At 46.1% G+C, this 124,465-nt stretch overlaps 2 protein-coding genes, 3 non-coding genes and 1 pseudogene across 18 annotated transcripts; 4 read left to right on the forward strand and 2 right to left on the reverse strand.

Annotated features, from left to right (window-relative positions):
* The first annotated feature begins 18,435 nt into the window (after window positions 1-18,435).
* LOC112610547 lies at window positions 18,436-18,540 on the forward strand. Its single transcript, XR_003116424.1, has one exon. It is a non-coding gene; the product is annotated as a U6 spliceosomal RNA (small nuclear RNA).
* A 25,929-nt stretch (window positions 18,541-44,469) lies between these two features.
* LOC112610544 lies at window positions 44,470-44,571 on the forward strand. Its single transcript, XR_003116422.1, has one exon. It is a non-coding gene; the product is annotated as a U6 spliceosomal RNA (small nuclear RNA).
* Window positions 44,572-47,442: 2,871 nt separating this feature from the next.
* LOC112610240 lies at window positions 47,443-47,910 on the forward strand (annotated as a pseudogene).
* Window positions 47,911-55,464: 7,554 nt separating this feature from the next.
* Window positions 55,465-99,657, forward strand: DHX8 (DEAH-box helicase 8). Of its 9 annotated transcripts, XR_003116161.1 has the most exons (24): window positions 55,465-55,778; window positions 61,223-61,308; window positions 62,163-62,235; window positions 62,937-63,022; window positions 64,277-64,386; window positions 64,774-65,139; window positions 65,543-65,687; window positions 65,781-65,984; window positions 68,860-68,947; window positions 71,513-71,610; window positions 72,603-72,750; window positions 77,980-78,161; window positions 80,334-80,528; window positions 80,834-81,019; window positions 81,142-81,352; window positions 81,663-81,844; window positions 86,544-86,684; window positions 90,027-90,182; window positions 92,963-93,100; window positions 93,588-93,716; window positions 94,199-94,395; window positions 94,880-95,059; window positions 96,452-97,014; window positions 97,825-99,630. XR_003116161.1 is itself a non-coding variant. In XM_025361431.1 (23 exons), the coding sequence occupies exons 1-23, from the start codon at window positions 55,631-55,633 to the stop codon at window positions 99,073-99,075; spliced, it is 3,465 nt and encodes a 1,154-aa protein (XP_025217216.1). In that variant the 5' UTR covers window positions 55,465-55,630; the 3' UTR covers window positions 99,076-99,657. The 9 variants fall into 9 exon arrangements, 8 of the variants coding, with proteins under 8 accessions (XP_025217216.1, XP_025217218.1, XP_025217211.1 ...); XM_025361431.1 differs by lacking the exon at window positions 96,452-97,014 and having other exon boundaries at window positions 99,060-99,657; XM_025361433.1 differs by having other exon boundaries at window positions 64,277-64,468; window positions 96,452-99,630.
* Window positions 58,000-58,060, reverse strand: LOC112610449. The gene has a single exon (XR_003116350.1). It is a non-coding gene; the product is annotated as a U7 small nuclear RNA (small nuclear RNA).
* A 1,030-nt stretch (window positions 99,658-100,687) lies between the features above and the next one.
* ETV4 (ETS variant 4) lies at window positions 100,688-119,196 on the reverse strand. Of its 6 annotated transcripts, none has more exons than XM_025361435.1 (13): window positions 118,961-119,196; window positions 118,342-118,452; window positions 118,058-118,151; window positions 117,767-117,814; window positions 109,273-109,326; window positions 106,669-106,795; window positions 105,996-106,157; window positions 105,484-105,749; window positions 102,939-103,013; window positions 102,716-102,784; window positions 102,336-102,508; window positions 101,968-102,069; window positions 100,688-101,590 (listed from the first exon to the last, which is right to left on the reverse strand). In XM_025361435.1, exons 2-13 carry the CDS (start codon window positions 118,399-118,401, stop codon window positions 101,366-101,368), a joined length of 1,455 nt encoding a protein of 484 aa, XP_025217220.1. In that variant the 5' UTR covers window positions 118,402-118,452; window positions 118,961-119,196; the 3' UTR covers window positions 100,688-101,365. The 6 variants fall into 6 exon arrangements, with proteins under 6 accessions (XP_025217220.1, XP_025217219.1, XP_025217221.1 ...); XM_025361434.1 differs by lacking the exon at window positions 118,961-119,196 and adding an exon at window positions 118,657-118,732; XM_025361436.1 differs by lacking the exon at window positions 118,961-119,196 and adding an exon at window positions 118,657-118,689 and having other exon boundaries at window positions 106,669-106,792.
* Between the last annotated feature and the right edge of the window lie 5,269 nt (window positions 119,197-124,465).

Here is a 124,465-nt window from a genome sequence, read left to right on the forward strand (position 1 = left end):
AGAGTGAGACTGTCTCAAAAATAAATAAATAAATAAGTGACATTCTGTTCTCTAGGCCTCAGTCTTCACTGCATGCTCCTCAGTCCCAGGAAAGCAGGGAGCTTGGGTTCTACAATTCTGACGCTTTCATCCATTTAGTTGCCCAAGCCAGAAACCTCTCATTTAAGATGAAATCCTACCAATTCCTTGTCTTAACTTTCTGCTGTATCTACCTTTATCCCTGATTCTGAGCTGCTATTTCTTATAGCTTTCACTCTTACCACCCTATAATTTATTTCTCCACATAGCAACAGTGACTAAATATATATAAACCAGATCCTGGTATTCCCCCTGCTGAAACCTCTCTATTGGCTTCCCATCACTTTGAGTATGAACTTCAGCCTCCTTACTCTGGCCTAGGGGGTTCTCCTGGCTCCTGCCTACCTTGCCAACCTCGTTTAGAATTGCCCTGTCTGCCAGGGGCAGTGACTCATGCCTGTAATCCCAGCACTTTGGGATGCTGAGGCAGACAGATTGCTTGAGCCCAGGAGTTCCAGACCAGCCTGGGCAACATGGTGAAAACTTGTCTCTACAAAAAATACAAAAAACTAGCCAGGCATGATGGCATGCACCTGTAGTCCCAGCTATTTGGGAGGCTGAGGTGGGAGGATCACTTGAGCCCAGGAGGTCAAGGCTGCAGTGAGCTGTGATGGTGCCACTGCACTCTAGCCTAGGCAGCAGAGTGGCACCTTGTTGCTAAAAAACCCCCCAAAACCGAAAAAACTCCCTCCTCCTGAATTGCAGTTTCCTAGCCAAACAGGATTCATTTCTGTTCTCTGAACACCTCAGTGCATTCCTGCTCTGTGACTTTCTGTATGCTCTTCTGTCTACCTGAATGCTTCCCACTGTTGCACCTTGCTGGCTCCTTTTCATCCTTCAACTGTATTAAATGTCACTTTTTAAGATAAGTCTCTCTCTTTCTTTCTTCCTTTCTTTCTTTCTCTTTCTTTCTTTCTTTCTTTTTCTTTCTTTCTCTTTCTCTCTTGCCTTTCCTTCCTTCTTTTCTTTCTTTCCCTCTTTCTTTCTTTCTTTCTCTCCTTCCTTCCTTCTTTTCTTTCTTTTACTCTTGTTGCCCAGGCTGGAGTGCTATGGTGCCATCTTGGCTCACCACAACCTCCGCCTCCCAGGTTCAAGCAATTTTCCTGCCTCAGCCTCCCTAGTAGCTGGCATGTGCCACCACGCCCAGCTAATTTTGTATTTTTAGTACAGACGGGGTTTCTCCATGTTGGTCAGGCTGGTCTCGAACTCCCGACCTCAGGTGATCCGCCCTCCTTGGCCTCCCAAAGTGCTGGGATTACAGGCATGAGCCACCGTGCCTGGCAGTTTGTTTTGTTTTTAGTCTGCAAAGTGGGAAATAATATCCCTGTTGTGAGACTCCACTGGCACCAAGTGGGAAGGGGATTCTCTGCCCTAATAGCTTCCCTGACAGAGGCAGGAAGGTCTCCAATGAATCTGTTTAAAGCTATTTTACTTGGTTTATTTTCTCTTCTCTCCCAGTCTATCAAGGTGATTGTGAATACCCCATGAGATACCAGATGTGAAAGTGCTTCATCATCCAAACGGGACTGGGAGAAGGAGCCCAACTAGTTACCTTCCTACTGGAAGGCATGGTCCCGCTGACACAGTGTCTGCTCATGAACACATGGTAGTTGCTGAAGAAATGTCCTTTGAGGAGTGTTTTGTAGCCTGAATGTGTTCTCTGCACCCTGCTTTCTCTCATTCTTTTATCCATTTGCTCGTTTGTTCACATGGCCAGCATTCCTTGAGTACTGCCCTCTGCCAGTCCTTGTCTGGGCACTGGGTATAGAGTGGAGTGAACAAGGCAAACCTGGTTCTTGCTCTCAAGCAGTAAACAATCTATGGGACAGAGAGAGTCCTGGAGGATTCCAGTGCTGTATGATTGGTGTCAGGATAGAGGGACACACAGGGGGACTGTAGGACTGCAGAGTTCTCATATTGGTCCTTCTCAAGTATAAGGGGGATCTGCTAAGCATGGAATTTCCCAGCCCAACCTGAGATATATCCTTTTGCTCTCATAGATCCAGGGTAGACAGCAGATAGAGAAGCTCTAGGAAGGTCCCAGGGGAGGAACCCCGACTGGGCACATTCTTACTGTAACCTTACTGCCCTGACCCTGCTGTCTCCCTGCAAGGCATCTGAAGCACCAGCCTTGCCATTTTAGCCTTCTCCAATTAGACATCACTCATGAAGGCAGGGAGACTTGGAGTGAAGCCTGGCCAATGGGTTATTTATTCTATCGCTTGAATCACAATACATCTCCAAACTTACCCTTGATTTGGCTAATTCAAGAGATTAGGGCCCAGATGTGATGGGGGCTGGGCTGTCACAAAGTGTCACAAACCCCTCATTTTGTGCCAGCTGATGAGAGACTAATTGCCCAGACGGTGAGAGAGCATGATTAGTCCTTCTTTTATGCCAAGCCCCGAGGGAGATGAGAATTAATCGTGAAGCCCGGTGGGAGGGTCTCTACTGTCTCAATGCACTCTCTGAAGCTGGCGAGAATGTCCCTGATGAATATGCAGTAGAGGAAACTGATTTGTCTTCCTGCTTAGCTTCAGCCAGGTCCAGCAATAACTTTTGATTCTGGCAGGCTCTGTGTTCAACATGGCTCTTCCCTCCAAGTCTTCTCTCTCTGGCTGCATATTTTGTTTCCCCCCTTTTCCTGCATACTTCACTTCTTCACCTCCCACACATCCTTTTCAATGTTTTTATGTTCTTGGCAACCCTTACCAAGGACAAGAGTGACCTACTCACCAAGGTTAATGTTTACCACAGTGGTCCTCATCTATTTGACCTCTCTGTAATGTTTGAAGCTGTTGGCCACTTTTTCCTTCTGGAATCTCTTTCCTTGTCTTCTGGGAGTCCTTCCTCTCTCACTTTTCTAATCTTTTCTTCTCCATCTCCAATTTCCTCCCCTATCCTGAAAATGTTGATATGTTCCCAGTTCTCTGTTTCAGTTCTTTTCCTATTCTCTTTGCTCCTTCAGAGAGTGACAGATACTGTTGGTTGCCAATTCAACACCCATTCTCTCTTCTTTTTTTTTTTCTTTTTGAGACGGAGTTTCGCTCTTGATTCCCAGACTGGAGTGCAATGGCACAATCTTGGCTCACTGTAACCTCCGCCTCCCAGGTTCAAAAGATTCTCCTGCCTCAACCTCCCAAGTAGCTGGGATTACAGGCATGTACCACCATGCCCAGCTAATTTTGTGTTTTTAGTAGAGATGGGGTTTCTCTATGTTGGTCAAGCTGGTCTTGAACTCCCGACCTCAGGTAATCTGCCTGCCTCAGCCTCCCAAAGTGCTAAGATTACAGGAGTGAGCCACAGTGCCTGGCCTTTTTTTGTTTTTGATTTTTGTTTTTTGTTTGTTTGTTTGTTTGTTTTAGATGAAGTCTTGCTCTGTCGCCCAGGCTGGAGTGCACCGGTGCTATCTTGGTTCACCGTAACCTCTGCCTCCTGGATTCAAGTGATTCTCCTGCCTCAGCCTTCCGAATAGCTGGGATTACAGGTGCACGCCACCATGCTTGGCTAATTTTTGTTTTTGTTTTTTGTTTTTTGCTTTTTGAGACGGAGTCTTGCTCAGTCGCCCAGGCTGGAGTGCAGTGGTGTGATCTCAGCTCACTGCAAGCTCTGCCTCCTGGGTTCATACCATTCTCCTGCCTCAACCTCCCATGTAGCTGGGACTACAGGCACCTGCCACCATGCCTGGTTATTTTTTTTTTTTTTTTTTTTCAGTAGAGGCGGGGTTTCACCATGTTAGCCAGGCTGGTCTTGAACTCCTGACCTTGTGATCCGCCTGCCTCAGCCTCCCAAAGTGCTGGGATTACAGGCATGAGCCACCACGCCCAGCCATTGTGTCTTCTTGTTCAGGGAGAGTGACCCCTCCTCTGTGCCAAAGGATGAATCATAATTGGTTCAAACAATCATGGTAAATCATTTATCTCTGCCTGTGATTTAAGAGTGGATATGTAGGCTGGGCGCCTGGCTGTCAGCCTGGCTGACAGAATGAGACTCCATCTCAAAAAAAAAAAAAAAAAAGAGTAGACATGTGACATACTCCTTGCCAATGGAGCACAAACAGAAGTTCGGGTGGGAGGGATTTCAGGGAACAAATGTGTGGGGAGAAGCTGTGCTTTATACCTTTAAACAAGATTTGAGGAGATGGTGCCTGAAGCTGTAGAATCCATCTGCAACTGAGCCTGGGGAGAAGTTGAACAGAATCAGTCACAGTGATGCTGTCCTGAGCTTTGATGTAGTTAAGCCAGTAAGTGAATCAATCCTGGACTGAACTTGCTATTCTCATTTTTAAGTTGCTGTAAGTTGGGTTTTCTGCTACCTGCAACTGAAAGCATTCCCAATGGTACATGGGGAGATACTAACATCTCCCATAACTTTGACTACCAGCTCTGCACTGTTGCTGCCAAAGTTTATGAGTTTAATTCAGATCTCTTACTTGCAGCATCACAGATGTCTTCACATGAATATCCCTCACACTTAAGATCTAAACAAAACCCCATCTGTACATCCTCTTATTCTCAGGCCAAGTCAACTGGCTTTCTATCATCCTGCAGTATTTTGTTCATACCTCTGTTAGAGCACTTGTCCCATGAGTTTGTTTGTTTAACTGTGTCTGTCTTCCCCTTTAGAATTTAAATTCTCCTTTAGAACCTTATCACACCTTTTTTTTTTTTTTTTTTTTTTTTGACAGAGTCTTGCTCTTGATCTGTCTCCAGGCTGGAGTGCAGTGGTACGATCTCGGCTCACTGCAACCTCTGCCTCCCAGGTTCAAGCGATTCTCCCACCTCAGCCTCCCGAGTAGCTGGGACTACAAGCGCCGGGCACCATGCCCAGCTAATTTTTATATTTTTAGTAGAGATGGGGTTTCAATATGTTGGCCAGGCTGGTCTCGATCTCCTGACCTCATGATCTGCCTGCCTTAGCCTCCCAAAGTACTGGGATTACAGGCATAAGCCGCTGTGCCCGGCCTAGAACCTTGTCACATCTTTAAATCCCTAGTATTAAGTAGGAGCTATTACATTCTTGTTGAACAAATTAATTGGCAAATGTTCAGAATATTCAGAGGTCTTCAACTGCAAGTAATACAATATCTAAAGACTAGTGACTTAAATTATAAAGATGTTTAGCTATCTCACAAAATGTGAACTTTGGAGTTACATGGTTCCAGGGTTAGTTAAGCAGTTCAGCAAAGTCAGGAAACTGAGTCAGAATATCTGAGATCCTCTTGGCTTAGAATCTCTGAGATTCTTCACTGTTGCAAAGTTAGCTGCCACAGCTCCAACATTACGTCTTTGCACAACAGTCTTCCAAACAGGAAACAAGGGAAGCAGGTCTTGGTGGCAGCAAAAAGGGCTTCTACTTCACATACCTCTCTCTTTTTAGGGGAGCAAATCCTTCCAGAAACACCTCTCTGCATTGTTAATTGGAATTGTGTTATGTATCCCCTTGGATCAATATCTGGCAAAGGGAACAGCAATAACCAAGATCGGCTTAGAACGATTTTGAGTCATTCCTGGTGTTGAGCATGTTGCTGTCTGACCAAAGGAGGATTCTGAATCAAGGTCGGGAGTATCTACCGGATAGATGATTAATGATACTTGCCCTTGATGTGGTGTCCTGAGTCCAAGCTCTTCCAGAACCCTCACTGTTTCTTGGGCACTTCTAAGATACACATAGCTCTGTGGTCAGCCTGTTCCTTTGTAGAACAATCCCTATATTCTCCATGTTTAGTGATCCATAGCAGAGGCTGATTATGTGCAGTTGTATAACTCTGTGAACATGCTCTTTAGCAGGGCTAGTGCACACAGGAGTCAGTGTCGGGGGGGTGGATGGCGGCAACTTTGCTTGCCAAGTCGTGCACTATGGCATGGGGTTGTGTCTGTTTGGAGGTAGGAGTATCTTGTTGCAATTCTCACAAAGGCACTCTAATGACTGTGGCTGCTATGTCTTCCAGAAAGGCTGTACCAGCATGGTGAGTGTATAATGGACATGAGCATGGACATGGGATGGACATGAGAATGTTCATCTTTCTATACCCTCTCCATTACTAGGTATAATCACTCTAGAAAATCTTTAATAATCTTTTATCTGGTCCCCTTGGCTCTAGCCTTTCCCTATGCACTTGATATTTACTCCCAGATTTACCTTCCCCCAAATCTCAAAGCAGTTGCTTCCTTACTTAAAATCTTCTGTGATCGTCTTTTTTTTTTTTTTTTTTTTTTTTGAGACACAGTCTTGCTCTGCCACCCAGGCTGGAGAGCAGTGGTGCGATCTCAGCTCACTGCAACCTCCACCTCCCAGGTTCAAGTGATTCTCCTGCCTCAGCCTCTCGAGTAGCTGAGATTACAGGCACGCACCACCATGCCTGGCTAATTTTTTGTATTTTTAGTAGAGACAGGGTTTCACCATTTTGGCCAGGCTGGTCTTGAACACCTGACCTCAAGTGATCTGCCCACCTCAGCCTTCAAAAGTGCTGAGATTACAGGCGTGAGCCACTGCACCAGATCTGTGTCTTATTAGGTAAACATTAAACCCCTTATTTGACATTATGGGCCCCTCAAGATCTGGCCCCACCCTATGATCCCAGCCTTATTTCTCATTATGAACCTTTCACTGAAGCCAAAAATTTTTTTATGCTGTTCTCCACCCTCAAATTCCTTTCTTCTTCTTTTCTGCTTATTCTTGAAGACATGGCTCAGATCCAGTCTCCTGCAGAAACATTCCTTGGCTGCTCTAGCCTACCCTCTTATCACCTCTGAATTCCTTCATTTCAGTGGTTCTCAAGTTTGGCTGCGTGTTGGGATTACCTGGCGAGCTTTAGAAAATACCATTGCCTGGGTCTGGCCATAGGCATTTTTATTTAATCAATCTTGGTGCCAGATTGGACTCTGGGATATTTAAATACTCCCTAGGTGATTCTAATGTGCAGCCAAATTCCTGGACTCATTTGGAGTTTTTGTGTTGCATTTGGGAGCTTTAAAAATCAGATTCCTGAGCTGCACCTCCAGAGGTTCTGACATCTATATAAAAGCTCCCCAGGTGATTCTAAAGTGAAGCTTGATTGAGGGCCACTGTTCTGTGGTTACATATTTTTATTAATATTTTGTTTTTTGTTGTGTTGCGTTTTTTTGAGAATTTCCCTCCATTGCCCAGGCTGGAGTACAATGGCGCCATCTCAGCTCACTACAACCTCCACCTCTCGATTTCAAGTGATTCTCTTGCCTCAGCCTCCCAAGTAGCTGGGATTACAGGCATGTCCCACTATGTCCAGCTAATATTTTTTATTTTTATTAGAGATGGGGTTTCACCATGTTGGTGATTTTTAGAATCTCTGACACCAGACTGGTCTCGAACTCCTGGCCTCAAGTGATCTACCTGCCTCGGCCTCCCAAATTCCTGGGATTACAGGTGTGATCCATTGCACCTGGCCTCTTAAATATTTAAATACTTCCCACGATATCATGCACACAGTAGGGGCTTAATTATGGCTAATTGTTTATTCATTGACTGATCAAGGAGAAATAGAATGACATAAGTGTGTAAAAGATATTTGACAACTGTAATGTGCTGTGCAAGTATAAGAGTTTATTATTGAGAGGTTATTATTGCTATTTAAATTTCCAAACTTATCTTTGTAATTTCTGAGGTAAGGTCATGTTTTATTTTTTATTTATTTTTTATATTTATTTATTTATTTTTGAGATGGAGTCTTGCTCTGTCACCCAGGCTGGAGTGCAGTGGCTCGATCTCGGCTTACTGCAAGCTCCGCCTTCCGGATTCACGCCATTCTCCTGCCTCAGCCTCCCCAGCAGCTGGGACTACAGGCGCACGCAACCACACCCGGCTAATTTTTTTGTATTTTTAGTAGAGATAGGGTTTCACCATGTTAGCCAGGATGGTCTCAATCTCCTGACCTCGTGATCCACCTGCCTCGGCCTCCCAAAGTGCTGGGATTACAGTGAGCCACCGCACCCGGCCAGTAAGGCCATGTTTTGTACCAGTGAGTGTTTGGGAAAGTTTGTTGAGTGGGTACATAAAGGGGGTCCCATTACAATACTGTAATGCTGTACAGTACTCAGATTTCAGCTTTGGCACACGGATTTACCAGTGCCCAGTGTCCTAGGCTGCGGCAACACTTGGGAATTCTTGGTTTGGAGAAGAGGCTAGGGCCTTGAATTCATATGCTGTTAAGGCTTGTCTTTGTATCTTTTTAGTTCAGAGGCAAAACCAATAAAAATGCTTCTTTCCAAATCTCTTTTTATTCTCACCTGCACATATCCTCAGGTACAAATGTTGATGTGTGGCCCCTGCCCCAAAACGGATTCATCCTCTCTTTTTTTCTTTAGAGCACATATTTTGCAAATCTGGAGCAAGACAGGGGTGGGGGTGGGAGCAAGGAGGTGCTTTGGAGGGGGAATGTGATAGGGTAAGGGGGTAGAAGGGGAGGGTTGAAAGTAGCACTGAAGCCAGACCCATGTATAAAGAGACTCAGTTATTCTTTATACATGGCTTTATACATATATATTCCTCCTCCCCCTGGTTAACTATAGAAATTATATATGTTCAGTGTATATGTTCAGACAATATGAAATACAAAAAGCTGTTTGTGTGCAGTGGCTCCCGCCTGTAATCCCAGCATTTTGGGAAGCTGAGGTGGGTGAATCACTTGAGGCCAGGAGTTCGAGGCCAGCTTGGCTAACATGGTGAAACCCTGTCTCTACTAAATAATACAAAAATTAGCTGGATGTGGTGGTGGTGTAGCAGGACGAGCCGGAGACAAAACTTCTCAGACACCGAGTTAAAGAAGGAAGGGGTTTATTCGACCGGGGGCATGAGTAAGACTCCTGTCTCAAGAGCTGAGCTCCCGGAGTGAGCAATTCCTGTCCATTTTAAGAGCTCACAACTCTAAGGGGGTGCACGTGAGAGGGTCGTGATCAATTGAGCAAGCAGGGGGTACGTGACTGGGGGCTGCATGCACCAGTAGTTAGATTGAAACAAAATAGGTTAGGGATTTTCACAGTGTTTTTCTATACAATGTCTGTAATCTATAGATAACATAACCGATTAGGTCAAGGGTTGATCTTTAATTACCAGGCCCAGGGTGTGGTGCCGGGCTGTCTGCTTGTGGATTTCATTTCTGCCTTTTAGTTTTTACTTCTTCTTTCTTTGGAGGCAGAAATTGGGCATAAGACAATATGAGGGGTGGTCTCCTCCCTTAGTGGGTGCCTGTAATCCCAGCTACTCAGGAGGCTGAGGCAAGAGAATCGCTTGAATCTGGGAGGTGGAGGTTGCAGTGAGCCAAGATTGCGCCACTGCACTCCAGCCTGGTGACACAGTGAGACTCCATCTCAAAAAAAAAAAAAAAGCCTCTCAGAAACATACATATACATGTGACTGCCCATAATCTCACCACCCAGAGAGCACCATTGTTATTGGAATTTTTTTCACTTTTCTTTCTTTCTTTTTTTTTTTTTTTTGAGATGGAGTTTTGCTCTTGTTGCCCAGGCTGGAGTGTAATGGTGTGATCTCGGCTCACCGCAACCTCCACCTCCTGGGTTCAAGCGATTCTCCTGCCTCAGCTTCTCGAGTAGCTGGGATTACAGGCGTGTGCCACCACACCCAGCTGATTTTGTATCTTTAATAGAGACGGGGTTTCTCCATGTTGGTCAGGCTTGTCTCGAACTCCTGACCTCAGGTGATCTGCCTGCCTCAGCCTCCCAAAGTGCTGGGATTACAGGCGTGAGCCACTGCTCCCATCCTTACTTATTTATTTATTTTTGAGATAAGAGTCTTGCTTTGTCACCCAGGCTGGAGTGCAACGGCGTGATCTCATCTCATTGCAACCTCCGCCTCCTAGGTTCAAGGATTCTCCTGCCTCAGCCCCCTGAGTAGCTGGGATTATAGGCACGCACCACCATGCCCCACTAATTTTTGTATTTTTAGTAGAGAAGGGGTTTCGCCATGTTGGTCAGGCTGGTCTCGAATTCCTGACCTCAGGTCATCCGCCCTTCTCGCCTCGGACAGTGTTGGTATTACAGGCGTGAGCCACCTTGCCCAGCCTCTTTCAGTTTTATTTCTATGCATAATAAAATGGTATTATGTGATGGCCTGATTTTTTTTTTTTTTTGAGACAGGGTCTGGCTCTGTCATCCAGGCTGGAGTGCAGTGGTGCGATCTTGGCTCACTGCAACCTCCACCACCTGGGGTCAAGCCATCCTCCCACCTCAGCCTCCCAAGTAGCACAGGCCACCACACCCAGCTAATTTTTTTATTTTTTGGAGAGATGGAATGGTCTCAAACTCCTGGGCTCAAGCGATCTTCCCGTCTCGGCCTCCCAAAGTGCTGGGATTACAGGTGTGAGCCAGTGTGCCCAGTCCTGATTTTTTACCTTCACTTAGCAATATATCACGAACATTTGCCTTTGTCAGTAAATATTCTTCTATAGCAAGAACATTGAATATTAGTTGGCAAGCTTTTTCTATAAAGGTCTGGATAGCAAATGTTTCAGGCTTTGTGGGTCATACGGTTTGTTGCAACTCTGTTGTTCTAGCATGAAAACAGCCATAGACAACACATAAACAAATGAGTGTGGCTGCGTTTCAATGAAACTTTATTTACAAAAACAGGCTGGAGATTTATTTGACTTGTGGGTGTGTTTCCGGACTCCTATCTTATAGCACTATTTCTTTTTTAGAGCTCACTAAGATCCCGTTGTATGTCTACTCTGCAATTTTTATTCTCTTAACCTTGAATATTTAGTTCATTTCCATTTTTTAATATTACAGAGAATCGTTGCAAGTAGTATCTGTGCATCTTTGTTTCCCCCAACCCCCAAGATAAATTTCTAGAAGTGTATTGATGGGCCATGGGGTTTGCCTAATTTTTAGAGCTTGTGACTCAAATTGTCCAGTGGTCCTTCAGGAAGTACAGGAAGTACTTCTTGCATCCTTGCCAAAACTGGGTATTAAAATTCCTTTTAATCTTTGTCAATATACTTTTTTTTTGACACGGAGTCTCACTTTGTTGCCAGACTGGAGTGCAGTGGCGCGATCTCGGCTCACTGCAACCTCTGTCTCCCGGGTTCAAGCAATTCTCCCGCCTCAGCCACCTGAGTAGCCGGGACTACAGGCATGCACCACCATGCCCAGCTAATTTTTATATTTTTAGTAGAGACAGGGTTTCACCATTTTGGCTAGGATGGTCTCGATCTCTTGACCTCGTGATTCACCTGCCTTGGACTCCCCAAGTGCTGGAATTATAGGCATGAGCCACCGTGCCCAGCCGATATGTACTTTAAAATATTTTTAGCTGTAATTTTGATCCTGTGGCATCTTGATTTAATGGTGTTTGTTACCACAAAACCAGTGTTTGCAGATCATGAAGCAAAGATATATGTGCCCTTTGTCTCCAAGATGTTGGCTTTGACATGCTGTGAAACTGCCCTAAGGGACAGTTAGATAAAACAAATTACTTGCTTCAGAAGCAAACCCTGTCTTCAAGTTATTGGATACAGGCTGAGACCCCAGAGCCCTGCTCACAGGTAAGTATGCAGTGGAGAAAGTAGGAAGATTACTATAAGTCTGAAGTTAAATATCCTCTTTTTCCGACCTCCAATAAAGGGAAATGTATTTTGGAACTTATATAAAAATCTCTTTGTGATTTTTGCCCTAGAAAACAAACCTGACTCCTTTGTTTTAAGTCCAGGGGCTGATGGTCCACCCTCAGGGATTGGGGGTGTGTCCTGTCACACAGGAGGTGGTGCTTTGTGTGGCTTCCAGTCTCTGCTGGCTCTTTAGGAGTTCAATTTGGGAAAGGGAAAAATAAGGCAACTTAAGTTGCTGCCATCAGTTCCTGGGATGAATGGCTAAGGATGATGGTGCTGATGAACAATTTGCATCTAAGAGGCTGTTTGGGAGTTGGAGAATAGCCCATGATTGCAGATAAACACCACCTGCCATGCTGTCCACCGCAGCCCCCCTTCTACTTGGGAGGCAGAGGTTCTCCTTTTCCTTCTCTCTCCATTGTTTTTGTGCTAATGCTTTGGAGCTGGATGAGAAAACTGGATTTATAGAAAGTCTAGTTGGTTCCTCTGGAAAGAGCCATTTCCAGTTGAGGCTTGTCTACATTTTAACTAAATCAGAAAAATGGTGGCTGGAGAGGCTCTTAAAAAAAAAAATTATTGGCTAGGCATGGTGGCTCATGCCTGTAATCACAGCACTTTGGGAGGCTGAGGTGGGCGGATTATGAGGTCAGGAGATCGAGACCATCCTGGCTAACAAGGTGAAACCCCGTCTCTACTAAAAATACAAAAAATTAGCCAGGAGTGGTGGCGGGCGCCTGTAGTCCCAGCTACTCGGGAGGCTGAGGCAGGAGAATGGCGGGAACCCAGGAGGCAGAGCTTGCAGTGAGTCAAGATTGAGCCACTGCACTCCAGCCTGGGCGACAGAGCGAGACTCCATCTCAAAAAAAAAAAAAAAAAAAAATTATGCTTACCCTACTTTCAAGCCATTTAGTTATTTTTTTATTATTATTATTTTATTTATTTATTTGCTTTTTGCAGAGGCTCTTTCCCAGTCCTTGATGGTCCCCTTTGTGTGGACTGCGGACATCATGATTGTTGGAATGCAGATTCCATGGCCCTACACCAGATCCCTGGTTGGCTGGGAATCTGCATTTTGGCAAGCTTGCCTGGGTGATCTTATAAACCCTAAGGCAGTGGGTCCTAAACCTAGGTGAGCCTCATAATTAATTGAAGGGTGTTAAAAACTATAGATCTTCAAGCCCTGGTCCCTGGAGATTCTGATTCCACAGGCTGGAATCTGTACATGGGAAGAGTTCTCCCAAGGGACTCTGGAAGCAGCCAGGTCTAGGAATCACCACCTTAAGGAAATTACTGGAGGTGAAATACTCAGACTCTCTTACTCACTCTATAAGAGTTAGAGCAAGGCCGGGCGCGGTGGCTCAAGCCTGTAATCCCAGCACTTTGGGAGGCCGAGGCGGGTGGATCACGAGGTCAGGAGATCGAGACCATCCTGGCTAACACGGTGAAACCCCGTCTCTACTAAAAATACAAAAAAATAGCCGGGCGAGGTGGCGGGCGCCTGTAGTCCCAGCTACTCGGAGGCTGAGGCAGGAGAATGGCGTGAACCTGGGAGGCGGAGCTTGCAGTGAGCCAAGATCGCGCCACTGCACTCCAGCCTGGGTGACACAGCGCGAGACTCCGTCTCAAAAAAAAAAAAAAAAAAAAAAAAAAAAAAAAGAGTTAGAGCAGAAGAGGCCAGGAGGGGGCCGGAGGTGCCAGGATCCTTTCTGGGGCTGCGTTTGTGTTCCTCTTTGGACCTGGGCTGATTGCTTGGAGCCAAGCAAGCATTAACTGCAGAGTTTAGAAACACTTTGGATCAGCCTCTCATTTGCTTGTGGGAGGGAATTGCAACCCCAGAAACTGGTTTCATCACTGAGCATGTCTGAGCTGGGGGAGGATATGGGGTGGGATGGCAAGGGCATTGGACTAAGCAGGCCTAAAATATTTTGGGTTTTTGTTTGTTGTTGTTTGAGATGGAGGTCTTGCTATGTTGCCCAGGCTGGTCTCAAACTCCTGGGTTCAAATGATCTGGCCTCAGACACCTGAGTAGCTGAGACGCAGGTGCACACCACTGTGCCTGGCTAGAAAATGTTTATTCTAAGTTTAGTCAATTCTGTCAACTTGAGCAACTTTACCTAATGTCTCTGATCTTCAGAGTTTTTATTCGTAAAATGAATACAACTCTCATTGTAAACTTATATACAGCCAGGCGCGGTGGCTCACGCCTGTAATCCCAGCACTTTGGGGGGCCGAGACGGGCGGATCACGAGGTCAGCAGATCGAGACCATCCTGGTTAACACGGTGAAACCCCATCTCTACTAAAAATACGAAAAAAAATTAGCCGGGTGTGGTAGCGGGCACCTGTGGTCCCAGCTACTCAGGAGGCTGAGGCAGGAGATTGGCATGAACCCGGGAGGCGGAGCTTGCAGTGAGCCGAGATCGCACCACTATATTCCAGCCTAGGTGACAGAGCGAGACTCTGTCTCAAAAAAAAAAATTATATACAATTTATTAATATAAGAAGGAATGGAAATAATAAACAGCATTAGGACAATGCATTAAATCATAGAAATGCAAATTCAAACCAACCTGAAGTACAATTTCACATATATGTAAGTTTTTTGGTTTTGTTTTTGTTTTTTTTGAGATGGAGTCTCACTCTGTTGCCCAGGCTGGAGTGCAGTGGCATGATCTCAGCTCACTGAAGCCTCTGCCTCCCAAGTTCCAGCAATTCTCCTGCCTCAGCCTCCCAACTAGCTAGGAATACAGGTGCCTACCACCACACCTGGCTAATTTTTGTATTTTTAGTAGAGACAGGGTTTCACCATGTTGACCAGGCTGGTCTCGAACTCCTAACCTCAGGTGATCCCCCCGCCTTGACCTTCCAAAGTGCTGGGATTACAGGCATGAGACACCACACAGGGCCAAGATTTTTAATATTAAAGTAGTCAGGGTGTGGTTCATGCCACTGGATAGGTTACACTCTATACAAATGAAGGATTCTGCCCAGGACCAATCAGAGGCATCCCGCCTGTGACCTATGAGCAAATGAAGTCTTCAGAATGGACCATTTACAGAAATTCCCGTTTTTGACATAAGGGAGGGGAGGTTCAGAGAGGGAGGGGCCTACCCAGTGACTCATGCCTGAAATTCCAGCGTTTTGAGAGGCTGAGGTTGGAGGATGGCTTGAGGCCAGGAGTTTGAGGCTTCAGTTGAGGCAGGAGAATAGTGTTTGGAGGCAGGAAACCTAAGGCCAACCCACAGCTGCCTTCTTGGAATTGGACTGAAAGAAAAACCCCACCTTTCCATGATCAAGTAATGAGGGGTCAAAGGCCCCTCCCTCTCTAAACCTCCCCTCACTTATGTCAAAAATGGGAATTTCTGTAAATGGTCCATTCTGAAACCTTCATTTGCTCATAGGTCACAAGTGGGATGCCTCTGATAGGTTCTGGGCAGAGTTCTGCCTCTTATTGGTCCTGGGCAGAATCCTTCATTTGTATAGAGTGTAACCTATCAGACGCTGCTAAAGGGTACTTAGGGGTGTTACCATGCTCTTTTAATTTAATGAAAACCCCAAGACACATTACAATCAGGGTTCTTGAGCCACTCTGTGGAGTGTACTTTCACTTCAATAAATGTATGCTTTCATCTTCTATTGTTTTGTTCTGGGCATTTTGTTCAATTCTTTGTTCGATGCGCCAAAACTCTGGACAATTCACAGTCAAGGCTTCCCATCCTATAACACAGTGAGCTATACTTATGCCACTGCACTCAGCCTGGGCGACAGAGTGAGACCTTGCCTCTACAAAAATAGTAATAATAATAATAATAAAATAAAAGTAGATTTGTGCAATGGAACACTATGCAGACATTTAAAAAAAAATCATTCATTATGAAGACCACGTAGCAACAAGGAAAACATTTATAAATGTTAAGTGAGAGTAGCAGAACCCCATATGGTACACTCTTTGACTATAACCATGCACACCAAGAGAGAGCGTGTAGACAGGACCAGGAGGTAACATGCAAAACAGGATAATTGTGCAGAGGATAGGCTTATAGCTGCTTTTTTCTTTGCCAAAATTAAAAACAATTTTACTGTTACATTCTTTTTTCATAATAGGAATGACTAATTCCTGCCCTTCCTACCATGCTGGCTTGTTCGGGGGACCAAATGAAAAACTGAGAAAACTGTTGTGTCTTCCTGTAGGATGTTGGAGTTAATCTACCATGCATGACTCATGTTTCCATCCCTATCATCCTGGGTAGGGAAGCACCAAGCTGAGGACTCTGGGTCCTTTCAGGCTCTAATGACAATGCACACCCAGGATTTGTGGAGTATGTATACAGTTGTCTGGGCCAACTACTGTGGGAGGAGAAAAAGAAGTCACATTGCTACTAGCCATCAAGAGCTCACAAAATAGAGATGTAGACATCATTTGGGGCTATCTACTTATCCTAGTGATTCTCAACTGAGGTTGATACTTAAAAAAAAATTTTTTATTTTCCTTTTTTTTAAAGTTTGAAGAGATTGATACTTTTGATTGTCACAATGATTGGCTTTTGATTGTCACAATGGTTGGGAGGGTTACTACCACTCACATATAGTAAATGAAGGATGGGATAGTACTACACAAAAAATTGTCTAGCTCCAAATGTCCTTAGTATCTCTGATGAGAAGCACTGATCTAGTCCATAGTCAGGGCTGCCAGGTATGGGTGTACAGGTTGCCCACTGTACAACTCTTGAGGGAACCATTCCCCTGGTGGCTAAGTGTGTGAATTCTGAAACCATACTGCCTGAGTTCAAATGCCAACTGGAACTGGCCCCCATCCCCTACTTCTTCTTCTTCTTTTTTTTTTTTTGGAGACTGAGTCTTGCTTTACTACCCAGGCTGGAGTCCAGTGGCACAATCACAGCTCACTGCAAACCCTATCTCCTGGGCTCAAGTAATCCTCCTACCTCAGCCTCCTGAATAGCTGGGACCATAGTCACCACCACCACACCTGGTTACTTTTTAAGTTTTTTGTAGAGATAAGGTCTCCCTATGTTGCCCAGGCTAGACTCAAACTCTCAGGCTCAGGTGATCCTCCTGCCTCGGCCTCCCAAAGTGCTGGGATTACAGGCGTGAGCCACCAGACCTGGCCTGGAAGCTCTTGAACATATTGCTTATCTTCTGTGGACCTCAGTTTCCTCATTTATAAAATGGGAAGAGCAATAGCAACATAACTCATAATGATAACATAAGAATATGTTATCAATAATATATGTGCCTGGCACATAGTAAGCATTCAATTCATGTTCAATTATTATTATTCTCTGAGATCTGACCTCCCCATTGACTGGGGTGGGGCCCTGGTGTCTACCCCCTGATAAAGACCACGTATGTCTGGATTCCTGCTCTCCCTGAGGCTTAACTTTCCTGGTTCCACCTGTAATCTTATTGAGAACTCCCCTTGTTTCCTAAACTTGCTTGAGATGGTTTTTGTAATCTACAACCAGAAGCCTTAATAACTAAGGGCTTTCAAGTTAGTGTGAGATTGCTTGGCATAGAAAGACCATAAATGCCACAGACAAAACCTAATCATAACTGAAAGAAATAAATTTGAACAACAAATTGTTAAGTGAATGGAATGCAGCTAGCTAGGATCCCATGCTCTGTTCTAAGAAAACAGACAGGCCAAACAATCAGGACCAGTCCAGACGTGTGTCTGGGAAGTTAAAGGAAAGAGACCCTGTCCCTCAAAACCCTCCTTACTAGTACCTGAAAGTCCATCATTAGTGACTCATGTCTTCATTTACCAAGAGGTCTTCTTTGAAAATATGAATGTCTTGGGAAGGGTAATCCAGAAAACTACTGAGGCTCACCCTACTAGGAATGTATTTACTGTTTTTCTTTTCTTTCATGTCTGTTCATTGAGAACACAGAGAATGTATTTATCAAGTGACTTTCTCTCTCCTCCACTTCCCAACCCCAGCTACAAATGGGGACAGCAAGAGAGAGAAAACCTGGGGAGAACAGAAGAAGCCACGCTTTGTAGAATTGCTTTGGAATTGCTGATCTCATCAACCACATGTTTAGAGAGAGAGTAGTGGCCCTTAAGGAACTGGAGAGAATGTTCTGATCTGCATCTGTCCGACATGGTAAACAGCAGGAATGACTGTAGCTGTTCTCTTTGCCAAGGACAGATCTGATCTGATTGCCTTGAGGTGAAAGTGAGGTAAGGTGGGGCAGGGATTGGCTTTTGGCTCCCAAGAATTGTTGTTCATCAACCTTTTGCTAAGCCCGTGGTTCTCAATTTTTGCTGCATGTTAGAATCACCTGGGAAGCTTTTTAAAAAAAATCTCAGTATCCAGGCTGTACCTCAGACCAATTAAATCAGAATGTCTGGGGGTGGTTGCCAGGCATCAGAAGTTTTCAAAGACCTCCCCTGGCCAGTGTACCCATGTCCAGGAACCACTGTCCTCAGCATTTATTGTATGAGGCAACTTAGATGACACACAACAGGTGAGAACCTGGCTCCTGCCGTTCAGACGCAGGACTGAATTTTTTTTTAATTTTTAAAATTACGCAGTAAAATTTTTTCTGTTGGTGTACAGGTCTATGAATTTTTTCATAGTGAGTTTTTTATACTGCCTAAGTACAATTTTATGGTATACCATAAAATTTTATATACCATAATTTTATTTTTATAAAGTATACCCATAATTTTATGGTATACCACAAAATTAGTATAGTATACCATAAAATTTACCCTTTTAAATTATACAATTCAATGTTCACTTCAGCAGCACATATACTAAAATTGGAATGATACAGAGAAAATTAGCATGACCCCTGCTCAAAGATGACACTGCAATGTGTGAAGTGTTCCATATTAAAAATAAAATTTTTTTAAAGTGTACAACTCAGCCATATGCTGTGGTTCCCACCTGTAATCCCAGGGTTTTGAGGCCGGGTGCGGTGGCTCACGCTTGTAATCCCAGCACTTTGGGAGGCCGAGGTGGGTGGATCACCTGAGGTCAGGAGTTCAAGACCAACCTGGCCAACATAGTGAAACATCATCTCCACTAAAAATACAACAACTAGCCAGGCATGATGGTGTGCGCCTGTAATCTCAGCTACTGGGGAGCCTGAGGGGGGAGAATCACTTGAACCCAGGAGGTGGAGGTTGCAGTGTGCCAAGATTGTGCCACTGTACTCCAATCTGGGTGACACAGCAATACTCTGTCTCAAAAAAAAAAAAAAAAAAAAAAAAAAAAAAAAGCTGGGTGCCGTGGCTTACGCCTGTAATCCCAGCACTTTGGGAGGCTGAGGCGGGCAGATCACCTGAGGTCAGGAGTTCGAGACCAGCCTGACCAACATGGTGAAACCCCGTCTCTACTAAAAATACAAAATTAGCCGGGCATGGTGGCGCATGCCTGTAATCCCAGCTACTCAGGAGGCTAAGGCAGGATAATTGCTTGAACCAGGGAGGTGGAGGTTGCAGTGAGCCGAGATCTCGCCATTGCACTGCAGCCTAGGCAACAAGAGTGAAGCTCTGTCTCAAAAAAAAAAAAAAAAAAAAAACCCAGGGAGGCCTGGGCGGGAGGCTCACTTGAGGCCAGGAGTTTGAGACCAGCTTGGGCAACTCAGAGAGACCCCGTCTCTACCAAAAAAAAAAAAAAAAAAAAATTAACTGGGCATGGTGGCAAGTGCCTTTAGTCCCAGCTGCTCAGGAGGCTGAGACAGGAGGATCGCTTGAGCCCAGGAGTTTGGGGTTACAGTGAGCTCTGATCATGTCACTACACTGGCTAGGGTGACAGAGAAAGACCTTGTCTCTTAAAAAAAAAAAAAAGGAAAAAGGAAAAAAGTTATCAAAGTGTACAATTCTCTATGCAGACCTAGATTTACAAGAAAAAAATGTAAAATTTCATGGTTTTCAGTATATTTGCAAAGTTGTGCCACCATCACCACTAATTCCAGAACATTTTTATCTCATCTCCCCAAAATACCCCAAATCCACAGTGGCTTCTCCCCATTTCCCTCTCCCCCAACTCCCTGGCAAATATGAGCCATAGAGACTCTCTCTATGACTTTGCCTATTTTTGATATGTCACATAAATGAAATCACAGAATCTGTGGCCTTTGATGTCAAGCTTATTTCACTTAGCATGCTGTTTTCAGGGTTTATCTGTGTTGTAACATGTATTAGTACTTCATTCCTTTTTATTGATGAATAATATTCCATACCAAAATGTGGTATGGATATACCACATTTCGTTTATCTATTCTTCAGCTGATGGACATTTGGGTTGTTTGCACTTTTTGGCTATTGTGAATAATGTGGCTATAAACATTCTTGTACAAGTTTTTGTGTGAATGTATATTTTCATTCTCTTGGTCTTGGATACTTTTTTTTTTTTTTGAGGCGGAATCTTGCTCTGTCGCCTAGACTGGAGTACAGTGGTGTAATCTTGGCTCCCTGCAACCTCTGCCTGCTGGGTTCAAGCAATTCTCCTGCCTTAGCCCCCCAAGTAGCTGGGATTACAGATGTGCTTCACCACGCCTGGCTACTTTTTGTATTTTTAGTAGAAACAGGGTTTTGCCATATTGGCCAGGCTGATCTCAAACTCCTGACTTCAAGTGATCTGCCTGCCTTTGCCTCCCAAAGTGCTGGGATTACAGCCATGAGCCACCGAACCCAGCCCATAAATCTTTTTATATAGGAGTGATTTCAGCTTAACATTAGGAAAAAAAAATTTCATAAATTTATTTTCATTTGAGCTATTTTGCAATAGAATGAATGACTGGCTGCTTCACTGGGACTATTAATTCTACAAATATTTATTGAATGCCTACTATATGCCAAGCACTGTTTTCCTCCCATTTGGTGATTATTTATTTATCCTTTTATTTTTAGTTGACATGTAATAATTGTACATATTTATGGGATTCAGACTGATACTTCTTTTTTTTTGTGGTTTGAGACAGTCTTGCCTTGCCTCCCAGGCTGGAGTGCAGTGGCACAGTTACGGTTCCCTGCAGCCTTGGCCTCCCAGGCTCATGCGATCCTCCCACCTCAGCCCCCTGAGTAGTTGGGACCACAGATGTGTGCCACCATGCCCAGCTAATTAAAAAAATGTTTTGTAGAGACGAGGTCTCACTATGTTGCCCGGGCTGGTCTCCAACTCCCAGGGTCAAGCAATCCTCCTGCCTTGGCCTCCCAAAGTGTTGGGATTTCAGGTGTGAGTCACTTTACATGATGATTCTTTTTAAAAAATTTATTATTTTTTTTTTAATAGAGATGAAGTCTTGCATGTTGCCCAGGCTGGGCGAACTCCTGGCCTCAAGCAAGCTTCTTGTCTCAGTAATTGTACTGGAAGTGACCCATTACAGGCCTGAGCCACCTCACCTGGCTGTTGAACATCTTGTCATGTGCCTATCTGCCATCTTAATATTCTCTTTGATTAAGTATTTGTTTACATCTTTTGCTCATTTTTCAACTCAGTTATCTGTTTTCTTATTTAGTTATGAGAGTTCATTATAAATTCTGGTTTTTGTTTGTTTGTTTGTTTTTGTTTTGTTTTGTTTTTGAAACGGAGTTTTGCTCTTGTTGCCCAGGCTGGAGTATAATGGTGCAGCCTCGGCTCACTGCAATCTCCGCCTCCTGGATTCAAGCGATTCTTCTGCCTCAGTCTCTTGAGTAGCTGGGATTACAGGCATCCGCCACCATGGTCAGTTAATTTTGATATTTTTAGTAGAGACAGGGTTTTGCCATGTTGGCCAGGCTCGTCTCAAACTCCTGACCTCAGGTGATCCGCTCACCTCGGCCTCTCAAAGTGCTGGGATTACATGCATGAGCCACCCCGCCTGGCCTATTATAAATTCTGGATACAAATCCTGTGTTGCACATATGATTTGTAAATATTTTCTCTTAGTCTATGTTTTGGACACAATACTTTTTGTACATGTGTCTGATGAGAGAAAGGTATGGAATTAACATTTACTGAGCACCTACTATGTGCTGGACATAGTAGTGGATTGCTGGAGGAACAGGGATATAAGTAAGATAGAGTCCCTATCCTCAAGAGAGGTTTCCTGGAGGAGGGGTGAAGTTTGGACACTACTGTCTATACTACAGGCAGAAATTTTTTGTAGAGATGGGGTCTCACTATGTTATCCAGGCTGGTCTTGAGCTCTTGGGCTCAGGCGATTGTCTGAGCCACAATGAGGCAGAATAAGGAAATGTAGAGCCAAGTGGTTACAAGTAAGGACTTTGGAGTCAGTTTGTCTGGTCCTAGCTGCAGCACTTACCACCTGTATGTCTGTGGGCAAGTTACTAAATCTCTCAGTACCTCAGTTTCTTCATTAGCAAAATTAGGGCAGTAAAAATGCCCATGGAAGGGCTGGGGGGTACTAAATGAGAGGGTGTAGGTGGCAAATGGAAACTCTCCACTAATGTTAGCTACTGTATTATCATGTATTTGTGTAGCAACATTGTTCTGTGGTAATCGGGGGAAGCTACCCTCCACCTCCCAGAGGAGGTGTCATTGGAGCTGAACCTCAAGGCCTGGAAAGACTTCCAGAAGCTGAGATGGGTGCATTGAAGAGGTGGAAGCTGCTCTTTAGAACCATATATTTTGCCCGAAACCATATATTCCTCCCCAAAGAGAGACGTTTTCTTCTTTCTTGTTCCATCCCCTCCTCTCTTCGTCCTGCGCTGTCCTCTCATCAAGTGTTTTTCTTTCTTTTCCCTGTCTCTCCTTCTCACCTGCCAGAGGCTTCTGTGGGCCTCTCTCGTGTCCTTGGCCGTATGAAGTCACCGACACCTGCGTTATGGGCTGCTGCTCTGAGGCTGCACGGTCACCTTCTTCCCCTCAATGGGGACTTTACACTCCACTCTAAACAGAAGCAGGATGCTGTCATGGAGGTTTTTCTCCCCTGCGGTCTGGTGCCCCGGGGCCAGTGCTCAGGGAATGAATTTAGTGCTGGGTCACTTCCAGTATAAATTATTGAGCAATTTTTTGTGTGGACATCAGGCCTATGTTGAAACTACAGCTCTGCCAGCTTGAGCTTGTTCCTTTAATAATTTGCTGCCAGAGAAATGGGAGTTAAATGAGCCAGGAGGCATATTTTGCATGAACTTTGGGGGTACCTCTGATAGCAGTTCAAGTAATTTGTCCAGGAAGATACTAAAGCTGTCTGAATTCTAATGTTCTGCCTGCCACACTGACCCTTCGGATCCATTTTATTAACACGGTTGGCTTTGATTTATGTTTATTTTATTGCTTTGGTTTCTCCTCTGAACTCATAACCAGAGTGGTGGTGCCTGTGGAAAATGGCTGTATGAGGAATTAGGTCCCAGGTGTGCTTGTGGAAGGAAACCTAGCAGCAGCTGTGGGTTTTTCTCAGCTTTGCAGGACTGGGATGTCTTGCGGCAAAAGTGCCCCTTTCTGAGTGACTGGCCACTGTGTGTGTGCAAGGCCAGCACCATTGCTGTGTGACCTGTGCAGTTAAGCAGGGCCCCATGTTTAGAAGGACCCCCTGCTTGATGTAATGCTCTGCTGTCACCATTTAAAATTCTTAATTATTATTATTATTTTTTTTTTTGAGACGGAGTCTCGCTCTGTCGCCCAGGCTGGAGTGCAGTGGCACGATCTCAGCTCACTGCAAGCTCCGCCTCCCGGGTTCAAGCTATTCTCCAGCCTTAGCTTCCCTAGTAGCTGGGATTACAGGCACCTGCCACCACGCCTGGCTATTTTTGTATTTTTGTATTTTTAGTAGAGACAGGGTTTCACTGTGTTGGCCGGGCTGTTCTCAAACTCCTGACTTCAAGTGATCCACCTACCTCGGCCTCACAAAGTGCTAGGATTACAGGTGTGAGCACCGTGCCTGGCCGGAGTTACACTTTTTTTTTTTTTTTTTTTTTTTGAGACGGAGTCTCGCTCTGTTGCCCAGGCTGGAGTGCAGTGGCCGGATCTCAGCTCACTGCAAGCTCCGACTCCCGGGTTTACGCCATTCTCCTGCCTCAGCCTCCCGAGTAGCTGGGACTACAGGCGCCCGCCACCTCGCCCGGCTAGTTTTTTGTATTTTTTAGTAGAGACGGGGTTTCACCGTGTTAGCCAGGATGGTCTGGATCTCCTGACCTCGTGATCCGCCCGTCTCGGCCTCCCAAAGCGCTGGGATTACAGGCTTGAGCCACCGCGCCCGGCCTGGAGTCACACATTTTATACTGACCTCTGAAAATTCTGTAACCAGCCCTGAGTGTGTGCCGAGGTCCACATTCCCAGTTCTCTATGTTGAACCTAGGTGATCCGCCAAGTTCATTCTGTTCTTTCTGGTGCCATCCCAAAATCCTTAGAGAGGCTATGGCAACTCTGTCCAAGTGTCTTACAGGCCCACCAGCCAAGATATCTGAAAACACATACAGATAAAAAGTTTGCTTTAAAAAAAAAATCAGTTACTGCCAGGCTCAGTGGCTCATGCCTATAATCCCAGCACTTTGGGAGGCCAAGGAGGGTATAAGGAACATGGCTGTGATTTGGTCAAAGATAGGCCAAGGTAGGATGTTTACATCTTGCATAACTCAGCGAGTTTGTAGCACAGGAGTGAGCCAGGACTTTGCTTGGCTCACTCATGCCCAGAGAGAGAAAGAGTTAAGCCGCTAACTCTGAAGGCAAAGGAGAACCAGCCGTGCAGCTGCGTGTGAGAGCCATTGTACTAAGCAGCCGAGACAGGGAGGACAGTGTGAGAAAGTTGTTAATGAAAGTTGCTGCTGAATAAAAATCATCTTTCACCTGCCTATGGCCCCCCGAGTATTCTTTCTGCTCATCCACCCACTCCCTTTGGACCTCAGCATAACGACTGGCATAGTCATAGACCTAACAGCGGGCAGATCACTTGAGCTCAGGAGTTCAAGACCAGCCTGTCCAAGATGGTGAAACCCCATCTCTACCAAAAAGATACAAAAATTAGCCAGACGTGGTGGTGTGTGCCTGTAGTCCCAGCTACTTAGGAGGCTGGGGTGAGAGGATTGTTTGAACCTGGGAGGCAAAAGTTGCAGTGAACTGAGACTGTACTACTGCACTCCAGCCTGGGCAACAGAGTCCCTGTTAACAAAAAAAAAAAAAGGAAAGAAAATTAAAAAAAGAAAGAAAGAAAGAAAAGAAGGAAAGAAAGGAAGGAAGGAAGGAAGGAAGGAAGGAAGGAAGGAAGGAAAGAAAGAAAGAAAGAAAGAAAGAAAGAAAGAAAGAAAGAAAGAAAGAAAGAAAGAAAGAAAGAAAGAAAGAGAGAGAGAGAGAGAGAGAGAAAGAAAGAAAGAAAGAAAGAAAGAAAGAAAGAAAGAAAGAAAGAAAGAAAGAAAGAGAGAGAGAGAGAGAGAGAGAGAGAGAGAAAGAAAGAAAGAAAGAAAGAAAGAAAGAAAGAAAGAAAGAAAGAAAGAAAGAAAGAAGAAAAAAATCGGTTAAGTATAGATATATTTCAAAATTCAAAAGGTAGAGAAGGCCAGCCTGGGCAACATGGAAAACCCCCCTACTCTACAAAAAATACAAAAATTAGCTGGGCATGGAGGTGTGCACTGGTAGTCTCTACTTGGGAAGCTGAGGTGGGAGGATCGCCTGAGCCCAGAGGTGGGGGCTGCAGTGAGCCGAGATTGTGTCATTGCACTCCAGCCTGGGTGTAGGTTAATGCTTCCCTAGTATTCCCTGGTTCGTTCGTTCGTTCGTTCTCTCTCTCTCTCTCTCTCTTTCTCTCTCTCTCTCTTTCTTTCTTTCTTTTTTAGATGGAGTTTCGCTCTTGTTGCAGGCTGGAGTGCAATGGCGCATTCTCAGCTCACTGCAGCCTCTACCTTCCGGGTTCAAGCGATTCTTCTGCCTCAGCCTCCCGAGTAGCTGGGATTACAGGCATGCACCACCATGCCCAGCTAATTTTGTATTTTTAGTAGAGACAGGGTTTCTCCAGGTTGGCCAGGCTGGTCTCAAACTCCTGACCTCAGGTTATCCGCCTGCCTCAGCCTTGCAAACTGCTGGGATTACAGGTGTGAGCCACCGCACCCGGCCTCTTCCCTAGTTTTCTTGTTCCCTTTCTACAGAAGCAAGTACTGTTACCCGTCTTTGAGCATCTTGCAGAGAGTCTATGCTTTGAATGAAATGCATGTACATATCTCCATATTTATTGTTCTTTACCAGATGGTGGGATAAGTTGTACACTATTTTGAACCTTCCTCTTTTCCACCTAACTATGCATTTTGGAAAGAATTCCAAGTCATCATATAAATCTACTTCATTATTTCTTTGGTAACAGTTTCCTGTTGTTTGGATTTACTGTGATTCACTTCACAGGTCCCCTATTGATGGACACTTAGGTTATTCCCTAACCTTTCCTTCTATAAACAATGTTCTTAGAATAGGCTGGCCAGATTGAGCAAATTAAAATACAAGCTGCCCAGTTTTGAATTTGAGATTCGATTTTTTAATTTGAAATTTCAATTTTGAATTTGAAATGCAGACAACAACGAACACAGTAGAACCCCCTTATCCATAGTTTCACTTTCTGGGATTTCAGTTACTCACGGTCAACTGAAGTCTGAAAGCATTAAATGGAAAATTCCAGAAATAAACAACTCATAATTTTAAAATTACATGCTTTTCTGACTAGTGTGATGAAATCTCACACCTTCCTACTGTGGCCTGCCTGGGACTTAAGTCACCCCTTTGTCCAGTGTCTCCATGCTGTATATGCTCTCTGCCTGTTCATCACTTTGTAGCTGTCTGGCTTATCAGATTGACTATTTCAGTATTGCAGTGCTTGTGTTCAAATAACCCTTATTTTACTTAATAATGACCCCAAAGTGCAAGAGTAGTGATGTTGGCATATTGTTACAATTGTTCTATTTTATTATTGTTGTTGCTAATCTCTCTTACTGTTCCTAATTTAGAAATTAAACTTCATCATAGGCATGTATGGGGAAAAAACACAGTATATAGAGGGTTTGCTACTATCTGCAGTTTCAGGCATTTACTTGGGGTCTTGGAAAGTATCCCCCCACGATAACAGGGGACTACTGTAATTCCTTAGTATAAACACATTTCATACTTATGACTCAAGAGGGTAGGATATTTGAGGAATAGTAATACTAAACAAAATGTTGCTGTTTATCTGAAATCCAAATTTTTTTTTTTTTTTTTTTTTTTGAGACGGAGTCTTGCTCTGTTGCCCAGGCTGGAGTGCAGTGGCGCAATCTCGGCTCACTGCAAGCTCCGCCTCCCGGGTTCACGCCATTCTCCTGCCTCAGCCTCCTGAGTAGCTGGGACTACAGGCGCCCACCGCTGCGCCCGGCTAATTTTTCCTATTTTTAGTAGAGACGGGGTTTCACCATGGTCTCGATCTCCTGACCTTGTGATCCACCCGCCTCGGCCTCCCAAAGTGCTGGGATTACAGGCGTGAGCCACCGTGAAATCCAAATTTAACAGAGAGACCTGTATTTTATCTGACAACCCTATCCTAGAACAAAGTCTAGTACATAGTAGGGGCTCAGTAAAAATTTATTGAGACAGAGTGCTGTGGCTCAAAACCTTTGGGCACTTTGGGAGGCTGAAGTGGGAGAATTGCTTGAGCCTAGGAGTTTGAGACCAGCCTGAGCAACAAAGTGAGGCTCATCTCTACACAAAATTAAAAAAAAAAAAAATTAGCCATGTATGCTGGCATAAGCCTGTAGTCCCAGCTACTTTGGAGGCTGAGGTGGGAGGATTGCTTGAACTCAGAAGTTTGAGGCTGCAGTGAGCTGTGATTGTGCAACTGCACTCCAGCTTGGGCAACAGAGACCCTGTCTCTAGGAAAAAAAAAAAAAAAAAATGAATGAATGAATAAATGATCCCTCTCCTGAATGAAAGCCCATGAGGGCAGCTACTTTGTTATGTCCCCTGCGCTTTCTTCAATGCTTCTTAGGCATTTGTTCAATAACTGGACAAATGCTGTAGTGAATGTCTTCATGAACGCTTCATTTGGCCCATGAGAGAATATGTTTGTAGAATAAATTCATTTGTTTGAATGCCTGATGGATTCTGCCGAATTGCCCCTCCACAGGCCTTCAACACTTCTTAGCCAAGTTGTCCAGTTGTATTCCTGCTGTCACCTAAAGTTGTTTAACCTTTGGGGAACTTCCTCCCTAAGGCTGCCCTAAATGGGGTTCAGAAAGGAACTGAAAGTTCCAACCCCATTATACCACCCCTTTATGTCCCTTCCATCAATCCACGCCAGGAAATGAGGAATTTTAGATGCAAATGGCAAGACATAACATCTGGCTCATCAGAGCCCCAGACTGTCTCGTCCCCAGAGGTGCTGAGAAGCCCAGTGGGCTCTGCCAGCTCCTGATGATAAATGGTTCATGTGGGTTGAGCCATCCCAGAAGCTCACTCGGTTCATTGTCCACCTGCCTCCAGTCCTACAATCTGTCACCAGCACAGGACGATTTAATCATCCTAATGAGGCTGTCACTGACAGCATGCTCCACCACTTTCCAAGGGAAAGTCAGTTCTCTCTCTTCCCCCAGCCAATCTAAGCACATGTGGTCTCTGTTTGCCAACCACAGAGATGTGGGTGGAGGAGCAGCTGAGGTTACACGGAGCAGCGGGGACACAGGGTTCAGCCTTTTGACTAGGAATTGAGAAGCTTGGATCCGGGTCCCTATTTCACCACTTCCTGTATTAGCTTGATAACCTTGGACAAGTTACTTAACCTCCCTGAGCATCAGTTTCCTCCGTACATTGTCCAGTTTACAGCATGGATACACTGGACAAAGGGGTGACTTAAATCCCAGGCAGGACAGGCGAGAAGGTGTGAGATTTCATCACACTATTCAGAACAGAAGTAATTTAAAATTTACGAGTTATTTCTGGAATTTTCCATTTATTTTACTACATTTATTTCTGTAGTAAAATGGGGCTAATAGCCCTGAACTATTATCTCATGGGTTCATCATGAAATTAAATCAATAACTTAAAGGGGAAAAGGATGTATAAATTATGAAGCATTCTATAAATATAAAATACTTTGAGGTTGAGTATGGATGGCAGACGGTCTTAATCAGCTTCCAAGCTATTGCTATTATTATTTGTACTAGTGTGGCTTCAAAATTTCTATCCAGTAGGGCATAAAGGGTGACAACATGTAGGGTAGGAGGGGGGCTTGCCCTTTTCAAAAGATTGGGGAACAGTCAGTATCAATAGCACCCATCAATGTCAGGGGGCAGGGCTGGCTTATTACAGGACGGGGGGAAGCCTCTCTAAATCATCTTTTGGTGACCCCATTGTCTCTTCCCAGGACTAGGCATTGGGGTCCTGCCCTACTGGGGTCCTCTTTATGTAGAAGCCTCTCTCGAAGCTGTTCATGGAAACAGAAGATACTAACCCCATTAGCTTCTGAAAACCTGCTATTCTAAGGAGGCAGCTGTCCAACCTAATTTAAGATGGGGCTTCTCCTACATTCTCTTGCACTTTAAGAAGCCAGTTTCTCAGCACCCTTGGGGAAGGGAGAGCCTTCCCAGAAGTGGCTGGGAAGCAGAGGAAGTGCTGAGCCCTAGGGCGAGGGAGGGTGGGTCATTCTCAATCAGTGAATGTTGAAGAGAAGGCCCTGACCCACCCCGTTCTGCCTGCCAGCTCTGGGGTGTGACTCTGAACTCTTTTTTCCCTCTAAAGTAAACGGAAAAGTGGCAATTCACAGTTTTGTGTGTGTGTGTGTGTGTGTGTGAGAGAGAGAGACATGCAAAAGGCATCAGTGACCTGGCCTAGAGGGGCCCCTTTCTGGGAGTACCACTGTGTTTTATCATTGTGTGAAACGCCAGCAAGCTGCAAATTAAGAATAACTTTCAACATGTCCTTTCAGTGTAAATTACCCCCAAAAGCATCATGTTGCACCTTTACAGGGTGGCTACTGGCTGCCCCGTGGAGATGCCTTTGCCAGTTGTTGGCCCTCACACCCAGAGGTGGAAAATACACAAGACTGGCAATGGGTTTGTCTAGGCTGCTTAGGGGGTGGGAGGAATTCCCTAAGTGGAGAAAACAAACAGACCTAACAAAAGCAGATCAAAACCCAGCTTATCGCACATGGGGGCAGAAAAAAAATCAAAGCTCTAACAAAGCAGGGAAGTGAGAGGCCATGTTTGGCTGCTGGAAAAATTTAGTGTACCTATTACAGCACGTGCCTGGGTGCCTCTACTCTCTCCAGAAAGGGAAAGGTAATGCACCCAGCAGAGGAAGCCTCTGTAGTTTGGAGAGGGATGACTGGCTCCCAGCATGGCAGGCAGTAGCACACCAGTGTCTCCTCACCAGCACTCTCACTTCCCCGGGAGTTTGGGATTAGGGAACTGTTCTGTTCCTTTCAGAGCCCTGTCCCAGGCACAGAAACTAGGTAAGTAGAAGGAAGTGAAAGCTTTCCTCCTCCCCAGTGCCCCCAGATCCTCCTGTCCAGCTACAGTTTGAAAGTTTGGGGACCTGGGGCGGGAGCGATGGCTCATGCCTGTAATCCCAGCACTTTGGGAGGCCAAGGCAGGAGAATTGCTTGAGTTCAGCAGTTCAAGAACAGCCTCGGGGACATAGCAAGACCTTGTCTCTATTAAAAAATAAATGTAAAAGCAAATTATCCAGGCGTGGTGGTGCGTGCCTGTAGTCCCAGCTACTAGGGAGGCTGAGGCAGGAAGCATCACTTGGGAGATCAAGGCTGTAGTGAGCTATGATCATCCCACTGCACTCCAGCCTAGGTGACAGAGTGAGACTCTGTATCAAAATAAATAAATAAATAATAACAGGCGGCAGGCACGGTGGCTCATGCCTGTAACACCAGCACTTTGGGAAGCCGAGGTGGGCAGATCACAAGGTGAGGAGCTCAAGACCAGCCTGGCCAATATGGTGGAAAAAAAAAAAGTTTGGGGGACCTGTGAATTTTTTCACAAAGCATGAGTTCTGCGAAGCATTACTTCAGCTCCACTAGCCTCTTTTTTTTTTTTTTTTGAGATGGAGTCTCACTCTGTCACCCAGGCTAGAGTGCACTGGTATGCTCTTGGCTTACTGCAATCTCCGCCTCCTAGGTTCAAGTGATTCTCCTGCCTCAGCCTCCTGAGTAGCTGGGATTACAGGCATGTACCACCACACCCAGCTAATTTTTGTATTTTTAGTAGAGACGGGGTTTCACCTGTTGGCCAGGCTGGTCTCAAACTCCTGACCTCAAGTGATCTCCACAGCTTGGCCTCCCAAACTGCTGGGATTATAGGTGTGAGCCACTGCACCCCGCCCACTAGCCTCCTTTCTATTCCTGGAAGCTGCCTTCCTGCCTCAGGGCCTTTGTATCTGCTGTTCTCCTTACCAGGCTCTTGGAGAGGCTCCCCCTTCAGCTAAAGTCCCTTTCTCAGAGAAGCATCCCCTGTCCACTGCTTCTAAAATAGGATTCCAACCTCCAACCCCACAACTTCTGTCATCTCTAGGAGCTGGAACATAAGGTTCAGGGAGCAGGGATCTCTGTCAGGCTTTGCTCATTGATGTGTCTCCAACACCTAGCACAGTGCCTGGCCCGTTGTTGATGCTCACTACAGTTTATTTGAATGAATGCTGGATTAGTGAATGAATGAATGAATAGCCATAGCCATTATTGCTATTGTCAGGGCTCAGAAAATGATACCCCCAGAATATAGCACTTTGGCATGCTGAGTGCTTTGAATTAAAGGAGACTGGAAGACCTCAGAGGCAAAGTCTGTCTGACTTTCTCCTGCCTTCCTGTCTTCCACCCCTTTTTCTCCCCTGAAGTGAGTCATAGGAATCAGAAGTTCCTTTCCCGATGGCAGCTCATAGAAGGTAGAACCCCTCTCTCCCAAAGTAAGACATAAAACTTAGAAAAGTGACTCTCTTCCTTCTCCCTGGAAAACCCTCATTCCAGAGGGGTCCTGTCTCATATGAATTGGGGAGGGAAGGGGGAAGAAATGCTACACAGAGAGGCCAGGAAGAATCTGAACAGATGGATCTTGGTGGGTTTTCTCCCTCAGTCTATTGCCATTAGATCACACTCTTTCCTTTCTTTTCTTTTCTTTTTTCTTTTCTTTTCTATTCTTTTCTTTCCTTCCTTCTTTCCTTCCTTCCTTCCTTCCTTCCTTCCTTCCTTCCTTCCTTCCTTCCTTTCTTTCTTTCCTTCCTTCCTTCCTTCCTTCCTTCCTTCCTTCCTTCCTTCCTTCCTTCCTTCCTTCCTTCTTTCTTTCTTTCTTTCTTTCTTTCTTTCTTTCTTTCTTTCTTTCTTTCTCTCTCNTTCTTTCTTTCTTTCTTTCTTTCTTTCTTTCTTTCTTTCTTTCTTTCTTTCTTTCTGTCTTTCCTTATCTCTCTCTCTCTCTCTTTCTCTCTTTCTTTCTTTCTTGCCCAGGTTAGAGTGCAGTGGCACAATCATGGCTCGCTGCAGCCTCAATTTCCCGGACTCAAGCAATCCTCCCACCTAAGCCCCCTGAGTAGTTGGGACTACAGGCACACACCACCATGCCCAGCTAATTAATTTTTTTTCTTTCTTTTTTTTTTTTTAGAGGTGAGAGTCTCACTATGTTGCCCAGGCTGGTCTTGAATTCCTGGGCTTAAGCAATCCCCCTGCCTCAGCCTCCCAAAATACTGGTATTACAGACATGAGCCATTACTCCTGGCTAGATCATACCGTTTTGTGCAATCACTTCTACATGGCTATCTATTCTTCACAGAATCTAAGTGTCAAAATAGTTTTCCGTGGGTCTATGGGTCATTATTTCTGAAGGCAACCATATCATGTAAAACTTTGATTAAATTCATTTGTTATTCTTTTCTCTTGTTAATCTGTCTTTTGTTTTGAGTGTCAGCCATGACCTTTATGATAGAAGGTGAGGAAAGGTATCACACCTTTCCGCCCCATACTACCAAACACCATCCTGTTTACTTATTGATTTGTGGCCAGATTGGAAGCTCTGTGAGAGCAGAGATATTTCTGTCTTGTTTTCCAATGCTTATCATCAGTGCCTGCAAGAAGAGTGCCTGAAACATAAAAAGTTCTCAGTGTTTGTTGAATGCATGGTTCTGTTCAGGGACCATGTTTGTCACAGACAGATGTGTCCAGATTAAAGAGAACATCCTCTTTAGAAAAAAGGAAGAAAATGCTGATGCACAGATAGATTGGGGTTGTGGTAGAACTATTCCCATTAATCCGGAATCATTTTCTATACTACAGCATAGATTTAGGGTTTCTTTGGCTAAATTTTTTAAAAAATAGCTTATATATGTTTGAGAATAGACGAAGTTCCAGATATGGATTTTTCTGGTGTTAAAGGAGGGCTAACAAAATCTCTTTTTTTAGACCAGGCCTGGTGGCTCACGCCTATAATCCCAACACTTTGGGACACTGAGGCAGGTGGATTACCTGAGGTCAGGAGTTCGAGACCAGCCTGGCCAGCATGGCGAAACCCCATCTCTACTAAAAATACAAAAATTAGCTTGGTGTGGTGGCAGGCGCCTGTAATCACAGCTAGTTGGGAGGCTGAGGCAGGAGAATCTCTTGAACTCAGGAGGCACAGGTTGCAGTGAGTCGAGATGATGCCATTGCACTCCAGCCTGGGCAACAAGAGTAAAACTCCATACCCCCCCCAAAAGAAAAAAAAAACCTCTTTTTTAGGATGCTTCTTGTAAATTTTTATTTATTTTTAATTTTTTATTTTTTTGAGACAGCATCTTACTCTGTCTGTCACCCAGGCTGGAGTGCAGTGGTGCAACCAGGGCTTACTGCACATAGCTTCGACTTCCTGAGCTCAAGTGATCCTCTCAGCTCAGCCTCCTGAGTAGCTGGGACTACATATCTGGCTAATTAGAATTTTTTTTTTTTGTAAAGATGATGTTTAACTTTGTCACCCAAATTGTTCTCAAACTCCTGGCCTCAAGCGATCAAAGTGCTGGGATTATAGATGTTAGCCACCTGGCCTGGCCTACTGTAAATATTTTTTCTTTTCTTTCTTTTTTTTTTTTTTTGAGATGGAGTTTCACTCTTGTTGCCCAGGCTAGAATATAATAGTGCGATCTCGGCTCACCACAACCTCCACCTCCTGGGTTCAAGCGATTCTCCTGCCTCAGCCTCCCGAGTAGCTGGGATTACAGGCATGTGCCACCACGCCCGGCTAATTTTTTTGTATTTTTAGTAGAGACAGGGTTTCTCCATATTGGTCAGGCTGGTCTCGAACTCCCGACCTCAGGTGATCTGCCCACCTCGACCTCCTAAAGTACTGGGATTACAGGCGTGAGTCACTGTGCCCAGCCTATTGTAAATCTTTCTACATTGTCCTGGCCCATGATTCTAGAAGAGTGTAGTAAAGATGATGGGATGGATACTTTTTGATTTAGGATCAAGGGGTTTGCTTTGGAGTGATTATGTTTAGCATCAGCAATGCTATACATGACAGCAAATGTATGTAAGTGATTTGGGCTAAAACCATAGCAACACCTAAGACTAAGCCTGGACTTTACATTTAGTTAGAACAAATTATTGGCTTGTTCTGCTTTTGTACTGCCAGTTAAAAGGGAAGTACTAAAATAAAATATATATATATTTTTGGTTAAAGATACACGTTAGAGGTCGGGCGCGGTGGCTCATGCCTGTAATCCCAGCACTTTGGGAGGCCGAGGCAGGCGGATCACAAGGTCAGGAGATCGAGACCATCCTGGCTAACATGGTGAAACCCTGTCTCTACTAAAAATACAAAAAAATTAGCTGGGCTTGGTGGTGGGCACCTGTAGTTCCAGCTATTCGGGAGGCTGAGGCAGGAAAATGGCGTGAACCCGGGAGGCGGAGCTTGCAGTGAGCCAAGATCATGCCACTGCACTCCAGCCTGAGCATCAGAGAAAGACTCCGCGTCAAAAAAAAAAAGATACACGTTAGAATGTGTCTGGTCAACAAAGATTTTATTCTATTTTTTTTAAGAGACAGGGTCTCGGCTGGGCACGGTGGCTCACACCTGTAATCCCAACACTTTGAGAGGCCGAGGCGGGTGGATTACCTGAGGTCAGGAATTTGAGGCCAGCCTAACCAACATGGTGAAACCCTGTCTCTACTAAAAATACAAAAATTAGCTGGGCATGGTGGCAGGTGCCCGTAATCCCAACTACTCAGGAGGCTGAGGCAGGAGAATCGCTTGAACCTGGGAGGTGGAGTTTGCAATGAGCAGAGACCACGCCATTGCACTCCAGCCTGGGCAACAAAAGCGAAATTCTGTCTCCAAAAGACAGAGAGAGAGATAGAGAGACAGGGTCTCACTCTGTAACCCAAGCTGGAGTGCAGTAGCACGATCACAACTCACTGCAGGCTTGAACTCTTGGCCTGAAGCGATCCTCCCACCTCAGCCTCCAGAGTAGCTGGGATTATTGGTGTGAGCCACTTCACCCAACTAATAACAGGGATTTTATTGAATTTTGCTGTCTCAAAAAAAGTAAAAAATAAAATTCAAAGCACATTCAGATTGTGCTTTGATATTACACAACTTTGAATCAGTAATAGTGGGTGACATATGTCATGCAGATACTATGTCCCAAACAATATCCTGAACTGTTTACATTTATTAACTCATTTAATTCTCACAACAATCCTGTGTAGGTACTTGTACTATCTCCATTTTACAGATGAGAAAACAGAGGCTCAGAGAAGTTAAGTAATTTGTCCAAGGTTGCACAGTTAGGAAACAGCAGAGTGAGAATTTGGATCCAGGAAGGCAGGACTAGGCGGGGTGGAGTGGGGGCAGAGCTCGGACACTGGGCTCCTCCACAGCTCTGACTCCTTCAGCCACCACGTACCAAAAAAAAAATTTGAATCCAGTTTCCAGAGCCTACATTATGCTCTTCTGCCTATGGTGACCAACTTGTCCCAGTTTGCACAAGACTTCCCCGATTTGGGCACTGAAGATCCTGTGTCCTGGGAACCCAGTCAGTCCTAGGCAACCCAAGATAGTTGGTTACTTTGGTCTTTCAAATACAGCTTTTCAGGGTCAGCTGTTTTGTAAATAAAGTCATAATTACCTCTAGCCTATGTGACATTCAGTTTGCTGATCACTAACACAAGATAAGGGGGTTGTGAAAATGACCTTGTTAGGCTCTTGCTATTAAAGTAATATATGGAAATAACATATGGATAATATATGGAAAAAATATGTGCAGAGTACAAAAACAGGAGCCATGGAAAATATTTCCAAATGAATAATAAATAGTGACTGAGAAAGAATAGGATTGGCAAAGAACTGACTGTGAGGGAGGCAAGGACAGTTGGAAATCCCAGAAATAATGATGGTGATGGTGGTGTCATCTCTAACACAGGCTGAGTGTTATGTGCTAAATTCTGTCCAATCGTTTCACCAGCGTTAACACGTTTAATCCTCAGGCAGCATGTGAGGTAAGCACTACCTACTATTATCTTACTGTGCAGGTGACACAATTGAGGCTCAAAGAAGTTAGGTTAGGCAAATTCTTTTAGCAGCAAAGGAAGCAGCTGACCTCGGCAGGGGATTACTTGAGAAAGCACCAGGTGCTGGGGCGGGGTGCAGTCGCTCACACCTGTAATCCCAACACTTCGGCAGGCCGAGGCGGGTGGATCACCTGAGGTCAGGAGTTTGAGACCAGCCTGGTTAACATGATGAAACCCCGTCTCTACTAAAAATACAAAAAAGTAGCCGAGCGTGGTGGTGGGTGCCTATAATCCCAGCTACTCTGGAGGCTGAGGCAGAAGAATCGCTTGAACCCGGGAGGCAGAGGTTGTAGTCAGCTGAGATCCCACCACTGCACTCCAGCCTGGGCAACAACAGCGAAACTCCATCTCAAAAAAAAAAAAAGAGAAAAGGCATCAGAAAAAGGGATGTGGACTCAGGTTTGTTCTTGGCTCAAAAAGCTTTTTCAAAGTGTTACCTGCTTGCAGTTTTTCCAGAATTTCTGAGGACAGACACACTTTCTCTAGCCCTGTAATCTTCTCAGATTTGAACTGGAAATCAGAATAAGGACTGAGTACCAGCCTGCTCCTTTCACTTACCAAACAGATTACTTCCCTGCAATCAGTAAACAACTACTTCTTATTATTCTTCTTCTCCTTCTTCTTCTTCTTTTTTTTTTTTGATGGAGTCTTGCTGCAACGCCTGGGCTGGAGTGCAGTGGCACCATCTCAGCTCACTGCAATCTCTGCTTCCCGGGGTCAAGCGATTCTCTTGCCTCGCCCTCCTGAGTAGCTGGAACTACAGGCATGTGCCACCACGCCTGGCTAATTTTTGTATTTTTAGTAGAGACAGAGGTTTCACCACATTGGCCAGGCTGGTCTCGAACTCCTGACCTCAAGTGATCTGTCCACCTTGGCCTCCTAAAGTGCAGGGATTACAGGCATGAGCCACCATGCCCAGCCCAATAAACATCTTTTGCCTGCAGAGCTTGCCACATGTTCCGGGTTTTTCTGAGTTAGTAGGAGTCAGGCATCTCCTGAGTGACTTGGCCAGACAAGTAGATGTTAATGAGTGACTGATGAGAAAACATGGGAACAATTGCCCCCGTTGGATGTCCCAGTGTGCAGGAGAAGCTGTGCTGATATCTGTGTTCAGGCCTCTTTGGAACGCCATTATGATTTTATGTACCAAGATGTATTATTGTATTGTAAGAGTTTCAGTTACCCTTAAGGGCTTGCAATTAATTTTCATTTGTCCTGGTCTTTTACAAGAGGGTTACAAATGGCTCCTTTTCTAGTGTTCTACAGAAGTCTTTCCTTTTAAAATAGTACCCTATGACACGGACACATGGTCCTAGAGCCTGTGTAATATATATATTTTTTGAGATGGAGTCTTGCTCTGTTGCCCAGGCTAGAGTGCAGTGGCGCGATCTTGGCTCACTGCAAGCTCCGCCTCCCGGGTTCACCCCATTCTCCTGCCTCAGCCTCCCGAGTAGCTGGGACTACAGGCGCCCGCCACCACACCCGGCTAAATTTTTTGTATTTTTAGTAGAGATGGGATTTCACCGTGTTAGCCAGGATGGTCTTGATCTCCTGACCTCGTGATCTGCCCTCCTCAGCCTCCCAAAGTGCTGGGATTATAGGGGTGAGCCACCGCACCGGGCCAAGCCTGTGTAATTTTAGGCTGGAGTCCTGCTAGCACTGGAAAGCTTTGCCCTCATTATAAATGGTCAACTTGGCCTTCTGATTTCTAAGCTCATCTCTTGATGATTTTGGCAAGTATCAATAAATTATCTGGAGACTGCTCACCAACGTAGGAGGACTGATATGATTTAAAATCCAGTCTCTTTACTTGAAGCTTGAGTGATCAACCAAAGTTTAACTGTCCTAAGAAGCCCTGCTTGAAAATCCTTTCCTGGCTGGGCATGGTGGCTCAAGCCTGTAATGCGAGCACTTGAGGAGGCCAAGGCTGGAGGATTGCTTAAGCCCAGAAGTTTGAGACTAGCCTCAGCAACACAGTGAGACTGTCTCTACAAAAGATTAAAAAAATCCTTTCCAGCATGTTCTCGTCTTTCCTAATACTTGTTCTTGGTGGATGTTCTAAGAATGTCTATTAAATGAATTAATTGCCATTATGTGATTTACCTCCTCTGAAGATTTTTTTTTTTTTTTTTTTTTTTTTTTTTTTTTTTTTTGAGACGGAGTCTCGCTCTGTCGCCCGGGCTGGAGTCCAGTGGCCGGATCTCAGCTCACTGCAAGCTCCGCCTCCCGGGTTCACGCCATTCTCCGGCCTCAGCCTCCTGAGTAGCTGGGACTACAGACGCCCGCCACCTCGCCCGGCTAGTTTTTTTGTATTTCTTAATAGAGACGGGGTTTCACCATGTTAGCCAGGATGGTCTCGATCTCCTGACCTCGTGATCCGCCCGTCTCGGCCTCCCAAAGTGCTGGGATTACAGGCTTGAGCCACCGCGCCCAGCCCCTCCTCTGAAGATTATAAAAAGAAGGCTTTTCCCAGTCAGGCACAGTGGTGCACACCTGTAATCCCAGCACTTTGGGAGGCCAAGGCGGGCTAATAACTTGAGCCCAGGAGTTCGAGACCAGCCTGGGCAAAATAGTGAGACCCTGTCTCTACAAAAAAATAAAAATAAAAATTAGTCAGGTGTGGTGGCACACACCTGTAGTCTGTAATCTCAGGTACTCTAGAGACTGAGATGGGAGGATTGCTTGAGCCCAGGAGGCAAAGGTTGCAGCGCACTCCAACTTGGGTGGTAGTGTAAGACTCTGTCTCAAAAAAAAAAAAAAAAAAAACTTTTCTGGGAGGTTGCAGTGAGCCGTGATTGTGCCACTGCCCTCCAGCCTAGGGAACAGAGCAAGACCTCTGTCTCAAAACAAAGGCTTTTTGCCACTGTTGAATCTTTCACAGCTCCTAGCACACACGGGTGCTCACTCGCTTTTCTCATTTGCTTGCTTGCTTGTATGACCAAATGCCTCTAGCCACCCTGTGACCTGGGATACATTTGAGTTCTCATTTATCCCAAACTGAGAGGCATCCCAGGCTGGTCTTGTTTGACTCAGAAGAGTCTGTCCAAAGGAGCAAATTATCTCCCCATGAGGATTATTCTATTTATTTCCTCAAGATTGGGTCTGGTTGGAATCTAGCCAGGAACTCAGATGGTCCAAGACAGATTTGAGTTAGATATTCACACCCAGCTGATTCTGCCTGCCCAGGGAACAGGAGCATCTGTCAGGTGCCAGGAAAGTCAATGACAGATGTCTCCCTGTGGGTGCAGGGAGAGCTTCTGCAACTTCAGCCGAGGGAGATTCCCCAAGTGACAGCACTGCCGCCGCCCCCATTTACATTTTGATCTAATTTCTGCATGTGATATCAGAACTGATATTCTTCTGGTGGCAAGGGAATAAAGCAATGACAAGCCTGAATCATCTTCATGTGCTCATCAGCAGAAATCATGTTTTTCTACTGCTGGGATTGCCTACTAATAGAAGGGCAGGGTTTTCCCCTCCATGGGTTTCAGGCAATGGAATGTCCTGCTGCCTCCTCAAATTAGCTTCAAATGCCACTGGCAGCAGCAAAAGGAGCCTGGGCCGCGTGTCTGGTTCATAAATTATTTGCTAGCTCCTGTGGTATTGACTTTTTTTTTTTTTTTTTTCTTGAGCGTTTTTGTGCTTGAGCCATAGGTTTCTGATACAGCTTGCTTGAGAATCAAGATCTTTCAATGCTGGAAGTTCTAATAATTTCTAGGGCCAGCAAGCATTTATTTGAAGAATTTTCTGCAGGGCTGGCAGGCATGAGAAATGCCTCTTTCATGCAGTGGGGAATTAAGGTCTCTGAACTTGCAGTGCATGAATTCAAGAAGTGGGTAGAAATGCTCACAGTTTGGGATGTAGCTTTGTGTACTGTGGCCCAGGGCGAGATAATCCAAGTTTAAGTGCCTCCTCTGCCCCCCCCCCCACCTTATTAGCTGTGTCACATTGGATGAGTCACTTCATGCCACTGAGCCACATTTGTTCATGCATCATATGGTCACTGAGCATCCAAAGCGCATGAAATGGAGGAAGGAGTTTACTGAGCATCTGCTCTGCCCCTGGCACTGTGGCAACTGTTTTTTCATAGTTTTCTTTTCTGTAAAATGTAGTTGATACTATACCTGCTCTTTGTCCCTCCGGGATTGCCATAAGATTCAAAACAAGATAACGTGGGAAAGTACATTGGGAGCCGCAAAGCATATAACCATGTAGAGGCCTGTTACCTTTGCCTTAATTCAGATTTTCCACATTCTCTCACTCTTCCAAGTATGTACAAGTTTGTCTGGGTGTGGCTTTGTGGGGCTGCTTATTCACCATACCCCATCTAAGTTCAGTGTAGACACACAGCTGGGAGTGTAGTATTTCCTTCTGAACCCATGCCCCTAGGTGCACGTGTCATCTTGAAATGAACAACACCAGTGAGAACACCAGCTTCCCACCAGAAGACTGAGGCTGAAATGGGTATGAGTCACGTGAAGTTGAAGGGCTGGGTTTGGTACCTTTGTGCTGTTCATTCCTATGTTGTCAGAGATAAGATCTGAGTGATTAGATGAAACTTGGTCTCCTGCAGCGAAAAGAGCATGGGCTCAGGAGTCAGACTTACCCATCCAGGCCTCTTTGCTCTGCCAGTTACTAGTTATATAAAGATGGCTTGACTCAGCTTGGGCAAAAAGGAGAATGTAGTGGTAGGATCCTAGGGCATCTAGAATAAGGGATAACTGGAATGAGGACTAAAATGTCCCCAAGATACTTTCTCCTGGTTTTGTTTGTCCCCCTCCCCACATGTTGGCTTTATTCTTTCAGCCCAGCTTTTTCCCCAGAGAGGGGATCATGGCTTTTGGTGTCTCTTGTGTCTCATGGATCTAGCTTCACTATCAAAGAAGGCCTGGCTTCTTCCCTCAATTCCAGTTTCAAAAATCCTGGGGCTGAGTGTGGTGGTTTTTGTTTGTGATCCCAGTGCTTTGGGATCTGAGGTGGGAGGACTGCTTGAACCCAGGAGTCCAAGGCTGCAGTAAGCTGTGATTGTGCCACTGCACTCCAGCCTGGGTGACAGAGTGAGTCCCTGTCTCAAAAACAAAACAAAACATAGGTTGGGCACGGTGGTTCACGCCTGTAATCCCAGCACTTTGGGTGGCCATGGTGGGTGGATCACGAGGTCAGGAGATCGAGACCATCCTGGCTAACACAGGGAAACCCATCTCTACTAAAAATACAAAAAATTAGTGGGGCGTAGTTGCAGGCACCTGTAGTCCCAGCTACTCAGGAGGCTGAGGCAAGAGAATGGCGTGGACCCAGGAGGCGGAGCTTGCAGTGAGCTGAGATCGCGCCACTGCACTCCAGCCTGGGCAACAGAGCAAGACTCCATCTCAAAAAACAACAACAGCAACAACAACAAAAAACCAAAACAACAACAACAAAAAAAGCAAACTTATTTGAATAATATTATTACAGAACTGAAAAAAAAAACCCCAAAAATACTAGCATAAGTATATAAGAACATAATCTAATGTGAAATATTTCTGTTTTATGTAAATTATGCTTAAAGCTAATAAAGGGGAAATGTAGAAAATTATAAAGAATTTAAGAAATAAATCAGGAATTTCAAGTTATAATAAACCAATATATTAAAATAGATATCATTATATATGCAATTTATAATATATGAGTATATGCAATTAATCAGTTTTTCCTTTATATTTATAGAAATAGCTGAATGACACCCAAAGAACATATTTCTCTGTGTTCTGGAGGAAGAAAGTTATCATAAGCAGAAATTATAATAACTTTGAGCACTGTCTCCTAAATGCCCAAGGTAACAGTTTCTTGATCACAAACCCGGCTGGCATTTACAGGTACTGTGAAAGATTAGATCAGGCCTTGGCAACTGAGGGCAATATGGCTCTTAGAAAGAACTGAAGGATATAGTTCAAGGCTTAAACCAGCCCTGCTCAAATTTGCCTCTGAAAAGCAACCAAAATTGAGGCCCCGTCATTTGAGGTCTGGCCAAATGGCCTTGCTGCCTGTCTCTCCACCTCCCTGTATCTTCTTGTAGTTCCCACCTACTTTCTAGGGTCATGGTAATAATGGTCAAAGTATCTAGTCACATGCCTAAGTAGGTACTCAATAAACATTGCTTCGCTTTCTTTCTCCTATGGCTCTACACATCTTTTTAAAAAAAAATCATGAGCACACAAACAAGGTTGACTATAGACATTTCGTTGTAAGAGCCGGCTACATGGCTCAAATATTGGCTGTGGTACTCTCTGATTTGTTTTAAATTCGCCCAGAGGATCCCACAGTGATTCTCGATTTGATCTGAGCAAGCACAGTTTGAAATATATCTTAGTGTTCTAAATGCTTTCCTGGCCCATAAGGAATCAGGCAGGCTACAGCATGTTTGGATAGAGTCACATCTAACCCATGAACATACATAAAGTGCTTATATCGTTATCTGGTGTTACACAGACACAGGGACAAAATTATAGTGCATGGTATGCCAAAGGCTCAAAATAGCAGGACAGTTATTTAAATTGTAGTTTGGAATTCCTCAAATCACTACCTTTTCCTAAGAAGTCCATATCCTTATGACATTGTAAGCCCAATAAAGAAAGGAGGAAATATAGTGTCTCTCATCTGAATGTGCAGACTCCATCATATGGCAGAACATCTGTAACTAGCCATGTGACTTGGGGCAAACCACTTTATTTCTTCAATGTGAAAAACATTTGCATACCTACCTCATATAAGGCTTTGAGATGGACTTCTGGGGGATGACTCAGACATGCCTTTAAAGAGAAGGGCCTGCTGGGTATGGACTTTCAGTAGAGTTAAGTACAGAATCTACAATAGTTCTAGAAGCAGAATGGTATGTTCTGGAATGGGGATAAGCAAGTGGTCTGATTTGGTTCAAGTATATGGGACATGCAGAGAGAGCAGGGGACTAAGGTTGTTGGGGGGCTATTTATTGGATGTAGAGGTCATAAGAGGGGAGGTATCACAGATGTGGAGCCTAGATGACTTGGAAAATGGGTTGCCCCTTTTAAATTTAATTTTTTTCTTTTTTTGAGACGGAGTCTCTCTCTGTCACGCAGGCTAGAGTGCCATCTTGGCTCACTGCAACCTCCTCCTCCCAGATTCAAGTGATTCTCCTGCCTCAGCCTCTCGAGTAGCTAGGATTACAGGCACCTACCACCAAATTAGCCTGGCTAATTTTTGTATTTTTAGTAGAGATGGGGTTTCACCATGTTGGCCAGGTTGGTCTTGAACTCCTGATCTCAGGCGATCCACCCACCTCAGCCTCCCAAAGTGCTGAGATTACAGGCATGAGCCACTATGCCCGGCCAACTTTGGTTTTAAATGTACATCCTAGGTTTTAAGATTCTAGATGGACATTCAGCTGGAGAGTCCAGAAGGTAGCTGAAATGTGGGATTGGATCTTGGGAGTGTTTCAGTGGACGTATAGATCTGAGAGCTGCTGAAAGTGAAAGTTGAACCTGATTGGGTCTACTTACTAGGATGTAGGTTCAGTTAATGCAATCATGATACCCGAATAATGGTAGGCTTAAACCAGACAGAGGGTTTTTTTTTTTTCTCTCTCTCTCTCTCTCTTTTTTTTTTTTTTTTTTTGAGATGGAGTCTCACTCTGTTGCCCAGGCTGGAGTGCAGTGGCGCGATCTCGGCTCACTGCAACCTCCGCCCCCCGGGTTTAAGCAATTCTCTGCCTCAGCCTCCTGAGTAGCTGGGATTACAGGTGCCCGCCACCACACCTGGCTAACTTTTGTATTTTTAGTAGAGACGGGGTTTCACCATCTTGGCCAGGCTGGTCTTGAACTCCTGACCTCGTGATCCACCCGCCTCAGGCTCCCAACGTGCTGGGATTACAGGCGTGAGCCACTGCACCTGGTCTTTTTTTTCTCTTTCACATAATTCAAGAGTAAGCAGTCTAGGGTTGGTATGGTGGCTCTGGGACGTCAGAGACTCAGGTTCCTCCTATCTTTTTGCCTCACCAAGCCCAGGGTCATACCTTTGCTCACATTGTCCAAGATGTCTTAACACTACTGTAACTGTACTTCCAGGCAGTGGGAAGGAGAAAACGAGTTAAAAGTATGACCTGGAAGTACTGTAGGACCAGAACCCTGGTCTTTAGCTGAACTCATGCTAAACCAACAATAAAGATTACATTTCCAGTCTCCCTTACAGATAAGTGGCCAATCAGAGGTGAGCCAAATACACATGAGCAACTTCTAGATCCATTCTGCAAACATCTTTTGAATATCACTATGTCCTTCCATACTGAGTCACAGAGAACAGTGCTGTGAAAGCCAAAGGAAAGGAGAGCACTTGCTTCAGCAGCACATTTACTAAAATTGGAACCATACAGGAAGATTAGCACGTCCCCTGTGCAAGGATGATGTGCAAATTCGTGAAATGTTCCATATTTTTTTAAAAAGGGCAGGTGCAGTGGCTCATGCCTGTACTCCCAGCACTTTGGGAGGCTTAGGTTCAAGAACAGCCTGGTCAACATAGCAAGACCTCATCTCTATAAAAATTTTTTTTAATAACGAGAGGCTTCTGAAGGAGGGGTTTCACAATATTACAGACAGATCAAGGAGGAGGAGAACTGAAGACACGAGGGCAGTGCTTCTCAACCAGGGCCTATTTTGCCACTTCCAAGGGACATCTGGCCATGTCTGGAGACATTTTTGGTTTGTAATGACTATGAAGGGAAATGTGTGTGCTTCTAGCATCTACAAATTAGAGGCCACGGGTGCTGCTAAACACTCTGCAATGCACACGAAAACCCCCAATAACAAAGAATAATCCTGGCCCAAAATAGCAATTGTGCTGAGGTTGAAAAACCCTGCATTAGGAGATTAGGACAGGCCAGGCCTGGTGACTCACGCCTGTAATCCCAGCATTTTGGGAGGCCAAGGCAGGCAGATCACTTGAGGTCAGGAGATCGAGACCAGCCTGGCCAACATGGTGAAAACCCGTCTCTACCAAAAATACAAAAATTAGCCAGGTTTGGTGGCATGCACCTGTAATCCCAGCTACTAGGGAGGCTGAGGCCAGAGAATCGCTTGAACCCGGGAGGCAGACGTTACAGTGAGCCAAGATCATGCTACTGCACTCCAGCCTGGGCAAAAGAGCCAGACTCTGTCTTAAAAAAAAAAAAAAAATCCTGAAGCCCAGGTCACATCCAGGCCAATTAACTCAGAATATCTCAGGGTGGGACCCAGGCATCAGTATTTTTAAAAGATGCTAAGTGATTCCAATGCACAGCAAAGTTTCAGAAACATTGGATCAGGAGGTAACTGGTAAACCCTCTGAGAGGGAAGTTTTGACAATTACTGGCACACAGGGGGTTCTTGACAACTATCTGTTGAGAGAGCAAATACATAAATGAATAACACCACAAGGACAGAAGCGAATAGTCAGTGGTTGAGGAAATAAGTTGGAAGTGGAGGTTGGGGGAGAGCTTTAAGTACAGATTACTCTTCCCTAAATTCGGTTGTATCAGGAGAAAGAGAAGGGGTAGCACACTGAGGGAGAAGCAGATACGAAAAAGATTTTCTGTATTTTTATTTTATTTTATTATTTTATGAGACAGGGTCTCACTCTGTCACCCAGGCTGGAGTGCAGTGGCACAATCACAGCTCACTGCAGCCTCAACCTTCTGGGCTTAGGTGATCCTCTCAACTCAGACTCCTGAGTAGCTAGGACTACAGGTGCCCACCACCACACCACACCCAGCTAATTTTCATATTTCTTAGAGATAGGATTTCACCATGTTGCCTTGGCTGGTCTCGAACTCCTGTACTCAAGCAATTCACCTGCCTCAGCCTCCCAAAGTGCTAGGATTACATATGTGAGCCACTGCGCCCAGCCGGGAAAAGATTTTCTATTTTTAGGTTGATGCAGAATTGAGCATGTTTGTGGGAAGAGGGTAAGAAGTAAGGAGAGAGAAAAAGGGTAAGAACATGAGGGATAAGAGGAGTCGTCAGTGGAGGGGATGAGATGAGGCTTGTGCTTTCTGCAGGGGAAGAGATGCTCCTAGAGACAGAAGGTGAAGATATGGACTAATCTAAGGTGAAGGTGATGACAGGGTGGGGGTGGGGTCTTGAATGACCTCCATCTTCCCTATAAGTAGAAAATGAGGTCTTATAATAAGTGTGGCAGGGGTGGATTTTGGGCTTGAGGGAGTTGAGAAGTCTTAGGTAACACTGTACAGAAAGCCATCGTCAAAAAGAGCCCAGGCCAGGCGCAGTGGCTCATGCCTGTAATCCCAGAATTTTGGGAGGCCGAAGCGGGTGGATCACCTGAGGTCAGAAGTTCGAGACCAGCCTGGCCAACATGATGAAACCCCCCCTCTCTAGCAAAAATACAAAAAATTAGCCAGGCATGGTAGCAGGTGCCTGTAATACCAGCTACTCGGGAGGCTGAAGCAGGAGAATCACTTGAACCCGGCAGGCAGAGGTTGCAGTGAGTGAGTTGCAGTGAGCTGAGATCACACCATTGCACTCCAGCCTGGGCAACAAGAGGGAAACTCCGTCTAAACAAATAAACAAACAAACAAACAAACAAACAAAAGAGCCCAAGTGGAGCCCAGGTGAGGTTTGGAATTGTGAATCTATACTGGGTCAAACCAGCATGACCTTGGGACTTTCTCCAGCAATACCCTGAAGTGTGGGAGGGGAGAAACAGGGCAATAGGAGCCAGCTGGGGCTGGGAAAACACAGACAGTAGAAAACTAGTGAAGGGAAGAAATCCTTGTCATTTATGAGCAAATTTCAAAATGGCTGAACATGAGGTCTAAGCCAGGAGGAAGTATGAGTGAAATGGAAGAGTGCTGATAACTGGAGAGAAAAGCGTAGATGAATGACTTAGAGACACCATGAAATGTTCAGTGGTGGGCCGGGCGTGGTGACTCACACCTATAATAATCCCAGCACTTTGGGAGGTCGAGGCGGGCGGATTACCTGAGGTCGGATTACCTGAGGTCGGGAGTTTGAGACCAGTCTGACAAACATGGAGAAACCCCGTCTCTACTAAAAAAAATACAAAATTAGCCGGGCATGGTGGCACATGCCTGTAATCCTAGCTACTTGGGAGGCTGAGGCAGGAGAATCGCTTGAACCTGGGAGGCAGAGGTTGCGGTGAGCCGAGATCGTGCCATTGCACTCCAGCCTGGGCAACAAGAGCTAAAAACACTTCATCTCAAAAAAAAAAAAAAAGAGAAATGTTCAGTGGTGGAGAAAAAGAAGAATACTTCCAGTTCTAGATGCTTTGGGAGCCACAGCTTAAGGTGCCGACATGGCCAAGTCCAAGAACCACAACACACACAACCAGTCCCGAAAAAGGCACAGAAATGGTATCAAGAAACCCCAATCACAAAGATATGAATCTCTTAAGGGGATGGACCCCAAGTTCCCGAGGAACATGTGCTTTGCCAAGAAGCAAAACAAGAGGGGCCTAAAGAAGATGCAGGCCAACAGTGACAAGGCCATAAGTGCACGTGCTGAGGGTATCAAGGCCCTCGTAAAGCCCAAGGAGGTTAAGCCCAAGATCCCAAAGGGTGTCAGCTGCTAGCTCGATTGGCTTGCCTACATTGCCTACCCCAAGCTTGGGAAGCGGGCTCGTGCCCACATTGCCAAAGGGCTCAGGCTGTGCTGGCCAAAGGCCAAGGCCAAGGATCAAACCAAGGCCCAGGCTGCAGCTCCATCTTCAGTTCCAGCTCAGGCTCCCAGAGGTGCCCAGGCCCCTACAAAGACTTCAGAGTAGATACTTCTGTCTGCCAATGTGAGGACAGAAGGGCTGGTGTGATCCCTGCTGGGCTGCCATCTACATGGGGCTGGGGTCCTCCTGTGCTATTTGTACAAATAAACTTGAGGCAGGAAAAATAAAAAGAAAGGAAAAAGAAGAGTAAGTTGGGTCAGAGGGAATTTCATAGAATGAGATTTAGAAGTCGAGCCACTTTAAATATTGATAGAATCTAATGTGTGGGTAGGATTATATTATCTCTTAAACCCTTTCCAACTCTAAAACTCTACGAGAAATATGAGTGAGTGAATACTGCACTTACATCCAAATTTCCAAGTGGCTGACAGTGAGACCCCAATTGATCCTTGTTACATGTGAAGTCCCATCAAGTCCAAGTCCATGGGAACAGACTTGGACTATTTTAGGAATTTCTGCCTGTGTTCAATGATAAGGATAATCAATCACTATTGGACCTCTATGTCTTTCAAAAAAAATTTATTTTTTTTTTTGAGACAGGATCTCACTCTGTTACCCAGGCTGGAGGCAGTGGTGACATCATAGCTCTCTGCAGCCTCAAACTCCTGGCTCAACCAATTCTCCAGCCTCAGCCTCCTAAATAGCTGGAACTACAGACTTGAGCCACATGCCCAGCTAATTTTTAATTTTTTTGTAGAGATGGGGGTTCTTACTATGTTGCCCAACCTGGTCTTGAACTGGCCTCGGGGAATCCTCCTGCCTCAGCCTCCCAAAGTGCTAAGAATGGCCGGGTGTGGTGGTTCATACCCGTAATCCCACCACTTTGGGAGGCCAAGGTGGTTGGATCCCTTAAGCCCAGGAGTTTGAGACCAGCCTGGGCAACATGGACTCCATCTCCACAAAAATTACAAAAATTGGCTGGGCATGGTGGCCCATGCCTGTAGTCCCAATTACTCAGGAGTCTGAGGGAGGAGGATTGCTTGAGCCTGGGAGGTTGAGGTTGCAGTGAGCCATGATTGTGCCACTGCACTCCAGCCTGGGACAGAGCGAGATTCTGTCTCTAAATAAATAAATAAATAAATAAATAAATAAATAAATAAAACAAAGTGCTGGAATTACAGGCATGAGCCACCATGCCCAGCAAAACTTTTAATATAAATTCTAGTCTCACCAGTATTTGAGAGTAGACTGTGGAAGTTAGGTAAGATCAGAGTCTGTGTCATGTAAAAAGCAAATGTATGACAAAGAAGAAAAAAAACCTTTGCTTCACACGTATCCATGTGATAGAGGTTTATCCTCACTTCCCCCTTTCCCCTCCCTCAGTCAATCTGCAATAATAATAATAATAATAAAAGGTAAAATGGCAATGTCGTGGAACAAATTACTTTGTTTGAAAGACGGAACCGCAGGTTGGTGTTTATGGGGGGACTCAGACTTGACATGGTATTGTGAGGCAAAGAGGATGCTTGTTAGGAACTTGTGATCATTATTGAACTGGGCAGGGAAACCTGGGCCCCTGAACTCTGTCTCTTTACACTGCATTTTGAAAGCAGCGCTTGGCTCTATAATTGCCCCATATGCTGGTTTTATTTGGTGGCTCAGCTGGGTGGAGTGAACTCTGGGAAGAGATGCATTCATTTTTAGTTACCTTGCCAGATTGCTAATTTTCACTCTGGAGGCATAAATCACCATAAATTACTGTAATCCCAAGACGAAGGGGCTGCTATTCTGGCACAAGGGCAGCAGCTATTGGTACTGCCAAAGCTGTTCTACCTGAGAGCTGGGGAAAGAGTTGCATATGGCTGGTTCTGCCAGGACACTCTAAGATTTGGGGTGGAGGGTGTGCTGGGAACCCATTCTCCTTTACCTGAGAGAAATGGGGATCCTGGAGGAGCAGCTTCTTCTGTGTTAGTGGCAAGCCTGTGGCTTAAGACAGAGCTTTGGCCCTGGGCTCACTGCACAGCCCACACTGCACAGCTGTTGACATGTTTGACTTGCAAACAGAACATCAATAGAACTTCAGTTCCTCTTCTCTCATCTTTTCCCATCAACTCATTTCTTGGTTTGGCTTGGTTTTTGTTTTTGCATTTCTCCTGAGGAAATCCTTATTAATTTCTGAAGAAATTACCTCAAACAGAAACCAGAGGCTACAAAAATCCCTTGTCCCCTGGAGCAGAGGCTACATATCATTAGGGAGAGAAAAAAAAAAAAAAAAACAGTGTAACATGTCACTTTGTCATTCATACTCATAATATTGATTAAAATTGTTTTCGTTGGCCTCCCAAAGTGCTGGGATTGCAGGTGTGAGCCACCATGCCTGGCCAATGTTGTTTTTTTTTTTTTTTTTTTTTTTTGGGACGGAGTCTTGCTCTGTCACCCAGGCTGGACAGGCTGGAGGACAGTGATATATGATCTTGGCTCACTGCAACCTAGGACTCCTGGGTTCAAGCAATTCTCCTGCCTCAGCTTCTTGAGTAGCTGGGATTACAGGTGCACACCACTACGCCCAGCTAATTTTTGTATTTTTAGTAGAGACAAGGTTTCACCATGTTTGGCCAGGCTTATCTTGAACTCCTGACCTCAAGTGATCCACCCACCTCAGCCTCCCAAAGTGCTGGGATTACAGGCGTGAGCCACTGCGCCCAGCCTGTTTTTTGTTTTTTGGTTTTTGTTTTTTTGTTTTTTTGTTTTTTTGGGTTTTTTTTGTAGGCAGAGTCTCATTCTGTCGCCCAGGCTGGAGTGCAGTGGCACGATCTCAGCTCACTGCAAACTCTACCTCTCAGGTTCAAGGGATTCTCCTGCCTCAGCCTCCTGAGTAGCTGGGATTCCAGACACCCACCATCATGCCCGGCTAATATTGGTATTTTAAAGTAGAGACTTGGTTTCACCAGGTTAGCCAGGTTGGTCTCGAACTCCTGACCTCAGGTGATCCACCTGCCTTGGCCTCCTAAAGCGCTGAGATTACAGGGGTGAGCCACCGTGCCTGGCCCAATGTTTCTCTTTTTAAATAAAATAAACATAAACTAAGCATAAAAAATACCAACTAGATCTGAATCAAGGTCACTTAAAAGATTAATAACTGGCTCGGTGGCTCATGCCTGTAATCCCAGCACTTTGAGAGTCTGAGGCAGGGGGATCATGAGGTCAGGAGATCAAGACCATCCTGGCTAACATGGGAAACCCTGTCTCTAATAAAAATACAAAAAATTAGCCGAGAGTGGTGGCAGGCACCTGTAATCCCAGCTACTCGGGAGGCTGAGGCAGGAGAATGGTGTGAACCCGGGAGGCAGAGCTTGCAGTGAGCCGAGATCATGCCACTGCACTCCAGCCTGGGTGACAGAGCGAGACACCATCTGAAAGAAAAGAAAGAAAGGAAAGGAAAGGAGAGGAGAGGAGAGGAGAGGAGAGGAGAGGAGAGGAGAGGAGAGGAGAAGAGAGGAGAGGAGAGGAGAGGAAAGGAGAGGAGGGAGGAAAGAAAGAAAGATGAATAACTAATAAATAAATATGAAAAAATTCCTTACCATTTCCACAGAAGGTGGAGAGGCCGAGATGGGGGAATAACATTTTCTTGACAAGTTCACATCATAATGGTGTCTGGGTGCCTGCCTTTGTGTTTGTGTTTGCCTGACATTTTAAAGAGTCTTAAAACGCAAGAGAAAGGGGAAACCTGACTATACCAAAAAAGAAAAAAATCTGCTTAGGAGGAACACTTTTTTTCCCCCCCCCCAACACTATAAAGCTTTGGAGAATTTAGAATCTAAAGCATCTGTTACTGCTGATGACAGGTTGATGGCCTAAGAAGAGAGGGAATTGTAGGTCAGGAATGTTTTGCACAAAAATGAGGCCACACTTGGGCATTAGAAAATAAGGCAGACAAATAACAGATTGCAACAGGATAAACTGCCCTGTGAAGTGGACTTGCCCCCCAACCCCAACCTGCCTGCCCTCAGATGACGGGAAACAGACCAGCTTTTTTTTTTTTTCTGTCTTCCAATCACCTGCCCTCATGTTTAGGCAGCAGAAATCTAAGTTATAAACACAGCTCTGCCAGGAGATCCCTTGGCTGAGAATGGCATTTAGAGTATTCTAGTTCTTCCTTGATGTTTTTCACTTTCAGACCTCCTATCCTTTTTAGAACCTGCCACACAAGCTTGATGTTTAATACAAATTCAATAAGTTGGTCCAAATTTGGAGATGAATTCTGGGGGAAAGTCAAACAGTGAAAAATAAGGAATTTTACTTTCTCTGGGGCTCCCAGGCTCTCTGGTTGGGTCAGGGCCTAAGTGGAGCAGGGAAGAAGGGGCCACTCTTTCTGAAGTCTCCCTGCATGAATGAAAATAACAGTTGAGTGGCACTCACACACTTAGAAGCAAATCATTCTGATTTTGCCTTCTAGAACAGAGATGTCTCCCCTAAGATCCGTTTTACTCCAGCAGAAAAAGCCAGGGTTGTCTGGGTTGTAGCAACACTGTTTTGACAGAAAGCCCTATGATTTTTCTCACAAACTTCCCTAAGGATGCTATCTTTCAGCTACACATACTTAGATTATTTCTTCTCCCTCACCAACTCAATCTAATGTTGCTAAGGGGTTCAGTACTTTCTCTCTGCTTCTTACCTCGTCCCAACCCCCAAGTTCTTTCCCAAATTCCAGCAGCTGGGACCAGTCTCCGGGACAGAGCAGAAATAACATGGAAATTGGGGGTAGGGTTAAACACATCTATCAGTCTAGGAACAGGCAGAAAAGCAACACCCCCGTGACTACAAGTTTGGTAGTGGGCAACAATTTCTTATCCATCATGGGTGGTGGTGTGGGTAGTAACTGAGCATAAGTTATTTGTAGAGGTGAATTGTTTACTGGGCTATTAAAGGGTCACATGGAAGCTGTCCAAGGAAAGACATACAATAATAATGGAAATTTATTATTATTTTATTTTTTGAAACAGAGTATCACTCTGTCGCCCAGGCTGGAGTGCAGTGGTGTGATCTTGGCTCACTGCAACCTCCGCCTCCTGGGTTCAAGCGATTCTCCTGCCTCAGCCCTGGGCTTACAGCTGTGCACCACCACGCCCGGCTAATTTTTTGTATTTTTAGTAGAGACAGCGTTTCACCATGTTGGCCAGACAGGTCTCGAACTCCTGACCTCAGGCGATCCGCCTGCTTCAGCCTCCCAAAGTGTTGGGATTACAGGTGTGAGCCACTGCACCCAGCCTAATAATGAAAATTAACTGTATCTGATATTATGTTGAAAACTATTCTATCCAAAGGACAGTTAGGATACATTTACTTTTGCTCTACGTTCGATTCACGGTCTCTTATGGGGAGGAACAGTAGGAGGATTCCATGTGCATCTGTGTTTGGGCTGTCAAGTTATCTGTATCTACATAATTGTTTTCCTTTGGCTTCAAAGAAATTTTTGGTGTTGCAAGAAATATGTATATTGCATAAAAACTGTCACTTCTTAAAATGTGCAGTTAATGGCATATGTAAATAAAAAGTAATGTTTTGCTGTTAATATTTACTATTGATATATATGTTCAATAATTCCCAATTATAACATTTACTATTAATTAATTCTAGTATTTATTGCTACTACTGCTACTACATGTTATGGTTCCATAGCCCCTTTTCTGACAGAGCTTTAAAAACAAAACAAACTCCCTATCTGTTCCTCCTTCCGGTTAAATATTGGAGGAAAGCAGAATAGAAATATGAATTTTTAAAGGGAAGGAAGCACAGAGAATGAACATCAGATAGAATAAGCCCTTGAAATCGTAACTCCAAGCTGGCAAATTGAGCACATTGGATCAAGTGCAGAGTTTTCCGTTCTATTCATGGGGAAAAAGAAGAAGCGAAATGGGGAGGAGTAGGAAGAACTCAGAGGGTACAGTAGTGATTCCTTAGGAACCCGGCAACATGGAGCTCCTGGAGGCAGAGAGAACAACTGCTGGGTTTTTCTCTGCCTGTCATTTTTCAGTCCATGATGAGATGTTCAAGAAACAGAGTCCAAAGGTACACCAGTGTAAAAATGTTGCTACAGTGAAAAGTAGGAGACTGATTTCCTCCTTTTGATTGATTGGAGACCCATTCACTTGAGGGTGCTTCTGTTTCCTTACTCATCACACAAAGCACTGGAGTGTGGGAAAAATCCCCATCCCACTTTAAGGTTGCCACAAAGGTAAAAAGGACCTGAAGCAGAAGTTGGGAGACCTAAGCTTATGACCTTGGATTTACAGCACAGCTGATATTTGGGGGAATAAGGTTTGTTGTTGTTGTTTGTGTGTGTGTGTTTTGTTTGTTTGTTTGTTTGAGATGGAGTCTCACTCTGTCGCCCAGGCTAGAGTGCAGTGGCGAGATCTCGGCACACTGCAACATCCACCTCCCGGGTTCAAGCGATTCTCCCGCCTCAGCCTCCCTAGTAGGGGGGACTACAGGCACACACCACCACACCCAACTAATTTTTGTATTTTTAGTACAGACGGGGTTTCACCATGTTGGCCAGGATGGTCTCTAACTCCTGACCTCAAGTGATCTGCCCATCTCAGCCTCCCAAAGTGCTGGGATTACAGGGGTGAGCCACAGCGCCCGGCACCTCAGGGAATAAGTTCTGAGAGGACTCAGGAAAACTGGGGATTGAAACGCAGGTTTTCACGAGAGTGGAGGCAGCTGGCTCTGTGGGTTCCCAGACTAAGGAGATCCGTGCTTGACAGACCAGAGACCAGCTCTACTGTGACCATCGTCTCAGCCTTGATTTTTTTTTTTTTTTTTTTTTTTTTGAGACAGAGTCTCACTCTGTCGCCCATGCTGGAGTGCAGTGGTGCAAACTCAGATCACATCAACCTCCGCCTCCTGGGTTCAAGCGATTCTCGTGCCTCAACCTCCAGAGTAGGTGGGACTACAGGCGCCCGCCACCACCACGCCCGGCTAAGTTTTCTATTTTTAGTAGAGATGGAGTTTCGCCACGTTGGCCAGGCTGGTTTGGAACTCCTGACCTCAAGTGATCCACCAGCCTCGGCCTCCCAAAGTGTGGCATTACAGGCGTGAGCCACTGCACCCGGCCTAGCCTTGTAATATTAACAGTAACTGCCATTTGCGGTGTGCCTACTCTGTGTCACACTCCTTGCAGTTATTCCATTTAGGGTAGAACAACATTATTCTAGTTTACAGATGAGAAAACTAAGGCCCCAGAGATTGATTTGCCCACTGCCCACAGCTGGCAGTGGAAGTGCCAGTTTCGTCCTGTGTAAAACGAGAGAAGTCAATCTACTGCCTACTGGCTTGTCAAGGGTCGCTTGAGATCGGACGACAGGAACCACAAAGAAGTGAGGCCGGGAATTTGCGGATCCACAGTAAAGCAAGCTTGTCTTTTTCCAGACGTGCATTAAGATTCCTTTTTCAAGTGTTCTAAAGCGCAGGCGCAGGCTGTTTTGCGGTTTCCTCCCGGCTTCTCTTGTGCAGGCCGGGGTCGCCCTCTGCCGACCCAGGGTGGGAGGGCGCTGAGTGAACGTTTCCGGGCCTGAGAGCGGGCGGAGATTTTTCTCGCCTGTAGAGGGCGCAGGTCGGCGTGCAGAGTAACCCACTCTAGCTGTCCCTTCTTTAAGCACTTCCTGTCCGTTCTCTATGATCCATCCAGTTGTGACTTGATTTGTTCCTCAAATTTTCAATTTCCCGTAAACAAAGGGGACGCGCACTGACCCGGAAATGAAAGCTGGAAGCCGGCCCGAGTAGCTCTGATCGCCGGCCGTGAGGTCCTGGGTAAGCTATAGCCATGGCTGTGGCTGTAGCCATGGCGGGAGCCATAATCGGGTCGGAGCCAGGCCCCGCGGAAGAACTTGCCAAACTCGAGTACCTGTCTTTGGTGTCAAAGGTTTGCACTGAGCTGGACAATCACTTGGGGATCAACGACAAGGACCTTGGTGAGCCCGGGGAGGTCCCTGTGGCCTCAGTTTGGGATTGAGGGAAGCGGAAGGAGAAAGGTGGTTGGTGGACAGAAAGTATGTTCGTATGAGTCTGTCTCTCTCTGTCGCAGACACCCGGACCCAGGGTACCCGCTGCCGTGGCCTCGACTTGAGAGACCTCAAGAAACTTTAGAAACTTTTCCAGAGCTGTCAGTGAAGTCCGGGGCGATCATCTCTGCTTGATTGTTTTTTGTGGGTTTTTTTTCAGCCTCAATTAAACATGTTTAACAACAACAGGATCAGGTGCTGCGATGACGATGATGATGGCTGACGTTTATTGGGTGCTCACTGTGTGCTAGATGCGATGCTCAGCTCCTTATTGACATTTGTCTTATTTGGTCTTCACGCCACTCTGTGACATAGCAGTCAGCATCTGTGCTTTTAACTGTGTTCTTTGACCGTTCATTCTGTACTCTTTTTTGAGACAGGGCCTCGCTCTGTCGCCCAGGCTGGAGTGCAGTGGCACGATCTCGGCTCACTGCAGCCTCCACCTCCTGGGCTCAAGCAATCCTCCCACCTCAGCCTCCCGAGTAGCTGGGACTACAGGCGCGCACCACCAAGGTCACTAATTTTTAAATTTTTTGTAGAGACGGGGGTCTCACTGTATTGCCCAGGCTGGTCTCAAACTTAATGGGCTCAAGCAGTTCTCTTGCCTCGGCCTCCCAAAGTGCTGGGATTACAGGAGTGAGCCATTGGGTCCTGTACTATGTCTTAAACACCAGTCACTAGATGTTTTGGGGCAGACTACATCTGGGGAACCCAAACTGAGGAATTAGAAAAGTTTAGGGTCCTAGAGCTAAGGCCATAGACAGATGAAGCCCTTACAAAGGTAAAGAGGATGGATGGGATGAAGGGCAACCAATGGAGGGATTGACCTTTGGTAAGTACAGCATTTCTTCCTCAGTTGTAACAGGAGCGAGGACAGAGAATATAGTTGCAGATTCAGATGAGTTTAGAGATTGGTGGTAGGAAGATGAGTGAGAGAATTTCAGCCCACTCTTCAGTTTTCTAAATGAAGATGAAATCATCAATTGGAGGGATGGAAGGGAAGGGACCGGTGACAGGAGGGGTTAGGAAAGTTAGACGAGTGACCTTTGGTAAGATTCATAGTTTCTCTGAAGCTGTTTTTCTCATCTGTGAAGTGGCACAATGTCTTCACAGGGTCACCATGTAGCACTTAGGAAGATGCCCGAAAGTATGATGCCAGTATATTTTTGTTTACTTTTTTTTCTTGCCTCCCAGGCAAGATGTGTCTGTCATATGTAATTTTTCCGCAGTATTCTTCTCTTTCAGTTAACAATGAGGTGATAATTTTGTCGGTTTTGCTATCTTGTTAATATGTTTCCTTTTTTCAGCAAATATTGAGCTGGGGGCTAGGCATACCACAGAGAATGAGACAGATTTCTGCTTTCAGGGAGCTTACTTTTCTCTCTGTTTTCGTTTTAACTCCTAATACCTTGGCCTTTTAGAGGAAACAAAAAAGTTATTGACATCTTCCAGTGTTTGTTTTGATGTTCACTTCATTTACGTACAAAAATAGAGCAAGGTATAAACTCCGTATTCTTTTAATTTATATATAGCTAAAGATCTCAATTAATTTGCAGAAAACTCACAAATATGCTTTTTCTGTTAAATACAGAATTATAAAACCAGTAACATTAAAAGTACTAACATTGGCCGGGTGCAGTGGCTCATGCCTGTAATCCCAGCACTTTGGAAGGCCAAGATAGGCCGATCACCTGAGGTCAGGAGTTTGAGACCAGCCTGGCCAACATGGTGAAACCCTATTTCTACTAAAAAAAAAAAAAAAAAAAAAAAAATTACAAAAATTAGCTGGCCGTGGTGGTGGGTGCCTGTAATCCCAGCTACTCAGGAGGCTGAGAAAACAGAATTGCTTGAACTCAGGAGACGGAGGTTGCAGTGAGCCGAAATCACGTCATTGCACTCCAGCCTGGACGACAAGAGCAAGACTTTATCTCAAAAAAAAAAAAAGTACTAATATTGGTTTAATGTGACAGACTGTTTTTTGTTGAAACGAAATTGGCAGAGTTGGGTTTAATAACAGAAAGGCATATATTTGCTTCTTTTATGTTTTGTTTGCTGACTTGATTCTTTTGCTTTTGACCCTGATGAATGACTTACTAATTTATGTATTTAATTTTTGGGGGAGTTGAGATAGTAGAGTTTCTGATGAATACTGGAAAACCTGCTAGACAAATTCTGAAAGAGCTGTAATACTGGATTATCATTTAAATTAATGTTATTTTTACTGTTTTCATCAATGAATTTTTTTAAACTATGAATTAATTTTTTATAATGGATTCAGTTAATTTAATGATTCCCCTGTATAATTGTGAAAACTAAAAATACTGATTAATGGGACCAGGCACAGTGGCTCACACCTGTAATCCCAGCACTTTGGGAGGCCGAGGCGGGTGGATCACGAGGTCAGGAGTTCAAGACCAGAGCCTGACCAACATGGTGAAACCCTGTCTCTACTAAAAATACAAAAATTAGCCGGGCATGGTGGCGCACACCTGTAATCCCAGCTACTCAGGAGGCTGAGGCAGGAGAATCGCTTGAACCTGGGTGGCGGAGGTTGCAGTGAGAGGATCGTGCCACTGCACTCCAGCCTGAGTGACAGAGCAAGACTCCGTCTCAAAAAAAAAAAAAAGGCCGGGCGCGGTGGCTCAAGCCTGTAATCCCAGCACTTTGGGAGGCCAAGACGGGCGGATCACGAGGTCAGGAGATCGAGACCATCCTGGCTAACACGGTGAAACCCCGTCTCTACTAAAAAATACAAAAACCTAGCCGGGCGAGGTGGCAGGTGCCTGTAATCCCAGCTACTTGGGAGGCTAAGGCAGGAGGATGGCATAAACCCGGGAGGCGGAGCTTGCAGTGAGCTGAGATCCAGCCACTGCACCCCAGCCTGGGCAACAAAGCGAGACTCTGTCTCAAAAAAAAAAAAAAAAAACAACTGATTACTGATGGCTGGCAGTGTGAATGTGCTGCTGACTGCTTTGGGAGGGGCTCTTTTGAGCACGACATGCCTAGCACCATGGGACTTAGTTCTCCCTACACATTTCTTGAAAGAATATGGGCTCCGAAGTTAGATTGCCTGGATTTTATTCCTAGCTCCCCCTAGTTATTATTGGGTAGGTCAGTGTCTCAAACTGTCAGCTTCCTCATTGTAAAACGGACAGTAGTAGAACCTACTTGTGAGGGTTGTTTTGGGGATCATGAAGTAACCCATAAAAAGTACTTAGCATAGTGCCTGGCACATGGTAATGTTCAAAAAGTATTAACCATTGACAATGTTACTAACTTATTATGCATAAGATGTGTTCATGTAGCCTGATGGCATTTGGCTTTCCCTTCATCAGAAAGATAAAGGCAAATTCCAGGATGGAAATTGTATGGTAGTACTACTTTATGAGTTAGTCACCTAGATCTTTCATGTTATTTATTCATTTACTTTTTTAGGATTAGTATTCAAATGAAAGCATTACAATTTTTTTGTGGGTCTCAGAGTATGAGGCTTATTATCTCAGTCTCCTCCTGAGTAGCTAGGACTACACATGCACACCACCACCACCAGCTGATTTTTGTATTTTTTGTAGAAATGGGGTTTTGCCATGTTGCCCAGGATGGTCTTGATCTCCTGGGCTCAGGCAATCTGCCCACCATGACCTCCCAAAAGTGCTGGGATTGCAGGCGTAAGCCACTGTCTGAAAGTCGCTTAATTAATAAATAGCTCTAATATTAGAAGTTTCAAGAACTAAGCCAGGCACAGTGGCTCATGCCTGTAATCCCAGCACTTTGGGAGGCTGAGGCAGGAGGATTACCTGAGGTCAGGAGTTCAAGACCAGCCTGGCCAATGTGGCAAAACCCCATCTCTATTAAAAATACAAAAATTAGCCAGGCATGGTAGAGGGCACCTGTGATCCCAGATACTCGGGAGGCTGAGACAGCAGAATTGCTAGCTGGGCACGGTGGCTCATGCCTGTAATCCCAGCACTTTGGGAGGCTGAGGCAGGCAAATCACAAGGTCAGGAATTCGAGACCAGCCTGGCCAATATGGTGAAATCCTCTCTGTACTAAAAATATAAAAATTAGCCGGGTGTGGTGGCGCACGCTCGTAGCCCCAGCTACTCGGGAGGCTGAGGCAGAAGAATCGCTTGAACTCAGGAGGCAGAGGTTGCAGTGAGCCAGGATCACACCACTCCACTCCATCCTGGGTGACAGAGCGAGACTCCCTCTCAAAAAAAAAGTTTCAAGAACTAGTCAGGTATGCCGAGCGCATGTCTTATGCCTCTAATCCCAGCACTTTGGGAGGCTGAGGTGGGCAGATCACAAGGCCAGGAGATCGAGACCATCCTAGCTAACATGGTGAACCCCTGTCTCTACTGAAAATACAAAAAATTAGCCAGGCGTGGTGGCGGGTGCCTGTAGTCCCAGCTACTCAGGAGGCTGAGGCAGGAGAATGGCGTGAACCCAGGAGGCAGAGGTTGCAGTGAGCCGAGATCATGCCACTGCACTCCAGCCTGGGCGACAAAGCAAGACTCTGTCTCAAAAAAAAAAAAAAAAAAGAATTAGGCAGATTTGTGGGAAAAAAATTGGGGGAAAAGTAAGTCTTTCATCAATGTGGAGATTGCACCACCCAGCAGCTGCCTACTGTCACATACAGATTGGGTCTGTCCTTCTGTTGTGTGCCTCTTTGTCTGCACGGGCTCATGCTTTTTATTGTCACCTTTATAGTCTAGGTGGCAGCGTGCCCAGGTAGTAGTTTTGTGAGAAGAGGGTACCATGATGTGCGGCAAATAGGTCTTCCTAGTTTAAATGCACTCAAGGGCTACATTGAGCCATTTTATAGTAATGTCTTCCTTTCATTTGTATAAATTCACTAGAACATGCGTGGATAATTTCAGCAGTCTAGATTTTCTCTCGTTTTCTTTTTTGTTTTGTTTTGTTTTTGTTTTTTGTTTTTTTGAGACGGAGTCTCACTCTGTTACCCAGGCTGGAGTGCAGTGGCACAATCCCGGCTCACTGCAACCTCTGCCTCCTAGGTTCAAGTGATTCTCCTGCCCCAGCCTCCCAAGTAGCTGGGATTACAGGCGCCTGCCACCACACCCAGCTAATTTTTGTATTTTTAGTAGAGACAGGGTTTCGCTGTGTTAGCCAGGCTCATCTTAAAGTGATCCACCCACCTTGGCCTCCCAGAGTGTTGGGATTACAGGCATGGGCCACTGCACCTGGCCAGATTTTCTCTCTTTACCCTTATCAGATGGTGGTCTTTGTTTTTTATGACTGTTGGATAACCTAATTAGTTTTGTTTTTACCATACTTAAAACTGATTTCTTGCTCATGTCTCTTCTTTTCTGAATTCTGTTTCTTATTTGCAGCTGAATTTGTGATCAGTCTTGCTGAGAAAAATACCACCTTTGATACTTTTAAGGCTTCCCTCGTCAAAAATGGTGCAGAATTTACGGTATGTATATCTGGAGAAGACAATCTGTAGATATTAATGTTTTCATTTATGGGTTTTTTTTTTGAGACAGAGACTTGCTGTGTTGCCCAGGCTGGAGTACAGTGGCGTGATCTCAGCTCACTGCAACCTCAGTCTCCCGGGTTCATACCATTCTTTTGCCTTAGCCTCCCAAGTAGCTGGGACTACAGGCGCCCACCACTACGCCCGGCTAATTTTTTGTATTTTTAATAGAGACGGAGTTTCACCATGTTAGCCAGGATGGTCTTGATCTCCTGACCTTGTGATCCGCCCGCCTTGACCACCCAAAGTGCTGGGATTACATAATTTATGTTTTAATGTCACTATTGAATTTAAATTTTGATAGGATTTAATATAGGAGTTTGATATAGGAAGGAGACAATTTTATACGTATCAATTAAATAAGCCATTAAGTGTGTAATGTTTTCATGCCATTAGGTAGGGGTAATGTAACCAGATTTTCTGTGATACCTCTCTAGGAAAACAGGGCAGGATTTTCATCATTAAGTTTTTGTAGGTATTTATATTCCTGTTCTGTAAGTCAGGAAGTTGGAAACGAGTTTTGGGGGTAGTTCTAAACCTTGTGAAATAAAATGGTTGCAGGGAGCCTAATAACTTTTCTCCCCGAAGAGTCCTAAGTATAGACTTTCTCTGAAGCTGCTATACTAGGTTCATGCTACACCAGGTTGATAATCTATGTTTCATTTATTCCAATTAGCTAAATTCCAGTGCATAACCACCCTTCTCTAAAGGACATTCTTTGCCTTTTCCTTTTTCAAAGTGTATTTAAGCACTGGTACAGGAGCTGACCATTTTTGTTCTGTTTCTTTTCAAAGGATTCTCTTATTAGTAACTTGCTGCGTCTCATACAAACCATGCGGCCTCCAGCGAAGCCTTCCACTAGCAAAGGTAAGCAGAGCTTCCACCTGAGCTTAGCTTCTAGAATGGTGTAGATTTTGAACATCCTGTAAATTGCATTTGTTTTCCTCTCAGCAGTTACTGAGCAAGTAAATGTTCCAGTAAGATTTTTCAAATGGGCTGGGCGTAGTGGCTCACTGCTGGAATCCCAGCACTCTGGGAGACCAAGGTAGGAGGATCACTTGAGCCCAGGAGTTTTAGACTAGCCTGAGCAACATAGAGAGACCTCATCACTACAAAAAAAATTTAAAAATTAACCAAGCATGATGGCGTGCCTCTGTAGTTCCAGCTACTTGGGAGGCTAAGGAAGGAGGGTTGCTTGAGTCCAAAAGGGTGAAGCCGCAGTGAGCCATAGTTGCACCACTGTACTTCAGCCTGAATGACAGAGGTTTTTTTCCCGTTTCAAGGGGGAAAAAAGTTTCAAACAACTTAAGACAAAATCAAAAAGATAAGACATAACCAAATGAGTATTTTTACACTCCTCTCTCTGCTACATTTTGAGATAGTTTGTGATCAATGTATTTAGAAAATTAAATTACATTTATAGTAACAGGTACGATTAATATATAGCAAAATGCCATGTTCTGTTTCGGTTTGATACAAATCTAATGTTGAAGTTATTTTGTTAATCATTAATAATATTAAATATATCTTTTTTTTTTTAACCCCTTCATGCTCTTTAATGAAACAAGATCCAGTTGTTAAACCTAAAACAGAAAAAGAAAAACTGAAGGAACTCTTCCCAGTCCTTTGCCAACCGGACAACCCTTCTGTTCGGGTACTGATACCATTTTGAGAATGTCTACTATAAATATATATTCCCAACCCCTTTTCTTTGTCTCATTAGTAATTTTATTAATTTTAAGTTTGCCTTTGTTGTAACTTATTTTTAAGAGTGAACGTGTTTGATCAGCCTGGGCGCGGTGGCTCAAGCCTGTAATCCCAGTACTTTGGGAGGCCGAGGTGGGTGGATCACGAGGTCAGGAGATCGAGACCATCCTGGCTAACATGGTGAAACCCCGTCTCTACTAAAAAATACAAAAAAACTAGCCGGGCGAGGTGGCGGGCGCCTATAGTCCCAGCTACTTGGGAGGCTGAGGCAGGAGAATGGTGTAAACCCAGGAGGCGGAGCTTGCAGTGAGCTGAGATCTGGCCACTGCACTCCAGCCTGGGCGACAGAGCGAGACTCCGTCTGAAAAAAAAAAAGAAGAAAAAGAAAAAAAGAAAGTGTTTGATCACTCCCTGAGCATGTACTATGTATTGAACATGTTAAGGGGTTCTGAGAATGATATTCAAGGGAAATGAGATTGGGAATTTGGGGAGGTAGTGATTAGGAATATGAAATAAGGTTCTGGAACAGATGCCAGACGTGTGAAATTAGATTTCTTTTTTTGCTCTGTTACTTGTTAAGGGTCTAATTTTTAAAGCGTTTTGATTTTTAAATTTCATTTTAACAAATATTTATTGAGTACTTACTGTATGCCAAACACTGTTCTAAGTACCTGGGTAACAGCCGTGAACAGAACAGACAAGAGTTTCTGCCTTTGGAGATTATATCCTAATTTTGGGGTAGGGAGCAGAGCAGGAAATAAACATGTAAACATTCTGGTGGGGAGGAGATAGGCAATAAACAAATAAGTATGTAACATAGCAGATAGCAATAAGGACTATGGAAAAACATTAAGCTGGAGTGGGGGGAGGGAGGCAGAGAGTGCAGAGGGAGAGTTGCTTTTTAAAATTTTTAACACCTGTTTTTATATAATCATCACTTGCATTCTTTCATGGCAGGGATGATTAATATCTAACTGCCTTTCATAGAATTGTATTAAGGACAAAGGGGATTTGTCAAATGTAGCAGTGATTCTCAAGAGCCTTCTTTCCATTTCTTCTGCATCTATCTTGAATCAAGCTGGAAATCTCTGCCCCTCTTCCATTTCCCTCACATAGTGGTTAGTGATTTATAGATGTACCTGAGCTGATTCTTGAGTGGTTTTTTTCTTTCTCCTAACTTTGCTGGCCTCTACCTCTGCAGACCATGTTGGATGAAGATGATGTGAAAGTTGCTGTGGATGTCCTGAAAGAACTGGAAGCTTTAATGCCCAGTGCAGCAGTCCAGGAGAAGCAGAGAGATACTGAGCACCGGTTTGTCCTTAGTGTCCTGTCCTTTGGAAGTTTAGGATACTGTGATAGTTGAATTTTGTGGACCAGCCAAGCAAAATTTTGGGCAAGTTTACAGAATCTGGACTGGTCATATATCATATTGTTGGATCTATTTTCATTGCTTCCTGCTAAGTGTATCTAGCAAATGCTAGGATATTCAGAATATAGAAATCAGGGTTGAAAGAGGCAGAATATGTTTGTGGCTTGATTCTTTATTGGCTTATAGGGATGTCATAGTTATTGAAACTAATTCAGCTCAAAACCTAGTGGGCACCTACCATGTGCATGGCACTGTACTGGGTGCTTGGGGATGCAAAGATGAAATTGGATTGGTTTTTTTTTTAAGACAGGTGCTTATTGATTTGTTAGGGACAGGACAAAGAAGAAGAAGCGGAGTCGAAGCCGAGATCGAGACCGAGATCGAGATCGAGACCGAGATAGGGAACGAAACCGAGAGAGAGACCACAAGCGGAGACACCGATCCCGCTCTCGATCACGTTCCAGGACCCGGGAGAGGAATAAAGCAAAGTCTAGATATCGGTCCAGGAGCAGGAGTCAGAGTCCCCCCAAAGACCGGAAGGACCGGGACAAATATGGAGAGCGGAATCTGGATAGATGGCGGGATAAGCATGTGGACCGCCCTCCTCCAGAAGAGCCCACCATTGGTGACATTTATAATGGCAAAGTTACCAGCATCATGCAGTTTGGTTGCTTTGTGCAGCTGGAAGGACTCAGGTAATGACTGGTGCTCTTCTATCCACACCAGTGATGGGCAGAATTTCTTTTATCACTGAGGATTTTCACATTCTAAAAAGTTACTTTGATTAATGACACTTTAGTCAAATCAGCCATACACGATTCTTAGAAATTGACTCTTTTGAAATGTTACAGAGCCTTTTATTCGTTTCTCTGTCTTCAGGAGATCTGTCCTTTGCTTGTTGGGACAGATAGAATTTGCTTCCGCACCCCATGTCTCCCCATGGAGAGAGTGATAATACTATTTGATTGTTTGACCACCTTCATGGTACTTTTCTCTTGAGTTTGAGGCCATTTTCTTTTGTTAGTTCCAATAAGGGTAGAAATTGGTTGGGGGATAGTATTTTTTATCATGTTCCAGATGTGTCTGACTCTCCCTCAGGAAGCGATGGGAAGGCCTAGTGCACATCTCTGAGCTCCGGCGGGAGGGTCGTGTGGCCAATGTAGCTGATGTGGTGAGCAAAGGCCAGAGGGTCAAAGTCAAAGTGCTCTCCTTCACGGGGACCAAGACCAGCCTGAGCATGAAGGTAAGTGAGATGGTCAGCCTTTTCTTACATCTGATGGCCAAGGGAATGGAAGAAGACAGCAAGTGAGCTGGCCCCCTTGTTTTTGTGCCTTAGGATGTGGATCAAGAGTCTGGAGAAGATCTAAACCCAAATAGACGGCGAAATCTTGTCGGGGAGACCAATGAGGAGACCTCAATGCGGAATCCTGATAGACCCACTCACCTGTCCCTTGTCAGTGCCCCTGAAGTAGAGGACGACTCACTGGAACGCAAGCGCCTCACCCGAATCTCTGACCCAGAGAAGTGGGAGATCAAACAGGTTGGGGCCATTAGTTTTCATGGCCACATAGTCATTCAGTATATAGCATGGTGCTTAGGGGTATGCCCTGGAGCATGATGGCCTGGGATAATTTTTGGCCACTGTATTTGTTTTCACACTGCTGATAAAGACGTACCTGAGACTGGGCAATTTACTAAAGAAAGAAGTTTATTGGACTTAGAATTCCACGTGGTTGGGGAGGTCTCACAATCATGGAGGAAGGTGAAAAGCACATCTCACATGGCAATAGGCAAGAGAAGAGAGTTTGTGCAGGGAAATGCCCCCTCTTTTTTTTTTTTTCCGAGACGGAATCTCGCTCTGTCGCCCAGGCTGGAGTGCAGTGGCCGGATCTCAGCTCACTGCAAGCTCCACCTCCCGAGTTTTACGCCATTCTGCTGCCTCAGCCTCCCAAGTAGCTGGGACTACAGGCGCCCACCACCTCGCCTGGCTAGTTTTTTGTATTTTTTAGTAGAGACGGAGTTTCACCGTGTTAACCAGGATGGTCTTGATCTCCTGACTTCGTGATCCACCTGTCTCGGCCTCCCAAAGTGCTGGGATTACAGGCTTGAGCCACCGCGCCTGGCTGGAAATGCCCCTTTTTAAAACCATCAGATCTCATGAGACTTACTATCATGACAACAGTGTGGGAAAGAGCTGCCTCCATGATTCAGTTACCTTCCACTGGGTCCCTCCCACACACGTGAAAATTCAAGATGAGATTTGGGTGGGGGCACAGCCAAACCATGTCAGCCACTTACTAGCCGTGTAATCCTTAGCTAAGCTACTCTACCTCGTGCCTCAGTACCCTCATCTATAAAACAGGACCAGCGTTGGTGGTATGATGATTAAATGAGTTAATAAAGGTGAAAGTTGCTGGGCATGGTGGCTCACACCTGTCAGGAGTTCGAGACCAGCCTGACCAATGTGGTGAAACCCTGTCTACACTAAAACTACAAAAAATTAGGCGGGCGTCGTGGTGCGCACCTGTAATCCCAGCTACTCAGGATGCTGAGGCAAGAGAATTGCTTGAACCCGAGAGGCGGAGGTTACAGTGAGCTGAGATCATGCCACTGCACTCCAGCCTGGGTGACAGAACAAGACTCTGTCTCAAAAAGAAAAAAAAAAAAAGTGAAACTCTTAGGTTAGTGCCTGGCATATGGTAATTACTATGTAAGTCTTCATTATTGTTTTCTTTTTTTTTTTCTTTTTTTTGAGACAGAGTCCTACTCTGTCACCCAGGCTGGAGGACAGTAGTGTGATCTCAGCTCACTGCAACCTCCGCCTCCTGGGTTCAAGCGATTCTTGTGCCTCAGCCTCTGAGTAGCTGGGATTATAGGCAACCACCACCACGCCGGCTAATTTTTTTGAATTTTTAGTAGAGACGGGATTTCACCATGTTGGCCAGGCTAGTCTTGAACTCCTGACCTCAGGTGATCCTCCCACCTCTGCCTCCCAAAGTGCTAGGATTACAGGCGTGAGCCACTGTGCCCAGCCTATTATTTTCATCTTTCTTCACTAAATATCATAACCGTGGTGTGTCAAGCACCATGCAGAGCTAGGGCTATAAAGACGAATATGTCATGGTTCCTATGCTTAAGGAGCTCAAAGTCCAGCAGAGGAGACAGATCTAAACAAATAATTGTGAGGGGTTACGTATTTTTTACTTTATTTTTGAGACAGGTTCTTGCTTGCACTGTCGCCCAGGCTGGAGTGCATTGGCGTGACCATGGCTCACTGCAGTCTCAACCTTTCAGGCTCAAACCATCCTCCCACCTCAGCCTCCCAATTAGCTGAGACCCCAGGCACATGCCACCATGCCTGGCTAATTTTTAAATTTTTTGTAGAGACAGTCTTGCCATGTTACCGGGGCTTATCTTAAACTCCTGGGCTTAGCCGGGCGTGGTGGCTCACGGCTGTAATCCCAGCACTTTGGGAGGCCAAGGCGGGCGGATCACGAGGTCAGGAGATTGAGACCATCCTGGTTAACACGGTGAAACCCCGTCTCTACTAAAAATACAAAAAATTAGCTGGGCGTGGTGGTGGGCGCCTGTAGTCCCAGCTACTCAGGAGGTTGAGGCAGGGGAATGGCGTGAACCCGGGAGGCGGAGCTTGCAGTGAGCCGAGAGCACGCCACTGCACTCCAGCCTGGGCAACAGCGAGACTCCGTCTCAAAAAACAAACAAACAAAAAACTCCTGGGCTCCAAATGATTCTCTTGTCTCAGCCTCCCAAAGTGTTGAGATTATAGGCATGAGCTGCTATGTCTGGCCTACATATTATATAATAAATGTACCAGAGTGCTGTGGAAACAAGGGAAGAGCAGATAACTCTTCTTGGAGATGATACTTTTGAGCTTATACTTTACAGCGCCATGTTGGAGAACCACCTCCCCAACCCTGGAACGGGACATAGGACATTTGAGGTCCCGACATCGTGGGTCAGAGGAGAAAAAAACTGGGTTTCTTACATGAAACCTCTGTAATTAACTCTCCTAGAAAAGAAGAGTTTTGGCTGGGCATGTGGCTGACACATGTAATCTCAGCACTTTGGGAGGCCAAGGCAGGAGGATTGCTTGAGGCCAGGAGTTTGAGACCAGCTTGGACAAATAGTGAGACCCTATTTCTAGAAAAAATTTAAAAATTAGCTAAGTATTATGGTGTGCGCCAGTAGTCTCACCTATTCAGGAGGCTGAGGTAGGAAGGTTGGTTGAGCCCAGGAGTTTGAGGTGGCAGTGAGCTTTATCAGGTCACTGCACTTCAGCCTAGGTGACAGAGCAAGATCCTGTCTCAAAAAAACAAAACAAAACAAAACAAAAAAGAACAAAAAAAGTTTTGATCTTAGCAGGTTACAAATGCTGCCTTCTCTTCTTTGGCTAGATGATTGCTGCCAATGTCCTTTCCAAAGAAGAGTTTCCAGACTTTGATGAAGAGACTGGCATTCTCCCTAAGGTGGATGATGAGGAAGGTAACTAGTCCAGTTGGATTGAGAAGGATAATTGGCAAGTTGAGCCATTGGATTGGGTGATTTGCTTGTAGTTTAACCCAGTGGCTATTAATCACTTGTTCTTTGGATCTCACTACTCATCTCTCAAAAAAAAGGATCTCACCATGATGGAAGCAAGAAGTTCATTTTTCTGACAAGTGCTTATGTATTATTATACTTGTTGCTTATAATAATCTCTCGGCCAGGCGTGGTGGCTCATGCCTGTAATCCCAGCACTTTGGGAGGCCGAGGCCAGCAGATCACCTGAGGCCAGGTAAGCCTGGCCAAGGTGGTGAAACCCTGTCTCTACTAAAAAAATACAAAGATTAGCTGGGTGTAGGGGCGCATGGCTGTAGTCCCAGCTACTCAGGAGTCTGAGGCAGGAGAATTGCTTGAACCCAGGAGATGGAGGTTGCAGTGAGCTGAGATCACGCCACTGCATTCCAGCCTGAGTGACAGAGCGAGACTCTATCTAAAAAAAAAAAAAGCTTTCAGGTTATAAAAAGTTATAATTGTATTTTTGGGTGTAAATTTGATCTCATATTCTTGGTAATTATTCTGAAAATCCTGGATCCACCTAGATTACCTCTGAGTTGCCCTGGAAACAACTTTTACCTCAGCCCATAATGACTTTTTTGAAATTATGAAGTCTTATAATAGAATTCTGTAATTTATATATTATAATAGTAAGTGAGCACCAACGTGCTCGCCACCCAGCTTAAGAAGTAGAATTTTACAAGCACTTCTGAAGCCCTTATGTGCTCCCCTCTGCTTAGATCTTCTTTCGTCCTCCTAGAAGTAACCACCATCTCATATTTGTGTTAATTACTCCCTTGCTTTTCTTTAGTTTTACCATCTACATATCTATTCCTAAACATTATGTTGTGTTGTGTATTTTTGAACTTAACTCATTTTTCTTTTTTTTTTGACTTACATATTTTTTATATTTATGATGATATTTATAGTGGTATTTTATCCATTTTCATTGCTATAGAGTATATATAAATTGTCTATAATTTATCCATTTTACTTTTGATGGACATATGAGTTGTTTCTTGGTTTTTGGTTAATCTTTGTGAATAATAGTATTTTGAAATTGCTATATTGTATCTCAGTGCTTATGTGCAAAACATTCTTTTTTTTTCCTAAATACATAGACTGGGTAGGCCAAGTGTCATGGCTCAGCCCTGTAATCCCAGCACTTTGGGAGGCTGACTGAGATGATAGGATTGCTTGAGTCTAGGAGTTTGAGACCAGCCCTGGCAACATAGCTATGCCGTATCTTTACAAAAAAAAAAAAAAAAAATTAGCCAGGTATAGTGATATGTGCCTGTACTCCCAGCCATTGGGGAGGCTGAAGTGGGAAGGTTGCTTGAGCCTGGGAGGTCGAGGGTGTAGTGAGCCGTGGTCATGCCTCTGTGCTGTAGCCTGGGCAACAGAGGAAGACCCTGTCTTAAAAATTACTGGGTAGTAAGAAATGTGTGTGTTTGACTTTACTGGGCAGTTCCAAATTGTTTTCTATTGGTTTCTGTACCATTTATACTTCTGCCATAAGCGTAAGCAAGTTCCGCCTGGTGTTGTTCAATTGTCCAACTAATTTTTTGCAAATTTATTATGGGTTAAGAATTATTCCATAATGAAGTTGGGTGGCAAATGCCTTAGTACCATTTAGAATGTCAGAGAGTATTTTCTCATAGGTTTAACTTCTTTCGAAAGTAGGTCTGATCAGTTGTTGGACTGGAGCACAAATGCCCTAGAAATGGCAGGTGGTAGCGGGAATAGTCACCTAGGTTAGAGTTTTACTTGTATTGCCATCCTTTGACCTGGGAAGCTTTTTTTGTTTTGAAACGGGGTTTCATTCTCGTTGCCCAGGCTGAAGTGCAGTAGCGCGGTCTTGGCTTACTGAAACCTCCGCCTCCTGGGTTCAAGTGATCCTCCTGCCTCAGCCTCCCAAGTAGCTGGGATTACAGGTGCGTGCCATCATGCCCAGCTAATTTTTTTGTATTTTTAGTAGAGATGGGGTTTCACCATGTTGGCCAAGCTGGTCCGGAACTCCTGACCTCAGGTGATCCACCCACCTTGGCCTCCCAAAGTGCTGAGATTATAGGTGAGAGCCACTGCACCTGGCTTTTTTTTTTTTTTTTTTTTTTTTAAAGACAGAGTCTCACTCTGTCACCCAGGCTGGAGTGCAATGGCTTGATCTCAGCTCACTGCAACCTCTGCCTCCTGGGTGCAAGCTATTTTCCTGCCTTAGCCTCCCAAGTAGCTGGGACTACAGGTGCCCACCACCAAGCTGGGATAATTTTTGGATTTCTAGTAGAGATGGAGTTTCACTATGTTGACCAGGCTGATATCAAACTCTTGACCTCAAGTGATCCTCCTGCCTTGGCCTCCCAAAGTGCTGAGGTTACAGGCATGACCCCCACACCCCAACAGGGGAAGCTGTTTTTGATAAAGATTGTTGGTGTCTATGGAAATTAATTGTTTTGGTGAAAATTGTTATTCTCTCTTGTTTATGGCTAATTCTTCTTTTGGGGGGACTTTTAGATGAGGACCTTGAGATTGAATTGGTTGAGGAAGAGCCTCCATTCCTGAGAGGACACACTAAGCAAAGCATGGACATGAGCCCCATTAAAATCGTCAAGGTGAGAACTTCTGAACCTTCAACCTGGAAATGTCAAGTGGACTTCTTTTTCTAAAGTAACGGGTCAGGTTATTAGATCTGCGTAAGTAGAACTTAGGCCACATAAAGTATTATTGGCTGTTAGCCAGGGTCTAGAATAATTTTGTTTTAAATGGAGGTTGGGTTGGCTTTATTGCTTTTGCCTGTTTTATTCTTTTGTGCTCCTTTTGTGTATTTTGGATGGAAGCAGAGATAGATAGGAATGCTTAATCTACCATCATTGCCTTTGTATGGTTTCCTTAGGTCTTGAATCTTGCAGATTTAAAGGCAATTTTGAAGAATTTACTTGAGCAGTTAGGGCTGGCCACCATAGAAAGCTGTAGCACTGGGTGTTGGGGAGGGCAGAGCTGTGAAGGGAATCTAAACCAGAATCTATAGAACGGTAAAAATTTTAGGTATGGAAAAGGGTATATTAAAGGTCTCCCAGCCCAGCACATATGTAATGCTTGTAATCCACACATACGATTCTTCTGTAGGGTTCTTCTCATGTGGTCATCTCATAGCTGCATGACATTGTTAGTGACAGGGAATTCACCAGCCCTTAAGGAGGTACCTTTCATCATGAGATGGATCTGATCCCTACTTCTTTGGGCAGACCTGAAACCTCGCTCACTGAAGTGTCCACATTGGTCTTAATTTTGGTTCCCGGGGTCATACAGAAAAATTCTTATCCCTTTCTTATGTCCTTCATACATTTAAAGGTAGCACATCATTCCTATCTCTTTTGGGATTCTCATCTTCAAACTAAACATTCAATTCCTTCAATGATTTATTATTGTCCTTGTTCATTTTATCTGAATGTGCTACGGTGTATCCATTTCTTTCGTATAGTCTGTTACACTGATAGGAACTTTATTCCAGATGTGTTCCCATGTTTTAGATTACAGGGGCTTAACATCTACATTTTATTTCATGGACATTTAATCCGTGTCGTTTTTTCTTCTGTTGCACCAGAACCCAGATGGCTCCCTCTCCCAAGCAGCAATGATGCAGAGTGCCTTGGCCAAAGAAAGGCGGGAACTTAAGCAGGCCCAGCGGGAAGCTGAGATGGATTCTATTCCCATGGGACTCAACAAACACTGGGTTGACCCTCTGCCTGATGGTAGGACTCTTGGAGGGGTGTATGGACCTTGTTTAAAAATCTGAGCCTTCCAGAGCACAGGGAGGGGTCACTCCCAGCACACACTAAAAATTTATCCTTGGGTGGGGGGTGGTGGCTCATGCCTGTAATCCCAGCACTTTGGAAGGCCAAGGCAGGTGGATCACCTGAGGTCAGGAGTTCAAGACCAAGCTGGCCAACATGAAACCCCGTCTCTACTAAAAAAATACAAAAATTAGCTGGGCGTGGTAGCATACATGTGTAATCCCAGCTACTCAGGAGGCTGAGGCAGGAGAATCGCTTGAACCCAGGGGTGGAAGTTGCAGTGAGCTGAGATGAGGCCAGTGTACTCCCTCCTGGGTGATAGAATGACACTCCGTCTCGAAAAAATAATTTACCCTTGGTTTTTCACTTCAGTTAGAGCATGTTTGGTTTTTTTCTTAAACACATGTTTAAAACCAAAAATGTTTTAATAGCCATGGTCAAATCATTAGACTGAGTTTTTCTTCTGAATAACTTTAAAAATTTTACTATAGCCGGGCACGGTGGTTCACACCTGTAATCCCAGCACTTTGGGAGACCAAGGCAGGTGGATCACGAGGTCAGGAAATCGAGACCATCCTGGCCAACATGGTGAAACCCCATCTCTACTAAAAATACAAAAAATTATCCGGGCATGGTGGTGTATGCCTGTAGTCCCAGCTACTCAGGAGACTGAGGCAGGAGAATCGCTTGAACCCTGTAGGTGGAAGTTGTAGTGAGCTGAGATTGTGCCGCTGCACTCCAGCCTGGCGACAGAGTGAGACTCCATCTCAAAAAAAAAAAAAATTTATTCTAAAGATAATACAGCTTTGAAACTTCCTTTTTCATATATTTCTTTGTGCAGAAATTTTAACTACTATATGTAGTCATAACAAATACTTACTAATTTAATTTGTGTTTGGCAATTGGAGATACAGATGTGAATTAAACAGATACGACCCCTGCTTTTAGACACTACAGCTTAGTCGGGGAAATTGATGTTAATTAAATAATTACCAAATAATTAAATTATGATCAGTGCTATGTGAAGAAGTACAGGCAGTGTAATTGACTGTGGTGGGTCACTTCCCTGGGGAAATTGAGACCCAAAGGATAAATGGGACTCAGTCTGTCAAGTGGGGATGGGATGGAGGTTGGGAGGTGTGTTCCAGCCTGAGGAGTAGCCCGTGTTGGGTTTGTGGGGTGGGAAAGAAGGAACTGAAAGGAAGCCTGTGTGGATGGAATAGAGAGAGCAAGGGGCATTGGTAGGGGATGAGATAAGAGCATTGGACCAGGGTTTTGTAGGTGGCATTAGGAATCTGGGCTCAATTCTTACAGCACTGGGAGATGTTGAAAAGTTCTTTTGTTGTTGCTGTTGTTTTTGGTTTTGAGATGGAGTTTTGCTCTTGTTGCCTAGGCTAGAGTGCAGTGGCATAATCTCGTCTCACTGCAACCTCCACCTCCCTGGTTCAAGCGATTCTTCTGCCTCAGCCTCCCAAGTAGCTGGGATTACAAGCATGCACCACCACGCCTAGCTAATTTTTTGTATTTTTAGTAGAGATGAGGTTTCTCCATGTTGGTCAGGCTGGTCTCGAACTCTCAACCTCAGGTGATCCACTCACCTCGACCTCCCAAATTGCTGAGATTACAAGATGCCACTGCATCTGGCCAGATGTTGAAAGTTCTCAGCTGGCACATGGTATGACCAAAGTTGCATTTCCAAAGGATGATTCAGGCTGCCCTGCAGAATGAGTTGGATGGGGCACATGTGATGATTTAGGAAGCTTTTCTAATAATTCAGAAGAGAGAGGATGGTGGCTTGAACATGGAGGTAGCAAAGAGGAGGGATGTACTTGAGAAAAGTGATTCGTTGAATGTGGGGCATCAGGAATCGTCAAAGATAACTTCCAGGTTTCTGGTATGAGCACTAGGATGAATGATGGGAACACCGGAGGAGAGATGGGTTTGTGGGGAAAGATGGTGAATTCCGTTTTGGACTGTATCTGAGACAACTAGAGGACATCTTAGGTTGAGGTATCCAGTGTAGAATTGAGTATGAGAGCTCAGAATAGAGGTCTGGGCTGGAGACAGAAGTTTGAGAATTGTGTTAATTTAGATATCAGTTTGGCTGCATGTAATAAAGATTTAAATATTAGATTAGGTTCGACATGATGGCTGACGCCTGTAATTCTAACACTTTGGGAGGCTGAGGCAGGAAAATTGCTTGAGGCCAGGAGTGCAAGACCAGTCTGGGCAACCTAGTAAGACCTTGTCTCTTTTTTATTTTATTTTATTTTATTTTATGTTAAGTTAATGTTATGTATTTTATGTTATGTTATTTTATTTTATTTTGAGATGGAGTCTCACTGTGTTGCCCTAGCTGGAGTGCAGTGGTGCAGTCTCGGCTCACTGCAACCTCTGCCTCCCAGGTTCAAGCGATTCTCTTGCCTCAGCCTCCCAAGTAACTGGGACTACAGGCCCCCGCCACCATGCCCGAGTAATTTTTTTTGTATTTTTGGTAGAGACAGGGTTTCACCATGTTGGTCAGGCTGGTCTCGAACTCCTGACCTCCAGTGATCTTGCCCGCCTCAGCCTCCCAAAGTGCTGGGATTACTGGTGAGCCACCGTGCCCAGCCCTTGTCTCCATTTTAAAATTAAATTTTTAAAAACAACAAAAATAGGCCGGGTGCGGTGGCTCACGCCTGTAATCCCAGCACTTTGGGAGGCCGAGGCGGGTGGATCACAAGGTCAGGAGATCGAGACCACAGTGAAACCCCGTCTCTACTAAAAATACAAAAAATTAGCCGGGCGCGGTAGTGGGCGCCTATAGTCCCAGCTACTCAGGAGGCTGAGGCAGGAGAATGGCGTGAACCCGGGAGGCGGAGCTTGCAGTGAGCCGAGATTGCGCCACTGCACTCCAGCCTGGGCGACAGCGCGAGACTCCGTCTCAAAAAAAAAAAAAAAAACAACAACAACAAAAATAAAAACCAAAATATTAGATTTAAAGTAGAAGGTTGGAAATATTCATTCATTGTTTAACAATATCATCTTCCATTTCCTCAGAATAAACCCATTCATTCCCTTTTACCCTTTAGTGAAATGTTCTCCGTGACCCTCCTTTGACCTCTGCCAAAGCTCACTTTTTTTTTTTTTTTTTTTTTTTTTTTTGAGGCGGAGTCTCGCTCTGTCGCCCAGGCTGGAGTGCAGTGGCCGGATCTCGGCTCACTGCAAGCTCCGCCTCCCGGATTTACGCCATTCTCCTGCCTCAGCCTCCCAAGTAGCTGGGACTACAGGCGCCCGCCACCTCGCCCGGCTAGTTTTTTTGTATTTTTTAGTAGAGACGGGGTTTCACTGTGTTAGCCAGGATGGTCTCGATCTCCTGACCTCGTGATCCGCCCATCTCGGCCTCCCAAAGTGCTGGGATTACAGGCTTGAGCCACTGCACCCGGCCAAAAGCTCACTTATTTAGTTAGTAGGCACAAGTATTTTTTCATAGCCAGCTTTTGGCATCAAATTTGTAAAATGTTTGCATATTCTAGAGAGCCACTAAAATTCTGCTCATTTTTTTTGCTCCTCAAGCCACAATTCCAAGGTGAACCTTGAAAATATAAGCTAGGTCCGGGCAAGGTGGCTCACACCTGTAATCCCAGCACTTTGGGAGGCTGAGGTGGGCAGATCGCTTCAGTCCAGAAATTTGAAACCAGGCTGGGCAATGTGGTGAAACCCCATCTCTGCAAAAAATACAAAAATTAGGCCGGGTGTGGTGGCTCAAGCCTGTAATCCCAGCAGTTGGGGAGGCTGGGGCAGGTGGATCACCTGAGGTCAGAAGTTTGAGACCAGCCTGGCCAACATAGTGAAACCCCATCTCTACTAAAAATAGAAAAATTAACAGACATGGTGGAGCGCACCTGTAATCCCAGCTACTGGGGAGGCTGAGGCCGCAGAATCGCTTGAACCTAGGAGGTGGAGGTTGCAGTGAACCAACATCACGCCATTGTACTCCAGCCTGGGCAACAAGAGCGAAACTCCATCTCAAAAAAAAAAAATTAGCTGGGTGTGGTGACATGCATGTGTAGTCCCAGCTACTCAGGAGGCTAACATGGGAGGATTGCTTGAGCCCAGGAGGTAGAGGTTGCTGAGCTGAGATCTTGCCACTGCACTCCAACCTGCTGGGAACCAGACCCTGTCAAAAAAAAGAAAAAATTAATCTGAGAGAAGCCAGGCACAACAGACCACAACAGAAATATCCAGAATAGGTAAACCCGTAGATATAGAAAGTAGACTAATGGTTGCCAAGGGGAAGGGAAAGGGAGGAATGGGGAGTAACTGCTAATGGGTACGGAGTTTTTTTGGGGATGATGAAAATGTTCTAAAATTAGATAGTGGGGATAGTTGCACAGCTTTATGAATATACAGTAAAACACTGAGTTAAACACTTAAAAAGAGTGACATGGAGGCCAGGCTTGGTGACTCACACCTATAATCCCAGCACTTTGGGAGGCCAAGGAGAGAGGATTTCTTGAGCCCAGGAATTTGAGGCTGCAGTGAGCCATGATTGCGCCACTACACTCCAGCCTGGGCAACAGAGCAAGACCCTGTCTCAAAAAAAAAGAAAGAAAGAAAGAAAGAAAAGTGTGACATGGTTTGTGAATTACATCTCAATGTAGCAGTTATTTAAAAAGGGGAGAGTGCTGGGCATGGTGGCCACGTCTATAATTCCATTACTTTGGGAGGGTGAGATGGATGGATTGCTTTAGCCCAGGAATTCGAGACCAGCCTGGCAACATAGAGTGACCTCTTCTCTTCAAAAAACACTTAAAAATGAGGCAGGAGGATCGCTTGAGCCCTGGAGGTCGGGGCTGCAATGAGCCAGGATTGTGCCACTGCACTCCCACCCACTTGGATGACAGAGCAAGACCCTACCTAAAAAAAAAAAAAATTCCAGTGTCAATCAAGTCTTCACTTCTCTCAGCTAACCTTTTTTCTGACATCACAGGTGTGTAGCACCACTAGTTACAGTCTCTTTCCCACTCCCTGCTGCCCCTTCTATATTCTTTTTTTCACATTAATTTGTTTCTTTGAGTACTTTTGATCACGGGTCGCTGAATAGAGATGCTCCATGTTCAGTGCCCACCTGCCATTTTATTTTTTTCTCTGGCACATCTTGAGGTAGCTTGAGGACAATACTAAGTTGCCTGTTTTCCTTTCCAGCGGAAGGCAGACAGATTGCTGCCAACATGCGGGGTATTGGGATGATGCCCAATGATATTCCCGAGTGGAAGAAGCATGCCTTTGGGGGCAATAAAGCCTCTTATGGGAAAAAGACCCAGATGTCAATCCTTGAGCAAAGGGAGAGCCTGCCAATCTACAAACTGAAGGAGCAGTTGGTCCAGGTGAGAAGACTTTTATGATGTATTGGTGGGCAGTAGGGTTGTTTTCTAAAAGAGGGATATTTTAAAATTGAAACTAACAGGACAAATATGTGCCTCCTTGAAGTGGCTCATCCAAAAGGGTTAAGAAATAAAGAGAAAACTTTCAAAATACTTTTTTAAAAAATGGGGCCGAGCACGGTAGGGCATGCCTATAATCCCAGCACATTGGAGGCCAAGGCGCAGGAGGATCACTTGAGCCTAGGAGTCTGAAACCAGCCTGGGCAACATAGGGAGACCTGTCTCTACAAAAATAAAAAATTTGTCAGGGCGTGGTGGCTGACGTCTGTAATCCAGCACTTTGGGAGGACAAGGTGGGCAGATCACAAGTTCAGGAGTTCGAGGCCATCCTGGCCAACATGGTGAAACCCCATCTCTACTAAAAATACAAAAAATTAGCTGGGCATGGTGGTGCATGCCTGTAATCCCAGCTATTCAGGAGGCTGAGGCAGGAGAATCGCTTGAATCAGGGAGTCGGAGGTTGCAGTGAGCTGAGACTGTGCTGCTGGACTCCAGCCTGGCTACAGAGTGAGACTCTGTCTAATAAAAAAAAAAAAAAAAATTTACCTGGGTGTGGTAGTCCATGCCTGTAGTCCCAGCCACTCGGGAGGCTGAGATAAGAGGATTGCTTGAGCCTGAGAGGTCGAGGCCACAGTGAACTGCAATCACACCACTGCACTCTAGCCTAGGCGACAGAGTGAGACCCTGTATCACAAATATTTGTGTGTGTGCGTGTATAGACACACATATGTATGTATATGTCTGTATATTTTCTTTTTCCTGGGGACCCTAGAAAAGTTCCAGGTGGGCAGAGTATTGTGTTGCATGGACCAACAGCTCTGGTCAGTAATTAAAAACGAGGATACTCAGCCAATAAACTCACATGGGCAAGGCCTTTGCTTTGGTACTCTATATTCTGGAATTCTGATTTTAAGACCACCGAGCCTTCCTTGAGGTAATCAGGTTTACTAGTTTCCAGTGAATCCTTTCAACAATCCTTTCAACAATATGTATAAAACAAGTACAAATATATGCACACACGCACACATTTTATAAGCGTACTATATGTGTTTATAGGTGACAGTGATATATACACTGTTCTACATCTTGCTTTTTCCACTTAATGGTATATCTCAGAAATTTTGTGTGTATGTGTGTGTGTGCATGTGTGTGACAGAGTCTCGCTTTGTGCAGGCTGGAATACAGTGGCATGATCTCAGCTCACTGCAACCTCTACCTCCTGGTCTCAAGTGATCGTCCCACTTCAGCCTCCCAAGTAACTGGGACTGCAAGGCATGCAGCATCATGCTTAGCCAGTTTTTTGTATTTTTGTAGAGATGTGGTCTCACTATATTGTCCAGGCTAGTCTTGAACTCCTGGACTCAAGCAATCTTCCCTCCTCGGCCTCCCAAAGTGCTTGAGCCACTGCGCCTGGCCTTATTTAAAAAAAAAAAAAAATTGCCAGGCCAGGTATAGTGGCTCATGCCTGTAATCCCAGCACTTTGGGAGGCCAAGGCAGGCAGATCACCTGAGGTCAGGAGTTCAAGACCAGTCTGGCCAACATGGTGAAACCGTATCTCTACTGAAAATACAAAAATTAGCCGGGCGTACTGATGGGTGCCTGCAGTCCCATTTACTTGGGAGGCTGAGGCAGGAGAATCACTTGAATCCGGGAGGTGGAGGTTGCAATGAGCTGAGATCATGCCACTGCACTCCAGCATGGGCGACACAGTGAGACTTCATCTCAAACAAAAAAAAAAGAAAGAAAGAATAAAAGCCTTTTCTATTATTTGGATAGGCTGTGGTTTATTTAACTAGTCCTATATCCATAGAACCATAGTTGATTGTAATCCTTGGGTGTTACAAACAATGTAGAAATAAGAAATAATTTTTGGGGAAAGATACTAGAAATTTGGGAGTTACAGGGGAAAGGAACACTTTTTATTTATCTTTTAAATTTATTGTTGACTTCTTTAACCATATGGGTACATCCCCCTTTTCTTTGGTGTTAGAATGTAGTCATTATTTTATTCCAGAGTAATGTAGATTTTAATGATCATATTTATATTCTGTTTAATGACCATATGTATATTCTGGCAGATTTTAATGACAATATTTATATTCTGTTGCTTTCAGGCCGTCCATGACAATCAGATCCTGATTGTTATTGGTGAGACAGGATCTGGAAAGACAACGCAGATCACCCAGTACCTGGCAGAGGCAGGCTACACTTCCAGGGGCAAGATTGGGTGTACCCAGCCCAGAAGAGTGGCAGCTATGTCAGTGGCCAAAAGAGTGTCGGAGGAGTTTGGTTGTTGCTTAGGCCAAGAGGTAAGTAGATAGTGGAGTCACTCTAAAAATACCAGAAACAAAGGCCCAGATCTCTTAACCTATCAAATGGAAATATTAATAATACTGCCTTTTTTCAGGTTTCTCCTGAGGGAGAGAGGGTTCCCACTGTCATAATCAGTCTATTGAGGGTATAGTCTAAGACATACCTTACTATAAGGAAATTACTGTACATCTTGATTAAATTATTAAGATTGTGAGTAACAGTGACTGGGCTGAAATCTTCCCTGGTGATTGGAAAGAGGAGACATTTGTATCCTAGGTTTTCCCCTTCTCTTCTGCTTTAGGTGGGCTACACCATTCGATTTGAGGACTGCACTAGCCCTGAAACAGTCATCAAGTACATGACAGATGGGATGTTGCTTAGAGAGTGCTTGATTGACCCTGACCTCACTCAGTATGCGATCATCATGTTGGACGAAGCGCATGAGAGGACAATTCACACTGATGTGCTCTTTGGATTGTTGAAAAAGGTAACTAGATGCTCTTCAATGACCCCTCTACCTGTTGGAAACTGAATTCTGGGAGTTGGATTTGAGTATCTGTGTCTTTTTGGGTGGTCCTTTTCAGTAAGCCACATAATATTTCTCTTTAGACAGTTCAGAAACGGCAGGACATGAAGCTGATTGTCACCTCAGCCACCTTGGATGCAGTGAAGTTTTCTCAATACTTCTATGAAGCTCCCATTTTCACCATCCCAGGTCGAACATATCCAGTGGAAATACTGTACACAAAGGAACCTGAGACAGATTATCTGGATGCCAGCCTGATTACTGTTATGCAGATCCATTTAACAGAGCCACCAGGTAAAGGGAAAAAGCAGTTTTTTCCCTCTTAGCCCAAAAGTCCTCATGTGGTTCTTTTTTGCTAATCTTTTTAAAAACACCTTCTAAATATTCATCTCTCTGCAAGCCTCAGGCTTGTATGTTTGAAATGGTGGTGGTTATAATGTCATATATAAATTATTTTTTTACTGGTTTGTCTATTGTTTACTTACTGGTCAGAATATGAATGTGTATGTTCTGTTATTTGAAGTTTTATTAATATCACCATAGCCTTTGTATAGAACATACACACACAGTTAGAAAGTAAATGAATGCTCTATTCTGCTCGTAGGTGATATCCTGGTCTTCCTGACTGGTCAGGAAGAAATTGATACTGCTTGTGAGATCCTGTATGAAAGAATGAAATCCCTGGGACCTGATGTTCCAGAGTTAATTATCCTCCCAGTGTACTCTGCTCTTCCCAGTGAGATGCAGACCCGAATCTTTGACCCAGCTCCACCAGGCAGCAGAAAGGTAACATGGGCAAAAATGAAGCTTCCATGTGCCCTGAAACCATGTGTTGTGTGCAACCTGCCAGCCATAGTAGGGATTGCTTAAAGTGTATGTAAGTCTTGTTTGTTAGGTTTTAGAGACTGGTCCAACCAATTTGTTTAGGAATGAGGGCCTAGTATGTGACCTCTCGTCTTCTTCCTCTTCTTCTTCATTTGACAAATATTTTTTGAGCATCTACCAGGCTTTGGGCTACACATGGGAGCTGCATTGTGAGAACAGGCCTCTGTCTGCTATGGGGCATCCCCAGTCGACAGACTTTCAGCATATAGTGTGAAAATGCCACTCATGCTTGGATACCCAGGTGGGAGCACCCAACCCTGTCTTCTTAGGAGAAATAAGGATCTAAGGTAGTCCTGGAGAACTCATGAAAGGCAAGGGGACGGCCGGGCGCGGTGGCTCAAGCCTGTAATCCCAGCACTTTGGGAGGCCGAGACGGGTGGATCACGAGGTCAGGAGATCGAGACCATCCTGGCTAACACGGTGAAACCCCGTCTCTACTAAAAAAATACAAAAAACTAGCCGGGCGAGGTGGCAGGCGCCTGTAGTCCCAGCTACTCGGGAGGCTGAGGCAGGAGAATGGCGTGAACCCGGGAGGCGGAGCTTGCAGTGAGCTGAGATCCGGCCACTGCACTCCAGCCTGGGCGACAGAGTGAGACTCTGTCTCAAAAAAAAAAAAAAAAAAAAAAAGAAAGGCAAGGGGACAAGCATTCTGAGGACACAGAACTGTCTATGATGGCCTGGAGGCAAGCAAGAGGGGCCAGTTCAGGGAATGGCATAGTTCCAGTGGCTGGAACCAAGTATATGACTGTGTGTATGAGACAATAGGAATGGAGACAGATGGATATAGGTATATTTTTAATAACAGTTTTATTGAGATATAGTTTACATACCTTTCAATTAACTCCCCAACCCCACACCTTTTTTTTTTCTTTTTTTTTTTTTTTTTTGAGATGGGGTCTCATTCTATCACCCAAGCTAGAGTGCAGTGGTGTGATCTCAGCTCACTACAACCTCCGCCTCTCAGACTCAGGTAATCCTCCTGCCTAAGCCTCCCAAGCAGCTGGAACTACAGGCGTATGCCACCATTCTTGGCTAATTTATTTATTTATTTTTTTTGAGACGGAGTTTTGCTCTTGTTGCCTAGGCTGGAGTGCAATGGCACGATCTCGGCTCACTGCAACCTCTGCCTCCCAGGTTCAAGTGATTCCCCTGCCTCAGCCTCCCGAGTAGCTGGGACTACAGGTACCTGCTACCGTGCTTGGCTAATTTTTGTATTTTTAGTAGAGATGGGGTTTCCCCATGTTGGCCGGGCTGGTCTCAAACTCCTGACCTCATGTGATCCACCCGCCTCGGCCTCCCAAAGTGCTGAGATTATAGGCATGAACCACCGTGCCCAGCCAATTTTTGTATTTTTTTTTTTTGTAGAGACACAGTTTCGCCATGTTGCCCAGATTGGAATTTACCAGTTTTTTTTTTTTTTGGTTGTTTGTTTGTTTGTTTTGAGACAGAGTTTCACTCTTGTTGCCAAGGCTGGAGTGTAATGGTTCGATCTCAGCTCACCACAACCTCTGCCTCGCCCAGGTTCAAGTGATTCTCCTGCCTCAGCCTCCCGAGTAACTGAGATTACAGGCATGCGCCACCAGGCCCGGCTAATTTTGTATTTTTAGTAGAGATAGAGTTTCTCCATGTTGGTAAGGCTGGTCTCGAACCCCTGACCTCAGATGATCCGCCCGCCTCAGCCTCCCAAAATGCTGGGGTTACAGGCGTGAACCACCACGCCCAGCCAGAATTTACCCTTTTAAAGTGTACAATTCAAAGGCTTTTAGCATACAGTTATCCCATGATATGTGGGGTTTGGTTCCAGGACTCCTGAGGATACCAAAATCCAACTATGCTCAAGTCACTTGTATAAAATGCCATAGTGTTTGCATGTAACCTGTGCACATCTTCTTGTGTGATACTTTAAACTATCTCTAGGTTACCTATAATACCTCATACAGTGTAAATGCTATATAAGTAGTTGTTTTACTATATCTTTTATTTGTATTATTTTTTATTGTTGTATTTTCCCCAAATGTTTTTAATCTGCTATTGGTTGAATCCACAGATGGGGAACCAGCAGATATAGAGGGCTAACTATATTCACAGAATTGTGCAGCCATCACCACAATTGTGTTTAGAACAATTTTGTCTCCCTAAAAAGAAATGCTGTACCCTTTAGCATTCACCTCCTACCCCCATTTACTCCTCTGCTCAGCCCTTGGAAACTACTAATCTATACCTTCCATGTCTGTGGGTTTGCCTATTCTAGACATTTCATATAAATGAAATCATATATTTGTGGCTGGCTTGTTTCCAGTAATTTTTCCAGACTTAGCATGTTTTCAGAGTTCATCAACATTGTAGTGTGTATCAGTACTTCATTTCTTTTTCTTGCTGAATACCGTTCTGTTGTATGGGCACAACACATTTTGTTTATCCGTTTATCAGTTGATGAACATTGGAACTGAGTGCAGTGGCTCACGCCTGTAGTTTCATCACTTTGGGAGGCTGAGGCAGATGGATCACTTGAGGTCAGGAGTTTAAGACCAGCCTGGCCAAGACGGTGAAACCTTGTCTCTACTAAAAATACAAAAATTAGCCAGGCATGGTGGTGGGTGCCTGTAATCCCAGCTACCTGGGAGGCTGAGGCAGGAGAATCACCTGAACCCAGGAGGCAGAGGTTTCAGTGAGCCAAGATCGTGCCATTGCACTCCCGCCTGGGCAATGAGCAAAAGTATCTCAAAAGAAAGAAGAAGATAGACATTGGAGTCATTTCCACTTTTAGGCTTTCTTGAATTATGCTGCTGTGAACATTTGTTTACAAATTTTTGTGTAAGCCAGGCACAGTGGCTTATGCCTGTGATCCCAGCATTTTTTTTTTTTTTTTTTTTTTTTGAGACAGAGTCTTGCTCTGTCATCCAGGCTGGAGTGCAGTGGCATGATCTCGGTTCATTGCAACCTCTGCCTCCCAGGTTCAAGTGATTCTTCTGCCTCAGCCTCCTGAGTAAGTGGGATTACAGATATGTACCACCATGCCCGGCTAATTTTGTCTCTCTTTTAGTAGAAACAGTTTTGCCACGTTGGCCTGACTGGTCTCGAACACCTGACCTCAGATGATCCACCCACCTCAGCCTCCCAAATTGCTAGGATTACAGGCATGAGCCACCACACCTGGCAGATCCCAACATTTTTGGAGGCCAAGGTGGGAAGATCCTTTGAGCCCAGAAGTTCAAGACCAGCCTGGGCAACATAGTGAGACCCCTATCTCTACAAAAAAAAAAAAAAAAAAAAATCAGCCAGGCATGGTGGCGCATGTCTGTAGTCCCAGCTACTCAAGAGGTTGAGGTGGGAGGATCACGTGAGCCTGGGAGGGTGAGGCTGCTATGAGCCATGATCACACCACTGTACTCCAGCCAGGGCTACAGAGCAAACCAGAACCTGTCTCAAAAAAGAAAACCAAGTTTTTGTGTGGATATATGTTTTCATTTCTCTTGGACATATACCTAAGAGTAGAAGGCAGATGGACTTGGCCGGGCGTGGTGGCTCACGCCTGTAATCCCAGCACTTTGGGAGGCCGAGGTGGGTGGATCACGAGGTCAGGAGTTCAAGACCAGCCTGGGCAACATAGTGAAACCCAATCTCTACTAAAAATACAAAAATTAACCAGGCATGGTGGCTTGGTGGGTACTAGCAGGTAAAGGAGAGAAGGGTGAGGGAAGTCAGGCATGACTCTCAGGTTTCTGGCTTGGGCAACTGGATGGAAGATGGCACTGAGGAGGGAAACATGAAAGGAGGAGCAGGCTTGAGTGGAAAGATGGTGAATTTCTCCCCTATTCTATTCCTAATAATGAGAGTTCTTTCTAAGCAGGGCTTCTGTAGTTCTGTAGCAGGTAGAAGCCTTTCAGGACCAGTAAGATGCTGGCATGATGTGTGATATTCCGGTGCCCCCAGTGATGATTTTTCCAAGCAGTTGTGTTTTATTAGCTGAACCTCTGGGTGGAAGAACAGTGACAGTGCCAAGCTGAGACTAATAATCCTCCAGATCACATAGACTGCTACACACAAACAAACTGAAATTCCTGTGTCATCTCTTGGTTCATTTTATGATCAGTAAAAAAAGCAATCTCCCTCTTGTTCCACATACATATTCCACAAAATACAAGCAGCCCATATTTTAGTCCAGATATCTCGGTAGGGGAAAGAAAAATCTCATTTTGCATTGGCACACGTGATGCCAGGAAATCTCTGCTTTCCCAGGGTGCTAGAAAATTAAAATTGTAGTAATCAACATTGGATCTAGAAAATGAGATATACAGTAGCTATTTGCACCAAATGAAATTGGCTTTGATTGGCCTTAGCTTTTTCCTATTCCACTCACCTCTCAGGTACCATCCCTTTTCTAACTTTAACCCTTAAGCGGAAGGCACCTCCCTTTCTCAGCACCTCAGTTGGAGGCTGAGCTGGGATTAAGTGTCATTTTAACCATCTAGAGAGGGAGATAGCCACATATTCCTTTGGGAAGATATCTGGGTTCAGAAGAACCATTTCATATCTCAGGGTATGAAGAACCATTTCATACTTGGGCACCTCACTCTAGCTTTGTCCCTCTTGCCTGCAGGTTGTGATTGCCACCAATATTGCAGAGACATCGCTGACTATTGATGGTATCTACTATGTGGTGGACCCAGGATTTGTGAAGCAGAAAGTTTACAATTCCAAGACAGGGATTGACCAGCTCGTGGTAACGCCTATTTCTCAGGTATGATGGCTTGTATCAACAGTTTTCCTGATAATCCTGGTTAGGGCCTTTCTGAAATTTTTTATGGTTATATATTTCAAACTTTATTGTTTTCAAAGATGAAATTTTATGATACTGGGTACTATAATGACATGAGATAAAAGGGTTTTTTTGTTATTTGTTTTTAATCTTTTTTTATCCCCCAAGTCTGATTGATCCTTGAGGTTTTTAATCTTTAGAATAGTATTTCACCATTAAAATGCCCCCATAAGGCCAGACACTGTGGCTCACACCTGTAATCCCAGCACTTTGGAATGCTGAAGTGGGAGGATTGCTTGAGGCCAGGGGTTCTAAACTAGCCTGGGCAACATAGCAAGACCCTGTCACTACAAAAAATAATAAAAAAAAATTAGCCTGGCATGGTGGCATGTGCCGGTGGTCCCAGCTGCTTAAGAGTCTGAGGTGGGAGGATCACTTGAGCCCAGGAATCTGAGGCTGCAGTGAGCTAGGATAGTGCCACTACACTCTAGCGGGGGCAACAGAGCAAGGCCCTGTCTCTAAAATAATAATAATAATTTTTTAAATGCCCCATAAAACTAGAACATAAAAATGTTTGGATCCTAGTACCCTATATTACCTACTTTAGATGGAAAGATCAGTACTTTATTTTCTAAAATACTTTGCTTAGCTACGAGATAGATATCTAAGATAATAATAAATTACATGATTTTCTGGTTTTTTGGTAATTTGGTAAAATGTAATTTCCTGCCTAAATTACATTTAAAAATGAATTACCGATCACTTTTTTGAGAGAAGTTTGGCAACAGTATATCCAAAACTTAAAGGTTCATCTCTTTAACCTAACTGTTCTGCTTTTAGGAATGTATCTGAAAGTTAGAAATGATTAAATACATGTCCAAAGGTAATGGAAAAGGATGTTCATTGAAGCGTTGTTTATATCGGGGAAACCTGGAAGAAATTCTAAATGTATTCCAAAAGGGAAGTAGTTTAATAAATTATGGTATATTCATGCCATAGAATATTGGTGGCATTAACATGGTGGTGTGTATCTATATTTAATGACATAAGCATTTAACTATAATATTTTATTTGAAAAAGTGAGCCTACAAAACAACATGAATGATATAATCCAATTTTTATTTAAAAATAGATGGTGAGCATTTCTACAGAGTGTGTGTGAGTGAGGTATGCCAAAGATTGAAAAGCATGTAGTCCAAATGTTAGCCAAGATTATTTATGGGTGGTGCTAGTAGGTGATGTGCATTTTCTTTTATACTTTTATATGTTGTTTTAATCTTTTACAGTGGGTATATATTACTTTCATAATTTGTGAAAGCCATAAGGCTATTTTTATTTTGAACTTAAGTAATAATAATAGCTAACACTTTTTTTTTTTTTTGAGATGGAGCCTCGCTCTGTAGCCCAGACTGGAGTGCAATGGTGCGATCTCGGCTCACTGCAGCCTCTGCCTCCTGGGTTCAAGTGATTCTCCTGCCTCAGCCTCCCAAGTAGCTGGGACTACAGGCGCATGCCACCATGCCCAGCTAATTTTTGTATTTTTGGTAGGGTTTCATTGTTATCCAGGATGGTCTCAATCTCCTGACCTCATGATCCACCTGCCTTGGCCTGCCAAAGTGCTGGGATTACAGGCGTGAGCCACCATGCCCGGCCCAATAATAGCAAACACTTTTAGTACTTAACGTACTAGATGCATGCATTGACTCAGTGCATTCTTGCATTGATCCTATGTGGTAGATATTATTTTCACAGATGAGGAGCCTGAGGCACAGGGGTTAGGTGACTTGCCTAACATCACAGAGCTAGTGGAGCCAAGATTTAAACCTGGGTAGCTGGCTCCAGCTTGTATGCTCTATACTACTTGTCAGGGTGATGGTTATCAAAAAATTAATAACACATGCCTGTCCTGATTTGGAGAGAGACATCTGTAGAATGCTGTAGAATCCAGTCACTGTGTGTGATTGCTGCCTGGATTTGTGTGGTTAGTTGTCCTTTCATAACCCATCTTTTGGTTTGGAGCTGGCATAGTAATTTGTAAATCCTGGTACTGTTTGTAACAACAGATGGTTTTGTCAGAAAACGGCCCTCTTCAGATTGCTATTCATGGTTTCCTAGCAACCTATGGCTAGACTACATTTTTTTTTTTAATAAAAAAAATTGGTGTTTTTGAAGTAGTGTTATACTATTTTTGAAAAATAGAAGAAAAGAATTTACCCATCATCCTACTACCTCCACTGTCATCATTTTGCTGTTTTTCATTCCTGTCTTTTTTCATGTTTATTTCTTTCATGGTTGCAATTTTAGTAGTCAAGTAAATATGCAGTTTTGTATATTTTTTTGAGTATTTAATTTTCCCGTTAGAATAATACATGTTCAATATTTGGTAAAGTCTAAAGAAAATAGACCTCATCTGCAAGCCTACTATCAGAGTTAGCCACTGTTAACATTTTAGGGTTTTTTTCCCCTAGTCATTTCCTTCTAGTAGTTGATATAGAAAGACTTTTTATAAAATTATTTTATGTTGTTTTGTAACTTGCATTTTGCATTTAACGTGAGTGAATATTTTCTTCTGTCATTTAACATTGCAAACATGATTTTTATTTTTATTTTTTATTTTGAGTCAGGGTCAGTCTCTGTTGTTGCCCAGGCTGTAGTGCAGTGATGTGATCACGGCTCACTGCAGCCAGCCTCGACCTCCCCAGGCTCAGGTGGTCCTCCCATCTGAGCCTCCTGAATCCTGGGACTACAGGTGTGAGCCACCACACCAGGTTAATTTTTGTATTTTTTGTAGAGATGGAGTTTCAACATACTGCCCTGGCTGGTCTCGAACTCCTGGGCTCAGGCGATCTGCCCACTTTGGCCTCCCAAAGTGCTGGGATTATAGGCGTGAGCCATGATGCCTGGCCTGCAAACATGATTTTTAAAATGACTGCAGAGTCATCATTGGTATGATTGACATAATTTATTTATTTCACTTACATTTTTGGTCATAACTGTGGGGATGGTGTTCTGTCATCTTGTTTTATGCTTTCTCTTTTATATTGTGCCACACTGTTTTGAAGATATATGTCTGAGATCTGTATAATATTTCTTCCATTAACCCTGCTTGTATTGCCTCCCTTGAACAAACTTCCCCAAAGTGCTGCATATGGAGAGGGGAAGATAAGAGCATTGGCAATCTTGGAAGTGGTCCCAAAGGAAGTGAAATCAACCCCATTCCTGATTTTGCCAGTTGCTAATTGTCCCCCTTTTAACAGATATCCTGGATAAAGCTGTTAAGCAGTGTTTAACAGATAGTTTGCTTTTATATTCCCACCCCTCTAGGCTCAGGCAAAGCAACGAGCTGGCAGAGCTGGGAGAACAGGCCCAGGAAAGTGTTACAGGCTGTACACAGAACGTGCCTACCGAGATGAAATGCTGACCACAAACGTGCCGGAAATCCAGAGAACCAACTTAGCAAGCACAGTGCTGTCACTCAAGGTAGAAATCACTGTCTTGTTAGAATGGGTTGGTGGAACAGTCCAATCCTGGCCTTCATAAATGAATCTCAGTTTTATGAACCTTGTTAAATACTTTAGTAACCTCATGAAACCAGTCCCTTTGAGTGAAATGCAAATGGCTCTGATAACAGCCTCTCACGGCAGGTCTGGGGCTAAGTTGGCATGTCTGCTGTGAACACACATTTTTTCTTACCATAACAGCCAGCAGGATATTAGGTTGTAAAAGGTTCTAGTTAGGAGCATTTTCTAAAAGGAAATTAGAAAAATATAATCAATGCCAAACTGTGGACAAACACACCTAACCTCAACCACTTTAGCGCTCAGATCCAATTCTGTTCTTTTAGAACGAGAGAAAAAAACCCTGTTCAAAAACTTTGCAAGGGAACTGTCAGTACAGATTTCAGACTGGCTCTGAGGGACTTGGTTTTCATTCTGAATCATTGTTCTTCCTCTCTCAGTCCCCAGTGAGGACTTCATTCTCTTTTGGCAGGAGGAGCCGTATGAGTAATTTCCCAGCTGATGGCGTTTCCCCCGACACTGATGCTACCCTGGAGCCCTAGCACATTCTGGTGCAGAGTGCTCTGTTGTCATTTATTATTTATTCCCTGTAAAAGAGGCTAAAACAGAGCTTTGGAAAGAAAAAAGAAACGTGCTCCAGTCTCTGGAGTGCCAACAGAGAGGCATCTGTGGCTCGGACTTCAGCTCCAAAGTGTGTGACTTTGGGCAAGTTTATTTACTTTGCCCTCTGCTCTGTGTTCTCCTCTGAAAAGGGGGCTGTTAATAGTATTTGTTGGAAAGATAAGTGAGATAATGTAGGTAAAGGCACTTGGCACAGTGCTTGATGATTGCTAACATAATTCCTCATAGTTATTATTCACGCAATAAACATTTATTGAACACCTGCTGTGTTTATGGTCACGATCACTTTATGAGAAAGAAATAGAAAGCTTAGGTCCTACCACATCACACTTTATACACACTTGAATTGTGCATCATTCAGTCGTTTCTTTTATTCATCAAATTAACTAATGTATTGAACACCTGCTACGTGCCAGGCGTGTAGATTGTACTGTGGTGGTGTTGTGAACATAGTTCTCACCCAGTATGAACTCTCTGAAAGCAGGGGTCATATCTTGGCCATCTTTATATCCCTCCCACCTAACATGGTACGAGGTCCCTCATAGATGTGTAGTAGAGATGATGTATGCAAGAGACAGGACAAGCTGGTAGACTATATTATTATTATTATTGTAAAATACATAGCGACATTTACTATTGTAACCTTTTTAAGCTATACAATTCAGTGGCATTAAATACATTCACAATGTTGTACAACCATCACCAACATCCATTTCCACAACTTTTCATTGTCCCAAACAGAAACTCTGTACCCATTAAACCGTAACTCCCCTTTCCCCCTCCCTCTATATCCGTTGGTAACTACTCTTCTACTTTCTGCCTCTCTGAATTTGTCTATTCTAGATAACCTCATTTAAGTGGAATCATACAATACTCTTTTGTATCTGACCTGTTTCCCTTAGAATAATGTTTTCAAGATTTATTCATGTTATTTTAAAGGTTTATCCATTTATTTCATTCCTTTCTAAGGGTGAATAGTATTCTGTTGTATGTATATACCACATTTTGTTTATCCATTCATCAGCAGATGGACATTTGGATTGTTTCTACCTTTTGGCTATTATCAGTAATGCTGCTGTGAACATTAGTGTGCAGGTATCTGTTTGAGTCTGCTTTCAGTTCTTTTGGATATATATGTAGAAGTGTAATTGCTGGGTCATGTGCTAATTCTATATTTAGCCTATTAAGGAACCACCAAACTCTTCTACAGTGGCTACCTCATCTTACATTCCCACCAGCAATGCATGAGGTTTCCCATGTCTCCTATCCTCACTGACATTTGTTAGTTTCTGTTTTTTAAAAAAGTTATAGGCATCCTAGTGGGTATGAAGTGATATCTCATTGTGGTTTTGATTTGTATTTCCTTAATTACTACTGATGTTGTACATCTTTTTATGTGCTTGTTGGCCATTTGTGTATCTTCTTTGAAGAAATATCTATTCAAGCTCTTTGCCTATTTTTTAAATTGAGTTGTTTGTCCTTTTGTTGTTGAGTTGTATGTACTGTCATTTTGAGAGAGTGTTAGGCTTGTTTTTTTTTTTTTTTGAAGACATTTTGTCATGTTGCCAAGGCTGGTCTCAACTTCTGGGCTCAAGCAATTCTCCCTCCTTGGCTCACAGGTGTGAGCCACCATGCCCAACTGAGAGAGTATTTTCAAAAAGTTTCCTGAGAAAGTATGTGCTTTCCTTTGGGAGGCTGAGGCAAGCGGATCACTTGAGGTCAGGAGTTCAAGACCAGCCCAGCCAATATGGTAAAACCCCATCTCTACTGAAAATACAAAAATTAGCTGGGCATGATGGCGGGTGCCGGTAATCCCAGCTACTTGGGATGCTCAGGCAGGAGAATCGCTTGAACACAGGAGGCGGAGGTTGCAGTGAGCTGAGATTGGGCCACTGCACTCCAGCCTGGGCGACAAGAGTGAGACTCTGTCTCAAGTATGTGCTTTCTATTATAGTGGTCTGAGTTTTATGTGGCCCAGCCCTGGAAGTTATCACCAATCTCACCAGTGGCTTCCTAATTGCAATTGAAGAAATGAGAAATAAAGTAAGAAGAAGCTTCCCCACATGCTGACACTGGCTAGACTGACCCTCTTATCACATGTCTTCTTCCTTTCTGTTCTAGGCCATGGGTATCAATGATCTGCTGTCCTTTGATTTCATGGATGCCCCACCAATGGAAACTTTGATCACAGCCATGGAGCAGCTGTACACACTGGGAGCCCTGGATGACGAGGGCCTGCTTACTCGCTTGGGCCGCCGGGTAAAGGACAGACTTAACTTCCTGTGCTTTTGGGCAGATTCCCTGGTCAGCCTTTCACATCCTTCGGTCTGTACAAAATCAGGCTGAGGCCATGGATAAGCTTTGAGTAGAATTCTAAATGTTTTTTTTTAACCTGAATTTCTCCACTATCACTTTAAACTGTTTCTTCTTTATACAAAAAGGTGTTCTGTTCACAGTTAATTTTGCCTCAGGATGTATTACTGAATGTGGCCTTAATTAGAAATGGCATCTGCAAAATTCTCACCTACCCCGGCAGTAGTTATGTGCTTGGTCACATACATCCTGTTGGAGTTTATTTGGGAAAATAATAAACAACAGCATTCTTCTGATAGTGAAAGGCATCCCAAGGCATCATTATGCTTTGGGAAAATCTGTGTTGTTACCCACTCTGACCAAGGTCTTGCTATGGTGAATCCGAATGTGTCTTCCACAGGGAAGCAGTTGTAGTTTTTTTTTCTCCCTCTAGATGGCAGAGTTCCCTCTGGAGCCAATGCTATGCAAAATGCTCATCATGTCTGTGCATCTGGGCTGCAGTGAGGAAATGCTGACCATTGTATCCATGTTGTCTGTGCAGAACGTCTTCTATAGGCCCAAGGTAGGAAGTTCAGATCCAGTTTAGATGGGGGTGCTGTGAAGTTGGGGTAGTTGGCCTGTTACCATTCCAATGCTTGATGTGGACTTTTTTTTTTTTTTTTTTTGATGGAGTCTCACTCTGTTGCCCAGGCTGGAGTGCAGTGGAATGATCTTGCAATCTCTACCTCCCGGGTTCAAGCGATTCTCCTGCCTCAGCCTCCAGAGCAGCTGGGATTACAGGCGTGCGCCACCATGCCCTGCTAATTTTTATATTTTTAGTAAGAGACAGGATTGTACCATGTTGGCCAGGCTGGTCTCAAATTCCCGGCCTCAAGTGATTCTCTTGCCCCAGCCTCCCAAAGTGCTGGGATTACAGGCCTGAGCCATCATGCCTAGCCTGATGTGGACACTTTTGATAGGGTCTTGTAAGCCTCCCTAGAATTGCTCCATGTTCAGTTAGTAGCTGTTGAATCAGAAATGTTCCTCTGTCCCACTGCTTGGCAGGATAAACAAGCCCTTGCAGATCAGAAGAAGGCCAAATTCCACCAGACTGAAGGGGACCACCTCACCCTGCTAGCTGTGTACAACTCCTGGAAGAACAACAAGTTCTCCAACCCATGGTGCTATGAGAACTTTATCCAGGCTCGTTCCCTGCGCCGGGCCCAGGACATTCGCAAGCAGATGTTAGGCATAATGGACAGGTAAGCCAGAATCTGATGACACTCCATGTTTGAGTTGAACCACTTTGAGTATCATGTCCATTCATCTCTGTGTGTACCTGTAAAGCTATAGGCACCTTTTCTCTTGGTCCTCACATAACCCTTTTCCTCCAGCTTTTCCATCTTTGTTATATTCCTTCTCCCCAAGCAAGGGTATGGCTGAGAATTACCTCAGAAAGTTCCTAAGAGGAAGATTATTTGTTAGTTGTTGAAAAAATGCTTTTTGTTTGCAACCCTCTGGAACATTATTACTGTGGAATTGAATACCTGTATAAACAAAGTACCCGTCTCTGAGTGCCTCCATCTGCCCACTGTGTAGAACTGCCTCTGTAGTACACTTAGGGTTGGAAGAAAAGTCCTGGTAACTACTCTGGGCACCCCAAGATGGGCGTATTGGGCACCGTCATTGTGGAAAATAGACCTGTGAAAGCCGAGTGGCCTCACATCTTTTGTCCCATCTTGATAGACACAAACTGGATGTTGTTTCCTGTGGCAAGTCCACAGTCCGAGTGCAGAAGGCCATCTGCAGTGGGTTCTTCCGTAATGCTGCCAAGAAAGACCCGCAGGAGGGTTACCGAACACTGATCGACCAGCAGGTGGTCTATATCCATCCTTCCAGTGCTCTCTTCAACAGACAGCCAGAATGGTAGGTGGACATGTCCCAGGGTCTAGGGGCTTTTCTGGGCAGAGAAAAACCTGTAAATCTCCTGGTATTTTGTGATTATGTCTTCACTGCTCCCAGTATGTCCTAGTATAACATTGCTTGCCTTTCTAGAGCAGCAGAAACCTGAATTAGGCACAGTGTATCAAACCCTGTGAGAGAATTAAAATCATAGGGGTGAGACCTAGTTGAAAAAAAAATTGTGGTTTAAAAAAACTACCTAGTGGCCAGGCACAGTGGCTCACACCTGTAATCCCAGCACTTTGGGAGGCTGAGGTGGGCCGATCAGCTGAGGTCGGGAGTTCGAGACCAGCCTGACCAACATGGAGAAACCGTATCTCTACTAAAAATACAAAATTAGCTAGCTGTGGTGGTGCCTGCCTGTAATCCTAGCTACTCGGGAGACTGAGACAGGACAATTCCTTGAACCCGGGAGGCGGAGGCTGCAGTGAGCCATTGCACTCCAGCCTGGGCAATGAGAGCAGAATTCCATCTCAAAAAAAAAAAAAAAAAAAAAAAACTACCTAGTGGCCAGACGCAGTGGCTCACATCTGTAATCCCAACACTTTGGGAGGCCAAGGCGGGTGGATCACCAGAGGTCAGGAGTTCCAGGCCAACCTGACCAACATAGTGAAACCCTGTCTCTACTAAAAATACAAAAATTAGCCAGGCGTGGTGGAAGGCACCTGTAATCCCAGCTACTTGGGAGGCTGAGACATGAGAATAGCTTGAACCCAGGAGGCGGAGGTTGCAGTGAGCCGAGATCACACCATTGCACTCCAGCCTGGGAGACAGAACGAGATTCCATCTAAAAAAAAAAAAAAAAAAAAGAAAAAAGAAACAACTACCTAGTGATGTAGTTTTAAAAAAAAATTGTTTTAAAGTAGCATTTTTTAAAAATTGGACTCTATCTAGAACCCTAATATAAAACTGATTTAAAACCACCATGTTATCACAGTAGAAGGGTTAGAAATGTGGCTCCTTGCATGTTTGGCCTTCTCCATCCCTTGTGGCAGTGTGAGGCCCCTCTTCAGAGCCCTAGAATTCTGTGGAAACATTCTAATAAACAACCCTCACATTTTATAGAGCAAGAAACAGATTAGAGAAGGGATGTGATTGGCTGCATGTCACTTAACTGGTTAAGAGCCAGAGCCAGGACTAGAACACATTCGCCTGAGACCTTTCTTGTGGTTAGAGGTGTGCAGGTGCTTCAGTATTGGGGTGTGGCTGTCATAAACAGACTGCAGTCTTGTAGGGGTCAGACAGGAGAGGTAAGAGGATAAAATGTAAGCGCTGCTGAGGCCTACTAGGGACCAGGTCGACTGTAGAGTGGGGCCTATATCCAGAGGCTTGAGTCCTATCTCTGTCCCTCTTCAGGGTGGTGTACCATGAGCTGGTGCTGACCACCAAGGAATACATGCGTGAAGTTACCACCATCGACCCTCGGTGGCTTGTGGAGTTTGCTCCAGCCTTCTTCAAGGTCTCAGACCCAACTAAGCTAAGCAAACAGAAGAAGCAACAGCGTCTTGAACCCTTGTACAACCGCTATGAGGAACCCAACGCCTGGAGAATATCCCGGGCCTTCCGACGGCGCTGAAAGGCGAGCTTGTTCATTTGCCTCTCCAGCAGCAGTAACCCGGGGCTTGGACTTATTCTCACTGATGACAGGCTGGTCCTGAGGATACAACTGTCCTGTGACTGACTGTCTTAACTGAGCATTTTCTCAACTTGACTCATTTCTTCCCTGCTGGTAAAATAGAAACAGGGATTTAAGCCTGGCTTTCACAAGAGCCTCCAGCCCCCATCACCCCAAGTCCTTGGGGCCAGTTGGGAGCTCATATCTAACACAGAAACACATTGCATCAACTTCAAGAAAGGGACAATTTGTGTAGCCCCAGGATGGGAAAGAGGAGTGGGTGAGCATCTTGTGCAGGGACACGGTGAGGGCCCTGATGCCCCAGCTAACAGGAGCTACTGTGCTCATCTGAAGTGTTTGCCCCACTTCCCACCCCCTCTCCAGCCCCTGTACTTTGGCTTGACCTCCTGGAAATATTTATTTTCTTAAGGAAACAAAAATGGTTTTCTGTGACTGTTCCTTTTAGCTGAAAGGTTAGGATATTGGCCTGGGCTCAGGGTGAGGGAGATTTAGTATCTGTGCTCTGGTGCACACGATGAGAGTCCCCTGAATCCCCTAAAACCAGAGCACAGGGCCTCTTTGCGCCCAGAACATACAGCCCAGACCTCCAGCCTTGTCTTTCAGCATCAGCACTAGCTGGGCCATGCTGGGGGATCGCCCCATGATTAACCATGTCCTCTCCACAGAGCACTTCAGTCTGGAGTCCTGAGTGGTTACAGATGGCACATATTAAATGCAGAAGGTTTCCCCTTGCTCCCTCCACCTCCTACCACATTCACAATGTGCAGCATGTCCCATTTGCTTTTGAAACATACTAAGTAACAACACAGCTTTTATTTTATTTTGTTTTTATTTTTCTCCCCTGAGGTCCTGGATGGACTTTAACAAAGGGATTTTATGGTCAAAGCCTCCCTTTCCCCACCCCAAACAGAAAACAAACATAACACCTCTCCTCTCGGCTGGCTTGTGCTGCCCAGTATCTGTGCTCCAGGGTTGGTTCTTGGTGGTTTTTTCCTAGCACTTGGTTGGGGAATGGCCACCTCCTTGTACTCCCCTCACAGCTCCTGAGGAGGCTTTTTTTTTTTTTTTTTTTTTTTTTTTTTGCTTGCCATAGAGATGGGTTCCCACTATGCTGCCCAGGCTGCTCTCCAATTCCTGGCCTCAAGCAATCCTCCTGCCTCTGCCTCCCAAAGCGCTGGGATTACAGTCGAGAGCCACTGTCCTCGGCACTGAGGAGGCTCCTTACCTGGCGGAACATCAGGCAGGTCTTGCCAGGCCAGGTTGCAGAACTTGTGGAAAGCTGGTCTGGATGTAGTGCTTGTAGAGAAGCCTCTGGGAGATTGGGCACATCCGTTATGGTGCTGCTTCTCCCATCCTTATGTTATTAGTAAGTTCTGAAGTGATGTAAATGCTAGAACTACTATAGAACTGTATGCCAGACACTAAAAGAGACTATACAACATTCCAGGATATAAAGGAATGTATGTTGTCACTGGGCAGCAAACCACACCCTAAAGACACAATTCAGAAAAAGTCCAGGGAGAGGAATATAGGCCAGGCAATCTGCTGACTGCAGATCCCTGCCCCTTCATTAAGCTGAGTGAGTGCCTCCTGATTCTGTCTGAGTATGCGCCTTCGTAAGCCCAGGCCAACAATCAAGGGGCAGGGCATTGTTGTTTGTTAACTTTGAAGGCCTTCTGGGGAGAGACAGTGCAGGAACTTCAAATGAAACCAAAGGGGAAACGGGGACTGGGCACCCACCTCCCCAATCTTGTTTTGTTTTTGTTTTTGTTGAGACAGGGTCTTGCCATGTCGCCCAGGCTGGCATCAAACTCCTGGGCCCAAGTGATCTTCCTGCCTCATCCTCCTGAGTAGCTGGGACTACAGGTGCATGCCACCACACTTATCTCCCAGTCCTAATTCCAGCCTAAATTTTCCCCATTCAGAAACACTCCTGGATATGGTGGCCCAGCCTGTCCTGACTGAGTGCCCAGCACTGACAATGTTGGCACCTGGGGAGGGAGGTTTGGGTTTTAAGCTGAGGTTGAAAAGGGATGTTGAATGGGCCAAGGATAAGGGACAGCAGGGTTGGTTATCTTTCTGGCTCAGGTGAGGAAAAAGGATCCCCATTCTGTGGGTGTTCCTTGACCATCTCTACCCTAGAGCTGAGGTCACTTCTCTGCTATGACAACATAGCTGGGTTCTGACCTTTTGACCATCAGGAGAGCAATGGCGGCAGCTGAGCTGAGCCTGATCTGAGGGAGGGGGTGGGGTCCTGTCCAGATGCAGAAGGGGAGCTTGCCTGCTACTCTCACACAATGGAGTCTTTGTTTCTCTTCCTTGAACCAGTATTTCCCAAGATTGAGTGACAGCCCAGGAGAGGATATGGGTCTCATGCAGAGACCTGGGATCTTCTTGGCCATTAAAGTGTATTATTCACCCTGACCCAGCGGGAACCAAGCTCAGGAGTTGCCTGCCTCTGCACACGTGCTGAGCGTGCTGTTGTGTATATGGGAGGACCGTCCCTATGGGGCATGTGTGAGCTCCGCTGCTGGGTCAGGCTTCTCGGTCCAGGTTTACTTCGTCCCGCCTGGATGTGATTTGGCTTTGACTGTCTCTCCTGCAGCCCAAAGCACTTCCCGTGGTTGCTGTAGCTGTCTCATTGGAGCAGTGTCTCTCCAAGTTTGAGGATTTGAACAAAGAACTGGGACTGGTGACTTGTTAATGAACAGTTCAGAGGGCAGAGAGCAATCATCTCAGCTTGTGGAGGCCTTTCTTTCCCTGGATGCTGCTTCTCAGCTATATCAATCTCTCTTCATGTGTGTACTTGGCCCTCTGGGTTTCCACCTGACTTTTATACCTTCCCACCAAGATAGCTTGGCTTTAATGTGGAATTAAATTATATATTTTTAAAACTTGATTTAAAAAATTTGTTTCTTGCACTAAATTGTGTCAGTACATTGATGTTTTGTGTTTCTAGGAAGAAGTAATGTTGCCTTTTATTTGTGGGTAGTGGTCAAGGGGCATCCCTTCCTGCAATGGATCATCTCAGGTTGGTGCTAGGCCAAGGCTGCTGGCAGTTCAGGCATGAACAGAGTTGGGCTGGCCCAATCTCAGCACAGCTGCAGTTTCTATTTAACAGGAGAGCACCTGTTTTTACCTGAGCGTGTCTCCTGGGCAGCGGTTTACATAGGAGCTGGCTCTAGAACCACTCATTCTGCCCCTCCCACCTCTTGTCATATCTACTCAGTTATACTTCCTCCATAGGTGTCACCATGTTGTCCGCTTTGCCATTTCTACCTACCCCCAAAAAAGTCAGCCTCAGGACTCTGATCTCTCCCAAATTTGGGCAAGGAGAATCTAGGTGTTTCCCACTCCCCTGAAGATCTAATCTCCACTGGCCAGAATCCAGGGCCTGCTCTAGCCTCTCTCTGTACCATCTGGCCTGGGAGCCTTTCTCCTTTGCCCCATTCTCCAGACAAACACTTGTCCCCAACCCCAGCAAAAATAGCAACCTAGAGCTGAAGTAGGATGGAGGACATGCAATTGGGGTCTATGTGGGGCAGCAGGGTCATGGGAACAATTAGGATCACAGAAACCAAAGACCAAAACCCTGTCTGAGGAAGTCCCAGGAGGGAGAGCCTTGCAACTCAGTAGCCCGCCTGCCCCACCCGCAGGGGCAGGGAGACTGCTGCCGGAAGCAGGCCCAAAGTGCACAAGGGGGTACCTATCCAGGTTATCAAGTACCCCCTGTCCATTATTTCTGGATCCTCACACAGTAATGCTGGGAGAGGGGAAGGGCAGGTATCATTAAGCCCATTTTTCAGAAATAGTCAGGTGAACTGCCTTTTTTCAAATCCACATGGGGATTTAAGTGTCAGGGCCTGGCCCCAAACCAGTCAGCTCTGCTTCAAGGCCAGAGCTCTTTCTACCCCCAGGTCTGTTCCCACATGGCAGCAAAGAGGACACAGGAGAACTAATGGGAGAAGTGGGGGCCTTTATTAAGGTCTGGCAGATGTGGTGGAGGTGGAAGTGGAAACCCAGGCCTGAGCCTAGGCAAGGGCAGAAGAAAGGCAAAGGGTCCCTTGGAGCAGGAACCCATCCCTCTCTGCTTCTACCCAGCACCCCCCATCCCAGGTTCCTTTCTTCAACCTCCCCCTGCTTCTGGGAACACAGAGCACCAAGAACTGACAAGCCGGGACACTCCAGGGCCATAGCGTGGGGCAGAGTCCAGGCTTCTGTCTCCCCGCAGTGGGAGATCTGGGGAGCTCAGTGAACCTCCTCACCCTCCTGCCAGTGTAAAGTTGGGAAGCGCCTTCTCTGTCCCCCAGAAGAGAACTCTTGTTCTCTGTGGTTGGGGAAAAGGTGTGGGGAGCTTGGACCTAGGAAGAAGATGAGCTGAATTCCTCTAGGGCCCAGGTGAAACCCCCAGGGGAGTTTCTGAGACTCTACCTTTAGACTTGCCATTTCTCCACTTTTCCTTCCCAGTGACTCTGGTAAGCAGCTCAGAGTCTGGGCTAGGGCAACTGGTAGGACAGTGGAGATCTGACCCAGAGACATCTGTGGGTTTCAGATGAAGGTTTCCCCAACACCAAATTCATCTATATGTACACAGGGCAGCACCCACCTGCGGCAGGGGGAACAGCCGCTGGGGGCTAGTAAGAGTAGCCACCCTTGGGGCCAAACGGCTGGGCAGGGCCAGCCAGCTCTGGGAGGTAGGCGGGGCTCTCGTCCAAGTGAGACAAAGGGACTGTGTCCTCCTCACTGACAGGCCGGTCAAACTCGGCCTTGAGAGCTGGACGCTGATTGTCCGGGAAGGCCAAAGAGAAGAGGGCCTCGGGCTCGCACACAAACTTGTACACGTAACGCTCACCAGCCACCTATGGGGAGAGAGAAGGGCTGGTCAGCCTGGCTAGCCCCCCAGCCTTTGTATGGGGTAAGGTAGGGGAGCAGGGAATGCGGCCCTTCTACCAGTCCAGGCAGATGCTCGGGGCATTTCTCTCCTATGCTGGTTCTCCTGAGAAGCTGACTCTCCCTTCACAGTTCTTATCCCTTTTTCATCTCAACTTCTCCATGCTTGGGCTTCTGAGTTGCACTTTTTTGGGAGAGGACAACCTTGACAATTTCTTGTCCCTCTGACTGATTCATTATCTGATCCTACAAAGTTCCTGAGAACTGCTCCGCTGACCCTCTCCCCCCATCAACTTCTCATGGCCACTGCCCTCCACCACCTTGTCCCTAGACCCACAGCCCCCACCTTCTGCATGATGCCTTTCTCGTAATAGTATCGGAGCGAGCGGCTCAACTTGTCGTAATTCATGGCTGGCCGGTTCTTCTGGATGCCCCAGAGCCTGGCGACCTGGGGACAAAACAGTTTTGGGGTAGAGATGCTACCTCAGCAGAGGAAAAAATAGGGTAAGGTCAGAAAGAGCACTTGAGATTCTTGGTGCAAAGTGCTAAGCTAGCCCTGCAACAAAGCATCAGCCCACAAACTTATGCTTGGCAGGAATTCCGGTTAGGTAAAGCAAGGATCATGGTGGAGGCACGTGCCACCATTTCCCAGGTTCTCCCACCTCCAGGCCCTAAACTTTGGAAAGGAGGGCTGGGGACATCCAAGAGGCCCACCTCCTCAGGCTCAATGAGCTTGAACTCCATTCCCCGGCCTGTCCAGGCAATGAAATGGGCATTTGTTGGGTCATCCAGCAGGGCCACCAGAAATTGCCACAGCTGTAGGGCACCCCGGCGCTGGTAGGGTGGCCCCTCTCGAAATGCATTGACCCCTTCCTGCTTGATGTCTCCTGGAGAACACGAAAATAGGAGGTGTGGGGTTTGTGTCTTTTGGTCCCCCAAGCAACCGCCTCCCACCCCAGGGATTTCTCCAAGGGGTCTTCCCAGGTACTTTTCTATGGGTCCCACCCTCTTGCAACAATGAAATGTGATGTGACTCCTGCAGGGACACAGCATGATAAGACCTTGACCCTCCCATGAACAGTCACTTCTCTGACCTTCAAACTTCTCAGGGACAACGCAGACATCATCTGGGAATGGTCGCAGAGGTTTCTCATAGCCATAGCCTTGTAGAGGAAGTTGGGGGTTGCTCAGATCTAGGGGTTCACCGACGAGACCCCAGAGAGTCCAGAGGGACTCCTGGCCAGGGAGACCCTCCCCAATGGCAGTGCTCCCTCCCCCAACATGGAGGGCTTGGCAGGGGAAGGGGGGCTGCCTTACCCATGGCCCCGTCAGCTGGAGAGGGCCCAGAGAAGCCCTCTGTGTGGAGGTACATTGATGCGCACCCGGTGACATCTGTGGGGGAAGAAAGGGTGATGTGAGGTGGCTTGGGGTGGAGCTAGAGAGCAGGAGAGGAAGTCCTATCCACATTCATGAAGTTCTTCCTTCCAGCCTGCTTCCTGTTCTTTGCCCAAGTTGCCTGCCAACCACAAAATCCCAGGGAAAGTTCACCTAGAGGGAGTGTGACACTGGAACCCCTCCTCAACTTGAGGGCTGGGGCAGAGGCCGTGGAAGGCAGCAGCGGGGGCCGGGCAAGCTGTTCGGCAGGGCCCAAGCTGCCAGGGAGCAGCTGTTTCCTGCGAGTTCAGGGGGAGGAGGGAGGGTGAGATGAACGTCCGGGGAAAGGGTTCGGTGTCCACGCCTAAGACTCCTTCAGAATGGACAAATGTCCGGTCAACAGGTCAGGTTCCCAGCCCGGGGGGGGGCGGGGTGGGGTGTGTGTGTGTGTGTGTGTGTGTCTATGGGACAGAAACTGAGAGCATGCGCCTGCATGAGCCTGGCAAAGAGGCAGTGGGCACTGGGCCTTGTTTTTTCAGGTCTAACAGAGCACATTCCACTTCATTTCATTCCATTCCGTAGGATAGGAACCTCCCCACTCCACATCGGGGAGGTGGCTGTGTGAAGCCACCCGTTCAAGTTCCAACTCCTTCCCGCCCTCCCCCAACTCCACTCCCACCTATGAATGAGAAGATGGTGAAACCTGACACCTCCGGGAGAGGGCGGGAGGGTGGGCTCATTCATGCCTCCATTTTGTGAATGGAATTCCTGACTCCATTCAGGAGTAGCTGGGGGGAGGGGCAGGAGTTCAAGGGCATGTAACACAATCCCCTCCGGTCTACAGCCTTTGAAGGTCAGCAGCAAAAAGTGGCTCCCTCTTCCTCTCCCCAGCTCACTGCCAAGCCTGGCTCAGGCTTATGCCCTGGATTTGAGGACAGGAACACCATCCGGTTCTCAGTTGGACAGCCTGGGGGTTTGTGGTTCATCCCCCTGCCCCTGAACGGTTGTGGGCACCACAAAAAGGGAAATTCTAACATTCTAGCTAGCTCTGGGCCTACTCTAATAAACTCGGGGGCTAGTAATGTAACAAAAGCTAGGAGGAAAGGAAAAAAGGCAGGGTTTTCTGGACCCTTCCTGGGACTGGCCCTCCTTCGGCTCTTGGGGCTTTGAACTATAGCTATTTATGAACATAGCTGAGTGCATCTCACTCCAGTCAACAGCTAGGTGGAACTAGAATTTAAAGAAGTTCCTACTTCCAGTGCCCAGCCTCTGGCCAGGGCAAACATCAACTGGGAGGCTCAAATAGGATGTGTAAACCACGTATTAACCTGTGCTCCTACCAGCCTGACCAACATGGTGAAACCCCATCTCTACTAAAAATACAAAAATTAGCTGGGCGTGGTGGTGGGTGCCTGTAACCCCAGCTACTCGGGAGGCTGAGGCATGAGAATCACTTGAATCCAGTGGCACTCCAGCCTGGGCGACAGAGCAGGACTCCGTCTCAAAATAAACAGAGCAAGACTCCGTCTCAAAACAAACAAAACAAAACAACACAACAACAAAAAACCCTGCGCTCCTATTGAGAACTAGCAAGAACCATGAGCCTGGCTAGTTTCAAATTCATGTTTCTCTTCATTCAAATCCCTTTGTATTTTTAAGCCTCTATGGGGATAGGGACCAGACACATCCTATTCATCTTTGTATTTCCCAACTCTGCACACTCATGTTCCTGTCACAGTAGTTTGGTCTTAATAGGTAATTAAAACCTCAAACACCTGTTAAATAGAAATAAATGCCTTAACTTTCCTATTAAGTCACAAGCTACCTGAGGGAAGGCTCTGTATCCCCCTTTATTTTAGTTTTATTTTACTTTTTTATAAATAGACACGGGGTCTCACTTTGTTGCCCAGGCTGGTCTTGAACTAATTCCTGGGCTCAAGTGATCCTCCCACCATGGCCTCCTAAAGTACTGGAATTACAGATGACTCACCATGTCCCGGGGTGGGGGTGGGGGCCTTATCTTTTAATCTGAATATAGGTTTGCTCATTGAAAAGTAACAATTTGTCCTGGTGAGGTGGCTCATGCCTATAATTACAGCACTTTGGGAGGTCGAGGCGGATGGATCACATGAAGTCGGGAGTTCGAGACCATCCTGGCCAACATGGCGAAACCCCGTCTCTACTAAAAATACAAAAATTAGCTGGGCATGGTGGCTGGTGCCTGTAATCCCAGGTACTTGGGAGGCTGAGGCACGAGAATCGCTTGAATCTGGGAGGTGGAGGTTGCAGTGAGCAGAAATCATGCCACTGCACTCTAGCCTGGGCCACAGAGCAGGACCCCGTCTAGAAATTGTGAAGAAAAAAAGTGTGTGGGTGGGTTGGATGTATGAAATGGTAAACAGCAATGTAAAAAACTGGGGAGACATTCTGGGCTTAACTGAATTCTTCACTTGATCACATGCCACCCTGCCCCACCCTAGTCTCTTACCTGAGTCGTAGGCGAAGTCCGTCTGTTCCTGTTTGATCACCACCCCCGCCCCTGGGTACCTGTGCCCGTTGACCCCACCCTGGTCCACAGCTGGCTGGCCCGCCTGCTCATACAGGGGGTCATGGTATTCTTGCTTAAAGCTCTGCTGGGGGTAGGGTGGGCAGGGCTCCGACAGCTGGTGTTGGTAGGGGGCTGGAAGGGGTTCCCGGCCCCCTCCCTGAGATGTGAAGGAGTGGCAAATGTCCAGGGGCTGCTGGAAGACGGAGCTGGATGTGGTTGGAGAAGGAAGAGAAGAGAACTTTAAATTAATCCCTCCTCGAGCCTGTTACTCCTAGGCTTTTAGAGTGGGCTCTGGAATTGGGGGTAGGGGGTTGGGGCGTCAGTATCTCTCCCTCTCTATTCCGCCGCCCCCCGCCTGCACCACCCCACAGCTCAAGTCTTTATGGAGAACACTCGGGAATTAAAGAAAAAACACCTGGGCCCATGAGCAGTGCGCTTCCCTGTCTCCTTACCTACGTTCCCCGAGGTACCCATGGCCAGGGTGGGGTTGGGAGGTGCCAGAGGATCTCAGGAAATTCCGTTGCTCCGCCCGGGGAAAGGGCTGCAGGGGCGACTGTCCAAGGGCACCAGGGGCAGGGGACTTGATGGCGAGTTGTCTGGGGGGGTCATAGGCACTGGAGTTGAGAAGGAAACAGGGGTGAGGGGGCAGAGAAGCTGGCAAGCATCTTTGAACCCTTCATTCCAAGGAAAGTGAGGTCACAGGGATTACGGGAGAAGGAAGGATAGAGGGGGCTGAGAAGGGAACAGCAGGAGCCACAGACTCAGCCCTAGCCAATTCTTTTCTTTTTTCAGAGGCAGTCTCCCTCTGTTGCCCAGGCTGGTCTTGAACCCCTGGGATTCATACAGGGGGGATTCGTTGCTCAGAGCAATAGTTTAGGTGGGACAGTGGGCCTCTTGGTGGAAACAGAATCTGCTCTGGCCTCAGTATGTATTCCTGAGGCCCTCTGCTGCATTTTCCGTCTATTTAGAGGAAATCCTTAGCTGTATCGCTTCCTTACAGGAGCTAGAAAATCCTTTCTGTTGTCTAACTTGCATCTCAGCTGCTACCTCTGCTGATGCGTGCCCCCTGCCTCCCTCCTCAGGAACCCTTCCCCTACCCTTCACCAGGTCCAGGCTGGGGCTCACCTGGAGTAAAGGCACTGCTCGCCATGGTGGTAGGGGAGTGGCGGCTTCCTGCTGCAGGACAGGGCCGGGTCTGTGCGGGGACTCTGGGGCTCCTTCTTGATCCTGGTGGTGGGGCTGTGGAAAGCTACTGTGGGGATGGAGGGGGCAGAGCAAGGCCAGAGCCTGTCACACAAGCGGCAGGCAGGGCTTCTGATACCTTCTGCACTTTGAAGACTAGCTGGGTGACTGGTACAGCCTCCTTCCCTCTCTGGGTGTCAATTTTCTGAGATCCGCAGTGAGACAAGAACATTTTGGCTATTTACATTATGTCTAGTTTATACATCAGAGTAGTGTCTGATTTTTAACCAAAGAAACCATCTAAAGTTCAACATTTAGGCTGGGCACGGTGGCTCACGCCTGTAATCCCAGCACATTGGGAGGCAGGAGTCCAAGACCAGCCTGGCCAACATGGTGAAACCCCGTCTCTACTAAAAATACAAAAAAAAAAAAAATTAGCCGGGCATGGTGGTGGGTGCCTGTAGTCCCAGCTACTCCAGAGGCTGAGGCAAGAAAATTGCTTGAACCCAGGAGGCGGAGATTGCAGCAAGCCAAGATCATGTCACTGCACTCCAGCCTGGGTGACAGAGCGAGACTCCATCTCAAAAACAAAAAACAAAAACATTTAATGCAACCCCAGGCCCCAGAAAACACTTTCAAGGAGTGAGCACCTCCAACCTAGGGCCTGTCATTTTCCTAAGTGCCCTGGAAAATTCCAAGGGAGCGACATGTTTTCTTATTTGAGGATATAAAGAATCTTTCTTGGCCGGGTGCGGTGGCTCACGCCTGTAATCCCAGCACTTTGGGAGGCCAAGGCGGGTTGATCATCTGATGTCAGAAGTTGCAGACCAGCCTGACCAACATAGAAAAACTATGTTGGTTTTTCCCTCTACTAAAATACAAAAAAATTAGCCAAGCATGGTGGCGCATCCCTATAATCCCAGCTACTCGGGAGGCTGAGGCAGGAGAATCGCTTCAACCTAGGAGGCGGAGGTTGCAGTGAGCCGAGACCGCGCCATTGCACTCCAGCCTAGGCAACAAGAGCGAAACTCCGTCTCAAAAAAAATTAATTGATTTTAAAAAACTTTTTCTCGTTGAGGTTGGATATTGGCCCACTTGAATGTCAGCTGACTAACATTATACACATGTTCCTACTTATCTGTGAAGAACATTGGCCTTTCCTGTGGCCCCTGCTGGGTTCCCAAACTCTGGCCACGCAGCTGAGCAGCAAGAGTTGGTTCCAAGTCAGTGTGAGATTCAGTTTTACCTGCAGTCCACTCAAATGCCCTGCTTATAACCAACTATTCTCAGGTGTTTTTGATTCTTTGTGCCCGTTCTGTTTCACAGGTGAAGACAGTTGACAGCAAAGTATCTGACATTAAAGCAGGGTTTCTTTGTTTTCTGATTTTTGTTTTTTTGAGATGGAGCCTCGCTCTGTCGCCCAGGCTGGAGTGCAGTGGCTCAATCTTGCCTCACTGCAACCTCCGCCTCCCAGGTTCAAGCGATTCTTGTGCCTCAGCCTCCTGAGTAGCTGGGATTACAGGTACACACCACGATGCCCGGCTAACTTTTGTATTTTAGTAAAGACGGAATTTCATCATGTTGGCCAGGTTGGTCTCAAACTCCTGACCTCATGTGATCCACCCGCCTCAGCCTCCCAAAGTGCTGGGATTACAGGTGTGAGCCACCCACACCCAGCCTAAAGCAGGGTTTCTCAACAGTGGCACTACTGACATGTGGGCTAGATAGTGTTTTATTAATATATTGTAAGGAGCTGTCCTGAGCATCATAGGATGCTTGTAGCAGTATCCCTGACCTCTCTATCCACTAGACACCAGTAGCACCCCACCCTCAATCGTGACAACCAAAAATGTCTACAGATATTACTAAATGTCTCTTGGGGGGCAAAACTGTCCCCAGTTTATGAAAGTGACTTAGAACACTAGAATTGGGGCCGGGCACGGTGGCTCATGCCTGTAATCCCAGCAGTTTGGGAGGCCGAGGTGGGCGGATGACAAGGTCAGGAGTTCGAGACCAGCCTGGCCAACATGGTGAAACCCTGTCTCTTCTAAAAATACAAAAATTAGCTGGGTGTGGTGGTGGGCGCCTATAATCCCAGCTACTCCAGAGGCTGAGGCAGGAGAATAGCTTAAACCTGGGAGGCAGAGGTTGCAGTGAGCCGAGATCGTGCCACTACACTCCAGTCTAGGCGACAGAGCAAGACTCTGTCTCGGGGGAGAGAAAAAAAAAAACAAACACTAGAACTGGACTCTGCTGAACTGGCCCAGGCCCCTCACTTCAGATATAAGGCAATGGAGAACCAGAGGGATAGTGTCTGCTGTAAGGTCACAGAGCAAGAACATGGCAAGCCCCAGATTTCAACCAAGGTTTTCATTCCAGTTATTGCCTTGGTCTTTGAGATCAAATCCCAGAATGGGAGCCCTGACCTTCACCCCCACTGTTTTTTAGGAGAGAACAAGCTGATCTCCTGTGATTCTCTATTATCCTATGACTCACTTCCTGCCATCCTCCACTCCATATACCCTCTCCCCAGGGACCTCTACTCACGGTTTTCTGAATGGAAATCAGGAACAAACTGCTCATCACTGTCTGGTACCTGAGCTGCAGAGAGAGGTGAAAGGTGAGTTTGGGGCGGGGCCCTAGTTGTCCCCTGGGAGGCTCCATTATTGCAGCCCTGCAGATTAGCAACGGCCAAGAAAGGACCAACAGCCTTTAGACCAGGGGTGTCCACATTATAAGAATAGTCTTGGGCCACACATAAAATACACAAATACACTAACATTAGCTGATGAACTTAAAAAAAAAAAAATCACAGATCTCAAACAAATCTCATAATGTTTTAAGAAATTTCATGAGGAGGCCGGGCGCGGTGGCTCAAGCCTGTAATCCCCAGCACTTTGGGAGGCCGAGACGGGCGGATCACGAGGTCAGGAGATCGAGACCATCCTGGCTAACACGGTGAAACCCCGTCTCTACTAAAAAATAGAAAAAACTAGCCGGGCGTGGTGGCGGGCGCCTGTAGTCCCAGCTACTGGGGAGGCTGAGGCAGGAGAATGGCGGGAACCCGGGAGGCGGAGCTTGCAGTGAGCCGAGATCAGGCCACTGCACTCCAGCCTGGGCGACAGAGCGAAACTCCGTCTCAAAAAAAAAAAAAAAAAAAAGACATTTCATGAGGAATTTGTGTTGGGCCTGGACCACATTCAAAAGCTACCCTGGGCTGCAAGTGGCCCGCAGGCCCACCGGTTGGACAAGCTTGCTTGAGACTAAAGGCTGCTCCACCCTAGGTCCTAGTGCCCTTCAGCTCTGGGCTCCACTAAGACCCAGAAGTGAAGACTTTCCCAGAACCTGTCTGAGCAGATTCCAGTCTTTCTTTTTCTAGATGCTTTGTCTTTATTTCCTCCATTTTTCTGAAGTGAAACAGCCTCGCCCCTCAGAGTTTACAAAACTCCCTTAAAGCTCACAGCAGTCATATCTAGGATGGGCAGACATTACAAGCAGTGGGATCCTGTGGATTTAAAAGCACATAGGAAGCAACGGGGCATGGTGGCTCACGCCTGTAATCCCAGCACTTTGGGAGGTCGAGGCAGGTGGATCACCTGAGGTTAGGAGTTCGAGACCAGCCTGGCCAAAATGGCGAAACCCCTCTTTACTAAAAAGACAAAAATTAGCTGGGCGTGGTGGCGGGTGTCTATTAATCCCAGCTACTCAGGTAGCTGAGACAGAAGAATCGCTTGAACCTGGGAGGCAGAGGTTGCAGTGAGCTGAGATTGTGCCACTGCACTCCAGCCTGGGCAACAAGAGTGAAACTCCATCTCAAAAGAAAAATAAAATTAAATAATAAATAAAATCACATGGGGGGTGGCTGGGCGCAATGGCTCATGCCTGTAATCCCAGCACTTTGGGAGGCTGAGGCAGGAGGATCACTTGAGGTCAGGAGTTTGAGACCAGCCTGGCCAACAAGTGAAACTCCCATCTCTATTAAAAAAATAAAAAAATTAGCCAGGCGTGGTGGTGGGTGCCTGTAATCTCAGCTACTTGGAAGGCTGAGGCAGGAGAATTGCTTGAACCCAGGAGGCGGAGGTTGCAGTGAGCTGAGATCATGACACCACACTCCAGCCTGGGCGACAAAGTGAGACTGTGTCCAAAAAAATGAAAAATAAAGGCCGGGCGTGGTGGCTCATGCCTGTAATCCCAGCACTTTGGGAGGCCGAGGTGGGCGGATCACGAGGTCAGGAGATGGAGACCATCCTGGCTAACACGGTAAAACCCCGTCTCTACTAAAAATACCAAAAAAATTAGCTAGGCATTGTGGTGGGCGCCTGTAGTCCCGGCTACTCCTGAGGCAGCAGTATGCCTGACGCAGGAGAATGGCATGAACCCGGGAGGTGGAGCTTGCAGTGAGCTGAGATCGCGCCACTGCACCCCAGCCTGGGCGATAGTGCAAGACTCCATCTCAAAAAAAAAAAAAAAACATTAGCTGGACGTGGTGGCACGCCTGTAATCCCAGCTACTCCGGTGGCTGAGGCAGAAGAATAACTTGAACCTCGGTGGTGGAGGTTGCAGTGAGCTGAGATCGCACCACAGCACTCCAGCCTGGCGACACAGCAAGACTCCATCTCAAAAATAAATAAATAAAATAAAAAAGAAGGATGACAGTGGAAGAGCAGGAGGCTAGTGACTGGGACTGTTGCAGAAGGCAAAGGACACTGGCTGAGTACATAGGTTCCTCATCCCTTTAATGTGCAACTAAGGAGGGGAGAGATTCCCAAGGTTGGAGATCTGAAGAGCTGTCCCAGGGTGCCAGGATGGGTGGAGCTGGGTTTGGGAATAGGCAGGAAAACTGAAATACAGCAGCAGCTCATCCATGGCTTCTAACCTGAACATCAAACTCTCACTTCTAGTTCCTATTCTGGCCTCCCCAGAGGGGGCCTTCTCAGGTGGTTATACAGCTAAGTATCTCCCTTGATCCCGGAGTCTTTGCCCACTTTTGACCCTCTCTCAAAACTAAATGGATCACAGCAGGAAGTGTAGACACCAAGAAGAACTTCCTGATATTATTCCAGGAAGACAGTGGTTCTCGGGTGATGCAGTGGAACCTGTAGCCCAAGGAGGCTGGACTCTCCTCCCCTGGAGACTGCTCTCAGATTGGACAATGGGGAAACGGATTGATAAAATGCCCAGAGAGGTCAAAATGGCTGGTGAGAGGTATGAGATGGCTAGAGAAAACCTCCACACCCCTGGCCTATACAAATACACATCCCATCTCTTTTGCTTCTCTCTAGGCTTCTCTCTAGGCTAAGGCTCCATCATTTCTTATTTGGATTTCACCCACAGCCTCTTACCAGGATACCCTACTTTCACTCTTATCCTCTGTAGTCCCTTGCTCTCCACCTAGCTGTCACAGTGATCTTTTTACAACAGAAATCAAATCATTTCTCTCTGTTATTTAAAGCATGAAACCCAAACACTTGCCCTTGGGCTCCAAGACTCTGCATGACTTGGCCTTGCCTACCTCTCTGACCTGCCTCTCCTTGCCTGTGAGTCTGCGGCGCTCTGGTCTCCTTTCTAGCCCCCAAACCTGCTGAGCTTGTTTCTTCTTCACCAGATGCTTTCCTGCCTTTTTCTTTTTTTCCTGGCCATCAGAATCTCAGCTCACTTTGACATCTCTGGAGAGGCCCTCTCTGACCACCCCTAAACCAAAGTGGTTCCTCCTGGCTCTCTATTGCATCTCTGTTTTGTTTTCTCCCTAGCACATATTTCCACCTGAACATATTATGTTTACCTGTTTATTATCTATCTATCTCCTCCACCAGGAAGTTAAGCTCTATGAGGGCAAGAGCTTTATCTTTCTTGTCATCTGATGCCCCAGCACCCAGCACAGGGTCAGAGTAGACAGGGTGTTAGAGTAGATGCTCAGTGCATTATTTCTGGACTACATGAATAAACATGCAATACTCGTTTGTCCTCAGGCTGGCAGGAGTCAGCACTATGGGCCTGGGGGCATGCACTGAAGAGATCCTGACCATCCTAGCCCTTCCCTGCAGCTTCCCCCTCTCCACACACAAAGCAACACTAGAGGTAGGTCCTCTTCAGGAAAGCACATCTCACAGGGGATACTTTAGGTTGTGATATGTTGCTTGGCAAGAATACTCTTCAACAATTTGCTTTAAATATCAGAGCTGCCAAGTGTTTATAAACATAGGCTTATATTAATAGATAGTTGGTTTCTTGACAGAAGCATTACAGAGAGGGAGTTTAAGAATCAGGAGCCACCAGCAGCTAAACGAGAACTTAAGAGGAGTCAACATAATAATACTTTGGTCTGAAGTGACCAAAGATACCAATGAGACATGAAATCCGATGGCAAGAACAAACAGAAACACACAGCCAGCACACATCTTTTCAGGAACACAAACACAGCAAAAAGACAACCATTCCCAAACTGGCCTGATTCAGGAGTCATCAGGGCATTGTTAAAAACACGATTACAGCCAGGTGTGGTGGCTCACACCTGTAATCCCAACACTTTGGGAGGCTGAGGCGGGCAGATGATCTGAGGTCTGGAGTTCTACATCAGCCTGGCCAACATGGCGAAACCCCGTCTCTACTAAAAATACAAAAAATTAGCCGGGTACGGTGGCGGGCGCCTGTAGTCCCAGCTACACAGGAGGCTGAGGCAGGAGAATGGCATGAACCCGGGAGGCGGAGCTTGCAGTGAGCTGAGATTGCGCCACTGCACTCCAGCCTGGGCAACACAGTGAGACTCCGTCTCAAAAAAAAAAAAAAAAATAGGCACATTTGGATAGAGGGTAGGAGGCCAAATCCGTCCACCTGCCCAGGGATGCAAAACCAGGCTTGTCCCTGCTGTGCCCTTTGGTCCATTCTGAGGCAACATTTCCCCAGGGTGGCAGGAAGCAGGGGTGATGGGAGCAGAGTCACCAACATTTCCCTCCCTCCTACTAGACAAGAAAAGTCCCAAGGGAAAGGGTGGTGCAGAACTCAGGGGTGGTTGACGCACTCCAGCCCCACCGCTGGGGCCTCATTAACTGCTACTTTCCATTGAGGTAATGGGCTAGGGGTATCTCCTGCTGCCGTCAATGGTGCTGGAGAGCAGAGAGCCCTCAGCATCATCCTGCCTTTCTTCTTGCCTCGGGCCTGACAGTTTAACCAGGGACCCCTCCGGCCCAGCAGTCCAGGAGGCGGCTTCCTCCAGCCCACAGACCACACCCCAAAAGAGGTGGTGCCATCCTCTTCCCAGAGCCAGGAGAAATCGGTCCTAGCTCAGCCCCTCCCCCAAACACTGGCCTTCTCCCAAAGGGGTAGGCCAGGGCCCTCAGTCATCCAGAGACTGTCAACAGGATAGAAATAGGAACACTGAGCCTCGCGTTCCTGGAGAGCAGGAGAATTTTTAATTACCATGTTTGGTCTTGAGTGTACACCACTCTCTCTATTTATTTGTTAACTTGGCTGAGTCTTGGCTGCCAAGCCAGTGTGCCAGGGTCTGTCCTCAGCTCCATCCTGGTACTAATATGGAGTTTATCTGTCTGGGGATGAGGCAGATGATTAAGGAGGGGGTGGGAAAAGTGCCAAGACAGCATAATGCTCAGAGAGAGAGAAAGAATTTTAGGGACTCTCCTTTCAAAATGGGGGTCAGTAAAAAAAGAGGAGGGGGTTGGGGGCCTCCCAAGCTGGATTCTGGAAGAATTGAGAGGTTAAAACAGAGACACACTGAAGCCCACCATAGGTTAGCCACCCACACTATATATGCTCCGTCACCCTCTTCCCAGGATCCAGTCATAGGGTGAAGGGGGTAGAGGCATTCTTCAGAGCTTCTGCTCCATTGTGTCACCGCTGTCCCTTACCCTGCCCCCACCCTGGCAGCCTCTGTACTGGAAGAAACCAGTTCTCTAGTTGTGGAGGGGACACATTTGTCCCCAGGAGTCTTCTGGAAAGGGAAGAGACAGAAAGATGGAGAAGGAGGCATTGTAGCTGGGAAAGATTAGGGAGGGGATTAACCTCATCCCTCCCCACAGACATGCCGAAGCACCAGTGTACATGCACTTGAACACATATCCAGGGACGCACACACCCTAATTCCTTTTACTTCACTCTTGCGGCAGCACAACAGCACAGGGTGAAATGTGCCCTCCATGCACGCCCTCCACACATGGGGTCTTTTTTTGGACCTACAAATATGATTGGGAGAGTCAAAGGGCAAAGGGACTGGAGCCCTTGGAGGAGGGTTGGGGAGCAGTGATTCCTGTGAAAAGGGCAGCCCAGATCGATCCCTTCCAGAATCTGATAAAAGCTATGGGTCATTTTCTTCCTAAACAAATCCATACACCTTTATGTATGGTGCACTTCCAGCAATTTTACACACAGTATCAGAGGGATCATGATCCCAGCAACTTATCCACAGAGCTTCTGGGAATCCACAGACCCCAGCCTCACACAAAGGAGTCATGGCCTAGAGTCAATGGCCCTTACTACCAAATAGACAACAAAGTCTTTATCCCCAAAGGTTCAGGGCTCCTGAAAAGCCTGGAAAGGAACCTTCAACAAGAAATCAGCAAGTCTTTTACCATAGCCAGACACATTTTGGGTTCAGCCTGCCTGAGCCTGGGTCTCCTTGTAGCAGCCTGATTCTTTCCCCAACATCTCAACAGATTCCAGGCACCCCCAAATCAGACACGCCCTCCGAGCCTCACATCATTCCCTGCTATCTACAAAAACCCAACCCCAAGGGTATGTGAAATGCCTCCATAAAACCGCACTCACACTCACCCTTCAACGCACGGACACAGGACACTGAACCTGCAACCACATCGGAATCTCCCTATACCTGCCTGGCTCCAACCTGTGCCTCCTCCAAATGCTAAGTCTTCACAGCCCCACCCACACTAGCTGCTTCTCTCCACACTGGGGGTTTGGAAAAAACCAAACTGAGAGAGGGAGGTTGGGCTCTGGTCCCCATTCCTCCTAATGCATCCCACCACTGGCAAGTTTCCAAAGAAGCTAGTCCCTCCCTGCCACCCCAAAGCTCCCCATGGGTTGCCGGGGTCACTGACCTGGTGGGAAGAGACAGGAGAGGAGACTGGGGTGGTGCTGGGATGGTGCAGGGGGACAGGGCCCCGGCAGCTGCATCTGTCTCCGCAGAGAAAGTGAGAAGGAGCAATCGGCCTCAGCATCCCCCCCTCAGGCCTGGCCATCCATCGCCAGCTGGGAACCTGAGCTGCTCCCTCAGAAGGAAGGAGAGGGAACCAAGGAGATCCCAGCGCGCCCCCCCCACCTCCGCCTTGCAATCCCCACCCCCACCTCCCCACCCACTGAATTTAAATGTACAGGGCAGCAGCATGTAACTGACACACACACATGCACACACACTCTGTCTCTCTCGCGCACACACACACACACACTTGCTGTCACACTGACACTGCCACAGGCATGCCTACCCTCTCCAGACCCCTGGCCAAGGGGTGGGACTTCCAAAGTAGAGAGATGAGAGCATTTTCCTCCCCCTCCCATCTCAAACCCAGGCACAGATGGACCAGCTGCTGCCAAAATGCCAACCTCAGCCCACCCCTAGCTCACAGCCCCAGGAGCTGCCCACTGTGGGGACTCTCAGCTGACAGGCAAGGAATGAAGCCCGGTGAGCCAGAGGGAAATCAGGCGCTGGGAAAGGAAGTCTTTAAGAGCCCATGGAAACTGACACCTCTGCGTTCTTCAGCCCAGCTCTGGAACCTCAGGAGGAGGATGGGGAGACGGGGCAAAGCTCTGCCTGTAAATTGGAGCTGGGCATGCAGGACTTGCAGGGTCAGGGAAGAGGCACACAATATCCACAGAACCCCCAGAACCCTCTAGCACTCACACAGCCATTCAGCCATTAATTCCACAAAATGTCTTGACTGCTTGCTCTATGCTAAATAGTCATTCTGTCAACATATATATTTTTAAAATATCATAGTGGGCAAGACAGACCTAGTCTCACTCCAAGGATCTAGTCAGGGGTCATTTTCGTTTTACTCCAAGCTTCTATGGAGAGTTCCAGGGCAGTCGGATTTGAGCTTTAAAAAAATTGTATACCCAGGGTGGAGGGATGAGGAGATCCTAAGGAAAAGACCTTAAAAAGACCTCAAAAAAGAAGTTCCTAGTGTTTTGGCTTCTTCATTTTTATAGCGTTAAAATAAACCCTAAGATGGGGGTAGTTAACCCTTCCCTCTCTGAGACTATCTAAACCACCATTTTCCCTCCCACCTGCAGCCCCACCAGCGACACCCTCAGGCCCCACCAAAACGCACCGAAGAATCCAACCAGGAAACCTCCCGAACACACCAACTCCCCATCAGGCCCAGCCATGGTCCCCACCCCGGCCAGCACACAGGAAGGGGGGAATTTGCCTGGGGGCGGAGGTATTCAAGCGGGATGGAAGAGGGAGGAACACTTGCTATTAGAATTACAATCAAGGCTATTTGGGGAGGGAGCCCTGGGCTCTCCGTGCCAAAGGACTGCCGAAAAGAATTATTTAAACTTTTGTTGTTTTTTTGGCTTGGACAGTAAATTGTTTGGTACTGGGGGTTGGGAAGGAGAGAAACTCAGGGGATAAGAATCAATGCTTGGGCAACTCCGGAGGATAGGTGACAAATTAATTGCTGCCCCCCGCCCCCACCAACAACACCCCAACACGCACCTTGGCCTGGCGGCTTCTGCAAAACAAACTTTGCAAATGAAAATTTCAACCAGGAAAATGGGCCTGAGGCCAAGTTCCATTCAAATAAGCAAATACCCCACACAATGGTCTGATTCATCCTCAAGCCTAGTTACACAAGCCTGGCTCAGGGTAGAGAAAATAAATATCAATATAAGTATCCACGCTGGGTGCTGGGGTGAGTAGAGTGGCAAGGGACCTGGGGAAAGGGCCTTGGAGAACTCCTTAAGGCAGGGAAGGGAGAGGAGCCCTACACGGCTAAGGTGGAATACCAGGGGCTACGGAGTGTTCCCCTGTCAAGCCTCCCAAAATAGAAAAGGTCACAAAACTACTCACCTTCAGCGAGCCACGTCTCCTGGAAGTGACTTAGATCCTGGAAGAGATCTGAGGGGTAAATAGTGGGATTGGAGGTGAGGTGAAGGAGATGGTAAGAGAGAAGGAGCCCTAGCAAGCCCCGGTGACTCCCCTGCCTTGGGAGTAGGGACCAAGAAGAATGACCAGAATCCCTTGGAAGGCGAGCTTTTTGGGGAAACAGGCAGGGGTTCCAGGATCGGCCTTGTGTGTGTGTGTGTGCGCGCGTGTGTGTGTGGCGGGGGAGGGTCGCGGTTTGTCTCTCTTGCTCTTTACCTTCAGAGTCGAGGGGCGGCAGGGAGCCCGGGTCCATGAGCTTCCCCTGCGGGACCATCAGCGCTTCGCGCAAGCTCCCATTTCCGGGCGATTTCTGCGAGAAGCGGGGAGAATACCCCCGAGTCACCCTGAGGCGCTTAGTCTGGGGGACGAGGTTGGGGTCCGCGGGTGACTCAGGGGCGGGGCAGCCCAGGACTCCGCTGGGACCGCAGGGAGGGGGACTGTGGTGAGAGTAGGAGCTGGGTGCGGGGCGGGGCGGGATTGGAGGCTGGCGCGGCGCTCACGCTGCTGAAGGTGTAGGGCACTTGCTGGTCCAAGTATCCGGCTTTCATCCTCCGCTCCATCCGGCCGCTCCCTCCGGCCGCACGGCCTGGGCCCCAAGCGGGGGCCGAGACCTGGGGGGGAGGGGTCTGCGTTCGCACACCGTCCAGGGAGGGCTGCGATGGGGGCGGGGAGGGGTGGCGGGAGGGGGGCAGTCCCAAGGCTCTGGGTCCGACGGCGAAACTTCTCCGACTCACTGGGGCGATGGGGAGGTTTCCGCCTGCCAGGCCGAGCGCCACCACCACTCCCCTCCCGCCAAAGGCTAAAGGAGGTCCCACCTGCTCCCAGGAGCCGGGCTCGCGGTTTCTGCTTTCTGCAGCCCTGCGCTACCCGGGCTCGGTTACATAAGACGTGTGTGTGTGTGTTTGTGTGTGTGTGCGCGCGCGCGCGCGCGCGAAGCAGGCGAGGCGCACACCATCGCATGCCCACAACTCCCGCGCCCCCTCCAACCCCGAATCCCAGAGCCTCCCACCCCCGCCCTGGAATCTGCGGAGGCGGATGGTGAGAGTGAGTGTGGTGTGCGTTGGAGGCGAGGCGGGGAATCACAGACACTCTCCCTCCCTTTCCCTCCCGCAGCCTCACCTGAGGCCGGGGCTTCTGGGCTGGAGCCGCGGGGGGTCCCGAGCATGCCCTGGGGCCCGCACCGAGGGCCGCGGGGCTAGGCCGGAGCAAGGCGGCCCCGGCCCCGGGTCCCCAGCGCACCGACTTGTTTTTTGGGCGCCGCAGACAGTTGTGAGCCCGGGGGAGCAGCTGATTGGTGCATTTCCTTCGCTCGGCCTCGTCTCTTCCCCCCCACCCCACCGCCCCCCGGTTCCCTTTGTTTCATTGACTTTTGTGAATGGAACCCCAGGGCTGGGCACGCCCGCCAATCCGGAGAGTCGTCCGGCCTGGCCGGGGGGCGGAGTTTCCCAGCCGCGGGGGCCAATCAGAATGTAGGGGTTGGCTCCCGGCTTCATTCACTGCTCCGGCTCCCATTCATAAAAAAATAAAACTCGCGGCAGTAGTTCATTCATAAAGAACCGAGAGAAAAAGAGAAGCCGAGGACCCCGCGGCTTCTCCCCCGTCTCCGCCACGGTCTTGGGTCTGATGCGCCGCGAGCTCCTCCGGCTGGCGTCTGCACATGTCTCTGCATCTGCGTGTACGTGGGAGTATGAACATGTCTGTGTGTGCCCAGGAGGGAGGCGACCGGGCTTGTGTGCCCAGAGGAACAATAATAACTGGCATTTATGAAGCGCCCCGTTTCCACGTGCTCATTTCGTTCCCATAACCCGGCGGAATGGATCGTTTTTATCTTACAGATATTAAAATTGAAAGCTCAGAGAGGGATGGTAACTCGCCTGAGGTCACTCAGCTAGTCAGCACCTCTGGGGTTTAGAACCTCAAATCCCTCACACTCTCCTGTACACCCCTCTGAAGCCATGATTAAATGAGTTAAGCTATGTAACAACTGATACACAGTAGGTGATCAATAAATGTAAACTGGCACAGAAACCAGGCTTTTCCTCAAGGGTCTGTTCTCTGCAGAGCTGTTTTGTGACCCACTTTCTATTGATTGCAGCAGAAACCAGAAGCCCCAGGGTAGATGATTTCTGAAAGTGTAGCTCCCTCTCTGCCATCTTCCCTCTTATGTGAGGATGATCTGGAGGCAGGATGGGTTTCAGTTTTAGCTAAGAAGCTGGTCATAGTCTCTGTCATCTCATCCATTCATCACTTCTTTCAATAAGCATTTATTGTGTCAGATACAGTGCTGGGTTCCAGGCAAGCAGCTATGACCAAGACAGACATCTGAGGGAAGCTGGGGTGCTTGGGCTGTGGCCATGGGGGCACAAAGGACATGAATCCTCAAAGGCCTTTTTTCTGAGACAATTCTCTGTGTCTCCAGCCTATGCACTCCTTTGAGGACAGCCTGATTTTGCGTCCTGCCTGTTTGTGATAAACACAAAAGAATGTTCAAATGCCAGGCCAGCAGGAGTGGCTTCCCAAATTCATCTAACCTAACACCCGCCACTTTACAGATGAGGCAGTGGAGTTTCAGAGAAGGAAATGACACATGTAAGCTCTTTGGGCCTGTCTGGCTAGAACTGGGGCTAAAACATAAAATTGCTGTTTAGCGTTCTTAAGGGCTCATTCCATGAGATCAGCTTGGGCAAATGAAAATAAACTTCCCTTTCTATAGGTGCTATAATATTCTATAAGACTCGTGTCTATTGTCCCTCCCCTCCAGGAAGCCTTCCATGATAACCTCAATCAGTTCCTTTTATCCCCATACAACATTCTTAACTCTATCTCTGGTGTGGATGTTTTTCATTCTGCCTCATGGTGTAGACATCCTTATCTATGGAGAGCTCTCCAGAGCTCATTTGCCTCTGTAAGTCCTCCTCAGCCTGTCTGCATGCTTATGAGGGTGGCATGAAATGCTTGTGTAGTGAATAGGTACAATAGAGACCAAACTAATTGATCTTAGCAGGAACCCTGCCCAAGGAAGGAGAAACAAGCCCAAGCAAATCCCAGCTTTGGGTTGGATGGAACCAGTTTAGAGACAAGTGTGAGTTCTGGCCAAGAGAGGTGGAGAGGAGGACAGGGTTCTTCCTGGAAGGCAGTTCTGGTGTGATCTCCATGACAACGAAGAAGAGTCCAGTGGGTCTTTAAGTTGGTACTGGGCACTTCAGTAGGATGGGGCCTCTCTAGGGGTGCCAGTGCCCCTCTGGTTCTGAGTTATTTTGTTTTTGTTTTTGAGACAGAGTTTCACTCTTGTTGCCCAGGCTGGAGTGCAAAGGCACAATCTCAGCTCACTGAAACCTCCACCTCCCAGGTTCAAGCAATTCTCCTGCCTCAGCCTCCCGCGTAGCTGGGATTACAGGTGCCCGCCACCATGCCTGGCTAATTTTTTGTATTTTTAGTAGAGACGGGGTTTCACCATGTTGGTCAGGCTGGTTTCGAACTCCTGACCTCAGGTGATCCACCACCTTGGCCTCCTAAAGTGCTGGGATTAAAGGCACGAGCCACCAAGCCCAGGCTTTTTTTTTTTTTTTTTTTTTTTGAAGAGAGAAACAGGAGGGTCTCCATTTGTCACCCAGGTTGGAGTACAGTGGTGCCATCATAGCTCACTGTAACCTCAAACTCCTGGCTTCAAGCGATCCTCCCATCTCAGCCTCCCAAGCAGCTGGGACTACAGGCATGCACTATCATGCCTGGCTAATGTGTGTGTTTGTTTGTTTGTTTGTTTTTGTAGAGACAGGGTCTCACTATGTTGCCCAGGCTGCTGGTTCTGAGTTCTTACATTCTTCTGGAGGACCCCTGGCTCCCTGGTGAGTAAGTGTCCCCTCCACATTCCCAATCCTCCCCAGCCCTGGCAGAGGCTGAGGGGCCTTCCTCCCTCAGGGTAAGAGAAGATACTGCTGCTGTCACTGACCTCTGATTTAATGTCCAGGCTCAGAATAGTGATATTTCCAAGGGGAACACTCGCCTCTTACACCACTGGAAGTAGTTGGGGAGGAGGGAATAGAGGGGCTGGAATTTCTATTGGGAATTGAGTCACAATAACTGACATGTACCGAGCCATGCCCTGCTGTAAGTGCATGACCTGCATTAACTAAGGCAACCTCATAATGATCCTGTGAGGTAAGTATTAGGATTTTCATTCCCATTTTACAAATGAGGAAACAGAGCCCTCACAAACACACATCTACCCCAAGGGCTCCCACAACAGACTGAGGACACCCCAAACAGACTCACAGGCATGCAAACACCTTGAAGGACCACATAACAGGCCAGATGGAGCCCACTCCTGAGCCAGAGATACACAGGAACACTCTTGGATGCAGGACGCTCACAGTCCCCTCCTGGACACACAGCTTCACGGACACATGCAGCGTACTCCCTGACTCCCTCCAACACATCTTTGGTGGGGGTTGCACAGGTAAATGCTTCTTTCCCGGCTATGCTAGTAGACTGGGGGCTGAACTCTGACCTGTTTCCCAGAAGCCTAAGTTATAAAATGTAAATGTAAGGCTTTGATATGCAAATGTTCATATAAAGGCAGGCTGTGGCTTGCTCAGGAGGCTGGAAGATCAGAGCACTGTGATGAGTAGGAAGAGGAAGCTATTGGATTCACCTGGATCCGATATCAAGGTGGCTCAGGAGCCATCAGAGAAGCAGGCTTTCCCCAGGGCAGGTTTCAAAGAATGAGCAGCATAGGGCTGGATTTGGTTCTCTGGGTTGGGTTAGCTGGGGACATCCTGTGGGTGACCTATGCCATGTGTCTGCGAGAGGAGGATGGAAGTATCCTCAAGGCCTGGCTTCCTCATGGTCTGGAAGAGCTGAGTTCCAGAGCCTTAAAGGGTGGAACCCAGTGGGGTAACCTTGGCTCCGCAGGTCAGATGGACAAGATAAATAGGGTCAAGTAATGTCCTATGTCCCCTTAGTGTCTCCCAGACTGGAGACACTAGAGGAATGAACCAGACAGAGAGGTCAGGTGGTGGGGATGAAACAGGGGGAGCCTGGGGTCTTCCCCATGGGCTGGTGGGTCAGGATAACCAAAACATGCCACTCTTTGACTTCCTTTTGTCTTGTGTCGCTGTCCCCTTTTCACATTGCTTCCTCTAAACTGCAGGGCTTCTGAATGATGGGTACATGGATATGTACCCCTCAAATTAACTGCCTACACCAAAATGCCTGGTGCCCATTTTTCTTTTTCTTATTTATTTATTTATTATTTTAATGTTATAGAACTAAGCAGATTTTTTTGTGTGTGTGGAGGAGGCGCAGGGACAAGTTGTCATTATGTCACCCAGGCTGGAGTGCAGTGGAACCATCATGGCTCATTACTGCAGCCTCGACCTCTTGGGCTCAAGAGATTCTCCCTCCTCAGCCTCCTGAGTAGCTAGGCCTACAGGTGCTCGCCACCACAACTGGCTTTTTAAATTTTTAATTTTTTTAATTTTTTGTAGAGATGGGGTCCCGCTATGTTGCCCAGGATTGTCTCAAACTCCTGGGCTCAAATGATTTTCTTGCCTTGGTCTCCCAAAGTGCTAGGATTATAGGCATGATCCATCATACCCAGCCTGGTTTTTATTTTTTAATCATAGATGTCTTTACAAATATCTTGTCAATATATATTACCTTCAACGTGGTTGGAAAGACACCACTTTTGGAGAACGTGCTGGGCAGGGAGGTAAAGCAACTACTTCCCTTGTTCCTCTCCATCTTCTATTTAGCCTGAGATCTCTCTTGAAACTCCAAAGAAATGGGGCTCTCCCTCAGCCTGCTAGCTGGGAGTGTATTGGGCTAAAGAGGAAGCTCATAGATAAAGCTGATGTCTTGCTCAATTCCTAGGGGCATCCTGTGGAGGAGAAGAGCAGTCTACATATAAAAGTTCTAAAGATGAGGACTCTTTTTCCCTTGGGTGGTACAGGCATTGGACGTCCTCGAGAACCTTGGGAGAAACAGAAGGAGAAGATCAGATTGTCCAGCCGGACTCATGAAGGATTTCTTCTGGCAGACAGAGCAGACGGAGCTGCAGTTAAGAGTTTGAGGTGGGAGATTCTGATTCCCTCCTCACCCCAACTTGTGTGTGACAGTGTGACATTCCCAGGAGTAAAAGAATGAACATAATGACCTCTGTGGAGCCAAGTCCACAAGGAATTGTTTTAGAATTATTTATTGGGTGGGGGAGTGTTACCTTTTGGGGAGCTGTAATTGGAACTTGTCAGGATCCCAGTGAGAAACATCTTAATTTTTTTTTTTTTTTTTTTTTTTTTGAGACGGAGTCTTGCTCTGTCGCCCAGGCTGGAGTGCAGTGGCACAATCTCGGCTCACTGCAAGCTCCACCTTCCGGGTTTACGCCATTCTCCTGCCTCAACCTCCTGAGTAGTTGGGACTACAAGCGCCCGCCACCACTCCCGGCTAATTTTTTGTATTTTTAGTAGAGACGGGGTTTCACCGTATTAGCCAGGATGGTCTCAATCTCCTGACCTCGTGATCTGCCTGCCTCAACCTCCCAAAGTGCTGGGATTACAGGCATGAGCCACCGCACCTGGCCACATCTTAATATTTTTTTTTTTTTTTTTTTTTTTTTTTTTTTTTTTT

Source organism: Theropithecus gelada, chromosome 16 (assembly GCF_003255815.1).
Source record: "Theropithecus gelada isolate Dixy chromosome 16, Tgel_1.0, whole genome shotgun sequence".
Taxonomy (NCBI): domain Eukaryota; kingdom Metazoa; phylum Chordata; class Mammalia; order Primates; family Cercopithecidae; genus Theropithecus; species Theropithecus gelada.

What these genes read in the sequence shown, in the direction of transcription:
- DHX8 (XM_025361425.1), top strand. Translation starts at nt 55,631, where the DNA reads ATGGCTGTGGCTGTAGCCATGGCGGGAGCCATAATCGGGTCGGAGCCA. An exon ending in GATCAACGACAAGGACCTTG is followed by an intron (nt 55,779 to 61,222) that starts GTGAGCCCGGGG and finishes TCTTATTTGCAG; the next exon opens with CTGAATTTGTGATCAGTCTT. An exon ending in AGACCAGCCTGAGCATGAAG is followed by an intron (nt 65,688 to 65,780) that starts GTAAGTGAGATG and finishes TTTGTGCCTTAG; the next exon opens with GATGTGGATCAAGAGTCTGG.
- ETV4 (XM_025361435.1), bottom strand. Translation starts at nt 118,401, where the DNA reads ATGGAGCGGAGGATGAAAGCCGGATACTTGGACCAGCAAGTGCCCTAC. An exon ending in GGAGACGTGGCTCGCTGAAG is followed by an intron (nt 109,327 to 117,766) that starts GTGAGTAGTTTT and finishes CTCTCTCTGCAG; the next exon opens with CTCAGGTACCAGACAGTGAT. An exon ending in AGCTCATTGAGCCTGAGGAG is followed by an intron (nt 102,070 to 102,335) that starts GTGGGCCTCTTG and finishes TTTTGTCCCCAG; the next exon opens with GTCGCCAGGCTCTGGGGCAT.